The sequence below is a fragment of the Oncorhynchus clarkii genome, chromosome 25 (assembly GCF_045791955.1).
Source record: "Oncorhynchus clarkii lewisi isolate Uvic-CL-2024 chromosome 25, UVic_Ocla_1.0, whole genome shotgun sequence".
In the NCBI taxonomy this organism is placed as follows: Eukaryota; Metazoa; Chordata; class Actinopteri; order Salmoniformes; family Salmonidae; genus Oncorhynchus; species Oncorhynchus clarkii.
In genome coordinates this window covers 1,284,676-1,428,854 of record NC_092171.1, presented here as the reverse complement: position 1 = coordinate 1,428,854, position 144,179 = coordinate 1,284,676, and positions in this window count along the sequence as shown.

Genomic DNA, 144,179 nt, shown 5'->3' with positions numbered 1-144,179 from the left:
ATGTTTTTTTTTACCCATGCACTTCTTTGTGAGACATTGGTTTTTGTGGTTGAATCTGTGTTTGAAATGAACTGCTCGACTGAGGGACCTGACAGATAATTTTATGTGTGAGGTACAGAGATGAGGTAGTGATTCAAAAATCATGTTAAACACTATTATTGCACACAGAGTCCATGTAAATTATTATGTGACTTGTTAATAAGCAAATTGTTACTCCTAAACATATTTAGGCTTGTCATAACTAGAGGGTTAAATACTTATTGACTCAAGACAGTTAAACTTGTATTTTGTTTTTTGTAACCAATTCTAAAAAGAATATTACACTTTAACATTATGGTTAAAGTGTGAAGGCCAGTGGCCAATCAATTTTATATATTTTAAATTCAGGCTGTAACACAACAAATGTGGAACAAGTCAAGGTGTGTGAATAATTTCTGAAGGCACTGTATACACCAATACTTGCGTTGACTGTTATGACATACCCCTTTGCAAAACAGAAGTACCACTCATACAGGGCAATTGGACTTCACTGCTTCTCAGGGCAGAAATTCTCCACCTTCGACAAAGACCAGAGCCCGGGTTTCCCAAAAGCATCTTACAGCTACTACCCCACTACATTTTTCAATTTCCGCCTGAAGACATACCCAAATCTAACTGCCTGTAGCTCAGGCTCAGAACCAAGGATATGCATATTCTTGATTTCATTTGAAAGAAAACACTCTGAAGTTTGTGTAAATGTGAATTGAATGTAGGAGAATATAACACAATCGATCTGGTTTAGATAATACAATGAAAAAAACATGTGTTTTTTCATTTTTATTGTTGTATCATCATCTTTAAAATGAACAAGACAAAACAAACATTCAGATAGGATGATGGGGAATATTTCAGTGAAAAAAGAGGGCAACAGTACTTGTGCAAAGTGTCAGAATGATAATTTCCAAAATGAGTGTGCTACATGACATTTATCATGAAGTCACCCAGGTGTTCCACACAAGTAGCCCAAATGTACCCAAGTGGCCAAATTAGAAAGTTATACATTTTGTATGGAATATATATATATATGTATATATATATATATATATATGAGTACAGGGAACATAAGGTTGAATATATTATTATAGACCTGCTAGATCTACCGTCTCATTTAAATTATGACAGACCAGCTAGATCTACTGTCTATTTTATATTATGACATTTCAGCTAGATCTACTGTCTCTATTACAGTCGGGCAAAAAAGTATTTAGTCAGCCACCAATTGTGCAAGTTCTCCCACTTAAAAAGATGAGTGGCCTGTAATTTTCATCATAGGTACATTTCAACTATGACAGACAAAATGAGAAAAAATATCCAGAAAATCACATTGTAGGATTTTTAATTAAATTATTTGCAAATTATGGTGGAAAATAAGTATTTGGTCAATAACAAAAGTTTATCTCGATACTTTGTTATATACCCTTTGTTGGCAATGACAGAGGTCAAACATTTTATTTAAGTCTTCACAATATTTTCACACACTGTTGCTGGTATTTTGGCCCATTCCTCCATGCAGATCTCCTCTAGAGCAGTGATGTTTTGGGGCTGTTGCTGGGCAACACAGACTTTCAACTCCTTCCAAAGATTTTCTATGGGGTTGAGATCTGGAGACTGGCTAGGCCACTCCAGGACCTTGAAATGCTTCTTACGAAGCCACTCCTTCGTTGCCCGGGCGGTGTGTTTGGGATCATTGTCATGCTGAAAGAACCAGCCACGTTTCATCTTCAATGCCCTTGCTGATGGAAGGAGGTTTTCACTCAAAATCTCACGACACATGGCCCCATTCATTCTTTCCTTTACACCGATCAGTTGTCCTGTTCCTTTGCAGAAAAACAGCCCCAAAGCATGATGTTTCCACCCCCATGCTTCACAGTAGGTATGGTGTTCTTTGGATGCAACTCAGCATTCTTTGTCCTCCAAACACGACGAGTTGAGTTTTTGCCAAAAAGTTCAATTTTGGTTTCATCTGACCATATGACATTCTCCCAATCTTCTTCTGGATCATCCAAATGCTCTCTAGCAAACTTCAGACGGGCCTGAACATGTACTGGCTTAAGCAGGGGGACATGTCTGGCACTGCAGGATTTGAGTCCCTGGCGGCGTAGTGTGTTACTGATGGTAGGCTTTGTTACTTTGGTCCCAGCTCTCTGCAAGTCATTCACTAGGTCCCCCCGTGTGGTTCTGGGATTTTTGCTCACCGTTCTTGTGATCATTTTGACCCCACGGGGTGAGATCTTGCGTGGAGCCCCAGATCGAGGGAGATTATCAGTGGTCTTGTATGTCTTTCATTTCCTAATAATTGCTCCCACAGTTGATTTCTTCAAACCAAGCTGCTTACCTATTGCAGATTCAGTCTTCCCAGGGTGGTGCAGGTCTACAATTTTGTTTCTGGTGTCCTTTGACAGCTCTTTGGTCTTGGCCATAGTGGAGTTTGGAGTGTGACTGTTTGAGGTTGTGGACAGGTGTATTTTATACAGGTAACGAGTGGAGGACAGAGGAGCCTCTTAAAGACTGCCAAGGAGCCAGAACCGGCTGATACCCCAACACACACTGGAAGGGAGAGAGGTTAGTGGAGGAGCGGGTTCTGGGCCATCTCTGCTCAGGGCACGAACACTGCCCACTACCCAAACTGGTCCTGGCAATAAGACCTCAGAAACCTACCCACATTTTGGTTAACTCTCTCCACCTGCCCGTTACTCTCGGGGTGAAAACTCTCGGGGCTGACCGAGACCCACAGACGATCCATGAACGCCCTCCAGACCTTCGACGTGAACTGGGGACCCCGATCAGACACTATATCCTCAGGCACCCCTTAGTGCCGGAAGACGTGCGTAAATAATGCCTCCTCAGTCTGTAGGGCTGTAGGGAGACCGGGCAGAGAGAGGAGACCGCAGGACTTAGAGAAACGATCCACAACGACCATGATCGTGGTGTTTCCCTGTGATGGGGGAAAATTGGTCAGGAAATCGATCGACAGGTGTGACCATGGCCGCTTTGGAACGGGTGTAACTTACCTCTGGGCAGGTGCCTAGGAGCCTTACACTGGGCACACACTGAACAGGAGGAAACATAAACCCTCACGTCCTTAGCCAGAGTGGGCCACCAGTTCTTCCCACTCAGACAGCGCACCGTCCGACCGATACCTGGATGGCCAGAGTGGGGTGACGTGTGGGCCCAATAGATCAGCCTGTCGCAGACGGAACGTACAGACGCCCAACAAGACACTGCTGTCCGCATCCAGCTCCCACACTACCTGCGCCACTAGGCCGGGAGTATGGGAGTGGGATCCAAGGGCTTCTCCTCTGTGTCAGAGGAGGTGGGACAGTGCGTCTGCCTTCACATTCTGGGAACCTCGTCTGTAAGAGAGGGTGAAAACAAAACGGGTGAAAAACATGGCCCACCTTGCCTGGCGAGGGTTCAGTCTCCTCGCCGCCCGGATGTACTCCAGATTGCGGTGGTCAGTCCAGATGAGAAAAGGGTGATTAGCCCCCTTAAGCCAATGTCTCCACGCCTTCAAAGCCTTGACAACAGCCAACAACTCCCAGTCCCCCACGTCATAGTTTCGCTCTGCCGGGTTGAGCTTCCTCGAGAAGAAAGCTCAGGGGCAGAGCTCCGGTGGCGTACCCGAGCGCTGAGAGAGCACAGCTCCTATCCCAGCCTCGGACGTGTCCACCTCCACTATGAAAGTCAAAGAGGGATCCGGATGAGCCAGCATGGGAGCCGAGGTAAACAGAGCCCTCAGGTGACTAAAAGCCCTGTTCGCCTCAGCTGTCCACTGCACGCGCACCGGCCCCCCTTCAGCAGTGAGGTAATGGGAGCTGCTACCTGACCAAAACCTCGGATAAACCTCTGGTAGTAGTTGGCAAACGCTAAGAACCGCTGCACCTCCTTTACTGTGGTGGGAGTCGGCTGCACTCTCCATCTCCACCCCTGAGATGGAAATGCGATACCCTAGGAAGGAGACGGACTGTTGAAAGAACAGGCATTTCTCAGCCTTGGTGTACAGGTCATGCTCCAACAGTCAACCAAGCACCTTGCGCACCAAGAGCGGAGTATTTCAGAATGTCATCAATATACATCACTGCCCGTTGCAGGTCCCTGAAAATCTTGTCTACAAAGGCTTGGCAGACTGAGGGGCTCTGGGTGAGAATGGTTCTCACTTGGGGTGATGCCAGAGTGCCCTGCCTGCTGCCTCAAACCCTAGAGGAGCCAACACGGCAGCCACAGATGGTACACGTGAAAACCCCTCCTCTGGTCACCCTGTGTGCAGCAACTTCCAGGGACAAAGCACCTCCCAGGTACAGAACAACAGATTTTTACCTTGTCAGCACAGGGATTTGATCCAGCAACCCAAAAAAAGGTGGTAAAAAATAATTATAACAAAAACCACTCTTTACCTCACTCACTTTTCAAAGACATCTAGAAGCTCTTGTTGGAAGCAATCCCTCCCATATTGCTGACTACAAATGATCTATAATTGGGTTAATAACTCTAACTAAGGATATGAAAAAATACTGCACATGTGGCTACATGCAGCTCTCGCTTTGATCTCAAAACAAACACATCTACTCAAGATCACAGCTGTAAACACAGTCCAGATCAATGAAAATGGCATAGATCCATATATGGAAATGGTCTATTTGCATATAGGCCTACTGCAGCTCTGATTGGTTATGCCGCACAGGACTGTGTAGAGTATGGGCTGAGTCATGCATGTCAATGCAGTAGAGTCCTACTCCGATCCTACAACTAAATATCTTGCATAGTTTGTTTTCTTTCTGTATGTTGCGTTGGTAGTGGGTAGCATTGCGTTGATTCGATCACAATTGCCAAGGTAAACGTTGATAGTTAACACTAACAAGGAAAACTAGAAAGTTGAGTGGTCTTCTCTCTGTGGGCTGAAACAATATTTATTTTGCAGAGCTGTCCCGATGGAGCTGTGCAGCAGTCTGGGGAGTATTGCGCAGTTTAGAAGGAACATTGCTCATAATCTTAAATTCCACCGCTATTGGTAAACCGGGTCCAGGACGCTTGGTCTATTAACTGTGCAAGTAGTTACTATAGCACATTTTGGTGTAAGAGTTGACACAATGCAGGCACCAACAGACTGTACTTACGGGGAAAGACAAAACATGTTGCTGCTGGTGTTAACTCGGCTACATGGAAAAGTTATTTGTACCCTCTTAAGGCCGTCTCTGAAGGTCTGACCAGCGTCTTCGACCACTGAAGAGAAGCTTCCAGCGGGGTCTCCCAATGTGTTGTAGGGGCTTAGACCTGTAACTCTGATATTACATGATCTCATTTATCATCTAATCATAGCAACCTGTACCAGATTAGATTGAAATGTGGGATATCAGGGTTGTTCTGTTTTATATACTGTATGTTGTGTGTTTTTTACTATGTTTATCTACTGTCACAAACATACCTCTGCCAATGCTGCTCAATATTTAAGGCTATCATGTTTCTCTTTATAGTGATTGTTGTGAAATGCAATTGTTTGCAACAATAAGCAGGCATTACAGTCCACACATTCCATTCATATTTTCATCACCCCTCATAAGGACTCGGTTGCAGACTGCACTCATATCTGAAACAATCATGTCTAGCATCAAATGTTTTGATGAAGGGGCCTGCTTCGTGTTAGAGGCAATAGCTCAAATGTAGGTCCCTTGGCAGTTATTATTGCCAGACCGAGTGCCTCAAATAGCATGTCATTAGCTACTTTGACCCTGCATGTCACAATAATTACAGCACTACAGGAAGGCAATGGAAAGGATCTGAATTTCATGCGTAGAACGAGGTCCCTGGGCAAAATTAAGGTATGTTTGCATTTGCTGGCTAAAATGCGAACTGTTGTTTATGGACTATCCAGTATGAATGTATTGTTGAGCACGAGCAATAAATACCCAAGTATAAGATGAATATGTTATGTAAGGGACAAAAGCTCTTTGAACATGTACAGTGCCTTGCAAAAGTATTCATCCTGTCACTTTCGTCGTAACGAGGTGACCAAGGCGCAGCGTGATAAGAATACATTCTTCTTTATTTACACGAAGAACACTACACGTGGCGCTATAAGCCACACGTACTAACAGGCAACTACACATAGACAATAACTCACAAAACCAAAATGGAAAATGGCAACCTAAATAGGATCCCCAATCAGAGACAACGATAAACAGCTGGGAACCAATTCAGGCCACCATAGACCTACATATACCTAGACATACTAAACCCCATAGATATACAAAACCCCTAGACAGGATGAATCACTAAGACAATACAAAAACTAAACCAACCAACCTTGTCACACCCTGACCTAACCAACATAATTAAGAAAACAAATAACTAAGGTCAGGGCGTGACACATCCCCCTTTTTCCTATTTTGTTGAATTACAATCTGTAAATTAAATATATTTTTATTTGGATTTCATGTAATGGACATACACAAAATAGTCCAATTTGGTTAAGTGAAATGAAAAAAATTACTTGTTTCAAAAAATTCAAAGATACATTTTGAAAATGGAAAAGTGGTGGTACACATGTATTCACCCCCTTTGCTATGAAGCCCCAAAATAAGATCTGGTGCAACCAATTACCTTCAGAAGTCGCATAATTAGTTTAATAAAGTCCACCTGTGTGCAATCTAAGTGTCACATGATCTCAGTATATATACACTTGTTCCAAAAGACCCAGAGTCTGCAACACCATTAAGTAAGGGGAACCACCAAGCAAGTGGCACAATGAAGACCAAGGAGCTCTCCAAACAGGTCAGGGACAAAGTCGTGGAGAAGTGCAGATCAGGGTTGGGTCATAAAAAAATATCAGAAACTTTGAACATCCCACTGAGCACCATTAAATCCATTATTAAAAATTGAAAGAATATGGCACCACAAACCTGCCAAGAGAGGGCCACCCACCAAAACTCACAGACCAGGAAATGAGGGCATTTAACAGAAAGGCAACAAAGAGACCAAAGATACCCTGAAGGAGCTGCAAAAAGCTCCACAGCATCTGTCTATAGGGCCACTTTAAGCCGTACACTCCACAGAGCTGGGCTTTACAGAAGAGTGGCCAGAAAAAAGCTATTGCTTAAAGTGTTTGCCAAAAGGCATGTGGCAGACTCCCCAAACATATGGAAGAAGGTACTCTGGTCAGATGAGACTAAAAGTGAGCTTTTTGGCTGTGAAGATAAACAGTTTCTGGCGCAAACCCAACACCTCTCATCATCCCGAGAATGTCATCCCCAGAGTAAAGCATGGTGGTGGCAGCATCATGTTTTGGGAATGTTTTTCATCAGCAGGGACTGGGAGACTGGTCAGAATTGTTGGAATGAAGGATGGAGCTAACTAAACACAGGGAAATTCTTTTTTTGAGATTTGAGACTCGGACGGAGGTTCACCTTCCAACAGGACAATGATCGTAAGCATACTGCTAAAGCAACACACGAGTGGTTTAAGGGGAAACATTTAAATGTCTTGGAATGGCCTAGTCAAAGCCCAGACCTCAATCCAATTGAGAATATGTGGTATGACTTAAAGATTGCTGTACACCAGCAGAACCCATCTAACTTGAAGGAGCTGGTGTCAGTTTTGCCTTGAAGAATGGGCAAAAATCCCATTGGCTAGATATGCCAAGCTTATAGAGACATACCCCAAGAGACTTGCAGCTGTAATTTCTGCAAAAGTTGGCTCTGTAAAGTATTGACTTTGGGTGGGGTGAATAGTTATGCACGCTCAAGTTTTTTTTTTTGTCTTATTTCTTGCTTGTTTCACAATAAAAAATATTTTGCATCTTCAAAGTGGTAGGCATGTTGTGTAAATCAAATGACACAACCCCCCCCAAAAAAAATCTATTTTAATTCCAGGGGGGTGAATATTTTCGCAGGCCACTGTATGTGATGTAGCCTGTAAATAACATTCTCAAGCCATGTCTAGTTGCCTTTTAGTAGATTTAACTAGTGATATCTTAATTAATCAACCTGATTTGATCCAACATGTCATTCAATCCGGGTCTGTATGTCAGCCTTGAAAAACCTAGGTCTATCGAATGTTTTAAGAAATGTGTTAACAGTTTCTCAATAATTGGCATTCGGTTTTGCATTTTATAGCCTGTGTGTTTGCATGGTCGTCACCATTTTGAGGTCTTACTATCAAAAACCAAAATCATTTCTGCAGCCTCGACCCCTTGACCCTCTTTCGATAATTTTGTTCTTTCTTTGCATCGTGGCAGTGTTTCTGTTGGAGGTCATTGGGTATTGGTGTAGATTCTCCAATGAGGGCTTGGAACACTAATTGACCTTCCAAGAGTCCTTTACCATTTTGTAAGTCACCCAAAAATAACCCTCCAGGGTTAAAATTCGAAAAACAATTGAAGCATGTTGTGTTCCTAATGAGTTGGTGATGAATGTTTCTTGTAAAATGCTGTTTTTCCTTCATTATATTTTTCAATTGAGGTCTCTACATACCCCTTCATTGACGTTCGCCTGGTCCCTTAATTAAGCAGCAATGTAGAAACATGTTCATTTTTTCATTTAACCTTTATTCACGTTGAGCTTTGTACACATTACAAAAAAAACAGAATATTAAAACAAACACAATGAGTAAAACAATATAATTCAGCACAAATTAGGGGCAAAACAGATTTTCCCAAATCTGTGGAGACTGGAGGGATCTATAGTGTTATCCATTCCTGTGAACGAGTTTGGTAACTTATGATTCTTATTCTTAATTAATGATGTGTGAGCGGACCAAGTAATTGGGTGTCAATCTAAAGCGGGAAGGTGGAATAAACGAGTCAGGAGTAGGTTTTCTTGATTGAACACAGTTCGCTATTGAGGGCATTTGGTCAACACAAACACTCCAACATAATCAATGAAAATCTTCCAAGGAAAAACATACATCTTCTCCAGATGAAACAAGAACATAATAAGATTATCTTTAAACTACAACAAAAAGTCACGGGATTGTCACCGTCTTAGTGGTTCTTCCTGGATAGCTCCTCTCTCTCGGTGGCCCTCTTCCAGAGATAGTTTCCCCCCCATCTCTGCTGGTTCCATTCTCTCTCTTATAGGGGAAGGAGAGTATGTCATTAGTACCGTCAGCTGTGCTTAATTGCCTCTGGTTACCTTGTCTCCCATGCCTTGTTGGGCTACTATCCATGAGCCCAGCCTGCCCTCTGGTGGTCCTTCCACATACCTTCCCCCCCAGGACCAAACCGGAGGTTCGGGCGCCAGACGCACCGTCTTGGTCGCGTCGGGACAGCGCGTCTGCATTCCCGTTCCTCGATCCGGCCCTGTGGATGACATGGAAAGAGAACGGTTGTAAAGACAAAAACCATCTGGCTATTCTGTTGTTATTGTTTCTCTTACCAGCCATCCATGTGAGGGGCGCATGGTCAGTAACTAATGCAAACCTCCGACCCAGTAGGTAGTACCGGAGATAATCAAGGGCCCACTTGATGGCTAAGGCCTCTTTCTCTACGGTCGCATACCTCTGTTCCCGATCGCTGAGCTTCCTACTAATGAAGAGAATCGGCTTCTCTGCTTCACCTTTACCCTGAGCTAGTACGGCCCCAAGCCCTGTATCCGAGGCGTCGACCTGCACAATGAACTCTTGTGAGAAGTCCGGAGCCTGTAGAACGGGATCAGAACACAGGCCATCTTTTAGCAATTGAAAGGCCTCTTCCGTCTCGTCTTTCCACTCTACCTGGTTTGGCAGGTTTTTCCTGATGTGGTTTGTGAGGGGGTTGGCAATGGTTGCATATCCCGGGATAAAACGGCGATAATACCCTGTCATCCCTAAGAAGGCCCGAACGTCTCGCTTGGTCCGTGGTCGAGGCCAGTCACGAATTGCCCTTGTCTTCTCTTCCTGTGGGCGTATTTTCTCATTCCCCACGGTGTACCCCAGGTATTCCGCTTCGGACAGGCCCAGGCAGCATTTATTTGGATTGGCTGTCAACCCTGTGACTTCCAAACTCACGAGCACCGCCCGTAATCGCAGGAGGTGACTATCCCAGTCCTCGCTGTGGATGACCACATCGTCTATGTACGCCGCTGCATGCTCTTGATGGGGCCGTAGAATGGCATCCATGAGGCGTTGGAAAGTTGCAGCGGCACCGTGCAGTCCGAAGGGCACATACACATACTGGAAAAGCCCCTCTGGGGTGGCCACCGGCACTTGCCAATATCCCTTTGTCAAATCCAGGGTAGTGATGAACTTGGCCTTTCCTAAGCGCTCCAAGAGTTCATCCACGCGGGGCATGGGATACGCATCAAATGTAGAGATGGCATTCACGCCCCTAAAGTCGTTGCAGAGTCTCATACTACCATCGGATTTGGGGACCAGGACTATGGGACTGGACCACTCACTCGTCGAGGGCTCGATCACGCCCATCCTCAACATCTCCCTCACCTCTTTCTTAGCGATGACTCGGCGAGCCTCAGGAATCCTGTAAGGGCGGATATGCACCTTCTTGCCGGGTTCAGTGTGGATATGGTGGAACAGGACATCTGTTTGTCCTGGGAATGGAGAGAATATTCGACCGAAGTTCATAATCAGCTTGTCTAGCTGTCTTGACTGCTCCGGTAGGAGAGTTTGGCCACGGCGCACCTGTGGTAGAGCCTCCTCTTTTCCTTTGCCCTCCAGGGCCATCAAAGCCACCTCCTCCTCTCGTCCATGGTACGTCTTCAGCAGGTTTATGTGATAGAGTTGGACCTTCTTCCTCCTGTCAGGTTGCTTGATGAGGTAATTGACCGGTGAGACCCTTTTCATTACCTCGTAGGGCCCCCTCCACTGCGCCAGCAAGCGATGTTCGGCCGTGGGCACAAGCACCATCACTTTCTCTCCCACGGTGAACTCACGGGGGGTCGCGGACTTATCATAGGCCCGGCCTTGGGTCCTTTGGGCCTTCTCCATATGCTCCTTGACTATGGGCCACACTGCTGACAGGCGGTCTCTCATCAGGGTGACGTGTTCTATTGTGGATCGAAAGGGGCATGGTTGGGTCTCCCAGGTCTCTTTGGCTAAGTCGAGGATTCCTCGACAGGGTCTGCCATAGAGCAATTCAAACGAAGAGAATCCAGTGGATGCCTGGGGTACTTCTCGCAGGGCAAACATTAAGTGTGGGAGAAGCATGTCCCAGTTTTTCCCGTCTCGGGACACCACTCTTCTCACCACTCTTCTCAACATTCTCTCTTGGGGAGGCCCACACGAGAGAACATCAGGAATAACTCCTTGGCAATTCCCTTTGACGACATGTTACGCAGGGGTATGGCCTCCGGGAACTTGGTAGCGTAATCTATAACCACTAGGATGTACTCGTGTCCTCTGGCGGATTTTGGGAGGAGTCCTACGAGGTCCATAGCTATGCGTTCAAAGGGAGTCTCTATGATGGGGAGAGGAATCAAAGGGTTACGTAGGTGTGGCCGTGGGGCTGTACGTTGACATTGATCACACGTCCTACAATATCTGGCCACATCCCGGGTGACCCGGGGCCAATAGAATCTCTGCATGATTCTGTCAATAGTCTTGTCTCGTGCCAGGTGTCCTCCTAGGACATGGGAATGGGCTAACTGTAGAACTGTATCCCTGCATGGCCTAGGCACCATTAGTAATTCCTGGTTTTCCCCCCTTCGTCGTACGACCCAGTATAAGAGACCCCGCCTGATTGCATAGTAAGGAAGAGGGGGCTCACCTGATCCGTCGACGTTCCTCCCGTCGATCACCTTCACCTTCCTCATGGCCTCCCTTAGGTCTGGGTCTCTATGCTGCGAGGTGCCAAACTGTCCCTTTAATTCCTGGGGCAGGTCGACCTCGGTAGAGGGATGTGGAGGATGTTCCACATCCCCATCAGTGGTGACCGAGGAGAATCCCTTCCAGGTTCTCTCCTCGGATGGAGCTTCAAATATATCCCTTAGCGCCTGGTTGCTCCTTCCTTCCTGCGTTGTGTATAACACTTCACATGTGTCTTCATCGGTGGTTTCCTTGAATATCTGTCGTAAACGTTGGGTCGCTATTTCTTCCTCTGCTGCAGAGGACGAGGACGCGGCTACGTCTCCTTGTAGGACTACTACCTCGGGCTTGGATTTTCTCTTCTTTCCCGTCCCCCTTCTTCCCGTGCATAACGTCATCTGCCGAAGCTCCTTATATAGGGGACAGTCTCTCCCGATCAATAATGGCACCTTCAGCTGGGGCACTTTTTTTCCTTTTGGAGTGAGAATAGGCAGATTCACAGTGGGGTAATAGTGGGTGTCTCCATGGATACAGGATACGGCTACTTTGTCTGGTAGCAGTGTTGCGGAGGTCACCATCCGCTCCTCTACTAACATAACCATACTTCCGGAGTCGAGAATAGCTACCACATCTTGTCCTTCGACTCGTACCGGAATCTCTGAGGCTGGGGCTATCTCTGCTAACCAACAGTGTTGATCCTGCCCCCTCAAAACGGGATGCGTGGGGTTAAGCAGTGATGACTCCGTGACCATGGGCTCATCCTTGCTAGGACATTGTGGGGCATAATGGTCGGGCCCAGCCTGCCCAGCCTGCCCTCTGGTGGTCCTTCCACAGATGTTACATATACAGTAGAGGGAGTTTCTGTAAGATTGCTTTCTAAATAAATAAAAGAGAATGCAGCTCGTCTTACAGACAGAGGTCCATCCCACATTGTTATACAGACTACAGTCATGAGTCCTAAAATTGTCCCCTGTGATAAAACGTATTGCTGAATGGTAGACTGCGTCCGTGGTTGCTGCATGCATGTTAACAATATCACCAAAATCCAATACAGGGAGTAGTGTTGTTTGAACAAAAGCATGATTTATTTCGATATAAAAAAACTGTAATTGTTCTTAGCTTCTAAGTCAGATTTTTTACATTCGTTACGAAGGACAACTTGTCATCAATCCAGACACCCAGGTACTTATATTGAGAAACAAGCTCAATTTGGGCTCCATTTATAGTGTGCACTATGCAGGTCCTCAGGGTCAACATTTAGTGACCTAGAGAATGGCATGAGCTTAGTTTTACTTGTATTTAACACTAATTTAAGATCTGTAAGTGATTTCTGAATTGAATCAAAGTCATGCTCAATTTCACAAATGGCCTGCTGCACTGAGGTGGCAGAGGAATACAAACTGTCATCTGCACAGAGATGAATGTTACAAGTATTAACAGTGTCATTAATATACAAAGTGAACAATATTGGACCCAAAATTGTACTCTGAGGATCACCTTTTTGAATCTCAAGAAATTCAGATTTACTTGTCTACACTGTCAGTAAATGTGCATGTCTATGACAAGTATTTGCTGTGTCCTTTGGGTAAAAAGTTAGTATAAATTAATAATTGAGAAGGAGAAAACTACATTGGTAGAAGGTTCACTACACTTATTTGCAACTGCAATTAGTGGGCAGAGAATTGCAGAGTGCTTTCATTCTGCTCTACTGATTGCATGCTTAGCTATATCAAGCACCCACATGCTGACGCACAGTGCCAATGTTGTGCAACTTCGCTATATCACCTCTTCCAGTTCCATGTCTGTTTTTCCTGAGTACATCCCAAGTTATCAGCTTGATTTAGGCAATGCTTGTCTCTCATACTTAGGAAAATCGACACATTTCACGTGTGAATAGCCACTGTATCATTGAATAATGTTGCAAAAGACATACGTAAAAAGATTGCTGCATGTTTTCCTTAGACTTGCCTTTAAAAACAGTGAGAAAAATGAACTGTGTTTCAAATCGTACGTCGAAACAGTGACGGCATCTGTGGATTTTCTTAGCACGTTCACTGAAGCAGTTGTTTGTTTATCGTTTGGCCATACCATTCGACCAGTTGCTGTCCATTTTTTTAATCAACATACTCTGTTTCACGGAAACATGGCTCTCTCGGGATACACTGTCCCTGTCCATACAGCCAGCTGGGTTCTCAGTACATCGCGCAGACAGGAATAAAGAACTCTCCAGGAAGAAGAAAGGCGGGGGTGTATGTTTTATGAATAACTACTCATGGTGTGATTGTGATAACATACATAAACTCCTTTTTGTTTACCCGACCTCGAATACCTCACAATCAAATGCCAATCGTACTACCTCCAAAGAGAATTCTCTTCGGTTATAGTCACAGCCGTGCATATTCCCCCTTAAGCCGATACCCCAACAGTCCTCAAAGATCTACACTGGACTTTATGCAAACTGGAAACCACATATCCTCAGGCCGGCTTTATTGTAGCTTGGGATTTTAACAAAGCAAATTTGAGGAAAATGCTACCGAAGACAGGCCTCTAGCTCCACAATGAAATAGGGTGCAGGCCAGGCAGCAGGCTGTTAGCCAGCCTGCCAGTTTAGTGGAGTCTGCCACTAGCACAGTCAGTGTAGACAGCTCGGCTATCCCCATTGAGACCGTGTCTGTGCCTCGACCTAGGTTGGGCAAAACTAAACATGGCGGTGTTCGCCTTAGCAATCTCACTAGGATAAAGACCTCTGCCATTCCTGCCATTATTGAAAGAGATCGTGATACCTCACATCTCAAAATAGGGCTACATAATGTTAGATCCCTTACTTCAAAGGCAGTTAGAGTCAATGAACTAATCACTGATATTAATGTGATTGGCCCGACTGAAACATGGCTTAAGCCTGATTAAATTGTGTTAAATGAGGCCTCACCTCCTGGTTACACTAGTGACCATATCCTCCGGGCATCCCGCAAAGGCGGAGGTGTTGCTAACATTTACGATAGCAAATTTCAATAAAAAAAGGCTTTTTCGTCTTTTGAGCTTTTAGTCATGAAATCTATGAATTATCTTTGATTTATATTTGAGTCATTTAGCAGACACTCTTATACAGAGTCCTTTCATCTTAACATAGTTAGGTGGGACAACCACATATCACAGGCACAGGACTTTCCTCAAAGTAGTTATTAGAAAAGTCCGCTAGAAATGGGGTAGTCAGGTACAAGTGTTGGTTCAGGAAAGAAAACAATTCGGGGTGGGGTCGAAGTGAGGAGGGAAACTGGCATGCTGACTGCCCGAATGTCCACCAGATCTGTTGCCAAAGAATTTAAAGTTTCTCTACCACGTTTTAGAGAATTTGGCAGTACATCCTACTGGCATAACAACCGCAGACCATGTGTAACCACGCTAGCCCAGGACCTCCACATCCATCTTCTTCACCTGCAGGATCGTCTGAGACCCGCCACTCGGACAGCTGATGAAACGATGGGTTTGCACAACCGAACAATTTCAGAAACCGTCTCAGGTTAGCTCCTCTGCGTGCTCAACGTCCTCACCAGGGTCTTAACCAGACTGCAGTTCAGCATCGTAACTGACTTCAGTGGGCAAATGCTCACCTTCTATGGCCACTGTCACGCTGCAGAAGTGTGCTCCTCACTGATGAATCCCGGTTTCAACTGTACCAGGCAGATAGCAGACAGCGTTTATGGAGTTGTGTGGGCGAGCGGTGTCCCATGGTGTCGGTAGGGTTATGGTATGGGAACACATAAGCTATGGACAACAAGTACAATTGCATTATATCAATGGCAATTTGAATGCACAGAGATACCGTGTCGAGATCCTGAGGCCCACTGCCATGCCAAATCCGCCGACATCACCTAATGTTTTCAGCATGAATTTTTTATTTTATTTTTCTATTTCACCTTTATTTAAACTGTTAGGCAAGTTGAGAACAAGAATTGCGACCTGGCCAAGATAAAGCAAAGCAGTTTGACACATACAACGACACAGAGTTACACATGGAGTAAAACAAACATACAGTCAATAATACAGTAGAAACAAGTCTATATACGATGTGAGAAAATGAGGTGAGAAGTAAATACAATATAGCAAGTAAAACACTGGAATGGTAGATTTGCAGTGGAAGAATGTGCAAAGTAGAAATAAAAATAATGGGGAGCAAAGGAGCAAAATATATAAATAAATAAATAAAATTAAAGAAATACAGTAGGGAAGAGGTAGTTGTTTGAAAATGCACTGCCCCATGTCGCAAAGATCTGTACACAATTCCTGGAAGCTGAAAATGGCCCAGTTCTTCCATGGCCTGCAAACTTACCAAATTTGTTACCCATTGAGCTTGTTTGGAATACTACGTATACGACAGCGTGTTCCAGTTGCCGCTAATATCCAGCAACGTCGCACAGCCATTGAGGAGTGGGACAACATTCCACAGACCACAATCAACAGCCTGATCAACTCTATGCTCTCTATGCACTTAATGAGGCAAATGGTGGTCACACCAAATACTGACTGGTTTTCTGATCCACATCCCTACATTTTCTGGGGTATCTTACCAACAGATGTATGTCTGCATTCCTAGTCATGTAAAGTCAATAGATTAGGGCCTAATGAATTTTTCTATTGATCGATTTCTTTCAGATTTTTGTTCAGTGTGTGCTACGCTAGTGACTTCATTATAGAACATCAAAACTGTCCTATATCCTCCTTCCAGCTGGATATCTGGGATAAACAAAACACCCGGGTTGAGAACCGCAGGCCCTGTCTAAGGAAGGGAACAAGTTTGAAGCTGCATTGTCAAAGCAGACTCCCTCCTACCAGTTACACTAGGCTAGGTCAATAAAACCCTGTCCCCCAGAAATGTTGTCTCAAATCTGACAGGCACTCTGATTTCCAAGTGCTTTCACTTTGTGTACAACAAGCGAGCAAGGCAATATAGTAGATAACATTCTTTTCATTTTAGGGGCCACGTCCAGCATGAATTCATGACTGAATGTAGTGAGACAGAAACAATGGTAGTTATTCAATATCAGTGGGATTATGTGACTAAAATGAAGACTGTAGCCTAATAATGTCAATGCTTACATAAAGCATAAACTGTAAATCACACAATAAGGAATTGCAACACTTATGTGATCGATAGATTACCTCCACTTATATGGCACCAATGCGGTATGCCTCATTACGTTACGAAATCAGTTTCATTTTCTTTATTTGTTAAACAAACAAGCTTCAGCTTCCATGAGAAATGCCCTGAGACCTCCTTTTCTTGGCGAGAAAGATGGATCGGATAAACTCCGCTATACACTTGGATCTGAGTTGTTTTCAGGCTTGTCGGGGATCCCACTAAATGATCCAGAAAATGCCCCTAATGGAAGTTGCAGGTGGGAAATGCATTATAAATCTGGGGTCTTGCTACCATTTTCATTTGGAAAGAAGCGGTTAATCTACCGTTAATATGAAGAGAAAACATTCCTGAGTAATTACTATGCATTATAATTTACTGAATACAACTAGCATGGCTGATTAGGGCCTAACTGACCTCTAAAATGACATCGATTTAGGAACCATTTTTCTCTCCAAAGTGAGTCTGTAAATGAAGCCAGTCCATACGCATTATTCAATTATGAAACAGACAATTATGGGCCATTGTAATTCTGCAGAGGAAAACAATCCAATATGAACTCATCCCTGAGAAAGGTTGAGACTTTTCCATTTCCGAAAAAGGTCAATGGATAACTATATGCTAACAGAAAACGAACACACTGAAGTTGCTACATACTGAATGCACCCCTGCCTGCTGTAAAAAAAACATTTAAAATAAACTATTTATAAACATTTTTTGTTGTTCTCTCTCATATTTGTTTGTGCGAACCAATTGGTCAATAGGCTTGAATTTTATGCATAGACGTTGTAATTGTTGGTTGACCTAAAGTGAGAGGAAAGGCTACATTGTGCCAAAGCTTTGTGGAAGTTATTTGGCTAGGCTCATCACTACCATCAAGCACAGAGCAGTTTGAAATGGAGACAGCAAATCAACAATGATATGCAAGGAAATCATGTAGCTTCAGTCAGTGCATCACAGGTTTAAAACTACTCAAACTGATCATTGAAATATTAGGCTACATATCACAAACGTGGCATCACCCTGTATTCATCAAAAGAGGCATGAATTACAGTTATTTCAAACATGATAATTTGGCATGACTGATCCATTGTGCTTAGGCTATTTAAAGTATGTTCATACTAGCTTACTATTCATAGTTTTGTACATAAGAATTAGGCTGATCACAACACTTATCTCAAAATGTACTGATAATCACAGTGATAGTTCTAATTCAAGAGTTATCTACAATTCCCGTTAACATTGATAGAAACCCTTGCAGCATGATATAGTATAACGTTTCATGTGGTGATGGTATGTTTCAGTTAATAGGTGATTCTGCAACTTCGGGCACTTTGGCCGTGCAAACTTTCAGAAATAAAAACTTATTCCAACACCATTTTACCAGTATTGTACTTGTCTTTGATTTGTCTCTAAAATATATCTGATAATAGCTGCGACCGTACTATTCAGGAATGTATATATTTTTGTAATTTTTTCCCCAGACAGCCGTAGACAAATGTAATTTCCATCACGTCGTTAAACATCCATTTTAGTTGAAAATGAAATATCACACAATTGATGTATAATGGATTTCTTATACATTTCTACATGAACTTGTATTGACTATTATTTTAAGTGATTTTGAAGGTTTTCCTAATGTTAATAATTCAACACAATGCCTGAATGTATAAACTTGACTTGGTGACAGCTGAAAACATTTATTTATCATGAAAAATAAGATATTTCCACCCAACCTTTTTGTGAGATTATGATAACAACCATATGATTTCTATATCTAAACCAAATAAATGTTATATACAATATACTCATTTACCTAAAAAATATGGGTTGTGGTGGAAATGATAAGGTGTGGTGGAAATGACATCTATGTAAAAAAAAAAATATCTTATTGCAAACATTTTGAACAACAACCATTGTTAAACATTTTATTACTATAAGACAAAGTAAGATTCCCAAAACACTGGAACTAGCACCTTTTCAACATGAGAACAATGTGTTGTCTTTGACTACACTTTGATGCTACAAATAGAAATTCTAGCACATATATGGAGGGAAGAGTTAATTGAAAGCCACACATGTTTCATTAAATGTATGATTTTATGCCCTGCTTTCTATGTACTGTATAATGAGTTTCCAAGTTTATCTAATGCTTATGGGGCTCAGGAACAAGTCCAAGCACATGCTGTGGTCTGTACCATATAATGTCATCTCTCATTGGCCATTTACACAGGTAGTTCTCTGCAAAGTCAATATGCACAATGATTTCCTCTTTCCCCAGATTCTCTTTTAGTTCTCTCAGTTTGGAATATTGGTGTCGAATGTAGTACACGTGTTTCCCCAACTTCTCTTTCAATCCTTTTGGAGAAGTCCTCCAATAGAATGTGCAGTGTGCCACAACTTTTATTTTACTGTCAAATGTACAGTGAACTTCTCCATGTTTCCCTCTTTGTTTTTCCACTCAAACCACCATGTCTGCTCACCAGCATCAAAGTCAGATGTTTTAAGCTCTTTTGCTTGGCAAAGGGAGAACTCTCTATACATGCACTCTTTCTTCAGGTTCTCACAACACAAAGACTCAATAACTTTCTTAATGTTGCTGCAGCTGATCACTTTGTGGTACTGTAGTTTGTCCGCCATGAACTGGAGGTTGGCGTGGGTTTTGCAGAGGCATGTGTCCCTATCCTGGACTGTTGGCTTGACAACCCAAAAAGGACGTATTTTGTAGAATTCACAGTAGGAAATTTGAATTACTGAATATTCCCTCTTAAACTTCTGATAAAGTTTCTGAATTGTGCCATTCAAGAAGCGTTTCTGCTTTTTCTTTCTTGTTCCTCGTTAGTGTCCTTTTTCCTTGTTGTTGCTCTGCTGTTGTCATCAAGTTCAAATAATCTAGTGATTTTCTCTTCTGTGGCAGTGCTAATTCTGTTACACTGATTTTTCCTGGAGTATAGAAGTCTTGATGGCCTGTTTTCAATTGCCAAATTGTCCAAATTCTCTGTTTGTGGCTCTGACCAGGCCATACTTTCTCAGGATGTTGCCTCTGAGCATTTTTTAAGCCACTTGTTTGTCCTTGGCACTGCACATTGTTTTATACGGTTGTTTTAACTCTGCAATGATGCCAATTTGAAACATTAAAATCCTCCTCAAGTTCTTTGGAGTTCCCTTCATTTGCTGTTTTGTCTTTGGGGAATCTTTGGGGAGTCTCTCCATTTCGTTCATCAGTCGATCAAACCTTTTTTTTTTGTATTTTTCAGCTTTCCATAAAGCATTATCTAGTTTGACATACTAAGATCTCCGTATGCTTTTGAGCGACCTCTTCCAACCTTTTTCCTTCCAGCAAGTATTCGACTTCTCATTTCTGTAGCAGACGATGAGGAAGGGGTATCAGGGTGTGCATCTGGGGCAGGTAAATTAGGGGAAGATATGTAAGCCTCATGTTCTGGCTGCAAGTCATCTGGTGACTGAGGTGGTGTGTTGCCTGATAGGTAGGTCTCCATTGCAACTGTTCTCTTTCAAATCTGTCTTTATTTCCATTCCCTTCTGTTGCTTCTTTGTTCTCGCTTTGTAAGCTCAGAGATAGACTTCACTTCTCTTTTTTCTTCCAGTATCTCCCTGTCTTTTTGCAGATGTTCCACATATCATATAGGATACTTTTTTATTTTGTTTCTATATGTCTGACCTCTGTGCTGTTTTATGTGGCATCTTCTAAAAATAAAGACATACTAGTTTGTTTTCACCTTGGGCATTTTCTAGAATAAATTAATTAAAACATGTTTAAATAAACTTAAGGTAAATACGAATATGGATTTGTCTCATTTCCACCACTTTCTTTCATTTCCACCACACTTAAGTTTGATGGAAATGACACTTCTACAGTTTCTGGAGAAAATTGATAGACTGCTTAGCATGCTTTGATTAGTATTACAGCTAGCATATTGTTTGCACTAAATACATGAAATATACCATTTTCTCAAAAGTTCTACCACAAATTAAAGAAATTATAGCCTGTTTGGAAATGACTGACAATTAAAATATTATCTTCAGAAGCAATATTTACCTCGATTTTTCTTCAACTTCTGGACATCACATCTGGAACAACTGTCCGCTGTGTCACAATGTGTTTCCATGGTAACTCAATGAACATTCTCTTGAAAAAAACTTTATTAATGAGGAATGTGTCCTCAGTGGTGGAAATGAAACCACTCCCAAAGGACAAGTATATTTTGTGTAAAAAACAATATAAAGGGCATACTCACAATAAATATTGATGGAGATTTTATTTAATTGACCTTTTATGTAGTACATTATATAATGTGTAATTTATCATAGAAAAACATAGTAGAAGCTTAAGTCTGGGTCAGGGACAAGGGCAAAATAGGGAAATTGAGGTATAAAATGCATCTGAAAAGTAGCTAAAATACTTGATAGAGAGGTGTTTAAAAAAGTATGGGGTGATTCCAGTGTGAACTTAACATACAAATATTGTCACGTTCGTCGTAAAGAGGAGACCAAAGCGCAGCGTGATTAGAATATATTCTTCTTTTAATGAAGGAAGAACATGAACACTTAAACAAACTAACCAAAACGAACGAGAAACTATGAACTACACATAGACAATAACCCACTAAATAACCAAGGAATATGGCTACCTAAATATGGTCCCCAATCAGAGACAACGATAAACAGCTGCCTCTGATTGGTTCTCAATCTAGGCAACCATTGACATAAAAACACCTAGACTGGTAAAAACCCATAAACATACAAAAACACATATTACGCTCGTCACACCCTGACCTAACCAAAATAATAAAGAAAACAAAGATAACTAAGGTCAGGGCATGACAGTACCCCCCCCCACAAAGGTGCGGACTCCCGGCCGCAAACCTAAACCTATATGGGAGGGTCTGGGTGGGCATCTAACTTTGGTGGCGGCTCTGGCTCTGGACGCCGCCCCCCCTTCTTTACATTGAGCCTTCCGCCCTTGTAGCACTGACCCATGGATCATCGCCGGAGGCTCATTACTGCGGATCATCGCTGGCGACCCCGGACTGGCGACCGTCTCTGGGGATCATCACTGCATGAATCATCACCGGGCTGGGGCCCATCGCTGGAGACCCCGGGCTGGGGACCATCGCTGGAGGTTCCGGACTGTGGCCCGTCGTTTGAGGTTCCAGACTGTGGCCCGTCGTTTGAGGTTCCAGACTGTGGACTGTCGCCGGACGCTCTGGACTGGGTACTGTCACCGGACGCTCTGGACTGGGTACTGTCGGCGGACGCTCTGGACTGGGTACTGTCGCCGGACGCTCTGGACTGGGTACTGTCGCCGGACGCTCTGGTCTGGGTACTATCGCCGGACGCTCTGGACTGGGTACTGTCGCCGGATGCTCTGGACTGCCTAGGTGCACTGTTATCCTGGTGCGTTGTGCCGGCACTGGTGGGACCGGGCTGGTGACACGCACCTCAGGGCGAGTTTCAGGAAGAGGAACAGGGCGTACTGGAACCTGGAGGCCTGGTGCGTGGTTTTGGCACTGGTGGTACCGGGCTGGGGACACGCACCTCAGGGCGAGTGCAGGGAAGAGCAATAGGGTGTACTGGACTGCCGAGGCGCACTGGAGGCCTGGTGCGTGGTTTTGGCACTGGTGGTACTGGGCTGGTGACATGCACCTCAGGGCGAGTGCGGGGAGGAGACACAGGATACACTGGACCGTGGAGACGCATTGCAGATCCAGAACATAGAGCTGGCTCAATACATCCTGGCTGGATGCCCATTCTAGCCCGGCAAATGCGAGGAGCTGGAATAGAGCTCACTGGGCTAGAATAGCGCACTGGAGACACTGTGCACTCTACCGCATTACACGGTGCCTGACCAGTAAGCATGAGGAGGTGGCTCAGGTCTCCTACCTGACTCAGCCGATCTCCTCGTGTGCCTCCCCCCCCCAAAAAAATCACGGGGCTGCCCCTCGGGCTTCCGTGCTAGCCGTGTACCTTCATATCGTCGCTGTTCCTCTATTCTCCTGAATTTCTCCTCGTAGTATCGCCGTTCTGCTTTCGCTGCCTCTAACTCCTCCTTAGGACAGCAATACTCTCCCGGCTGTGTCCAGGGTCCTGCTTAATCTAATACCTCCTCCCAGGTCCATTTCCCCACTAATCGCTGTTCCTCCTTTTCACGCTGCTTGGTCCTAGTTTGGTGGGTTATCCTGTCACGTTTGTTGTAAAGAAGAGACCAAAGCGCAGCGTGATTAGAACACGAAGAACACTTAAACAACAACACAAACGAGACGCTATGAACAACGAGTGCAGATATGGGCAACTACACATAAGCAATAACCTACGAAATAGGTTATTTTGGTTACCTAAATATGGTCCCCAATCAGAGACAACGATAAACAGCTGCCTCTGATTGAGAACCAATCTAGGCAACCATAGACATAAAAACACCTAGACCGGATAAACCCCATAAACATACAAAAACCCTAGACAGAACACATATCACCCTCGTCACACCCTGACCAAAACAAAGATAACTAAGGTCAGGGCGTGACAAACATTTGTTTAATTTTTTATAAAATCCCCAAAATTGACCCGAGGACATAGAAGTGCCCGTAGTTGCGGAATCACCATTGTGACTTGACACCTGGTCAGCAGAATCAAATGTACATGCTCAGCTTAAGAGCATAGCAAAATTCTCCTTTCACTTGTAACAACATAGCAGAGAAAAATTATTGTATAAAGACTATATAAATCACAATGTATAGCCTCAAGCATCCACGACGCAGTACCATCTAATATTTGGAAAGAGTGAAAGACAGACGTGGTTATGCCCACCATGACTTCACTAAAACTCGCTTACTTCGGCCATAGGCAAAGGCCTTGTTGTAGAGCCGCTCAATAAGGTCATCAATGTCGATCTCACCAGACTTGTATAGTTTAGAGGAGACCACAACCACGTGGCTAGCGCAGAGCACTTCAGGAGGTGGTGGGTGACCCTGAAATGCATCTTGAAGCCGTCCTCCGTCTTGGTGTTGGTAGACCCCAGCGCTGTTGATCAGCATGTCAACTCTGGGCTTTCAGAACAGAAACACAATATTGGTTACAAACTTTAATAATCCTCTATGTTGCTTTAATGGATTTTTAAAAAGTCCTCGTCAATCTAGACACAATACCCCATAATGACAAAGCAAACACTTTTTTTCCGGAAATGTATAAAAAAACCCCAGAAAGATCACATTTACTTAGGTATTCAGACCCTTTACTCAGTACTTTGGTGAAACACCTTCGGCAGTAATTACAGCCTAGAGTCTTCTTGGGTATGACGCTACAAGCTTGGCACACCTGTATTTGGGCAGTTTCTTCTCAGCAGATCCTCTTAAGCGCTTGTCAGGTTGGATGGGGAGCGTCGCTGCAGAGCTGTTTTCAGGTCTCTCCATAGATGTTCGATTGGGTTCAAGTCCAGGCTCTGGCTGGGCCACTTAATGATATTTCAAGACCAGTCCCAAAGCCACTCATGTGTTGTCTTGGCTGTGTGCTGTTGTCCTATTGGAAGGTGAAGCTTCACCCCAGGTTTTCATCAAGGATCGCTCTGTATTTTGTGCAGTTCATCTTACCCTCGATCCTTCCAGTCTCTGCCGCTGAAAAACATCCCCACAGCATGATGCTGTCACCACCATGCTTCACCATGGGGATGGCACCAGGTTTCCTCCAGACGTGACGCCTGGCATTCAGACTTCATCAGACCAGATAATCTTGTTTCTCATGTTCTGAGAATCATTTTGGTGCCTTTTGGCAAACTCCAAGCGGGCTGTCATGTGCTTTTACAGAGGAGTGGCTTCTGTCTTGCTACGCTACCATAAAGGCCTGAATGGTGGAGTGCTGCAGCGATGGTTGTCCTTCTGGAAGGTTCTCCCATCTCCACAGAGGATCTCTGGAGCTCTGTTAGAGTTACCATTGCATTCTTGGTCACCCCCTCGACCAAGGCCCCTCTCCCCCGATTGCTCAGTTTGGCCGGGTGGACAGCACTAGGAAGAGTCTTGGTGGTTCCAAACTACTTCCATTTAATAATGATAGAGGCCACTGTATTCTTGGGGACCTTCAAAGGTGCATACATTTTTGGGGGAAGGGGTCTGAGTATTTCAGAATGCACCTTTATATGCCAAGGAAGAGTACATGATCAGTGAATATATTCAATGTACAAGCTGCAATGTGGGGATATTGTGTGGTAATAACTACATGTATGTACGACTTGCATCATTGGCACAGTAAAGTTATTATATTCTACTCAATCCATAGGCATCATTAATACCATTCAGACTTGAAGTCGATACAACAACTATGATAGCTGAGGTTCATAGATACATACTGTAGCTAGCTACACATCCATAGGCATACAGTTATTTTTATCCTATACAATAAGCAAGTAAATAATTAGCTAGCTATGTTACTTCAGCTGCATGGCAAATATAAGCAAGGCAAGCTTACACAATTGTACAGTCATTTTGCAGTAAATGCTTTAGCTAGCTAGATTCTTTTCATCAACTGGCTCACAAGATGACTGGTTTGCTGGTTTTCTCATTAGTCCCTAAAACATTAAACAACACGAATTACAATGTCATACACTAGCTAGCTAGCTGGCTAATGTCAGCTAACTTGCTAAATAGCGATTTTCGTAAATTAACTTTGTAAAAAAAATATGCACAATCTTTTGTCTCTACATTAACCTGTTGGATCTCTGGGGGCGCTATTTCATTTTTGGATAAAAAACGTTCCCGTTTTAAGCGCGATATTTTGTCACGAAAAGATGCTCGACTATGCATATTCTTGACCGTTTTGGAAAGAAAACACTCTGAAGTTTCAGAATCTGCAAAGATTTTGTCTGTAAGTGCCCCAGAACTCATTCTACAGGCGAAACCAAGATGATGCATCACCCAGGAATTAGCAGAATTTCTGAAGCTCTGTTTTCCATTGTCTCCTTATATGGCTGTGATTGCGCAAGGAATGAGCCTACACTTTCTGTCGTTCGCCCAAGGTCTTAGCAGCATTGTGACGTATTTGTAGGCATATCATTGGAAGATTGACCATAAGAGACTACATTTTCCAAGTGTCCGCCTGGTGTCCTGCGTCGAATTCGGTGCGCAATTGCCAGCTGCTTCCACTTTACCATTTGATTCAGGGGAGAAAGCATGTGTCCAAGAACGATGTATCAATGAAGAGATATGTGAAAAACACCTTGATGATTGATTCTAAACAGCGTTTGCCATGTTTTCAGTCGATATTATGGAGTTAATTTGGAAAAAAGTTCGCGTTTTGAGGACTGAATTTTCGGGTTTTTTTTGGTAGCCAAATGTGATGTATAAAACGGAGCTATTTCTAATACACAAAGAATCTTTTTGGAAAAACTGAGCATCTGCTATCCAACTGAGAGTATCCTCATTGAAAACATCAGAAGTTCTTCAAAGGTAAATGATTTTATTTGAAGGCTTTTATGTTTTTGTTGAAATGTTGCGTGCTGGATGCTAACGCTAATGCTAACGCTAAATCCTTTGTTTGCTAGCTACTGTTACACAAATTATTGTTTTCCTATGGTTGAGAAGCATATTTTGAAAATCTGAGATGACAGTTTTGTTTACAAAAGGCTAAGCTTGCGAGATGGCATATTTATTTCATTTCATTTGCGATTTTCATGAATAGTTAACGTTGCGTTATGGTAATGAGCTTGAGTCTGTATTCCTGATACCGGATCCGGTATGGGGAGTTCCAAGAGGTTAACTAACATTCCTCTCAATTGTACATGTTTTACTTGATTGTTATGACATGATAATTACTTACATTTGCTTCCACCATAATGTTTTTGTCAGCCATCTTTGCTGAAGAAAGTCACCAGCGACGGGCGGCTCGTGTCAAATTCGTCATTGGAACCACTCGATATGATTGGTCATATTAAAACTTTGGGACCCAAATGCATAATGAGTGCTTTACCTCCCCCTTGTGGTGGTCTGGAGCAATGTAGCCGTGATGCTGGGTACCTCCTTAGTCTCATGGAGGAACCACTGTAGGTACAGTTAGTTAGCTATTTATGACATGAGTGCATGTGCAATAAGCCCCAGATTTGACAGATGACATACACTCTTATTGTTCCTTGGCATTTCCCATAGGATAACCCTTTTTGGTTCCAGGTACAACCCTCTCTGAAAAGGGTTCTACATGGAACCAAAAAGGGTTAACCTATGAGGACAGCTGCAGTACCCTTTCAGGTTCAGGTTCTTTCAGGTTCTAGCAACAATTTTTCTGAGAGTGTACAGTAGTGCCCTAGTGTGTTAGCACTAGTGTCAGAGTTTCTAAACCCAGAGGCCCAACATCGCAAGACTTCTGAAAATGCTTGCAGTCAAATGTCTCAGGTGTTAAGTTTCTCGAAGTCTAAAGGCACAATTTAGATTTGAGCCAATGTGTTAAAGACATGCTCTGGAACTTTTGCAACTAATTCATACATGTGTAATCTATGAGCAGAATTACGGTCTTATCTCAATTAGCCACGGAATCCGTAGTTTGAAAGCAACTTTTTTTCAGGAAGCTGTGCCTTGCCATTTCCCCCCATGTGGGCCAGCCCTAACAATTTGAGCTCAACCAATGAGCTTCAGCCCCTCTCCATATGAGTGACAGATAGAAAGATGCACATGATGCACACACAGCAGAGTGAGAGAGAGAAAAATGAGGTGGTGTATATGTGTGGAGGCCGACAAGAACCCTTCGGATGTCGCTGCTGCCCATGGTTGGCAAAATGTGTGAATGTAAATGACTTTTTTTGTGGAAATTGAGATGAGCAATGAATCAGATACTTTAAACTCTTTACTTTACTGTGGTGTATAAATAGCATGTGTTTTCAAGTACTAAATTGGTCAATATAAGTGTTGTTTTTTTACATGCTAGGGAAAATGAAATTATTCACGTTCAGTGCTTGGCTAGCCAACTGACAGCTCCTGTGTTGGCTTAGGCTAGTAGCCTACGCTACAGGGTGAAATAAAGCTTATTCAGAAATGAATAGGATAATTGCCACTTTCTAGTAATATAACTTGTGATACAAGAGTGACTACTATAAACAGATCAGAGAGAATAGTTTTTCCATTGCAATACGAAAGCTCACTTTTATATTATTACACTTTTTTCTCTCCAATTTCATGATATCCAATTGGTAGTTAGTCTTGTCCCATCACTGTAACTCCCGTACAGACTCGGGAGCCATGCGTCCCCCGAAACACGGCCCTGCCAAGACCCACAGCTTCTTGACACACTGCTCACATAACCTGGTAGCCAGCCACACCCATGTGTCAGAGGAAACACCGTACAACTGGCGACTGTGTCAGCATGCATGCGCCTGGCCAGCAACAGGAGTCGCTAGAGCGCGATGGGACAAGGACATCCCAGCCGGCCAAACCTTCCGCTAACCTGGACGACGCTGGGCCAATTGTGTGTCGCCTGTACAGCCAGCTCAGCTGCCGCAAAGCTGCGAAATGTCTTATTCACACACATAAAAGGAATATATAAAGCTATAACAGAAACAATTGCCAGTTCCTTGCAATAACTAGTGTTAAAATACTGATTATTTGTAGTACTAGGCTAACAGATCAGAGATCAGATTGATTCAAATTTGCCATCTCATAATGTTGATGAGGATGCGGGGAGTTTATCCGTGATTGTTTTCCGAGCCTAATTGAAAGCTAAATCCAAAATGAAATGATAGGCTATGGAGTTGATGGACAGTGGTCAAAAGACAAATGGTGATATGTATTTCATACCTTACTTCATGTTAAACAGTAGCCTACCCTATTCTTAAAACATTTGAAGTGACAGACAAGTCATCCTGACCGAATTCACTCCCATTTTCCAGCATTTGTCGCCCTCCTCCCAATGATCAAAGCATAGGGCAGCAGCGATCTCCGGACTCCTGGACTTGGGATTAGATACTTGACGGCAAGGGACCCTGGGCACAGGCTGGGGAATATCGCCACCCCAAGGCAGAGCTGGAGGCAGCGAAAGCTCAGTGGCAGCGATATGAGCAGGCAGCACGGCAGCGCGACAGGCACGAGAGGCAGCCCCCCAAAAACATTTTTCGGGGACACACGGGCAGTGGGGCAGAGTCAGGTTGGAGTCCTGAGCCCACTCCTCGTGCTTATCGGAAGAAGCGCAGTGCTGGTCAGGCACCGTATTATGCGGTAAAACGCACGGTGGGCTATAAGCCAGCCCCCAGCAAGTGCCATGCGAGAGTAGGCATCCAGCCAGGGCGTGTTGTGCCAGCCCAGCGTGTTTGGTCTCCAGTACGCCGTTTCGGTCCAGGGTATCCTGCGCCGGCGCTGCGTGCTGTGTCTCCAATGCGCTGGGAGGGTGCAGTGCGTTCTATGCCGGCGCTTCGCCCGTGCCGGGCGAATGTGGGTATTGAGCCGAAGGGAGAGGTCCGAGTGGTATAAACCAGAGATCCAGTGCTTACCCACAGCCCGGTTCAACCTGTGCCTGCACTCGGGAGGGTCCGGGCTATAGTGGGCATCCAGCCTGGAGGAGTGGTGCCAAGGCTGCGCACCAGAGCGCCAGTGCTCTCCCACAGCCCGGTCCATCTGGTGCCTTTTCCATGCACCAGGCCTCCTATAGGTCTCCCCAGCCTGGTGGGCCCAGTGGCAGACCCACGCACCAGGCTGTCTCTCTGTTTCCTCCCTACAGGTGCTCCCACCTGTCCGGCGCTGCCGGAGTCTCCCGCCTGTCCGGCGCTGCCGGAGCCTCCCGCCTGTCAAGGCGCTGCCGGATTCTCCCGTCCATTCAGGACCCGTGGCAAGAGTCCCCAGTCCTAGGTCGGCGGCAAGGGTCGCCGCTCATAAGAGGCCACGGGGGTGTTTGAGGAGGCGGACAAAAACTATGGTGAAGTGGGGTCCACGTCCCGTGCCAGAGCCGCCACCGCGGACAGACTCCCACCCAGTCCCTCCCTTATAGGTTCAGGTTTTGCGTCCGGAGTCCGCACCTTTGGGGGGGGGGGTGGGGGGGGGTACTGTCACGTTCTGACCTTAGTTCCTTTGTTTTGTCTTTGTTTCAGTATGGTCAAGGCGTGAGTTGGGGTGGACAGTCTAGGTTTGTTTTTCTATTTTGGTTTTTGAATTCGGCCTCGTATGGTTCTCAATCAGAGGCAGGTGTTGTTAGTTGTCTCTGATTGAGAATCATACTTAGGTAGCATTTTTCCACCTGGGTTTCATGGGTGTTCATTTTCTGTTCAGTGTTTTTCCAGCACCATTCAGGACTGTTCGTTTGTCGTTTTATTTATTGTTTCAGTTTTCAATTACTTTATTAAAGAATATGTACACTTGCCACGCTGCACCTTGGTCCTTACCTCCTTCCACCTACGACAACGCTTGTTACACTACCTCACGGATCACTGCATTCTTTGCTGTGATCAGTTAGTGTAATATTTGTACAGTACTAGGCATATCTCTGCCTGAGACTTGTAGCCTACCCCATATCATAGACAAATACATTATTATTAGTATGTTACTATAATTACAGTTAATACACCATAACATAATACTTGACATTTTACTTGAAATACAATCAATAAATTGTATGAAAACTAGAATAAATCAATACATAAAAAATAAATGAAATGCTATGCATCTATGGAGTACATGACAATACATATTCAAATAAAAGTGAATGAATCTACCTGGAGTGTGCATAGCTATATAATAGAGAATGTCTGTTTTAATCATTTTTATCGTCACTGAATGTCAGCATGAAACAATCAAAGATCTGGCTGTTAACATTGTTCTTCCTGTCCTTGGAGATGTGGAAAACAATGAAGCAGAATGCTAATGTTGCTGAAAACTGAACGATGGCTAACCTTGCCACACAAAGTTCAGGAAAGAGGAACTCCTAGATGTCCGTCAGCAGTTTCTGAGGATGTCAAGTGAAGAACTGGACATTGCCATCCTCTCCAAACTCTGTTGTGGGATGCACCTCACTGAAGTTGGAGAAGACACAAGAGCAGTGGTGGACTTTGTTTTTAACTATGCTGAAGCCAATGCTATATGCTTTCAGGATGTACACCTTGGCATTAGAAAACCAATGTGAAACCTTTGCCGACCAACTCGAACAAGAAGAAGATTTATGAGCAATACTGCATTGCTGTAATCATAGCCAGCATCTGCTAGGTCTCACTCAGATCATTCCGGAAGTTGTATTTGGTGCCATTTGTATTAACAATGCGACCAGCCAAAGACCTGTGCTGCTACCCAGCCACAGAACGAGAAGCAATGGAAGAGTACCTTGAGAAAGCCAGTATAGAACGGTCCATCTACTAGGAGATCTGCAGAGAGGTAAAGGAAGAGATGCCTCCAGACATCCTCATCGGGCCTCACGCCATCTGCAGCTATGAAGGGAACATGCACTATAGCTTTGACTTCTCACAACAAGTGCATTTTCTTCAGACCCTCTTCAGCCTGGGCCTGTGTAATTTAAGTGTCCGAGGAAATCTCAATGTTCCCTTTCTTTTGTAAGCACTATGGTGTGGAAGAGTCGCATGCACATTTGCATGCAGTCAATTGCAGTGGGTAAAACAAAAATGTAGCCATGATGTGGTACTTGATGTGGCATGTATTGACAGGGCGGCATCAGAGCGTCATCTTTCCCTTCCTTGTGACAGGTCACACCAAGTACAGTTGTGACTGGTACTTTGGCTTGGTGAAATGCCTGTTCAGGAAGACAATGTGGAATGTCTCGGGTCTTCCCAAGTGAACCTGGCCCAAGTCTGTGACACAAAAAAAGGGGAAGTAGTCGTTCCAACATATGACTGGGCAACATTCCTCAGCATTTTCTTCAGGAACGTGGTGGGGATAAAAAAAGTTTTTTTTAAATCCTTTCACACAGTAAAGTCACACAGCAAAGTGTGCTTAAAGATGAAGAACCACCTGTGAGACAAATGCATTCAGTGATCTTCCAAAGGGACTGGTTATCTCTATGATGAGATAAGGCCTTTCACCACTGAAGACTGTAAGAACATCACCACCCCTTTCCCATCAGTCCCTAAGCCTGGGAGGAGGGCTAACTGTGAGGAGTCTGACTGACTCTGGCAATAATTCAGCAGCTTCACACACACACCAACACTCAATGATGCACGTAAGCATGCATGCACACACACCATAACAACTTAAACAACAACTCAAGCAGATCTAGTCTTGTTTAGTAGATACATAATTACAAATCTGAACTGTTATTATAAATTGTAAATGTAAAATTAGGTTGTTTCAAAAGATATACAAATACAATCACAATATTTTCAGGGTTGGTGTTTTCTTTCAGGCTTTCTTAGAATTAGTATGAAGTTGAAGAATAGTTGAATGTAGTTTCTTGTTTTACTTTGGGGATGTGGATGACTTTGGTTATATTAAAACAGGGTAGAAGCTGTTAAGAAGTTTTCTGAAGAAGCCTTTTAGACTTGGTAGCATAGAGAACAGTCTATGACTAGGGTGGCAATTTATAGGTCCTTCCTTTGACACCACCTGGTATAGAGGTCCTGGATGGCAGGAAGCTTTGCCCCAGTGATGCACTACCCTCTGTAGTGCCTTGCGGTAGGAGGTCAAATTTGCCATACCAGGCGGTGCAGCTGTAGAACTTTGAGGGGGAATACAATGGTTCCTCCTTTAAAAGTTGCGAGCTTTAGCCACGGGACCCAGTGTCACGGCTTCATTGCTCCAGACCACCGCAGAGGGGAATTAGAGCACACATTATGTATTTGGGTCCCAAGGATTTTATATGACCAGTCATATCGAGTGGTTCTAATGACGAATTTGACGTTATGTCACCCGTTGCTGGTGACTTTTTTAAGCAAAGATGGCTGACAAAAACATTATGGTGGAAGCAAATGTAAGTAATAATAACGTCATAACGAGTCAAGCAAAAACATTACAATTGAGAGGAATATGTTAATTAATGTAGAGACAAATGATTGTGCATATTTTATTGTCATGAAGTTAATTTCCAAAAATCGCTATTTAGAACATCAAATCCAATACCAATGTAACTCCATTCTTTGAATGATGCTGTGTCTGCATGTATGTACTACAATTATACACTTCAAAGGTGTTTCCCACTCCTGCTCCTGGGACAACAATGATTACACATTGTAACTATGCAATAGACTAGAAACATGATATAAGTAAAGGCTGATTTGTAATTCATATATACAGAAAAAAAACTGGACACTACACTTCCTATGCATATCTAACTTCATTCATCTGCATTAATCTGAGGAGGTTCTCCCAGCCAACAGAGCGGTTTAGAGCATATTACCATTTGCCTGTGAATAACCAGACCTTCATACAAACTTGCTATGCTGAATTCTTGACGCACAACCAAAGGTGCTGCCATATCCTGCCAGCACACCCACAAGCGAGCCACTCAGGCGGAGAATGACATGTGGAAGAGGGCGAGGAACGAGATGAGAGTAACAATCTAGGCTATTTGCTCTGAGACCGACATAATAATGTAATGAAACAAGCAGGGAGCAGGTTTCGAACACTCAACATTCTAGCCCGAAGTCCAGCACGCTATCGACTGTGCCCAAATGTATTAATTGGGGTTGGGGCTGATTTTGGATAAAAAACACTTTAACAATTGGAATCTTTGGAAAGGGGGAAAAGTATTATTATTCGTTTTTCACAAGCGTAGCAGGCTATGAATTCTGCTAAAAACATTTCTAGGATGGGCTAATAGCTGAACAATAGACTATTCTACCTTTACTAAAGAATTGTCTAATAGCCCATCTAGGTTTGGCCCGGCGTAGGCTGTGATTGTAAAAAATAATTTGTTCTAACCTGACTTGCCTAGTTAAATAAACAATTTTTAAAAAACTGCCAGCAACCGCAGCGCAAACAATAGGAGGTGAACAGTGGTTGGTGCTGAAAATATAGTTAACTTGTTATGCAAGTGTTGCACACCTGTCGGTGTGATGGAGAATGGAGAACCCTGATGGAAAAAACCTACACCAGTCGAGCAATTTATTTCAACATTAATTTTAATTTTACATTACAAACAACAAGAGGGCTGTCACGATCGTTATAATGAATGTCGGACCAAGGCATGATCGGTTAGTGTAATATTTGTACAGTACCAGTACTTGCCTTGAACAAGGCAAAAAAAAGATCCCACTAAAACCCAGTGGGGAAATGGCTGCCTATATATGATCCCCAATCAGAGACAACAATAAACAGCTGCCTCTGAATTGGAACCATACCAGGCCAACATAGACATAAAACAACCTAGATAACCCACCCTAGTCACACCCTGACCTAACCAACATAGAGAATAAAAGGCTCTCTATGGTCAGGGCGTGACCAAGGCTTAATTTGAGTCTATTTCTTCAGATTCTAGACAAATATAAAATAACTTAACTGGTTGAGGTAGGGTATGAGGCTTAAAAGCCTAATAGAAGTAGGATTTATTTTTTTATTAGGCCTACTTACAATTGCAACTGGTCAAATATGGACCCACCAGAGGACTTGACAGAATCACGAAAACTAAAGGTATTTTGGTTTCAGTGCGTTTAAAAAATTACTGTGTAATAAAATCGATAACTGTGCACTAAAAATATGAATGGGTTTTGCAGAGCTTACAACCAAGCTGGCAACAATCCGTGGAGATCAGTGGACAAAGGGCTGGACAACGAGCAGCACCGAAAAAACGCATGGTTGCCAAGAAAGCGGTTAGTTTTGCTAGTCTTAAAATGTGTAAGCAGCATTTGCATGTTGGAGTCACTTTTAATTCTTAATTGATCTACCGTTTCTATCAAAGGCCACTGTAATCGATGGGGGCGGAGGGAGGTAACATTCTGCTCATCTGACGAAGGTGCTCATGGATGAAATTCAAACTTTGAAGACCGAGATCAAGTCATTGAAGATAGACCAGCAGAAAGAGAAGTATTCTATGAGGGCAGAGATACGGGCGACAGCTGATGCATTGGTCCAGGGCCAGGCGGCATTTGTGGAGTCACGGACATGATACACTAGCACAGGATGCCGTGCGGTGAAACACTGCTTCCCGTTCATTTCAAGGTAAGCGGTGAGAAGCGGAGAAGGCGGGGGACGTTTGGGCGGTGCGAAGGTGGCGTGGGAGGCGGTGAAAAACAAACTTTTCCCAACTTTATGCAAATCACCAGTGGTGATCGCTGGGAGATGACGAATCATACTGAGTGGTTCCCATGACAAATTTGATGCTATGCGACCCAAGGCTGGAGACTTTACTCAGCAAAGATGGCTGACAAAAATACTAGGATGGAACCAAATGTAAGTGATTATAACGTCATAACAGATCATGCTAGTTAATGTGGAGACAAACGATTATGCATATTTCTTATCATAAAGTTAACTTACGGAAATCGCGATTTAGCAAGATAGCTGGCTATTGTTATGGGTGTTGTGACATGAGTATGAAATTGTTATTCTGTTTGTTTAATGTTTTATGGACTCCTGAAACAACCAGGCTGTCATCTTGTGAAACAGTGGATGTAAAGAATCTAGCTAGCTAAAGCATTTACCTTTGTGCCAAGGATGCAAGTCACATGTAGTTATTACCATGCATGAGATCCCCACATTGTAGCCTGTACATTTAATATATTCACTGATCATGCACTCTACCTTGAAAATTAAAGGTGTAGTTCAGGTATGTCTTTGATATTATTGTTCAGTCATATCCACTAACAGGAGTATCACATTCCAATCTTTGAATGATGCTGTGTCTACACTATGCATCATGTAAATACTCTAAAACCGGTTCATCTCAATATCTAATGCCCTTCATCTGCATTGATCTGGTAAACAGGATAGGTGTAGTATTTCATCAAATGAGAGACTTAATTTCAAGAAGTAGAGAATGTGAAACACTTTATTGAAAGAAGATCAGTATCCGAGTGTTATAAATACATGCATTATAAATACAAGTTCAATCTGTACTTCAATGCACATCTGTATTATAGAAACAGAGGAAGAAAGAGGTGGTGGCGAGAGGTGTAAAAGACAGAAAGGGAAAGAGGTAAGAACATAGGAGCAGGGATGGCAGCATATGATTAATGAATCACAGTGCAACCCAAATATTCTCTAAATTCATCACAATTATATAATAGTGTCTCTAGTCGGCCCAAAGGTTATCTTAAAAGTGGGTGAGGTGGCGATGATGGGACTGGGGCTTGGCATCCTCTCTCACATCAAAACATAACTGCAGATGAGAGACAAATGGAGAGAGAGCATGTTTAAGCCTTGTTTTTATTCTAACATTGTTAGTCATCATAATAATCAGGATATGAAATGAAACCTGACCTTGGATCAATAACTTTGGGACTTCTGCATCTCTATCTGTATTTCAATGTAAAGCATCTCTTTAAAAATGCTTCCTGTTGACCTGACCGAGTGCCCTCTATATAGCCAGTTCAGATGCGGGAAGGGTTCACAGAGACAGCTGATATAACCTAGAGGATTTAGGGAGAAGAGGAGAGAGGGATGAAGTGAAGGAAAGACACTGTTATTGAGAAAACAAGGTTGTTAAAGAGACAGTGTTCAACAGGAATCTGTGTGTGTGGCCTCACCTGGTGTCCACACCACACTAAGTGGCTGCAGTTGTTTTAACTCAGCCCCCATTGAAGATACCGTGGGATATTAGTTGTGTTTCACTTCCCAAGGCTTCCACTAGATGTCAACAGTATTTACAAACTGTTTTGAGGATTCTACTCTAAAGGAGGGGCTAAAAAGATCTATTTGAGTGAGTGGTCTGGCAGAGTGCCACAGCCTCGGTCTGGTGCGCTCACGTGAAAGGTAGCTACGTTCCACTTCATTTGTACAGACAAAGGAATTTTTTTGTTAAAAACATCCTAAAGATTGATTCCATACTTCGTTTGGCATGTTTCTACGGGCTGTAACGGACCTATTTGAACTTTTTGTCCGGTGTGACCTGAACGCGCTTTTGGATTTGTTTACCAAACGCGCTAACAAAATAAGATATTTGGACATAACTGATGGACATTATCGAACAAATCAAACATTTATTGTGGAACTGGGATTCCTGGGAGTGCATTCTGACAAAGATAATCAAAGGTAAGTGAATATTTAAAATGCTATTTCTGAGTAATGTTGACTACCCAATATGACGGGTATCTTTTTGGCTGCTTTGTTGTCTAAAGGCTGTACTCAGATTATTGCATGGTTTGCTTTCTCCGTAAAGTTTTTTTAAAATCTGACACAGCGGTTGCATTAAGGAGAAGTTTATCTAAAGTTCCATGTATAATAGTCGTATCTTTATCAATGTTTATTATAAGTATTTCTGTAATTTGATGTGGCTCTCTGCACAATCACCGCATGTTTTAGAACTACTGAACGTAACGCGCCAATGTAAACTAAGATTGTTTTATATACATATGAACTTTATCAAACAAAACATACATGTATTGTGTAACATGAAGTCCTAAGAGTGTCATCTGATGAAGATCATCAAAGGTTAGTGATTAATTTGATCTATTCTGCTTTTTGTGACTCCTCTCTTTGGCTGGAAAAATGGCTGTGTTTTTCTGTGGCTTGACCTAACATAATCGTTTGTGATGCTTTCACTGTAAATACTTTTTGAAATCAGACACTGTGGCTGGATTAACGAGAATTTCATCTTTAAAATGGTGTAAAATACTTGTATGCTTGAGGAATTTTAGTTATGAGATTTTGGTTGTTTTGAATTTGCCGCCCTGCACTTTAACTGGCTGTTGCGGGGGGGGTTCGGGTAAAGGAACGGGTTTCCGAGTCCCCAGTCCTAGACAGGTAAAAGAGCCTTTGGTTGTGCATAGTGTAGTCCATGGTGTTGCCAGGGAACAGCACCCCCATCGAATAAGTAGGAGGTGAAGATCTCGCACACACGGATTGCCTCTCTTGCTGCGTTGTTGGACCCCATCCTTGAAACATCCTGCAGAGCAGCAGACTTCTCCTCTGCCTCCTGATGGAGGACACAGGTATTGTTCGGAGAGTCAGGTGGAGAATGCCGTTGAAAAGGGCAAGGAACGAGATGGGGTCACCATCCATGCCAGGCACACCTGTGAGCTCTGGAACTCCACCTCCGACAGGCATAGTCAACATACATGGCGAGTTCGTCAGGTCGTCGGTTCACCCTGACATTTCCATTCCTCACAACAGAACTTGACCATTGTTAATAAAATAATGATAAAAATACTCTTTCAAAATGCTGATGTTTATTTAGTTATGGATCCATAACAAATTACTATGGGAAGAAATGTCACTGAATTACAGAAATATTGGAACAAAGTTGTCTAATGAAGGTAAACAAATTGTTGCTTACTTGAAAATACTATTTTAAACACACGGTCACGTTGTACAGCGCAATTATGGCTATTAGCAGGGCTATATTTTGGCCTTTATAAATATTATTTTGGCCTTATTTATTTATTCAGATTACAATCACTTACTGTAATTTTTTGGAAAACGAAATAATCTCAAAAATATCGCTATATATAGCCTTCCTACTGTGGATGACAATTTCAACACAGTTTCGCGCTACTAGATATTCTCACAGATCCTAACGGAAAATGCCCCTTATATATTAATTTAGAATCCTCCAATCCTCTATTACTGGCGGAGAGTCACGTCATTATTATTATTAATTGTTTTATATACTGTAGGCCTACCATAGTCGAAGTGAGTCTCACTAGTGTTGAGTAATGTGCTGTTGGTCTTATTTATTTAAAGAAAAAATCTTCGTCCAGTACATGGTGAGTAATCTATGTCCTGATATCCACGTGCTATCGTGATATCCATCCATGCTCTCCATCCAACCTCACTGAGCTCGAGCTGTTTTTCAAGGAGGAATGGGAAAAAATTTCAGTCTCTCGATGTGCAAAACTGATAGAGACATACCCCAGCAAAAGGTGGCGCTACAAAGTATTAACTCAAGGGGGCTGAATAATTTTGCACGCCCAATTTTTCAGATTTTGATTTGTTAAAAAAGTTTGAAATATCCAATAAATGTCGTTGCACTTCATGATTGTGTCCCACTTGTTGTTGATTCTTCACAAAAAAATACAGTTTTATATCTTTATGTTTGAAGCCTGAAATGTGGCAAAAGGTCGCAAAGTTCAAGGGGGCCGAATACTTTCGCAAGGCACTGTATATCCATTGATTCTTGAAGAATATAACTTGTAAATGCCTCATGAGCTTTGTTCAACCGTCCCACTCCTTGAGAACCCAAAAAATAAGCTTGTTTTTCCCCAATGTTTGTAAACATTGTAAATGCCTCAAAACATGGTCAAAACAATAATGTTGATATCATGGATGGTCAGTCCTTGCATCCATAGCTCTGTCTATTAATCTGAGAGTGGTTACATTTCTCCAGGCCCATCCCTCAGCTTTTTACCAAAACAGAGGCGGGGCGACGATGTATTATGTCATGCAATAAATGCAAATGAATTACTTAAAAATCATACAATGTGATTTTCTGGATTTTTGTTTTAGATTCCGTCTGTCACAGTTGAAGTGTACCTATGATAAAAATGACAGACCTCTACATGCTTTGTAAGTAGGAAAACCTGCAAAATTGGCAGTGTATCAAATACTTGTTCTCCCCACTCTATGTAACGTCTGCGTCCAATTCACACTCCCAAACACTTAGATCCCCGGAACGTACTGTTTCTGGACCTACCGTGCATGACCTTCTGCCTGCCCCTGGACCCAGATACCTGCCTTCTCCAATGGTCCCTTTGATTAAACACCTGCTGTGCTCTGCGCTTGAAACCAGCTCTCTGTCTCCCTCATGTTCAATACAACTGTAACGATTACGTTTAGAAAGTAATGCTCATATAAATGGGAGGGATCTCATTTTAGCTAATCACACGACTACGAGGCTTAGCTCTGCTTGTGGTTTGCTAGCATACAGGAAAGGTTTCAAATAATCAAAGCTTGTTTTGGATATTGGAATCAGCTTTGTTGTGCTAGGGTAAAAACATAAATGTGTACCCAGCGGAGGCCCCGGGACCGAGTTTGGGTAACCCTGGATTATGTCTATGGCCACAACGTAACAAGCTTTTCTATATTTACTCACGTAATTTACACTCTTATAGACCAAAAGGGACAGATTTTGGGCGGAGGTAATCTTCTAGCGTCCTCTCTGGTGATAGTGATGCACAAGCTAGGCCTATTTGAAACATCGTTATCTCCTGGCCACATTTACTTCCCAGATTCAGTAGCTTGAAAACCCCATTAGATTTTTGCTGAAAGTTAAGAGAAAAAAAAAAACTCAAACTGAACATCATTCACAGTGGCTTTTAGTTTGTTTTGCAGTGAAATATAGACCAACAAACAGGTTTGTAATTATTTTATTTCAGTTTGATAAATAGTTCATGATTAGTTTTCATTTTAGTGACTTTGGTCACTTTGGTCCACAGTGTCAAAAGCCGTTGACAAGTCTATGAACAGATATACATTGCAACTTATTATCCAGGGCACAGTGAATATTATTCAAAACCTTCAAGGTTGCTGTGACAGTGCTGTGGCTTGACCTACCACTCAAAATGTTGTCTTCCTGGAAGGCTGGAAGTCTACGGGTATCTACATGCTAGCAGATACCCCTAAACTTCCAGTCATTGCGCTAACGCTTGTTAGCATTGCCTCTCGACACTATTATACTGGACACAGAGACATACAAATGTTATCCACAAGTTAATTTGACTCTGGGTCATTATTGCCCAAATCCCGAAGTATCCCTTTAAGCTCCAATACTTTTGCCAAAACAGACCATTTAGATATGGGCCAATAGTTGTTCAGTAGAGGTAGGACAAATGTTGATTTGCATAGTTTGGGGATTTCCACCCTAACCCTCTCTGTAGAAGGCAGCTTGTAGCCTTACGCTCCAGCCCAGACATTGTAGATATGTTCCCCTCAAATTAAACAATTCCCACCATTTATTTTTTTCTTCACTGTCTAAGTGCTTAAGAAAATAAACCAAACACATGAGGCCCTTGGTGGCCAAGTACATATTCCCAGGTCTACACTATCACTTCCATCGTTGGTACTGGAGACATTCCTGAGGTGGACAGGATCTCTTGATGTGGTGTCCTTTCAGAATTGGATCTTCCCGGCAGCAATACATTGATAATAAGCTAATATCATCTTGTAAATATTAGAAAAAAAGTCTAACATGGTATTGGTATTCACTCTCTGTCTCTATGGTATACACTCACTGTGCCTGGCATTTGAACTGTAGTAGTCTGGCTACACTTTCTTGGGCCCGTTATGATGTCATGGCGTCCCATCACCTGGGGATTACTTACATGAAAATAGAGGCAATTTCTGTCAGCACGTCTTGATTTGCTTTCCTGGTATAACACCACCCATACGCCCAGGCGAGCACTTGACGTTTATTTTACTTGCAACTGAGCCTGCAGAGGAAAAATCGTTGCTTGTATTTATTTATTTAAAAAATTTACTTTTATTTAACTAGGCAAGTCAGTTAAGAACAAATTCTTATTTACGATGATGGCCTACCGCGGACCACGCTGGGCCAATTGTGCTTGGGATTCCCAATCACAGCCGGATGTGATGCAGCCTGGTTTCAAACCAGGGACTGCAGTGACACTTCTTGCACTGAGATTTAGTCCCTTAGACCGCTGTGCCACTCAGGCGTTATTGGTATTGGGCCGATCTCAGCACTGACTGATGTCAATAGAATGCAGTGATGTTTGTTTCAAACAGAGCGCTCTTAAAAATTAGAAGTCAAGGCTTTCTCAGATTGAAGCACCCCCGCATGTAGTAGCATTTCCCATTGAAGGACTATAACAAATGTAATTTATAGGCATATTAGAAAGAGATATTTGGGTATGCCCAAATTGGATTGAAAACATTTTGCTAATACTGACTAAGATGATTCATACTCACCATTTTCTCATGATTGTTTTCTCTAATCATTTTGGAAAGTTTAAGTGTATAATTTGTGATCTGGCACAAATAAAAATTACAGGTCATATTCCCTTCTTTCATGCAAATTAGAAAAGTGCTTGGAATAGATCTAAAACCTTTCAAAAGACAAGTAAGGAATGCCACAAGTATCTTCAGCACAATGTTAGCTCATATCCTGCATAATCAAAGTACACACATCTACAGATTAATGTCACTTCTGTAATAACTGTGTGGATGAGAGGAAAGAGCACTTAACTTTGGTTAATTTGTATTTGTGTGGGGAACAACGAGTGTTCAGAGACAGGTGTGGATACAGACTCTGCATCCTACGCTCAGGCAGAACCGGAGAGCTTTGTGTCCTCACCCTTGGATGCTGGGAGAGCGGCTCACTCACTGGCTGTGCGCTTGGTGAACAAGCTTAATGGGTAGCATGCGTGAGAATTTCGGACATGCATATGGGTAGCACGAGTGAGAATTTAGGACATGCATAAGGGTAGCACACGGGAGAATTTCGGACATACATATGGGTAGCACGCGGGAGAATTTAGGACATGCATAAGGGTAGCACGCGGGAGAATTTCGGACATGCATATGGGTAGCACGCGGGAGAAGTTAGGACATGCATATGGGTAGCACGCGGGAGAATTTAGGACATGCATAAGGGTAGCACGCTGGATAATTTAGGACCTGCATATGGGTAGCATGCAAGATTTCTCACACAGCCCTCATGAATAGGTTGGCACCGCAAACTTATTTAAAAACATGTGAACACAGCAAACATAAAAAAAAAGGAAACTCTTCATCACCAGGTGACACTTCATCCAAACTTTCACCCACAAACATCATTCCCAGAGCGCAAAACACTGACGGCAGATGTTTTATCAATACACCTACCTTGGAGGAGAGTTGGCCAAACCCTGATTTTTGTTATTTATTTACAGTATATTAAAGCTGTGGTTCAGATAACCAACTGAGACCCCGTCCAAGTCGAAAAGTCATAAGAACACTTCAACCGAGGCACCTGGCTGTGATATCATCCCCCTGAATAAAGCCAAACTAAAGAAATGAATATTCTATTTTCAATTAAAACAAATTGACGGCAATTAAAGGCAGCTCATGTCTCTCTTCTCCAGGGTCTCCACGGCCTTTAAGTCCAACGATTCCCACGATTCATCCAATCTCTTCCCACATGAGCAGAAACAAGAGACAATTAAACAATAAAAAATCCATCAGTCATGCCATTAATAAAAACAGCTTTTAACTGACAATGTATTACCTTGATGACAACTCTAGTCCCGGTGTGTCACTAGCGCTGGCCAAGGCTCGGCTGTGATTAATGGATGCCGATGTTGGGGTGTGGAGGCTTGGGAATATTGATAGGCCTGTCTCCACTCTGGATGTTAACACTTGGTTGCTGAGACGTTGTGAAGATGTTAAAGGGCAAACATCTGTCCATGTCCTCGCGTCCCTGTGACCAATGCGATACGTCAACCGGCACGCCGATGGACAGCCTAGTGCCTTGGTTCAGATGGCTCTAGTTTCAGCGCTTAACGTTTTGCTTCAGGTTTTGTGTTACAAGTCCAAAAGTATGCTCTATGTGTGTGTGTGTGTGTAGCTCATTGGGCTGTTTGTGTGTGTGAGTGACCTAGCTTGGACATTGAAGGGATCTTCAATCGTCGTCATCTTGACCGCCTATGTGTTACTGAGCATAAACAAGAAGCAAACATATAGCAGTAGGCAGGGCTCTAAAGTACAACCAGTTTGGTCGCATATGCTCCTAAATATTTTGCTGTGCAACCTGTCGTTTTAATTTGGGAGCACCAGTGCCACTGTTGTTGAAATGATTAGGCTTTGCTGTGTCCGAGTGCCTTGGATAAACCACTGTGGTGGTTACACCATTACTACACAGAGATCCGCTTATCCCTACCCCAAACCGTTCAAAAGTTGTGACCATATTACTGGCACTACGTTTTTTCCAGATGCAGCTGGCTCATAGACTTAGACACAGAATCATTATATCTGTCCCATGTTGGCGTCTGTGAGAGCATGGGCAGTACCATTGCCACCATCTACATTTTCTTCTACTACTTCTATGATATGTCAAACAAACAAATGGTGCATACTGCCACCTGGAGTGTATTGTTTGAATGGGTATATAGCCAGGTTTTCCTGATTTACTGCCACCTACAGTTATGGAATGTTTGCTCACAAGTATAATTCATTGGGTGATCCCTCCTGGTGACCTGGATGGAATTATGTGATCCTTCCTTACGCGTAGGAAGTCCCACCCAGTTCACTACTTCAAAATGGTGAGTCCTCAATGGTGCTGCCCATGTTAAAACGGGCTTTTGGGCACTAGAGTCCTTCCTCTATCTACCTCTGTGATCTGGACGTCTCTCCATTGGCAGGCCGCGTTTTACATTCATAAACCATTTTCATAAACCATATTGATATGTGTACTATAGTGCATTGAGTTGGTTGGAACCTCTCCAGCGCACTGACAAAAAAACAATGATTCATTTTGTGAGAATTCCAGCACATTGAGCTTGATTGATTTTGGAACACAACAAAAAACTTGACATTCTTAAAGAGACAGTGTACAATTTTAAGTGTAATGCATCATTTCACAATGTAGAAACCTAATATTCCACAAATGACTTTGTAATTTCAATGACAGGGTTACATATTAGTTTCTCAGGCACAACATTTGCTTATAGCTAGAATTTCATATAGGCCCAATAATGTATGAATTTCAATCAATTAAAACATCTTATTTTCTGGTGCTCCTAAATTATGTGGTGCTCCTATGTTTTATAATACGTTGGGACCACCAGTGCTACCAATGAAATACGTTCATTTAGAGCCCTTGCAGTAGGTCTCACCAAGAAAGAGGAATTCAACTGGCCTTGCTCTCTGTGTGACCTCTCTAAGTCATTAGGTAAATTGTAGCACCTTCAGTGTATGACGATGACAATTATGTGCTCTATTGATGTGGCAATAGCTAGTGTAATGGTATAAGAAACTTTTGGGAAAGTTGTGAAATAAATCAACAGGTTGCTGAAAACTACAGAGAAATTATTTAATTGGATATCAGATTCTCTTATCAGTTTCCAGCTTGTGCACTGCAGTGCAACCAAGCATTGGCAAGTTGGACCAACTCGCAACGCCATTGGCTAATTAGCTTCCTGTTTCCATAATGGTTCTTACACTAATATGAAAATGGGTTTCAGGTTCAATCACTTCCCAGTTGCATCCAGCAATAGTTTGAATTTTGGCCTATACACCTCATGTCTTTCCTGAGATAAAAATATGTTTGACCTCACACGATCCTGCACCTGATTCCCTCCAAAGGGGGTGGTGTGATGGGGAAAAAAAATCTGGGGCATGTCGTAATTAAGCTGTTGTAAAAAATATATATATATATATATATTTTACAACAGATTAATCAATTATATTGGCAATGATGTTCCCAGGCCTTGGGGAGGAGGAAAAACCTGTCAAACTGTAACCTTGTACTTGTTCATATTCATTATATTCTTAATAGGGCGAGGCATCCCACTAGCGGGACAACTTCCGGTGAAACTGGCGCACAAATAAAATAAATAATCATAAAAATTATGGATATTAAACATTGAGGTACACATAAGTCTCTTATCAGTTATTGTTAATCTAACTGCACTGTCCAATTTACAGTAGCTATTACAGCGAAAACATGCCATGCGATTGTTTGAGGATGGCGCCCCACATCATTAATTAGCCTAGTCTGAATATAAACTACATTTGATCCCATTCACATTTTGTCAAATACACAACGTTACCGCTTTGTTTACCCTGGCCAGAGGGTGAGGGCGCATAGTAGGCTAAACTATGCAGCTGCTGTTGTTAGTAGCCCACAGGTGATCAGACTGAAAAATTATATTGTTTCCATGTAATGCAACATGTCAGATCACTAATGTTTACGTGTATAGGCTTTGGTGATTTTTAGCATGTAAATCTTGGTGGGGAAAAAATATTTAGATGCATCCCAGAAAAGCCACTACACAACACAACACTAAACAATACATGAATTGGACTATGAAGGTGACAAACGGTGCATACAAACTGTTAGGGCCAACATAACGCTGCCCCAACAGCAGTCCCAACACCTTACCACCGCTACACATAGTTTAGCCTACTATAAGTGGAGTCTTGTCTAGCAGTGAAAAAGTTAATTCAGCCTCATTCACTCTGCCTTTCAGAAAAACATTGTTGATTTGGCTGACTTGCTTAAACAAATGTGGTTTCTTCTGACAATTGAGATGTACAAACTATGGCATAAGGGGACGACGAGCAGATGAGAGGCAATCTGTATTTTCGATTAAGACCTTAATGAGCGAGCTTGGACGGACGTAGTCAATATAACTATTTGTTCAGCACTTTTCAAATGTACAGCGACAGATTTCAGAACGTGGGCCTTTCTTAGTGTTTTCCCTGTACACCAAGTCAGAACCGTAGGATAAATAAAGGGGGTAAATAAGCAGACAATGAAAGTTCTTACAATATTTGATGACATTTCTCTAAAACAGGCTATAGGCTACATGTGCCCCACCAAGTCAGAACAGTAGGCTAAATTATGAATGGAAAAGGGACCAAATTATTAGGGTGAGGCACATGAGCTACTGACAGCTTACCACACGACATACCCTTAGTGTTACTTTATTAGCTACAGCATACATATCTCCCTGGCATATTACATAATTTTTGTAGCAGCAGACAAGACATTTTTGAACAGGACGGTGGTGTGGCGATCCTTCGTGGGCAAATTTTGTCATCAGACTTTGTCATCAAAGTCTGGCATTCTCTGTATCTATGGTGCTTTCAAGACAAACTGGGAACTCTGGGGGGAAACAAGGTAGACGTTAGTCATCTTCAGGATGGAGCTCTAGAAAGAGGCCATAGTTCTCGACTTGGAATTCCGAGATGGATGATTGTTCAAAATGTATTTTCCCAGTCGGACAATTTTTTTTTCCAAGTTCCCAGTTGTCTTGAACGCACTGAAGTCTGAGATTTTTCCAGTTGATTTGAAAGGCGGAAGAAGTCATGCTGGATTGACAGCATGGCCAATGTTGAATGTGTATCCTTTTAAGCTTGGAAAATAGACCCTTAAAACCTCTTGATACTACCCTTCCCGGATCCGGGAAAGTAATCATCGCCTGAAACTAATTAGCATAACGCAGCGGACATAAATATCCCTAGAAAATATTCCTATTCATGAAAATCACAAATGAAATATATTGAGACACAGCTTAGCCTTTTGTTAATCACACTGTCATCTCAGATTTTCAAAATATGCTTTACAGCCAACGCTAAACAAGCATTTGTGTTTAAGTTTATCATGGCAAAATGCTATGGTAGGCTCTGCTAGCAGCAGGCAACATTTTCACGAAAAAAAGAAAAGCAATCAAATTAAATAATTTACCTTTTGAAGAACTTTGGATGTTTTCACTCACGGGACTCCCAGTTAGATAGCAAATGTTCCTTTTTTTCAAAAATATTATTTTTGTAGGCGAAATAGCTCAGTTTGTTCTTCACGTTTGGCTGAGAAATCGACCAGAAAATGCGGTCACTACAACGCCAAACTTTTTTCCAAATTAGCTCCATAATATCGACAGAAACATGGCAAACGTTGTTTAGAATCAATCCTCAAGGTGTTTTTCACATATCTATTCGATAATATATCCACCGGGACAATTGGTTTCTCATTAGAAGCGATTGGAATAATGGCTACCTCAGTACTTTAAGCAAGATTTTCTGCGAGAGCTATCATGTGACCACTTGCTCAATGTAGTCCCTTACGGCTATTCTTCAACATAAATGCGTAAAAATACGTCACAATACTGTAGACACCTTGGGGAATACGTAGAAAGCGTAAGCTCATCCGTAGCCCATTCACAGCCATATAAGGAGTCATTGGCATGCAGCGCTTTCAAAATATGGGGCACTTCCTGATTGGAATTTTATCTGGGTTTCGCCTGTAACATCAGTTCTGTTGCACTCACAGACAATATCTTTGCAGTTTTGGAAACATTAGAGTGTTTTCTATCCAAAGCTGTCAATTATATGCATAGTCGAGCATCTTGTCATGACAAAATATCCCGTTTAAAACGGGAACGTTTTTTATCCAAAAATGAAATACCGCCTCCAGAGTTTCAAGAGGTTTTAATTAAACCCAGACTTGGACCACACATCCACTACACTGAATAGCAGCCTAGTGATTGCTTTTCAATGCTTGCAGTTAACCACTATTTCCTTCCAAACCACTCATTGTTGAATGTGCGATTTCCAACTTGTTGTGTAATGGTCAATTCCAATGGCCGATTAGCACATTTTACATTTTATCTATCATTTCTCTTCATAAGACAAGGGTTGAAAAGGATTTGCCAGTAGATCGTCGACTTGATTCATGATGATGACTGCTAGTTTACAAATAAGATTTTGACAGTATGATGTTGACATGATCAGAAATAATGTGATTTGACGTCTTTTTATCTGTGGCCAATGATCTTGAGCCTTCTTGGATGGGCACTTCTACTGTAACTATATGGCAGCACCGAAGTGGCTTGAATTGTCAAGCTTCCCCTGTAGATTTTGCTGTGACGTAGTGTCCCAGTGAGTGACAAAACACTGAGCCAATCACGGCACAACTACAGAACATTAGCAACCCCTACACTCCATATTTTCCGCTGGCAGCCAAACCACCAAAGAAAGCACTGAGCTAGGCTGAAACACCTGTATTTTGGAGCTGCCTTACGCAAAAAAGAGACTGTTTGTATGCGGCTTTATTAACCCCATTTTGTTTTATTCATGTGACACGTATTAATGCCAAAATAACATAAAAAATAGACAACAGACAGGTGATCAGACTGCCCCACCTGCCCTGAATGACGGGTTGCCCCTGTATAGGCTGTTTTTGTTTTCTTCTGTCATGAGTGTTATCATGCTCACTAAATAAATGCTGGAGGAAAGTAGAGAGCATGCCTTGAACTTTGCGCGTTGTGCCCGGCTTGCACATCCTGCGATTTCCGTGAATCTGATTGGTCAAGATGTGCACAGAGCCTGCAGCAGCACTCTGATGTGAAGGGCAGAGAAATTATGAGGCAAATCGGTCTAAAAACAGCAGTTATTTTTAACGCTTTGGATCAATATATTTTATTAAACTAATTCAAAAGTGGTGTGGATTGAAAAGTGCTGGGGCAATGACGCTTCACCACATGTTTTCCGGTTCCCATCCACCGGGAGGTCTTGGAAACCTGAGAAAAGACCATTGGAAAGAGAGTGAGTGTGAAAAAGAGCAAACGTTCTACCATACTGTTTTGAGAGGTGTCACATTAATATGGCGCATCCTTCTCACACAGCAGAATTTGATCCACATTGTTGCATGTGTGTGTCTTGGGCTGGAGAGGCCAGTAGAATAAAGAGTCAAGCCAAACGAAGCAATATGTTTTCAAGTGTTTTCAAGTGTAGAGCCTTAAAAGCAGTTTAGTCTACAAATGTATTTAACTTAGAAGACATAAAGGACAAGGCCCCATGCAGCTCATGAATAACAGGCTTAAGCTCTTTCTTAGCTGAGAAAACAGAGACTGGAGCTGACATTTCACACTTCAGTTGCTGTCTACAGTGTAGTGTGCAAACAAAAGGACAGTATTGGGGGCCTCCCAAAATGATCAGCAACTCAGTGGTTATCAATGAGAGCGGTGTGCTGGGGGAATGCCTAGGGTTGTGCTACACTATCCGCCAGAAAAGCGTGGGAAGTTTAAACTTTGATGCAACGAAGGATTTGTAAAAGTTTCTCCTCCAAAGTTTCTCCCCAATACACCACACCCATGTGTTATATTGTTTTGAATGTTGGAATTTTAATTATAAGGACAGTTTGTTCAATTATCCTCATGAAACATTTTGAAATACATTCCTGAACTGAATTAAGGTGAAGGTGACCTCAACCCTGCGTAGAGACATACTGTATGGCAGGGTTGAATTTGGCCTGCGGGTGGTTTCATTTGGTCCCCCAAGTTTTCTGGGCAAAAAAAATTGGGGGGGGGCATAAAAGACCGTAATCAGCTCCAAGTTATTTTAATATATGAAATCTGTTCCCATGTATTCCGCGTGTAATTGAGAGACGTGATCATATAGAAATGTAGGCAAGGTTTGAAATTATTATGTTTTAGTCAAATTTTATATCTGTTTGGGCTTCTTGCGGTCAATTTGCAGTCTACAAATTATTTGTAATTATGTTCCGGCTCCCCAACCATCTGCTCAACAAAAAAATCGCCCCGTGGCTGAATGTAGTTGATGAGCCCTGCTCTATGGGCTCAAGTGGCTCTCTATGTCTCAAGTGGCCTTTACATCAAGCATTTGCGCTGTGCCTTGTTTTGGATGAAAGTGAGAACTATACATTGCAAGGCACAGTGCAAGTCACAATTAGGGAGTCGTAATTGGCCTAGCGGGCTAATCCATCATGGGGAATGTAGTGTCAGCCTGTGCTACATCAGGACCTAACGGCGCTGCCCAAATCTCTCCCTCTTGCCTCATCTATTAATGCGTATTACCCCCTACCCAGTCGTTCTCGGGATATGTAAACAACTTAACAATGGGCATGTTCCTGTACTCTGCACTATATTGGGATGACTGATTGCGGTTGGTGTCGTTAGGGCAACGGATTCTGGCTGGGATGTAGAACAACCCAAACACCCCTTGCAAGGCACACAGACACACACACACACACACACTGACAGTAGTGATGGGAAGTTCAGCTCTTTTTACTGACTTAGATCTTTTTGTGTCGTTCAATGAAAATAACAAATATTTTGACTCGTGATTCAAATGAGTTCTTATGAGTCAGAAATGCCCAGAGCATGCAGGACCCACGACTGGCGAACAATGAACTGAAAACTCAAAATAGTAAGGATTCTACAAGCCTCTTCTCATCTCATTCACCATAGCATAGGGGGTTTATTGGAAGTATCATTTGTGTAAAAGTGTGCTTTAAACCATGTACATTTGTTGATTCTACAAAGCTGTCTCCACCATGACATTCAATAATCAATTAATTGCATTCATTCTTGCACTATGCAATCAATTATCAGTTCTAAACATGTCTTTTTGTTCTCTGCTGCCTGCAGAATGATCTATATTCATGCACGCATATATGACAGACTGGGTCGGAGCACGTCTCTGGTGTCGCTGAGCCAGAGTAGTGTGCATTAATCCTTTTGTACGACTCATTGCGGGCCTGCAGTGCAAACGAACGACTAAAGTAAACGAGTCACTCAGAAAAACTAATCATGACTATCGAGTCAGTGAAAAGAGCTGTTAAAAACAATAAGATCGCAAACTGCACATCACTACTCTTAGAAAAAATATGCTTTCTAGAACTTAAAGAGTTATTTGGCTGTCCCCATAGGGAAACCCTTTAAATAACCATTTTAGGTTCCAGGTTGAAACCTTTACACAGAGGGTTCTGCATGGAACCCAAAAGGGTACTAATTGGAACATAAAAGGGTACTCCTTTGGAGACAGCCGCAGAACCCTTTTGGAACACTGTTTTTCTAAGAATGGACTAAACAGGCACACACAACCACCACCACCACTTCCTTGCCACACAGCACAGTATGAGGAGGAAGTGGGGACCCGACTGAAGTGTGGTAGCCATTTTCCGCATTAACACTCTGACCTTCATGGTCACTTCTGGTTCTGATGTTAATCAGGTTTATAGGCCATGGAAACAAATCAAGGGAAAAGAGCGAGCGTATATACTGTGTGAGAGCATGGGAGAGTACAAATCCAACCCGTTGCTTACAGAGGGAGTCCCATTATAACTCACCGTGCCATTCATCATGGCGAACAACAATAAGGGAGATATGGAATATGGATGGATGGAGGAGGAAACTTAACCTCCTTCAGCTCTCCCCCTCAGTGGTGCTTTGCCTAACTGTGTTTACCTTCTCCCCGCTTGTCTTTCTTGGCACCGCTGACCGCAGGAGCAGCCATGAATTACATTTTAAACTTTTTCTCAGCTGCAGATACCCAATTGGACCATTTTTTTATCATTGTCATGATTGCCCAGAGACTGAATGGTTGACAAGGCAGCCTGCCACCTTTCACCATCTGAAATAACTTTTGAAAAACTGGTTATCTATTGGATAGAATTAAATGCATAGAAATGTATTGAATAAAATAGACAAATCATTGACTTGAATGGGGCCTCCTGTTCTATTCATTATGTTCCCATGCATTTAATCCTATCCAATAGCTGCATTTTTTTAAAGACTGGGCCCAGGTTTGCTTTTTCACCCCTTTCCGCCCCCAAGATGAGTGAACGCTCTCTGACCAGTTGCTAGGCTATGGCAGATACAGTGCAGTGGTGTCGTCATTGTGAGTAGCAGTCGGTTGGTCAACCAATCTCCTTACAGAATGTGGGATTGAAGTTGATATGAGGTACTGCAGAGCACCCCATTTTAAGGCTAGTTTACAGTTCATCAATCAACATGTCTGTAGATAATTGTTGCAGCCAACTTTCTTTTGCGTACCGCCTTCAAACTTCTCATAGTGTCATGATTTCCACAGAAGTTGGTCCCTCTCCTTGTTCGGGCAGCGTTTGACATCGCAGACCTTCTAGCCATCGCCGATCCACTTTTCATTTTCCATTGGTCTTGTCTTCCATCACACCTGGTTCCAATTCCATCAATTACATGTTGTGTATTAAACCTCCTTCCCCCCCATGTCCTTGTCCGTATTTGCTGGTATTTACCGGGATTTTGTTTGAACCATTTATTTAATTATTTTTGTTGACGTTGGTTTATGGTTATTAAACACAACCGTTGTAAATCAGTTTCCGCTCTACTGCGCCTGACTTCTCTGCCGCCAGAAACATCGCATTACAGAATTACGGACCAATAATATGGAGTCAGCAGGAGCAGGTTCCCCAGGTATAGGGGTGGAGGAGCGCGTCCGGGAGCACGCAGCAATGCTCCAACATCTTGGCACCGCCATGGACCACGTTGTTCAGACAATGGACCGCTGGGAAAGACAGGGAGTTCTTCCAGCGCCTCCACCAGTACAACAGGGGGCTACACTGAGCGCCCCTCTTCATCCTGGTCCCAGTGGGATTCGTCTCTCCCTGCCCCAGGAATACGATGGGAAGGCTGCGAACTGCCAGGGGTTCCTACTAGAACTGGACCTATACCTGGCCACCGTCCACCCAGCTCCGTCGGGCCCGGAGAGGGTGTCCGCCCTCATCTCGTGCCTCACCGGGAAAGCACTCGAGTCAGACCAGATTGAGGAGTTCACCCACCGTTTCCTGGCCATCTTCGACCACCCGCCTGAAGGTAGAGAGGCAGGTGAGCACCTCTTCCATCTGAGGCAGGAGATGAGGAGCGCCCAGGAGTTTGCCCTGGAGTTTAGGACCCTGGCTGCCTGCGCGGGATGGAACGACAGGGACCTGATCGACCATTACCGCTGCAGTCTGTGCGAGGACGTCCTTCGGGAGTTGGCCTGCAGAGACACCACCCTCACGTTTGACCAGCTGGTGGACCAGTCCATTCGGCTGGACCACCTGCTGGATACTCGCGGACGTTCAGATCGGGGTCTGGTGGATCCATCTCCGGGAGGGGCAGGGAGACTGGAGGGGGTCACACTGCCGGTCGGTTCCGGGTTGGTTCCTCTGGGGATCGAGGCTGCAGGCAGGGCGATCTGGTGTCACCCCAGGTGAGCCGGCACCATTCTCACCCAGAGCCCTCTGTTGCACATATGTTTGTCTATGTCTCTTTTTCTGAGTTTCCCCCACATTCCCAGCATAAGGCGCTCGTCGATTCAGGCGCGGCTGGGAACTTTATAGATAGATCGTTTGCCCATAGTTTAGGGATCCCCATTGTACCCGTGGCTGTGCCCTTCCCCGTTCACGCCTTAGATAGTCGTCCATTAGGGTCAGGTTTGATCAGGGAGGCCACCGCCCAGAGGGGCTGACCCAAACCTGACCCTAATGGTACAATGGGGATCCCTAAACCATGGGAAAACGATTTATCTATAAAGTTCTTCCTTATTGACTCTCCTGCGTTTCCTGTGGTGCTAGGCCTACTCTGGTTAGTTAGTGATGAGCCCACTGTTTCTTGGCCACAGAGGGCTCTCACGGGGTAGTCAGGAGAGTGCTCAGGGAGGTGTTTAGGAGTTTCCGTTGGTGCTACTACGGTGGAAAGTCCAGACCAGGTCTCCACCGTGTGCATTCCCCTTGAAAATTCCGGTTTGGCTCTCGCTTTCTCTAAAAAAGCGATGACTCAATTACCACCCAATTGACGGGGCGATCTCCTGGTAGATGCTGCACACAGGCGGAGACGGAGGCTATGGAAACATATGTCTCCCCGAATCCTGGCATCAGGGGTACATTCGGTTCTTCACTTCACCCGTCTCCTCGAGTTTCTTTTTTGTTAAGAAGAAGGTGGAGGTTTGCGCCCGTGTATTGACTATCAGGGTCTGAATCAGATCACTGTGAGGTATAGTTACCCGCTACCACTCATAGCCACAACGATTGAGTCAATGCACGGGGCACGCTTCTTCGCAAATCTAGATCTCAGGAGCTCTTAGAACCTGGTGCGTATCCGAGAGGGAGACGAGTGGAAGACGGCTTTCAGTACCATCTCAGGCATTATGAGTACCTTGTCATGCCGTATGGGTTGATGAATGCGCCATCAGTCTTCCAAGCCTTTGTAGACACTATTTTCAGGGACCTGCATGGGCAGGGTGTAGTGGCGTATATTGATGACATTCTGATATACTGCGCTACACGCGCCGAGCATGTGTCCCTGGTGCGCAGGGTCTTTGGTCGCCTGTTGGAGCATGACCTGTAAGTCAAGGCTGAGAAATGCTTGTTTTTCCAGCAATCCGTCTCCTTCCTAGGGTTTCACATTTCCACCTCAGGGGTGGAGATGGAGAGTGACAGCATTTCAGCCGTGTGTAATTGGCTGACTCCCACCACGGTAAAGGAGGTGCAGCGGTTCTTAGGGTTTCCCAACTACTACCGGAGGTTTTGGTCAGGTAGCAGCTCCCATTACCTCACTGCTGAAGGGGGGCCTGGTGCGTTTGCAGTGGTCGGCTGAGGCAGACAGGGCTTTTTTTTTGAGGGCTCTGTTTACCTCGGCTCCCGTGCTGGCCCATCCAGATTCCTCTTTGGCGTTCATAGTGGAGGTGGACGCGTCCAAGGCTGGGATAGGAGCGGTGCTCTCTCAGCGCTCGGGTACGCCACCGAAGCTCCGCCCCTGTGCCTTCTTCTTGGAGATACTCAGCCCGGCGGAGTGAAACTATGACGTGGGGGACCGGGAGCTGTTGGCTGTCGTCAGGGCCTTGAAGGTGTGGAGAAATTGGTTTTTCACCCGTTTTGTGTTTACCCTTTCTTACAGACCAGGCTCCCAGAACACTAAGGCAGACGCATTGTCCCGGCTGTATGACACAGAGCAGCGGCCCAGGGCTACCACTCCCATACTCCCCGCCTCCTGCCTGGTGGCGCCGGTAGTGTGGGAGCTGGACACGGACATAGTATCGTAGCCCAGTGCTCCAAATACTTTCTCTATTTTAACACCAATAAACCCATCCATTTAAAAAGTAATTCAGTAAATGTAAACCTAGCAAGCCAGGAAACTAAAAGAAACTTTCTAAAAAATGTTTTGGTTCGCTGCTAGATTGTTAGTTAGGTAGCTAGCTGGCTAGCCAGTTCAAATAATGACCAGAGCAGAGTCTTAACTTTAGCTACTTTTTATTGATTATTAGTGGAAAATAAACTCACAACATCATTAATTACAAAGTAATGGTGAGTTTATAGGAAATAGTACACGGTTATGAGTGTGACGAAATAAAAGCTGGTCAACAACTGGAGATTTTTAGTACTCCTGCATGGTCTTGTCATAGTAGGATTTGGTCTGGTGTGGCAGTCCGATAACCATTAAAATGGACGTTGTGACATTCGCAGAGACATTCAACTTTTTATTAATTTCTCTGCGACAAGGAATCCGACAGTCGCGGCGACATTCTACAGACATTCCACTGGAGTATAAATGTAATGTTGTTTGGACCAGCGATACTTGTCACATTCTAATTTTCCACAGAATGTCGTTAGACAGTGGTTCATCTGCGGTTCTACTGCAAAAATGTAAATGGTGAAACCTTGTATGTATTTCCTGGACATTTCTGTGCGGGCGAGTGAGTGAGAGAAGAGTGCATTGCATGACTGTAATACTCCCATACACTGACCAGTGCATGCACTACTTTTGCTTGAGACGAGTTGACTTGAAGTAATAGTACACCTGTGATTCTGCCACTCTCCACTTATCCAAGGTCAACATCTTCTGTTTTTTCAGCTTTGGATATATTTGATAGACGATATACCATCAGGCCGCGCTGGTTCACTTTACATAGAAGGAAAGGGTCCAGATTTCACTCTTTTTTTTTAGATGAAATGGGATGTTGTATTTATTTTCTTTCACTTACTGTGGTTTCAATTTAAGTCGTTGTGGTAATGACCTGGTGTGCATATTGCTTAATTGTTTACATGTTAATGAATGATGGAGTGAGAACTAAATTTATAGAGCAGTTAGTACGTTTCCCAGGATACTCTGGTATACAGTAAGAGAGGGATCCTGATTTGTGACCTTACCTCAATTTACTGCTACCAGAGTAGGGGAAAAATAAGCTCCCTGTCCTAGTACAGCAGGCAAGCTAAGATGTGCACTGCAGCATGTCCTGGATTGAGCTAGAAAGTTGACACTTGATTTAGAAATGACCTGTCCCAGTTGCACATACTAAATGACTTCTCAGCCAGGTGTGCAACCGTAACCGAACAGGAACTTATCTGATTGGCTTGGTTCAAGTCATGGGGGAATCATGTTTTTATATTATCCAATCACTCACAGATCCAGTTTGATCCAACATGGATCAGTTTGGAGTGTGTATGCCCTTGTGTAGTGTCAAACTGAAACCCCATAGCGGCGACATACCCTTTTCTTTTTTATGTTTTACTTCCAGTACTTAGTCTGCACTTACCCATAATGCATAAATCAAACAATTGTATTAGTCTACACCTGTTGTATACGATGCATGTGACAAACAGTGAAATACTTACTTACTCGCCTTTTTCCAATAATGTAGAGTTAAAGATAAAAAAGATTACAGTAAAAAAATACAGTGAATAACAACAGGATAGACAGTTGAAGCAGCTTATGTGGTGAGTGTCAAAGTATGTGTGTGTGTGTTTGGGGGTCCAGTGTGTGTGCATAGTACACTCAGACCAGAAGTTCCCCAGAGGATAATAAAGTACTTCACTCTAATCTAACCAGTGACTTTCTGGTCAGGGATCCTACTTATGAAAGCATCTCTCACTCTCTCTCACACACATACACTCTGTGTGGATACTGTATTTCTCATTCCTCTGCGACTCCCCTCTCCTCCCCCGTTTGGCTGCTATGCCATGTTTGGGAGAGCCACCTGCTAGCCATGCAGAGCAGACGTGACCCAGCCTCCTTTCTCTCCCCCTCATCCCATAATAAACATGGGCAGTTTTATCTAAGGGGCTGTTTGGATGACAGGGAGGCCCAGGAGTTAGCCCCCCATCTGCAGCTGGAGGATTGGGGGCTGAGGGGGGAGGGAGATGCAATGGAATTTACATGAGATCTTGGTTTGGGTCAAAATAATTTCAACTAATTTATACACTATTACCATGTAATTACAAAACAGTTACTACGTAACTACATGTAAAAACAAGGCTGTTACTACAGTTATTACTGGGTAGTTACATGGGCATAAGGGCACCTTAATGTAGATGTTACCAATGGGGCTTTCAATTCATCTCATGAAAAGAGTTGCAATGAAATATAATTAATCCCAACCTGTTTAATACCATTGTAGTCAATGTAATATACAGTAACTGTGACCACCCACATTGCTGTTAATGGATCTGATTTCCCCCTTCAGACTACTAATTTATTTTATTCTCTTAAATTCCCCCACATGGGTGTCTATTGTCTACTCTTTGCTGTGTGATATTTTTGCGCCTTCCAATAAAACAACAAATGACCACATGTCATGATGGAGCATTTTGAGGTCATCTGAAGGACCATATCGTTTAGTTCCAATAGTTAATAATGCAACAGGAAACTGGCGAGGGGAACAAAACTGAGCATTGCCATGAACAAATTCTTAAGACTCCAAACCAAACAACTTGCTGAATAAACTTGCTGAATTACGAAAAATTCATGATTTGGGCTTGTAGAAGTTGAACATGCATCTGAAATATGCCTCACCCATGTAAGGTATGGAAACGCACCGGTTAAGTCAACACGTTAACCCAGAAACCTGGCAAATGAATGGGGTAAAAATTACTGATGTCTGTCATAACACAAATGGTGGATTTCAAGACGAGTGCTACCCCATTTAGTTCCGAATATCACCATTAATCATATGGTGACAAAGCACTCCAAATAACATCAGACTACATCGCTGGGCAATGTGTGCATTTCACCTCAGCTGAGTGCTTTTCGCTTCCACCAAGAATGAACTAAATACAACATATATGTCTTGGTTAAATTCAGCCCTGTATTTACCCTCAACCGGTCATTTCAATGAAGATTAATTTTGTTTGGTTGAATAATTGCCCTTGTTACAATTCTTTCCAGCGTCATTATTCACAAAGCTAAAATGTACAGTCAAGCTGGCTTTTGAGCCCGTCACTGGGTTCCAGGGAGAGACCTTTATAGTAAGTAAAATAACAACAAATGCTTGAATCACCCCCTTCAGCAATGACAGCCCTTCCACTCAGGGTAATGTGCTGGCGGGACAGAGGCATTATAAACACAATTGATTAATGAGAAGTGGGTCACATTTTTATCATGTCTTCATAAACCCTTTATAAAGCAACTCATTTATGAGCAAATGTTATAAAGGTTAATAACACCTGTCCTTTTGTCTTGTACTTTGCCAAATGTGGCAAAAACCCTTATGCCATCCCTGTTGTACTTTCTCAAAAATGATTTAATAAACATCTACATACACCTTATAAAGAGTATATGAAGGCTTAGGTAGCATTACTGTACTAGTTGGTCAGAGAGACCTAAGTTGGTCCTAGTAGCTGTAAACCTATACCATGCTCACATCGGCAGGTTCAGAGGAGGAAGTCTAACAGGAAACTTCTGACTCCACCAGGTACATGGCATGGGTTAGAAGACCGGTGTTCATTCAAACCGTCCACTGAACCGTAGAGTGTTTCCCATAGCAATCAGAACCGGTCACACTTGTGTGTAAACCATCCCAATCTGGAATCACTACGGACAACACTGACCACACCTGCAGCGGGTTGAAAGGATAGGATGGTGGTGCTTTCCAGTGACTCAACACAACCTTGGATGTTCCCCCTGTCATATAACACATACTCTGCTTTTTCCAACTGGCTGTGGACAGAGGAGACCAACATTATGTCCATATTCTAGTCGGCAACAAGCAGCAAGACTCTCTGGAGCCAAGCAGACCGGGCTTTTCTAGGAGAATCTCTTGCTTTTGATCCATCGCAGATGTCTGGTTTGACCACTTCAAGGCTTTATTCGCACAGAACCATTTTAAATACACCCCGTTGTTCCTTGTTGCATTTCTGAGGCTTCCTTATGTGTTGGTCTGTCCTCAAATGATGCATTTTAAACATTTTGGTTGCAGGAGAAACATAAAATGACTGCCAAGGGGCTTTTGAGAAGGAAAAGCTTTCAGTCATCAGGAGCAGGAGGTAGTGTTGCCAGTCGGCTTTGAGGTTTAGGCATATCTAATAAAACCACACTTAACTTGTATAAGGAACAAAAATATCAATTGGAACAAAACTTTAGTGCTCTGGATGATTGTCATGAAGACAGAAGTGAGGTTCTGGAAGACCCTCAATACTGGTGATATTGTCAAAGAATAGCACGATACAAGTGAGGAAAATGGCATTTAAACATTTTAACTTTTATGTTCTTTGAAGATAGCTCCTGAACAAATAAGTCTCTTTAGATTTGGTGAGTGATCTTTACGGGAAAAAAACAACTCTGAATCAATACACACAGCATTTAATGTCTCGTTGCTACTTCTCAGGACGTTTCCCCAAAGCTGGGGTCTCAAGGTTTTCTATACTTTATTTGAAAAAAGAACCTGTGGACGTATTGAGTTATTACAATAATTTCATATTGAGGGCTAATGTAGTCTAAAAAAGAGAGGACATCACACACATTGTGTATATTTATCACAAAAATGTACCTCATTTTGTGTTTGGTTTCTCACAATTACTCGCATTCGGAAAGTATTCAGACCCCTCCATTTTCCATGTTTTGTTACAGCATTATTCTAAAATTATTTAAATTAAATGTTTACCTCAATCTACACACAATACCCCATAATGACGAACTGAACACAGGTTCTTTGAAAAAAAAACTGAAATACCTTATTTACATAAGTGTTCAGACCCTTTGCTATGAGACTCGAAATTGAGCTCATGTGCATCCTGTTTCAATTTATTGTCCTTGAGATGTATTTACAACTTGATTGTAGTCCACCTGTGGGAAATTCAATTGATTGGACATGCCTGTGTATATAATGTCCCATAGTTGAAAATGCATGTCAGAGCAAAAGCCAAGCCATGAGGTTGAAGGAATTGTCCGTAGAGCTCAGAGACAGGATTGTGTCGAGGCACAGATCTGGGAAAGGGTACCAAAACATTTCTGCAGCATTGAAGTTCCCTAAAAACACAGTGACCTCCATCATTCTTAAATGGAAGAAGTTTGGAAGGACCAAGACTCTTCCTAGAGCTGGCCGCACAGCCAAACTGAGCAATTGGGGAGAACGGCCTTAGTCGGTGCCTTAGAAAGGCCTCTGTCAGTGACCAAGTACCCAATGGTCACTGACAGAGCTCCTCTGTGAAGATGCGAGAACCTTGAAGAAGTACAACCATCTCTGCAGCACTCCACCAATCAGGCCTTTATAATAGAGTGGCCAGACGGAACCACTCCTCAGTAAAAGGCGCATAACAGCACACTTGGAGTTTGCCAAAAGGCACCTAAAGGACTTTTAGTCCATGAGAAACCAGATTGTCTGGTCTGATGAATCCAAGCTTGAACTATTTGGCCTGAATTGCAAGCATCGCGTCTGGAAGAAACATGGCACCATCCCTACAGTGAAGCATGGCGGTGGCAGCATAAGTACAGAGAGATCCTTGATGAAAACCTGCTCCAGAGAGCTCAGGACCTCATACTGGGGCGAAGGTTCACCTTCCAACAGGACCACCACCCTAAGCACACAGCCAAGACAACACAGGAGTGGATTCAGGACAAGGCTCTGAATGTCCTTGAGTGGCCCAGCTAGAGCCCGGACTTGAATCCGATCGAACATCTCTGGAGAGACCTGAAAATATCTGTGCAGCAACGCTCCCCACCTAACCTGACAGAGCTGTAATCAGTGCAAAAGGTGCTTCAACAAAGTACGGAGAAAAGGGTCTGAAGACTTATGTAAATATAATATTTAATTTTGGTATTTTTTATACGTTTGCAAACATTTATAAAAACCTGTTTTTGCTTTGTCATTATGGGTTATTGTGTGTAGATTGGAAATATGTTTTTTTTATAGATTTTATAATTAGTTTAACTGTACTTGGTATTCTGAGCTTGGTATTCTGAGTTCTCTCTTAAAGATAATAGTCTGCGTGTTGACCTCTTGGCAAATCCTCAATATAGATGGTGTTTTCAAAGAACAGCATAATACAGGTGAGGAAAATGTAGTGTGTGTAATGCTTTCCTCGTCCTGATTGAAACCCAATGAGAGTGTAAATCTAGCTCCATTGACCTCTGTTTAAACTCTGGTAAAAAAACAATTTAAGCCCTCCATAGAAAACCTATATATAACATAGCCCAGGGGAGCATGAACAGATAATCTCTTGCAGTAGCAATTGATGGCTTTTCCATTCAATCAAAGGACTGAATGAACTCACATACTGTTGCCTACATGCCTGGTTTAGGCATAAAATAGGGAGATTTTTCATTGGTCAAGAATGGATTTAAATGTTTAAGGCTAGTAAGGATACCATAACAGGCACATTTCACAGTGGAGTTTGTTCTGTTACCTGAGTATTAATTTCCAATTGGGTGTGTTAGTCTCCCCCTGCTGTGAGTTTTCTATAAGCAGTATTTTTCCTTGCAGTGACTTTGACATTACCTGTCAGTAAACAGGAAGTTTGTTTCTCTAATGGAAGAATATTCTGCATAGTACCTTTGTTATCTCCATCAATCTACAAGTCGTATGCCTTTTGATAGCATTGTTGGTACGTAACACATTCTTCAACTACTTACCGGAGGTTGTGGAATACCCTTTTCCAGGAATACCCTGTGAATACCCTTTTCTAGTTAATAAACCATAGGACAAACGGATATCCTGTCTCCTGAGTCTTGATGACGAGAGAGGGTGTTTAGCTGCCTGACAAGTTATACACAGCTCTGTATAAGGAGGACAGGACAGGCCTGGGTTTCCAAAAGCATCGCAGCACTAAGATCATCTTAATTCCATTGAAACTAAATGGAAGAAAGACCATCTTAGTGTTTCGATGCCTTTGGCAAATCCAGCCCAGAGTTGTACAAAAAACTACACACATGAGCTTGTAATCTGGCGTTATTTAAACAAATACACATAGGTGCCATAATGTTGTTTAGCGCAATTTTTAACAGTTTGATTAGAAAGTTATTTTTCTCCAACTAAGCTGCCATTGCGTCATATAGGCTCTCTACATCCAAACGTAATTAATCTATCATACCATTTTACCTACATTCATCCATATATTTATCCATCCCTCAAACCTACCATATTCTCCTATCCACCCTGGCTTTGTCTTTATATCCATCCCTCCAACCTCCCTTCATCCATTCATATCTGTAACTCCCCACGTCCATCACCATACCTCAATTGCAACTGCCCTTCATCCCTTCCCAATCAAGCATCAAAACTCCACTCATTACATGCTGCTGTGCAAATGAAAAACTATTCCCAGGATCCTCAGACTTGCTGAAAGAACATATTGTGGCTTCTATTCGTAATGGAGTAAAGTTGCACATAGAGGAAATACATAAACAGTGCCATCAAAGTGGTTTCATTACTCTGTAGAATCCATCGTGGTGCTCCAGCTTTTCCTGGCTGCAGTGGATGATGCTCCTCTTTCCCAGTGCTCTTCCAATAAACTTCTCAGGAACACCACGTAATTCTCAAATCACTCAGTTTGGTTTGACCACCATATCGATCTTGAAGAAATTAGGGATATTTCCAACTTTTCAAAGTATAAATTCTGTTTCTTTTATCAGGGAGGCTCAGCCAAAGTATACTAATGCTGTGATTAACAGCCTAAATAGACACTTGTTCATAAGAACAGAGCTTTATTTTGAATACAGGAAAATGTATGAATGACAGATGGTGGATAAAACATTTTTTAAAAATTGAAAAATAAAACAAATAATCCAGGTACTGGAATAGAAACCCTCAAACGAAAGTGATTATCACCAAAATGACTATCTCCCCCAGCACATTGTTTGTGAGCCAGTTGGAAGGGACCCAGATTGGTGACAAACTACAGAATTGTTTGTGTGTGAAGGTCTTCCAGGGCCCAAGACAGATGCTCAGCCTGTATCTACTCATGACACAAATGCTGACCTTTGCCCTCCCTATCCCTGTCACACAATTTGGGAGAGTTTGTCTTTGTTACCATTTCGTGTGTTTCTTGACTCCTGATACATGTTTGTTAGTCTCACAGTGGTCATAGGGAGTTAGGTTAACTAATTATTCACCATAAATCAAATTGAGTTCTGACCTTGCTAAAACAGTTATACATCTGTAGTGAAATTCACACAACAGGGTCGTCCGCCACCTTAGGTTAGAAGACAGCATACAGTGGAATTTGAAGACATTTCTGTAAAAAATGACCATAGAACATTTCAATGAAAGTTCTACCGTCAACTAAGTCCTGATTTACCCATGATTAACATCCACATCCAGTGCCAATAGACTTGAGCAGGAGTGGGCACAACATGAGGGTATGTGAGAAGGGAACAGCCTGGGGTGAAAGGTCATCTGTGGCTCACAGTCTGAACTTCACGCCAAGCCACCTGAATTGCACTTGACAAGCTACAGCTCTGTGGCAGAATACGTCTCCAGCCAATTTGGGAGCCATCGTATCAATCACACTTCTCTATGACTCATTTCTACCTTGATATATGGACAAAATAAAGTAGCTACTTCAACATGGGGTGGCAGGGTAGCCTAGTGGTTAAAGCCTAGTGGTTGGACTAGCAGCCGAAAGGTTGCAAGTTCAAATCCCCGAGTTGATAAGGTACAAACAAATCTGTCGTTCTGCCCCTGAACAGGCAGTTAACCCACTGTTCCTAAGCTGTCATTGAAAATAAGAATTTGTTCTTAACTGACTTGCCTAGTTAAATAAAGGTTAAAAATAAACGGACAGGATGCCACTACAAAATGTTGAATGTCAGTTTGCGTTGTTTTGCCAGCCGTGGCTAAGCCTGCTCATGCAGGACGCACCACAAAAATATGGAAAAACTGAGTTATGTCAAGCAAAGAGGTGGAAAGTCTCATTGATTGTGTTACTTTCAAATCCTGTTGACATCACTAGCACTAGTGCTTGATGATTTAAGGCCACCCTCACCCTGAATCTTGAAGTTACCGCAAAGATGATTCCTATATTTCTCATATTTTAAGCTCCAAATCACAAATTCAACCAGGAAAAGCCCATTGAGACCGAGAGAAATTTAACCAGGAAAATACCATTTACAGTATTAGGTAAGACTGCCTTCTAGTCTTGTATGTTTTAATTCTGTAATGTCTTGATTGTTGCTGCCTTCTTGGCCAGGTCTCCCTTGAAAAAGAGACCCAGAGTCGCACCCCCGTTTGACCTCATAACAGCCTCAATTTGTCAGGGCATGGACTCTACAAGGTGTCAAAAGCATTCCACAGGGATGCCGGCCCATGTTGACTCCAATGCCTCCCACAGTTTTGTCAAGATGACTGGATTTCCTTTGGGTTGTGGACCATTCTTGATGCAAACGGGAAACTGTTGAGCAGGAAAAACAGTTCTTGACACACTCAAACCGATGCGCCTGGCACCTACTACCATACCCCGTTCAAGGTACTTAAATCTTTTGTCTTACCCATTCACCCTCACAAACAATACATGTCTCAATCGCTTCAAGGCATAAACATATTTCTTTAACCAGTCTCCTCCCCTTATTGAAGTGGATTTAACAATTTACTTAAATTAGGGACCATAGCTTATAGACTGACCAGGTGAATCCAGCTATGTCATGGAAAGAGCAGGTGTTCCTAATGTTCTGTACACTCAGTGTTTCGAAATTGATTACTACATTGCCCAACAGTTGTGTGTGCATGCCATTTCAATTTCCATAAAACATTCAGGGAAAGACTGTATGTGCATGGAAATGAAACGGCTAGATACATTTTTGGGTTGGCTCTACTGGCTTAGACACCCGTAGCATTACACACTGCTTTAGTCCTAAACACGAATGTTCCTAATTTTCTTTGAAGCCTGCGAGGGAAACAAAGTGCCCGGCCAACTTGACAAAACGACAAGAAAACAAAGACCATCACACACCGCCGTTATTTTAGGTAAATGCAATTTCGCGGCCTTCGAGAAATAAAATCAGCATAATTGCCAAATTAAAAAAGAGCCACTTTTTTTAATTGTTTGCAGACTTTGTGGAGATCGGCTGATATTTCAGCAGTTTTTCCCCCTTGACTCTAGCGTGCACCCTTGAACATTTCGAGTCACTCAAACGCAACGGTTATGCCACCTGGCTCCTTGGTAGTTCACACCGAAGGCAACCGACTTGTCTCCGTTTTCTCAGGCAGGCATTCACGCAGAGCGGCATCATTATAGGGCCCCACTAACTTAAATTTGAACAGATAAGGCCTATCTGATTATTCAAGGGGGTCTCAATAGCTGAGAGGAGGGATACAATTTCACAAGTTACTACATTGTTTGACATATTTCCAAGCTAGGCATTTGTAGACATGCATCTAATGGAGTACAGTAACACTGAGATGAAGGGCCATGAAAATGTAGGAAAATGTAGGTAGTAGGAAGGCAAACATTGTACAGTCCGAAAAAGTTCCTGCATACCAAGTAACCTTTTTCTGTATACATAATACAAACTGTTTCTGTTCATTTAGATTGTTTTTGGATCGAAATTCTTGTTTTCTCTCCCTCTTTTTAAATGAAAAAACATGATTTTGGCATGGTCACTCCCGTTTCCCTTAACTTATAACAAAAAACCTGAATTACCAAAACGATAACGATACGACAAGACAGTGTTGTAGTACTCGAGTCCGGTCTCGAGACCACATATAGGGTGTTTTGATCTTGCCTCGTCTCGGATACATTTTACTTGGCCTTGACTCGCTCTCGGATAACGAGGACTCTGAATTTATTGCCGAGACCAGCGGAGTGAAAAAAAATCATGACTGTCAACCCATAAAACCGCTTCTCCAGACCAACTATCAACACTCCTTTCACGACACATTAATATCTTGTCGCCTATTGAAACCTGGGCTTCCTACTTTACTCTTAACATTACTGACCTTGACTTTCAATGAAAATTATCCTCAAACGCGCTCATCAGAATTTCCTTGATTCAATTGCTTGAAAGTTGCATGCTCACTATTAGTAAAGTGAGACTGGGGGAATATTTTGTCTTTTTATCTTTTATATACATGTACAGTGTCACGTCCTGGCCTTAGTTCCTTTTTTATGTCTCTATTTTTGGTTTGGTCAGGGCGTGAGTTGGGGTGGGCAGTCTATGTTTTGTATTTTCTGTGTTTGGCCTGGTATGGTTTCCAATCAGAGGCAGCTGTCTATCGTTGTCTCTGATTGGGAACCATACTTAGGTAGCCTGTTCCCACCTGTGTCTATGGGTAGCTGTTTTCTGTTTTGTGTCTTCCCCTTACAGAACTGTTTAGTTTCGTTCACTCTCTCTCTTTGTTGTTTTAGTGGTTATTGCAGTGTTCAGTTTATTTATTAAAATTAACATGGACACTTACCATGCTGCGTTTTGGTCTGATCCTTCCTATTCCTCATCCGAGGAGGACAACGATCATTACAGAACTACCCACCACAAACGGACCAAGCAGCGTGGTAACAGGGAACCGAGGGTTCAGGACTCCTGGACTTGGGAGGCGATATTGGACGGCAAGGGACCCTGGGCACAGGCTGGGGAATATCGCCGCCCCAAAGAAGAACTGGAGGCAGCTAAAGCTGAGTTGCGGCGATATGAGGTAAGGCAACACAACAGGCACTAGAGGACACGGGGAGATTGGCGGAGTCAGGCGATAGACCTGAGCCAACTCCCCGTGCTTACCGGAAGAAGCGTAGTACTGGTCAGGCACCGTGTTATGCGGTGAAGCGCACGGTGTCGCCAGTGCTCGCTCATAGCCCGGAGCGCTATAGGCCAGCCCCCCGCAAGTGCCTTGCGAGAGTGGCCAGGGCGTATTGTGCCAGCTCAGCGTCTTTGGTCTCCGGCACGCTGTTTCGGCCCAGGGTATCCTGCGCCGGCTCTGCGTGCTCTGTCTCATGCTGTGTCTCATTTTGAACTCTTATTATGGTGCCGATTTGGCGTAATTACATCCCATGGTCTGGAATTAGGCTCATATTTTTCTTGTCTCTGTCTTGGTCTCTTATTTCGGTCTTGAATCATACTCGATTTTCTCTGGTCTTGGTCTGGAATCGGTCTTGAACACAACACTACTAAGAGATGTATTGACTTATACAGTTGAAGTCGGATGTTTACATACACCTTAGCCAAATACATTTAAACTCAGTTTTTCACAATTCCTGACATTTAATCCTAGTAAAAAGTCCATGTCTTAGGTCAGTTAGGATCACCACTTTATTTTAAGAATGTGAAATGTCAGAATGATTTCTTTCATCAAATTCCCAGTGGGTCAGAAGTTTACATACACTCAATTAGTATTTGGTAGCATTGCCTTTAAATTGTTTAACTTGGGTAAAACATTTTGGATAGCCTTCCACAAGCTTCCAACAATAAGTTGGGTGAATTTTGGCCCATTCCTCCTGACAGAGCTGGTATAACTGAGTCAGGTTTGTAGGCCTCCTTGCTCGCTTTTTCAGTTCTGCCAACACATTTCTACAGGATTGAGGTCAGGGCTTTGTGATGGCCACTCCAATACCTTGTCTTTGTTGTCCTTAAGCCATTTTACCTCAACTTTGGAAGTATACTTGGGGTCATTGTCCATTTGGAAGACCCATTTGCGACCAAGCTTTAACTTCCTGACTGATGTCTTGATGTTGCTTCAATATATCCACATATTTTTATTGCCTCATGATGTCATCTATTTTGTGAAGTACACCAGTCCCTCCTGCAGAAAAGCACCCCCACAACATGATGCTGCCACCCCTGTGCTTCATGGTTGGGATGGTGTTCTTCGGCTTGCAAGCCTCCCCCTTTTTCCTCCAAACATAACGATGGTCATTATGGCCAAACAGTTCCATCAGATCAGAGGACATTTCTCCAAAAAGTACGATCTTTGTCCCCATGTGCAGTTGCAAACCGTAGTCTGGCTTTTTTATGGAGGTTTTGAAGCAGTGGCTTCTTCCTTGCTGAGTGGCCTTTCAGGTTATGTTGATATAGGACTTGTTTTACTGTGTATATAGATATTTTTGTACCTTTTTCCTCCAGCATCTTCACAAGGTCCTTTGCTGTTGTTCTGGGATTGATTCTCACTTTTCGCACCAAAGTACGTCCATCTCTAGGAGAGAGAACGCGTCTCCTTCCTGAGCAGTATGACGGCTGCGTGGTCCCATGGTGTTTATACTTGCATACTATTGTTTGTACAGATGAACGTGGTACCTTCAGGCTTTTCAAAATTGCTCCCCATGGATGAACCAAACTTGTGGAGGTCTACGATTTTTTTTTTTTTTCCCATGAAGTCAAGCAAAGAAGCACTGAGCTTGACGGTAGGCCTTGAAATACATCCACAGGTACACCTCCAATTGACTGAAATGATGTCAATTAGCCTATCAGAAGCTAAAGCCATGACATCATTTTCTGGAATTTTCCAAGCGGATTACAGGAACAGTCAACTTAGTGTAAAATTCTGACCCACTGGAATTGTGATACAGTGAATTACAAGTTAAATAGTCTGTCTGTAAACAATTGTTTGGAAAAATTACTTGTGTCATGCACAAAGCAAATGTCCTAACCGACTTGCCCAAAATATATTTTTTTGCTTTATTCAAAGTTGTTCTGGTACGTCTGAGTAACACATCTTTCGATGTGATGTTGTCCTAATATGGACACAATACAACAGTCAATTGAGTTGCATTTCGGTAGGTACACTTCACATGCACAATATACCGAGTGAATATTTCAATATTTCAGCTAAATCCAGGTGAAAGCTATGATACCATATTGATGTCACCTGTTAAATCCACATCATTCATAGATGAAGGGGAGGAGACTAATTCAATTAGGATTTTTAAGCCTTCAGACATTTGAGACATGGATTTTGTATGTGTGCCATTCAGACGGTGACTGGGCAAGAAAAAATATTGAAGTGCCTTTGAAAGGGGTATGGTAGTAGGTGCCAGTGGCACCAGTTTGAGTGTGTCAAGAACTGCAACGCTGCTGGGTTTTTCACACTCACCAGTTTCCTTTGTGTATCAAGAATGGTCCACCACCCAAAGGTCATCCAACAGCCAACTTGGCATAACTGTGGAAAGTATTGGAGTGAACATGGGCCAGCATCCCTCCATGCCCCAACAAATTGAGGCTGTTCTGAAGGCAAAAGGGGGGGATCATAATGTTTTGTACACTCGGTGTACTTCAGTGAGCCAATGTTATTAGATGGACCTATATCAGAGATGGATTATTGAAACCATGTGACGAGACCACGAGGATACTGTTTTTTTTCCCTGAGGTCAGTCAGAGCAGCCGCTTTAACCGAGAACTTCCCTCATGTGCGTTATTAGCGAATGCATGTCCAAACTAGGCATCGGAGGCCATGTCATGCTCAATCAGCCCAGTGTGAAGACATATTTGGGAGCCAGACCAATCTCTCGTCAGAGGCCTGTCCTGTCGAGTTGTGCGTGAAATTGGAGCCCTGCTCTCTCAGTCCAAAAGCGGTGACTGCTGTTTAGCGTGTTGAAAGAAACTGTTTACCAACCACCATCAGTTTTTAATGGGTTTGTTCACACTTGTAATAAACAAGACTCAAATGTTACTCTTCACACCTTATTACCTCCTTGTCACCTCCCAGGTCATAGCAGTAGTGTTTTTTGCTACTACAGGCACAGATGCATCACAGGTGTAGTTTTGTTGTCTGGATTGATGGGTAAAATCGGCCTTCACAGTGTAAATGCAGCATCAGGCATCTAATTAATTGATATGAAGCAGATGAATGGCTCTGATTTGGCTTTTGTGTAAACTGTGCATTTGCAAGGACATGAGAAAGTATGTATTTGTCTTTTGTATAGATTTTTTCATATTTTGAAGCTTTAAGATTGTAGTAGAATTGGATAAACAGTAGGAGGGTCATTCCCTGAATACAGTGCATTTGCCATCCCTTTGATATTTTAAATAGAAATTGTACACCAATATTGCATTTAAAGCCTGTTATTTTAAAGCAAGTGCCCTTTAATATAGACCATTTGAAAAATTTAATAAATCTGATATTTTTATATGAATAAAGACAGCATTTTGACCTGTCCCTCAGCATGTTTTTCCAACTAATACGATTGTAACCCACTTAACCCAAATAATTATTCAAGTTTAAAAAAAATCTTTGTAAAGCCCTAGTTATGTTCTTGCTTTGACAAAGTAATTTCTGAAGATTATTATTTATGTCATTTGAACAGTGATTAATTTACATCCGTCCCTTATTTAAAAATGAAGGTCAACCCTGTTACGTGAACTGAACACTTGATTTAATATGGTGAAACTATTTTTGCTCTAAAGAAACATTGAACATAAGTCAAATCATTTTTGTGGTGGAAAACTGAGCATGTTGAGAATAACACGTCAACCCTGTTGCCCATAAATAGATAAGCTAGACATGTTTTAATAATTGTCATGTCTTTTGTGAAGCTTGCATTCAATTGCTTTTCCCTGTTGCACACAACAAGCTTCCATTTCCCCTGTCACAAGGGGATTCATGGCTGTTTAAGACACAAATCCTGTTACGTGCTCTTTATGACAGAATGTTAGAAGTATGTGACATTTATAGTTAATTTGTATCAAGTTACACTAGCCAAAACGTACTATATTTGTGGTACAACCCAGGATGTTTTAAGGAGGTAGGAATCATCGATCTCTGGTTATGTGACAAATGCTGGAGCCGGTAGAGTTACCACTTGCCCATGACTCTGCACAAGAAAGCATGTGTTTTTTAAATTAGAATTAACGTAAGGAAAGTCGGAAGTCCAGAAAATTTGCTTAGCCAATATCCCACATTTTCTTCTTAAACATAACTTAAGCTGTTTATGTATGGTACTGTATGTATTCCACCTGTTTACCAATCAATTAAAGGAGAACGCACAAAAACAACCACAAAATGGAGATAGAGGGGAAAAAACCCCACCTGATACCATGAAAACAAAAATTGTACAAACATTTTTGCATAAGGTGAACTTGCTATACCAGACACAAAGGTTAAACAAAGGAATTGGAAACAGGTGGTCGAGATGGAGCTACACAACTTACTGACGGTAGATAAAAGAAACGTTATGCAGAGAATGAAAATGGAAGTGCAGGACTTAGGCACCAGCACTGGTGGCAGCATAAACAGTTCCTCTGAAATGATGTTACTTTAACGAAGTTGTTGATAATAATTATATTCTGCTGCATTTTCTGTTAAGTCTGGTCATGGTATTGAAGTGTTTTAGTTCACTCAGCTGACCTAGGCTTTTTTCCACTAATTGTTCTTTTGACAATCAAATCTTTTCACATCAGATCTTTTTCAGAGTTGATCTGATTGGTCAAAAGAACAATGAATGAAAAAAATATCAGAATTGGGCTGGCTGTCAAAATGCAGCCATACTACAGTACATTTATGTAACTTAATTTATACCTATGGGGACAGAAGTCAATACAATTGTGTTTATAACCCTTTTAACAAATATACGTCAAAGTGCTTTACAGTTTTCAGGCTTAGACTCCCAAAAGAAAGTGGCAGAGGAACTCACTAGAAGAAAGAAACCTTGAGAAGAACCAGATACGTCTTTCTATCAAAGGATTTAGCTCACTGACATGAAGAAAATAAATCATTGTTGGTTCTCAGGTTGTATTACTACCACCTTCATGATTATTTGTTTAGACCCACCTAACATTTTTGGATATGCACTTGGGGCCACACATCGGCAAGCTCCCAGTGGACATCAAAGGGTGTCTGTGTATGTTTTCTTAAGCCTTGCTCTCGGCAGCTAAATTGTACTATTACCGTTTGAACATATGTGTGTATGATTTCAGCTGCTCCTGTCCTCGCTCTTCTCCTCCATTGATGCCTCAGTGAAATGAGCAGGTGGTCATTGTGGTAGATTGGTGTTCCAGAAGACCCAGGATTGCTATGAACTCCAGGGTTATGTTCACTAGAACACAAACAGCTTTTCAAAATGTGCAACTGAAAATGTCTTATTGACAAAGTTAAGATAGTACCTCCCCATTTCAGACCGTTTCCCTATAATTCGAGCCTACTGAACACGACCCTGACCAGCAAAAGACAACCCCAGCTCCCCACCACTCCAAACAACCATTCCCCCGTTTCACTTCCACCCTCCCATTACAAACACTTCCAGAGGGAGCGCTAGGACAAGAGGAAGCTGAATCAACATCAACGTAGCGTGGCCTCCTTGCCATGGTCTCTGTCTCGTCTCGGTCAGATGCACGGGGCGCACAACAGAGGCCAAGAGACAGGTGGGTAAACTTGAAGGGATTGTATTACTTCCAGTTCCCAGGAGGAAGTGACACGGTGGCCCTCGGAGGCAAAGGGGAGGAGGGATTGGGGGTGAAGGGGGGTAAAGACTTAATGTTTGTGGATCTACTCTGTCAGGCACGCCTCCCTGCATCTAGTCATCAAACAGTGGAATCTACTCGAGTCTCTCTTTGAAGATGGAGTAGCGTGCATTTGGAAGTGGCACCAGACAAGCATACTTCAAAACTACTGTTGGTTTACGTTGAGATTTGGAATTGACTGGGCGAATCCTTGGCACAAAAAGGTGTTTAAAACATAATACACAGTATTGTCATTTAGCAGACACTAGCAGAAAATCCAAATTGACTTTCACTTACCAACATGATGTTCAGTGTATGTGGCTAGTGCAGGAAAGACAGACAACTACCATTGTTGCATTCACCATGCTCAAAACTAACTGAGCATTAGACTCAACTAGCTTACTTAATGCTGTTACAGAAAATCTATATTGATATCTCTACATTGCTCAAACCTGAGTTTGGGGACTGAACGTTACACCAGTAGTTCAGGGCATAAAAAGAGCAGGGGTGAGCACATATGATGAGCTGAGCCACAGGAGTGAGCTGTCACCCCGCATGACACGGGCCACATGACTGCAGTTGAGAAACACTGCTTCCATGCAACCGGGGAAAACAAGGCCCACATAATACAAATAAACTCCTTCACATCTGCAGATAGAAGGGATATTGGGGAGTTAATTGTATCTCCCAAAGTCATGGAGGCTGAACGGCATGTGATCGGAGAGTAAATAAAACAAACTGTCTGAGTCAAGACGACGTGGTGGAGGAATTTGGCCCCCTCAAACAGACGGATGCTCGGGCCCCCACAGTAGAGACTGCCCTTCCACAGGACTCTGAGGCCACAGCTGTGTTTTCATAGTGTATGCCCCTGATGGGCACATGAAGTGACTTAAATAACTGGGCCCTAATTATTTTCTTTCCTCTTTTGAAAGGACAGCAGCTTGAGTGCAGATGCGTTAAGAGACTATGAGGACTCAAGGACATGCAGGGTTGGGTATCTGATTCCATGTGAGAAGTTTAGTTCAATTCATGAAAACAGCTAATGTATTGAATAAATTAATTAAAAATGTAATTGATATCAAGGAATTTTGTTTATTTACTACCACAGATATATTATTGTCATGTTTGACTATTTGCAGGTGAAATTGTTGCATAATGCACCTTTAAATTATGAAAAGTCAATGACAACTACAATACTCAACATCAAGTTAATTCCCTCCGCCTAGCAACTAGCAGTGGACAAGTCAAGGTAACAACTACCCAAACAGCATACAGTAGGTGATGCCAGCCAAGTTTAAGAAGTACATGCCCCATGCCCAAGCAATTACACAGAACAATATATTCGACAGCACAGTCTGGCTTGAGCTCTGCTGCCACATTATCCTTGGTATTTATGTACAGAAGCTTCCCACAACACTCTTAATGCACGCAACCCGGGGCCTTTTTCTGGCACGCCGTAGGCTTCTGGTTGTACTCGTAATGGCCATTTAATGAGTATCTCTTTTTAATGTGGCTGCCCTGAACAGTGGTTTGTGAAACGCCTCTGACGTGTGAATGGCCTCCCAATGTAGTGTGTAATGGCTCTCAAGTGGGTACGCCACAGTCCTGGGAGTGCCAAAAGAGAACGTCATCATGTATCTATGTGCACTGAATAAATGGATTGATGCAAACATTTAACCTGAGCCAAAAACAGCAGGTCCATGTCGTGAGTCTGTCTGGGTGTCAAAGTGAACTTGTACTATAGCGACTGATGTTCCACAAGTTATGGTTTTGACTATATGGTGACTCAGTAGAATCCTCTATAATATAGTTGTAATATACTGTACTTTAAGTGGCATATGTTTTGCAGCTCAATGCAAGCTTTGGCATCATTCTTGAGTCAAAGAATATCTAATAAAATGCCTGGGCTCATTCTGTCACCAGTTGAGGGCATCCTTTCCCAGAGTTTGAGGGAAAGTGAGACCATAATGCAAGTCTGGTAATACAGTCTCATTTACAGTGCCTTGCGAAAGTATTCGGCCCCCTTGAACTTTGCGACCTTTTGCCACATTTCAGGCTTCAAACATAAAGAATGTTTAAATGTTTAAAGCTTGGGAAATCTTTTTGTATCCAAATCCGGCTTTAAACTTCTTTACAACAGTATCTCGGACCTGCCTGGTGTGTTCCTTGTTCTTCATGATGCTCTCTGCGCTTTTAACGGACCTCTGAGACTATCACAGTGCAGGTGCATTTATACGGAGACTTGATTACACACAGGTGGATTGTATTTATCATCATTAGTCATTTAGGTCAACATTGGATCATTCAGAGATCCTCACTGAACTTCTGGAGAGAGTTTGCTGCACTGAAAGTAAAGGGGCTGAATAATTTTGCACGCCCAATTTTTCAGTTTTTGATTTGTTAAAAAAGTTTGAAATATCCAATAAATGTCGCTCCACTTCATGATTGTGTCCCACTTGTTGTTGATTCTTCACAAAAAAATACAGTTGTATATCTTTGTTTGAAGCCTGAAATGTGGCAAAAGGTCGCAAAGTTCAAGGGGGCCGAATACTTTCGCAAGGCACTGTATAGTAGTAAAATATTACAGTTTACATTAACTTGTGCTTAGACCTGTGCTAATGGAGTTGAGCTGTATAACAAAATGTTCCACTGATCAAATGTAAGGTCTCCTGAGCGCCAACTTGAACATTGTGAAAATTCTGGCATGCGTTTACTGTGAACAATGAGACTGTACCCGCTTTAAGTTACAGTTATAACAGTGGCCAAGTAAGCTACTGTGGCTATTTAATCATAACGTAGGCCTATCAGAGTGGCCTAACATATAAAACAATGGAGAAAATGCATCCCATGACATACATTTTTACCCCCTTTTTCTCCACAATTTCGTGATATCCAATCAGGAGAGGTGAAGGTCGAGAGCCGTGCATCCTCCAAAACACAACCCCGCCAAGCCGCACTGTTTCTTGACACAACGCTCGCTTAACCCGGAAGCCAGCCGCACCAATGTGTCGGAGGTAACACTGTACACCTGGCGATGGTGTCAGCGTGCGTTGTGCCCGGCCCGCCACATGAGTTGAGTTGCTAGAGCATGATGGGACACGGATAACCCGGGCTGGCCAAACCCCTAACCCGAACGACACTGGGCCACTTGTGTGCTGCCTCATGGGTCTCCCGGTCGATACAACATTTTAACATGGAAATAGCTATTCAATCTATAGTAGCAGCCAATATGTTGTGTTCAATGTTGGCCAACATTCCATCAGACTTTTGAATCAAACAGTAGGGATTGACATTAACCTGTTTATCCACTTGTCCTTCAGACAAGGAGGTGACTGAAATTCTTGTGTTGTTTGATGCAAGAAACCATTTTACAAAATAATATTCATTGTTATTCCAACACCATTTATACAGGGAATCAGACAAATTATGCTACCCTCTGCCTACTGGCTACTTATCTTTATCAAGCCTGTCTCAAAATACAACACTGCCCCTTTAAGACTGACTTGCTTTTCAAAGGTGGCTAGAAATGTGCATGTTTTGTGCACTTGTAGGAAGCAACCACTAGACCTAGAACTTAGCCATAACTGGGCTAATAATTCAGCTGCTAGCAAAGAATGTGAACAAATGTACGCACAGGTTTCATTTCAAGTTGCTTGCTCCTAGGTAGGTACATGATAATTACAAGTATATCCTATGTAACTACATTATCCTTACATTGCACTTGATCTGTTATAGCCTTTGAGCCAGATCATAACAGAGAAATAAACTAAATGAAAATGACCAGTATTTAACGACAATGTTGTTACCACACTAATTACAGCATTACTTCACAAGAGAAACTTCATGTAAAGTTTTACCCTGTCTTCAGAAAAACGTACTAGTAATTATTTGACAAATGATCGATAATGCAGCAGCTAGGTGAACCCTCTGAAGATGCACAGCTGTAATTCTGAGAAACTCAGTCATTCTGTCATTCCCTGTTTGTGTTTACATTGATTTTCCTTGAGGATTCCCTGAAGCAGGCCAATGATTCTTTGTGGGACATCGCACCATGCATCATCAATTCATTTTTATGATTTCTGAGTAAGTGTGACCAACATGGTGAACCTGGGACATCTGCATGCCACAAGACTGTATTAACCTGCTGAGCTTAAGCCTAAGCATTAGCTCCGGGAGCTAACACAAGTCTTCAGGACTTCATATAAGGTTATTCATAAAAGAGCATGGTTCACCAAGCCCCTAAAATGTCACGCCTTTTGACTTACTCCTCAACCACAAAGGCCCCAGCAGCTGACAGGTATCAATTGATCAAATCAGTGACAGCACCAATGTGACTCTCTTGGTTTGAGTCTGGGTTGGCATGACTGTGTTAACCTGTTGAGCTAATGCCTAAGCATTAGCTCAGGGAGCTAAGTGTTTAGATTCCAGGCAGGGTTACTTGTCACGTGTGGTTCATTAAACTACCTCTGTTACCAATCAGTGGGCAAGTATACAGTTTAAATACTAGTATAGCATTTAAGAGTTTGCTCATTTGTTTATTCTTTTGATGGTAAACATGAAAGAAATGAACATCTGCTCCAGCCAGAGGACATTAAGCTTTCCCTGCTCTAACCTCTTGGAGTAGCCAACAGTACTTCATTTGTTATTGTTGCAGACATTCCTGAGAGGGATCCTCTCTCGGATTTGAATTTATGTGGAAGATTTATGCGCAATGGGGGGGGGTGGGTATTTTCACACATACTCTCCTATCCCCCAACTGCACCCCAACGCCATTTAAAGGATGAAGGAGAAAGTAAACTGGGATATTAAGGAGGACTTTTTCTTTGCATCCCGGCAGTAAAGCACAGGAGAGCATTGCATGAGCTCCCCCATTCCTAAATCATGACGTGCGTCTTCATGTAAATCCCTACTGCATTGAAAGGCCTGTTTAGGAAAAAGACTGCTTTGGTGGCTGAATCCCAGACAAGGAAAATCTCTCCTAGTTCTCTGGTCCGATAGCTCTGGAACTCCAGAAACAGCTTCTATGGAAGGAACTTCTAATCGGCCTATTTGCAGACTAGCTGAGGATAGAGATGTTTCCGAGTGTTAGGGAGGTGGAGGTAGTGGTGTGTTAGTGATGTTCTGAGAAAAAAGGGACCTCTGTGATGGAAACGTGCAGAAGACAACTCTGGAGTGCTGGCAGAGGCTCAGAAATCTGTTTATTTATATAACTAATAACTACGACACGTACATACTATAAGTTCAATCAGAAAATAAAGGAAATAATTGAGTTTTCATTCAATAGCCAGGAAATTCTCAGTGGCAGTGACCACTACAAGCATGTCAGTGTATGTAAGCTCATCCAGACGTGTAATGAATTAATCAAACGTGCAGTTGAACAGTGAAAATAAAACCAAAATGAGGAATAGCTCTGCATTCAATCTGGAGAGAGAAAAAAAACATAAAAGAAATGTCAGTTCTTCCAAACTGGGAGCGTAAGCAAATGTGATCTTTTCAGATCTGTGTGCTGTTTTGAAATGTGCTCCAAACACAGCTTGTAACTCCAAAGCCTTCTTTTCCCCAGCAAATAAACAGATCTTGTGTGTCCCATCTTGCTTTGCATAAACCACCACTAAATAACATGAAACTGCATGGTGTCCACATGAGGACAGCCTCAGAGTCCCAAGGAGTTTGTCAATACCACTCTGACATGTTAGTGACACAGGAGTTGATGTCATTGACTCTGAGGCTGTCCTACTATGGATACTGTGAAAGTGCCATTGTCCACAAAGTGCTGCTTTCTCAAACCAGCCTGATAGTTCAGACGCTTTGACAGAAATTATGTTGCCAACTATCAACAGTAGCAGAGTCAGAAAGGCCAGAAAACCTAACCAAAAACCACCATGGAAAACCAGCCGCAGCTCCTTGGCTCTTTGATTCGAGTTTGGTCAGAAACCTCAGTGTCTTCAATGACACAGGGAGGACCTGCCAGGGACAGTACACCACCATCAAACAGTGCAGGCTAGAGGACCATTTTACACAGAGGATTGTGATCATGCAACAGGAATGCCACTGTAAAGTTAAACTTATAAAATGTGTTTTTGGTAACATTTTAGTTGGATAGTGCCAAGTAGATGGTTTGTAGATGTTCAATAACTGTCAACACTTATCCTAACCCTAAGCAAACCCTTACCCTAATTCTAAACCTAGCCCTAATCATAACCTTGGCAACCAGTTGCTTATCAACAGTTTGTTGATAGTATGATCATCTATATGGGACTATCCAAATAAAGCGATCCCTAGGCATTTCCTTCTTTTATCTGACATGGTGCTTTGTAATTAGAAAACAGTTGATTTATTCGGATTATCTTGACATCTTTTATGTGCTATACACTTCTGCGCAATCTTCTTTGAATGAGGTTGAGGAGCACTCTGTATACTTTCTGTATACAGTACACACATACTGTAGATCAATATTTGGACTGAAATTGCTTTCCCCATCCTCAATCTAGGCCTAGTAAACTGATCTGTCTCATTGCATGCACAAGAGAATCCAAATTGCTCCCCTGTTTGTGGCGTTTACAATGGCTGGAGTGGCAGCTGTGGCTAATTTTTGTCATCAACATTGTCAAAAGAGACTCCTTGTGATTTCTCTCTCAATCTCTGCCTCTAACTTCACCAGCTCGTTTCCCAAGTAGGGTGGCTAATTAGAGGGCCAAATAAGCAGTTGCTTCCTGCCGCACAACCCAGAAGCCTCACTCCGGGGAATTTACTGGGGCTATTGTGATTTAGGGTACGGATTGTTTTACATCTCTGTTGGCCAAACTTCACTGCAGATCCAGATCCAGGGGCTCAATTTATGATTCCCATGGGACAGCCTGGCAATACCCGACTTGGTCAGAGGCCACAGTCAGAGATTAAACAGACAGAGACTACAAACAGGTTCACTAACCGTTCTCCTTTGTGTTTCTATTGTCGTAAAGGACAGGAGAACTTATGGGGATTCAAACAGAATAAATAAAAGGATATGTACTATAAGTGCGTAGAAATTAACTGAAGTTGACCAATGTTGGTTATATTAATTTAATTCCATTTTGTTCGTTTTTTTTCTGTGAATTCAATGCGCACATTGCACAGTTTCTCTAGAGATATATCAGATCAAGCTCAAACTGTGCGATGTAGTAAGGAGACCAATATTATATATAGTTTGTGCAAAAAATATGGCAATGAACTACAATCCATTACGCGCCTACTTGTCCGGTCTGTGTTTCTTTTATGTCTGCTATGTTAAAGTGACAGAAGAATGCCAATCGAGAGGGATAGGGAGCAGTTGCTTCACGAGGTATCTCTACCTGAAAATACATTATGGAAATGATTGATAGTTGGTATTCAGCAGTCATAAAAGTATGCCTTGTTTACTCTGAAGAACTACTAAAAATAGTGATTTTGTCAGACAGCAGGTCTATAGGGATGAGATGATGACTTGGAATGAAATAATAAAGTAATCAAATAAAACAAAGGTAATTTACACAACTGAAATGTGAATAAATGATGGTTAATAAGTGATAAGCAGTAATGGGCAGACACTACCATGATGGGACTTTTATTAATTGTTTTATTCTGTGTTGTTACAGCATTCAACCCACATAATGCATAGTGCATAACAACAACACAAATCGAAACTGTAATTGAAAACTGTGATAAAGAAAAATCATAGAACGAAACCGAGCTGACCTCAAAAAGCATTAATCACTCAGCATCCCCAAATGGGTCTCAACTAGACTTGAGCTCATACACTTGTAACCTTCAAACCATTACAGTTTGTGTTCAGCACATTTGAAAGTCTAATTCAGGTCATTTGCGTTTAATGCTATTTATTTTTGTATAACATTTGATTGTTTATTCGAGTACTGTTTAATATTCAAATGTTATTGTTGGGGTCAAATGGACATCATACTACTGCAGGTGTGTTCAACCCATTCAGAGTAAAAAAAAACAACATACTCCTGAGATTTGCACTGATCAATCAAATATATTGAATAGTATTGAAAGGTATGCTCAGACCTACAATTTACTTTTGGTTATGTAGTGTATGTGGACAACTGCTGATCAAACATCTTATTCCAAAATCATGGGCATTAATATGAAGTTGGTCCCCCCTATACTGCTATAATAGCCACTCTTCTGGGAAGGCTTTCCACTAGATGCTGGAACATTGCTGCAGGGACTTGCTTCCATTCAGCCACGAGCATTAGTGAGGTCGGGCACGGATGTTGGGCGATTAGGCCTGGCTCGCAGTTGGCGTTCCAATTCATCCAAAGTTGTTTGATGGGGTTGAGGTCAGGGCTCTAAGCAGGCCGGTCAAGTTCTTCCACACCGATCTTGACAAACCATTTTTGTATGGACCTCACTTTGAGCACAGGGGGATTGTCATACTGAAACAGGAAAGGGCCTTCCCCAAACTGTTTCCACAAAGTTGGAAGCACAGAATCGTCTATAATGTAATTCTATGCCGTATCATTAAGATTTCCCTTCACTGGAACAAAGGGGCCTAGCCCAAACCATGAAAAACAGCCCCTGAACATTATTCCTCCTCCACCAAACTTTACACCACGCCAGTTGATGCTTGGCATTGCGTATGGTGATCTTAGGGTTGTGTTCGGCTGCTAGGCTCAATTTTATACACCTGTCAGCAACGGCTGTGGCTGAAATAGCCGAATCCACTAATTTGAAGTGGTGTCCCTATACTTTTATACATATAGTGTACATTACTTGTGAGAAGATTGAGCGGGCGTTAGCTAGATAAAACAATGAAATAAACAACATACAAAGGGCTTGGTTGTACATGAGAAATCAGAGTTCAAAACGTTCCAGTCATTCAGATTAAATATATCACCTCTCATTGCTCAACCTTGATTAATCAATCACGAAATAGTCAAACAGGTTTTGTTTTCATAGCGTAAAGTTCATCATTAGATCCCACTTAAAGAGCATCGTTAGTACCTTTTATAATTCCTCTCAAATGTTTTTGCACCAAAACTGGTAATAAAATGTGTTCACTGTACGTCAAAACAGCGACATAAGAGTCATAAACATAATCTAAACCACCTTTGGGATTGATGGTGAGCAGAGCCTGTTTGCAAAGTAAGTAGAAACAGGTGGTTTAGCACTTCACAATAAAATCCCCACATAGTATTCAGTAGATAACCTGTTACTACAAACAATGTTCTCAAAATGTAACGCCCATAAGAATATTTCGTACTATACCAAAGTAGGTTTATTCCGTTTAATGATCCCGCCAATGTGCCCCGCACACTCACCTTGTCAAGTTCCTGAGACACTGTTTTATGTCACTGGAAGTTCACACTGCAATGAACCATGTAAACAAGCTTGATTTGTTGGAACCTAATTACAAGGGGTTTTCAGAGTATAAGAAAACAGTTGCATGTATTACAGTTTTCCCTTTCATCACAATGTCTGCTAGGCCCAAGAATGTGACCCCCCCCCCCCATTATATTTTATGGAATCATTCTTCCAAAAGATATGAAGAACCATGAATTTCAATAAGGGAAGTATATGTGTTGCACAACATGAAAAATATACACTGTCACACATCGAGAATTTGGAACTCGCTGATATGTAACTCCAACAAGTGAATCGGATACACTTTATTTGAATGTTCTGTCACGATGACTGCATAATGTTGTCATGAACAAACAGCCTCATGTGATTTCTGGTACATCAACTGAGTGAACATGGATGTTGGTTTGCAGTGAAAAAAGAATGGCATTGGCAACAGCAAAAACAATACAGCTTCTGCTACTCTCAACACATCTCTTGACCCAGTCCAGTCATGTCCCGATGCGTGCTCTGTGCAGCCCAAACAAAACTTGCTCTTATACCTGTGCACAAACACTGTAATTGCGACAACACAGTAAGGGATAGTGTTAGCAACTTAAATCATGTCACTCTCCTTTTCCTCCATACATTTTTTAATAACTTGTCAACAATTGCTTCCAAGTCTGTCTGTCAGAAGCTAGAACAACCAAGTAAAAGCATCCCATTTTTCCTCTAGTTCGAATTGAGAGAAAATCCAAAGTGACGTCTCCGAAATGCTCTCCTGTGGAATTACTCCATATAAATAAATAAGTGGCAGATCCCGTGGAAGATAGCCGCTGTGCTATCAAACAGGAGTGGCCAGCTGGTTGTAATTGAGGACCAAAGGCCCGCCACAAGGAACTAGGAATGTCCCCCATGCCTCAAAACATAACACAGCAAAACGTAACCCAACACATGCAACATGAATATGCAATGTGGCTTTATGGGGTGCCATTTGTAACATGATGTATTTTGTGGCACAATATTTATATTTTTCACAAATTTAGCATGCTACAAAACATATTTATTTATTTGTTTTTAACCTTTCTAACTAGGTAAGTCAGTTAAGAACAAATTCTTATTTACAAAGACTTCCTACCAAAAGGCAAAAGGCCTCCTGAGGGGACGGGGGCCTGGGATTAAAAAAATATATAAATATAGGACAAAACACACATCACAACAAGAGCGACAACACAACACTACATAAAGATGGTAGCAACACAACAAGGTAGCAGCACAAAACATGGTGCAAATATTATTGGGCAGTCAACAGCACAAAGGTTTAGAAGGTAGAGACAACAATACATCACACAAAGGCAGCCACAACTGTCAGTAAGAGTGTCCATGATTGAGTCTTTGAATGATGTAAAACTGTCCAGTTTGAGTGTTTGTTGCAGCTCGTTCCAGTCGCTAGCTGCAGCGAACTGAAATGACGAGCGACCCAGGGATGTGTGTGCTTTAGGGACCTTTAGCTGAATGGGTGTTGTATGTGGAGGATGAGGGCTGCAGTAGATATCTCTGTTAGGGGGAGTGAGGCCTAAGAGGGTTTTTATAAATAAGCATCAACCAGTGGGTCTTGCAACGGGTATACAGAGATGACCAGTTTGCAGAGGCCGAATGGTAAAGCACATCTAGCCGCTCGAGAGCACCTTTACCTGCCAAACTATAAATTATGTCTCTGTAATCTAGTATGGGTAGGATGGTCTTCTGAATCAGGGTTAGTTTGGCAGCTGGAGTGAAAGAGGAGCGACTACGGTAGAGAAAACCAAGTCTAGATTTAACTTTAGCCTGCAGCTTTGATATATGCTGAGAGGACAGTGCACCATCTAGCCATACTCCCAAGTACTTGTAAGAGGTGACTACCTCAAGCTCTAAACCCTCAGAGGTAGAAATAACACCTGTGTGAAGATGGGCATTCTTCTGACCAAACCTCATGACCTTTGCTTTGGAGGTGTTCAGAGTAGAGAAAGCTTGTTGGACACCAAGAAAGCTTTGTTGTAGAGCATTTAACTTCTTGTTGGCCGGTGGCAGGATTCAGTATTTCGGATGACTGACGTGCCCAAAGTAAACTGCATGTTACTCAGGCCCAGAAGCTAGGATATGCATATAATTGGTACTATTGGATAGAAAACACTCTGAAGTTTCCAAAACTGTTAACATAATGTCTGTGAGTCTAACAGATATAGCAGGCAAAAACCCGAGGAGAATCCTTCTGGGAATGTTTTTTTTTAACTCACCACTCATAATGGCTGTCTATAGGTATATTAAAGGAATAACTCCCCGATTACAGTTCCCAGGGCTTCCAGTAGGTGTCAACAGTCTTTAGAAAGAGTTTCAGGCTCGTTATTTGAAAAATTAGCTAGAATTTGTAGTTTTTCTAAGTGCCTCCAATTTTTGCTGTAGTGTTGTGTTGGTTGTCGGGTGAGGGTGCGCAGTTTGTTATTTATCTCCGGTAATGACAATTGATCCATTTTAGACAATACTGTTAACTTGCAGAAAACCCAGACTTTCACGAGAGCAGATATCAGAGCACAAGTCAGAACTGGGGCTAGCAACATTAGATGGGCCAGGGTGTACATGCACACTTTCAGATATCATCAATAGTAATACAATCATGGCATAGGACAGGGAGAGCTCTGACAGTGCTAATTTATGACACCTGAATGTGCATCAGATGACAGCAATTTCATCAGCTAACATTAATACGAAGCCGGCGAGAGGTGGTTAGAATGGAGGACAAAAGTCAGAATAAACAACAGTCAGAGTCCCAAGTGTGGGAACAAACAGTCTGTCCCACGGTTGGGTAAAGACAGTTTGTAGTCAACAAAGTATACAGGAGTCATAAGACAAATAGCAAAATGCACAAGAAATTTTTTTAATATATAACGACTAGGGGCTAGCCATGTTCAGAGTCACTCGCCCCAACAGTGCGTGTGTGCTGGAGGCGAGCGAAAGCTCGGGAGAGAGGGGTTAGTGTGGTGGAGGAACCTGTACAAGACAGGGGGAGACAGGCCAGAGCAGATGGTGAACAGATTGCCAGGTAGAATCCAAGCAGCAGTGCAGCAGACAATAGGCGTAGGTGTCACACCCACTTGGGAGAAGCTTTTATTTCTGTAGGCAGATTTCTTGTAGAAAATACCAGTGAATGGTCTTTGAACAGCAGAAGGGGCATGATGAGAAAAGAGACTGGGGAAAAGCAGGAGCTGATACAAAAAACACTGGTTGACTTGACAGGAGACAAAAGGCTGTGAGACATGGGTTTAACTCGGGACACATGAAAGGTGGAGTGTATACAAATGTGCGGGACAACAAAAGATGAACAGAAGAGGGACTAAAACTTTTAAAGATGGGAAACGGGCCAATAAACTGGGGGGTGAGCTTGCGGGATTCCACCCGGCGGTGCAGATCATGGGTGGATAGCCATGCCTTCTGCCCGAGACGATACCGGGGAGCCGGGTTCCGATGGCGATCCGCTTGTCGTCGATACCTGGAGATGGTCTTGAGGAGGGCCGACCGGGCTCTCCTCCAGGTACGACAACAGTGGCGGACAAACATCTAGGCAGAAGGTACGCCGACCTCGTCCTCCTGATCGGGGAAGAGCGGGGGCTGATACCCCAGGGAACATTCAAATGGCGATAGGCCCGTGGCAGAGCAGGGAAGGGTGTTGCATGCATATTCCACCCACACAAGCTGCTGGTTCCAGGTGGTGGAGTTGGCGGAGATCAGGCAGCGCAGAGTTGTCTCAAGGTCCTGGTTGGCTCACTCCGACTGGCATTTGATCTGGGGGTGGAACCCAGAGGACAGCCTGGCCGACGACCCAATGTGGGTGCTGAAAGCCTTCCAGAACCGGTACAAGAACCGAGCGCCCCAGTCGGAGACCACATCCACGGGCAGTCCATGGATCTGGAAGACGTGCTGCACCATGAGCTGGGCCCTCTCCTTGGCCGAGGGTAATTTGGGGAGAGGAATGAAGTGGGCGTCCTTGGAAAACCGGTCGACCACAGTAAGAATGTGTCACAATTCTCGTGGGTTGAATAAGGAGACCAAGGTGCAGTGTGGTAGGCGTTCATGATATTTATTAAACTGAACACCGCAACAAAATAACAAAGTAGAAAAACGAGCGTAGAGCCGCCACAACCCGTCCTGTCTGGATGGTCACTTTCGCCCGGCAAATGCGGGGCGCTGGCACAGGACACACTGGGCTGTGCAGACGCACTGGATGCCCACTCTAGCCTGTCCAATGCGGGGAGCTGGACTGTAGCGCACCGGGCTGTGAACGCGCACTGGAGACACCATGCGCTCCAACACATTACACGGTGCCTGACCAGTACCACGCTCCCTATGGTAAGCACGAGGAATTGGCCCAGGTCTGAACCCTGACTCTGCCACACTCTTCATGTTGCCCCCCCCCAAAAATGTTTTTTTTTCCGCCTGTTTCCATGACAGGGTCTTGTCCCCTGCCATAACCTCCTCCCATGTCCATGAGGTCCTCCACTCCCTCTTCTCCCGGGCCCAGGATCCCTGCTCCTCCTGGCCACGCTGCTTGGTCCTTAAGTGGTGGGTTGTTCTGTCACGACTCTCGTGGGTTGAATAAGGAAACCAAGGTGCAGCGTGTTGAGCGTTCATGATATTTATTAAACTGAACACTGCAACAAAATGACAAAGTAGAAAAATGAAAGCGCACAGTTCTGTCAGGCAGCTAAACAGCTAAACATAAAATAACTACCCACAAAACACAAGTGGGAAAAAAGGCTGCCTAAGTATGATTCCCAATCAGAGACAACGATAGTCCCTCATTGAGAACCATACGCGGCCAAAACATAGAAATAAAGAAACTAGAATGCCCACCCTAGTCACACCCTGGACTAACCAAAATAAAGATTAAAAGCCTCTCTATGGCCAGGGCGTGACAGAATGGCAGTAATGCCCTCAGACGGGGGGAGACCAGTGACGAAATCCAGGGATATGTGGGACCAGGGATGGTGAGGGACAGGCAGAGGTTGCAGAAGGCCAGCCGGAGCCTGCCGAGGAGTCTTGTTCTGAGCACACACTGTGCAAGTGGCGACGAATACGGATATGTCAGGAACCATGGTGGGCCACCAAAAGCGTTGTCGCACAAACGCCAAGGACTGGCGGGAACCCGGGTGGCAGTCCAGTCTGGAGGAGTGGGTCCACTCCAGGCATGAGGGTGCAGTTGCCAGGCATGAGGTGGGAAGGATGGTCTCGGGCTCCAGGGTAATAGCCGTAGAACTACAACGGTGACACAGTGCATCCGGCTTGACATTCTTGGATCCCGGTCGATATGAGAGGGAGAAGTTGGACCGTGTGAACAGCAGGGCCCATCTAGCTTGCCTGGAGTTGAGGCGTTTGGCGATGCGGAGATACTCCAGGTTTTTGTGGTCGGTCCATCCAATGAACGGTTGTTCCAACCCTTCCAGCCAGTGCCTCCATTCCTCCAATGCCATCTTCACTGCGAGAAGCATCGTAGTTTCTCTCCATGGCTTTGAGGGATATAACTTCAGGTCCAAGGGACAGGACCGCCTCCACTCCTACATCCGACGCATCGGCCTCCACCACGAACTGACAAGAAGGGTCAGGATGAACCAGGATGAACCAGGATGGAACTAGTGGTGAAGCAGTGTTTGAGGTCCAGGAATGCCAGGTCAGCAGCAGGGGACCACGTGATCGGAACCTTGTGAGAAGTGAATGCTGACAGGGGGAAAGCCATGGTGCTGGGATCCATCTGGACACTCCCAGCGGAGATGATGTACCCCAGAATGAGGATGGTGGAGTGATGGAACTCGCACTTCTCTGCCTTAGCCTGAAGAAGTTTTAAGGTCTATTTTCCTCCACTTCCTGTCTGACTGACGTGCCCAAAGTAAACTGCCTGTTACTCAGGCCCAGAAGCCAGGATATGCATACAACTGGTACAGATGGATTGAGACTATTACACAATTTATATGGTAGGAGAAAATCCAAAGAAAAAACAACTGTAATTGTTTTTTTACAATGGAAAGCTTTGGGTCATATGCAATTTCAGCTCTGAGAATGCAATTACCATTGCTTCCACTAGATGTCAACAGTCTTTGTTCAAGGTTTCAGGCTTGTTTCTTCCCAAATGAGGAAGAATGTAGAGTTTAATTACATTTTAGAGTACTTGATGATTGTATAGAAACTTATCTTGATTTGTTTTAAAGTTTAGCAGTAGTTTTTGGATTCCTTTCTCTACATGTTGAACGAGTGGATTACTCAAATTGAGGGCGCCAACTAAACAGAGTTTTGGGATATAAAAAATGATTTTATCTATCAAAATGACCATGCATATTGTAAGTGGGACCCTTGGGATTGCAAATCAGGAAGATTTCCAAAAAGTAAGTGAATATTTAAATCGCTATTTGTGATTTTACGAAGCCTGTGCTGGTTGAAAAATATTTTGATGTGGGGCGCTGTCCTCAAACAATTGCATGGCAAGCTTTCATTGTAAAACCTATTGTAAATCGGACAATGCAGTTAGATTAACAAGAATGTAAGCTTTTAACTGATATTAGACACTTGTATGTACCTAGATGTTTAAAATCCATAATTTTTATGACTATTTATTTGAATTGTGCACCCTCCAATTTCACAGGAAGTTGTCGACAGGTGTCCCGCTAGCGGGATGCCTATCCCAGAGAGGTTATTAATTAACAAACAGCTGGTTCTCTAGGAAGCATTGAGCAGGTCGGACGTGGCACACATATTCTTGGGGTGGGGGGGTGGGAGAAGACAAGGATGTCATCAATGTAGAAGAAGACGAACCGTTTCAACATGTTGCCTCCCAAAGGTCCTGGTACTCCGCAGGGACGGTGGAGAAGTCCGGGGCATCTTTCAAGTCCCCAGGAAGATGACCCAGGACACTGGCAGTACGTGGCAGAACGGACTCCAGCCCATGATGGCACCAGTAGACCAGTTTATGAGGAGATTGTGTTGCTGGAGCCAGGAGTATCCCAATACCACAGGAATCTGAGGAGACTTGATAAACAGGAATTGAATAGTCTCGCTGTGATTTCCTGACACACGCAGGTTGATGGGAGTGGGAATATGATTGACCCGGTCTATAAAGCGCCCGTCCAGGATGCTATCATCCATAGGAGTGGAGATGTTCAGCTCGGAAACCAGGGTAGAGTCCAAAAAACTCTCACCGTCCCCAGAGTCAATGAGGACCCAGGGAGATTTAGACTGGCCTCCCCACAGCAGAATGGCATAAACAGGGGTGTGAGCAAGGGAAGCAGGAAAGTTATCCATATGGCCCACCACAGTACTCGCTCCTACCAGTGAGCCTGATCTATTTAAAGGATAAGAGGAAACAAAATGACCAAGAGTCCCTCAATACAGACAAGTCTTTCTGTTGATCCTGTATTGCCATTCCGCTGGCAATAGCCCAGCTCTACCTAGTTGCACAGGCTCGGGAAGTGGTGACTCAGCCGTCTTCGCCGACTCTCGGGGAATGTTGGAAAGCCTCGGGTTCTTTCGGCAATGGGATCGTCGGGGACTTCCAGGATGACTCCAAGGCAAGGTGGAATCCCTGGACATGCAAGCGAAGTCAAATTTCCTCTCCCTCCGTCGTTCGTGTAGTTGCCCATCGATTCAGATGTTCAAAGTGATAAGGGAATCGAGATTCGTAGGTAACTCTCGAGCAGCAAGCTCGTCCTTGACCTCCTCCGAGATGCCTTGCAAGAACATATCAAACAGTGCTTCCTGGTTCCAAGCACTCTCCTCTGCCAAAGTGCGGAAATCCACTGCATAGTCAGCCACACTGCAGGAGTCCTGCGGAAGCTGGATTAGCTTCCGGGCAGCTTCATCCCCGGAGAACGGAGCGTAAAATCTCTTCTTAACCTCTCCCACGAACCCCTCCAGACTAATGCATATGGCCAGCTGCTGTTCCCATACAGCAGTAGCCCAGGTGAGAGCCCTCCCAGACATCAGCGTGATGAGATAATCTATCTTGGAGCGATCCGAGGTGAAGGAGGAGGCCTGAACCTCGAAAATTATGGCAAACTGAGCTAGAAACGCCCGACAGGTGCTCGACTCTACACTGAAGCGTTCCTGTTGGGGCTGGGGGGAGGTGTAAATTAAGGTGGAGTGGTCGATGAGATGGCTCTGCTAGCAGCTGGGTTACTGAGAGGCTGTGGGGTTACCACCGTGGTAGGCTGCCTCCCAGACAACCCGCAGAATTGCTCCAGCAGACTGTCCAATGCCCGGTGATGGCGTTCAGCCAACGTTTTGAACCCCTCCATACGGCCACAAAGCAGATTCTCGTGCCTCCCGATGATGGCTCCTTGGGAGGAGTTGGCGTTGCGCAGCTGGCCTGGGGCTGCTGGATCAGTCATGGCCAGTTCATACTATCAGGAATCAGGGTAATACCGAGATGCAGACCGTGTAGAAGTAGCAATGTTTATTACAGCAACAGGGGCAAAGGTACAGGATGGCAGGAAGGCTCAGGGTCAGGTCAGACAGAGGTCGGTATTCCATAGGTGGGGCAAAGGTGCAGGACGGCAGTCAGGGTCAGGCAGCATGGTCAGGTGGATGGGCTCAGGGTCAGGACAAGCAAGGGTCAAAACCAGGAGGATGAGAAAAGAGAGACTGGGGAAAAGCAGGATCTGATACAAAAACCCTGGTTAACAAGACGGACTGGCAACAGACAGAGAACAGAGGTATAAATACACAGGGGATAATGGGTGACATCTGGAAGAGGGTGGAGACAATCACAAAGACAGCTGAAACAGATGAGGGTGTGACATCAGTTTACCAGAAGGAGAATATAAATGTTCAATCTGTGATATGAGAGGTTGGGGGGAGAGTAAACACAGCAGAACTGGGTATGCTAGAAATAGATAGGCCTGTCAAATTGAAATCACCTTTGTCACTGTTTGACTTGGGTTTTTTGACACTTTCAGGCCATTGCAGTCCCTTCCTTACATGCTAAGTGTTCGCTATTGTGCGCATGTTGATTTTGTACATCCACACCAGACCATCAGGACACACAGGTTGAAATGTCACATTGAACTCTGAACCAATTATATTAATTAGGGGACAGGCCGAAACACATGAAACATTCATGAACATTTAGCTAGCTAGCTTGCTGTTGCTAGCTAATTTGTCCTGGTATATAAACATTGGGTTGTTATTTTACCTGAAATGCATAAGGTCCTGTCTTTCTTGGATCTTTGTAGAATTTTGACCCATTTTGAGTCACACAAAATCGTGTGATCTCCATTCCGATAATTAATCCACAGATATAAGGGGAAACTTAGTTTGTTTCTAATAATCTCTCATTTATCAGTCTTCTTCTTATATGGACTTTATGTGACATTACCACCACCAACCCACGTGGGTATATGCTCCAAAAAAACAAAGAGGAGATGGGAGAGGTGGGACTTGCAGCACCTCAAGAGTCAAAAATAGTTATATTTTAGCGCCTGGCTACGCAGACGCTCGTTGACAAGTACGAACGGTTTGGATGAATGTGTACATTTATTTTGTAACGTGGTCAGCATGTTAGACCCTAGAGGGCCCTAGTGGTGTATTAAAATGAGAGTAGATGAGGTCAATTTGTAATGTATTGTGGGGGATTGTATCGATGACTGCGATGATGGAAGTTGGTGGGGTACCTCATGGTTGAGTACCAGGCCCAGAGTAAAATAATTATAACAATTCAAGAACTGTTTAGGGCCTAATCATATAATTGTAGGATATCCTCTGTCATAAGGTCTACGACACAGCACAACCATTGACCTTTTTGACCCCTGTTACCCTGGGAACAGAGGTCTGAGGAAACAGATTTGACCTTTGCCATTTATCCATCAGTTGAATGTTAAATCATGTGTAATTGGTTGTGGTAATGGTTATAGATCTAAGGGAAACTGTCAATACTTTTTTTATCCTTATGTTCTGCTATGTTGATGTAAGATGAGTTTGTTTGTATTTCTTTACCGTTTTATGTTTATTGCTTAAATTGGGAGTGCCTTCAACGGCTCCCGAAAATGCCATCTCCTAATAGCAAGACATTCAATTATCTATCATTATTATTATGTCATTTGGAGGCAATTTGAATATTATACACCAGATGGTTGGACAAAAAATGAATAAAACTCAATTGAAAAAAACAAGATAAAAACAAATTAAGCTAAAGACCGTATTATGGGACTAATAAAACGTTGAGAAGTAGATACATTTCCTTGTTGTTTTGTAAATGTTTCTAGATGAGGAGCAAGACGCAAATGAAATATGACAAATAAAAGGACAACCTTTCCGATCTCAGTGAGCATGTCTATTCCTCCAATCCTCCCGCCAGGATTATTTCTCTGGGAATAGTCTACTGCTCATTCAATTGAGGAAAACACATCAAAGTATTGTGTTACGTGAGCTATTTTTCAAAGCTGGCACGGTTGTGAAGTTCTAACTCCTAATTGAGTTCCTTCTTCTGACTCTCATGGCACAGAGGAGTTTGGCAGCCTAGGAGGGACCACTATCCTCTTAAAGTGTGGGTGGTGGAAACGTGGCTGTTGGGATTGAGACGACAGGCTCAAAAATAGCTCCAAATGGCTTGAAGGATTTGCTCTAATGACTGCCCCGGCCTCTAGTCAACATTTGATATGAAGCAATTACCAATAATGCCGCCGACGTTTGAGTATTTGTTTTGAAATCAATATTGCCTCATTCTGTGGTGTGCGCCGGCCACTTTGGGATATTTATTATTTTTACAGCTTACTTAAAAGCTCTCCGCATGTTGGTGTGATAGAAGCCAGCCTCCCGGCTGCTTCTGCTGGGAGCCAAAGGCGTAGCGGGCCCACTCTGTCTCCGCCATTAAAGTCTGTTTACGGTTGTTTAATGGCACCAGCCCTTGTCCTTTAGCCCTCTTCTTCTGACAGGGAGACTGTTTTTGTTATTGATGGTGGAGAATGACTCGGACACTCACGCTGACCTCTGAACTAAAACCTTTTCCCGAAGGGAGGTAGAGAACATGCTCCCACACCTCAGTTCACAGATAGTGGAGTAGTGTTAGGCACTACTAGGTTATGTTCATTAGGCACCTAACAGAAGGAGATGGACTGATAACAAGTAGGGACTACTTGGACCAATAAGAAACCATTTTTGTTTTCTGTTTTAAAACTTTTTTTGTTGCATGCCCTATCAAACACTACCGTGGTACAGAGCTTTGGATCATGTAAGGTATAAGCGATCACTTGAGGTATATGGAGTAGAATGAAGTTGCCTGTCAATGCAAGCTCAGTTTTGTGTTTTCCCCCCCATTGGATTTAGATTAGGTTTGGAGAAGAAGGAGCTGATCCTCGATCTAAGCCTCAGCGGTAACCTAACCTATAGAATTCAATAACAACTTTCCAAATGCAAGTTGACCATAACAAACTGTATCACAGCGTAACAATGCATTCATACTACTGAGGCCTTTAGTTATCCCACCATCACCAACCCTCTGTGGGAATCAAATAACCACAGAGTCGCCAAAGCGTGAATCCCCATCAGACACAAACTACTTCAAACATTTCCATGCACGACCAAATGAAAGGGTCTGTAACTGGGCGCTGGCCTAAACATTCAATAAACATGTCACAAAGCATTCACTTTATTCATCTTTCCCAGTGTTTGACTATGCCTCGCTAGTCCTCAAGCCGCTTGTATCCCAGGCAAAGAAGGGAGCGGTGGTAATGTATGCAATTTTTACCCAGAGGAAAAAAGGGGAGGGTCATGCTTGTTCAATTTCAGTCAGGGGGATAGTTATGTATTTGTTTTTATTTAATCCAGGGGAGGGTCATGTAATTTGTAATCGATTAAATGTCAATATTATTCAGCATTTTGGAATTTACTTATTGAATTCGACTATATAAGTTTGGTGAACAACCCTGTTCTCTCTCTCTTATTCTCTTCACTGAGCCCGGCTGGGAAGGCATTTCACTTTTACCTTTCCAATGGCTGTTTTTTCAGTCCGTCTTTGTACTTACTGTATTCAGAATGTGGGCGTGTACAGTATCTGACGACTAGCGCTTATGGTGATGACGTAGGGAGCTAGCTCACAACAAGAACAGTGGTATAAATGCTGCAATTCAAAACAACTGGGAACTTGAAATGTCCGACTTTCGACTTCAGAGCCCTGACTGGGAAAATCTTTTTGAATGGTCATCCAACTCGGAATTCAAAGTCTGAAACTCTGGCATCTTTCTAGAGCTCCGACTTTTTCATCTGACGTCATGATTTGACCAAGTTTTTTTTGTTGTCTTGAAAGCACCAACAAACTGTTGTTTATTACAACAACAAGCATGGCGTCGCACAATTAGGTCCACAGCTCGTGAAAAAAGTTTTCACAATAATTTAAAGGTTTCTATGCCGTCTCTGTCTGCTGAAGAAAAACATTGCATTTTGGAGACCAAAAGGGTTCCCAAATGCAGAAAAATGTGAATGGATTAAATCTAGTGTTGGAGGAGTTGCTACCAAACGGGAAGGACAACAGTTCATCTGTATGCCTACGAGTTGTTCTCCTCTGTTTTGTTGAGACATGTTTATACTAGGCTGCCTGCCTGTCATCTAATCAAAATCATATATACAGTTGAATTCGGAAGTTTACATACACCTTAGCCAAATACATTTAAACTCAGTTTTTCAAAATTCCTGACATTTAATCCTCAGTTAGGATCACTACTTTATTTTAAGAATGTGAAATGTCAGAATAAAAGTAGAGAGAATTATTTATTTCAGCTTTTATTTCTTTCATCACATTCCCAGTGGGTCAGAAGTTTACATACACTCAATTAGTATTTGGTAGCATTGCCTTTGAACTGTTTAACTTGGGTCAAACGTTTCAGGTAGCTTTCCACAAGCTTCCCACAATAAGTTGGGTGAATTTTGGCCCATTCTTCCTGACAGAGATGGTGTAACTGAGTCAGGTTTGTAGGCCTCCTTGCTCGCACATGCTTTTTCAGTTCTGCCCACAAATGTTCTATAGGATTGAGGTCAAAAGCAGTAGGAGATTCTTTGTTTGAAATTGTTATACTAGGCCTAACAGGCTTTTTGTGGAGAAAAGCAGACTTGCTCTTGCAAATTTCTGAATGTAAAATAGATCATATGAACTGTCGGGAAAGTTGCGGAGAGAGAGTGCATCACTGGCCAGTGATGATAACATTGTTTCACTGATATAGCTTATTAAATGGCTGCACGGTGAATAAAAATATCCAAATTAATTTAAATCCATTCAAAAAATGGTATCACTCGCAAACCACTTGAGCAACGAGGCAAGCAATGACATGATATAAAAGATGTGCCGGCTAAACAGCGTTTTTTATTGAATTTCTACATTTAATTTAAACACGAGTTTCTATATATATTTTTTTCATTAGGCTACATGTAGCCTAGATTGAAGTATTATTTGCAGTTGTCATTAGGACAATCAACACATCCTGAAGCCCTGATGAATGGTCTGTGTTACCACCTTAATATTAGGCCTACAGCGTGCATTAGGATAATTTGATCAGTTGATTGACAGGTGTAGGCTACTGTAGAATGATAAACTTTCTTCTAGTGCGGATGCTCGCCAATGTTTTATAGTTATGTATCATTTATCGTTATAGTTATCGTTCTTGGTGTGAATGGCCCTTAAAACTTAGATTGGTAAATGTCGCCCTCTAGCGAATAACATGAATATGTAATGAATACAGCAGTGGTTCTCAACCAGAGGTTGATTTGATGGAAATTGCGACTTCAACATTGATAGCATACTAAAAAGGGATTTCATATTCCCTGCTATTTTGTTTTAAGGATGATTTTTGGGGGAGGGTGTAACGTCGACACAGGGAGTCAGGAAGCAGGTCCAGTTAGTGAGTTTAATAATAATGGACATAGAAAGATACAAAACAAGAGAAACGTCTGACAAGGAAACATAACTAATACTGCCCGAAGAGTTATGCTGGGGAGTAATCAGGGTAGTGATGGAATGAGGGTTGCCAGGTCTGCATAATGATGGGTTGCCAGGACCGGTAGTTAGTAGACAGGCGACGTTCAGCACCGGACAGGGGGAGCGGGTGTAGACGTGACAGAGGGTTTAAAAAAAAAATTAACCGCTCGGGGAGGGCCAGGTAAAAATTTCAAAGAGGTCTGATTATCTCCAGGTATCCCTGATTATGATTAATGTTTACTCCCTAATACCAGATGATTTATGGATGGTAGAACGGGGTCTCGCCAGCACAGTAAAGACACTAGCCCCCATAGTAGCCAACATTGGGTGACCAGCAATGTAATTGAGTAGTGAAATTTAGGCCTAAGCATTTACAGTGTATGGAGCCCTACGGTCAAAATATAAACATACAATTGCTTTAGTTAGAGCCATGATAGCCAGCATAGACTGAGCATGGAGAAGTGAATACATTTGGGACTACTGATTTCAAATAAAACAACGACAAGACTGCCTATAGGGAGGAGGTGAGGGCACTCGGAGTGTGGTGTCAGGAAAACAACCTCACACTCAACGTCAGCAAAACAAAGGAGATGATCGTGGCCTTCAGGAAACAGCAGAGGAAGCACCCCCTTATCGATGGGACAGTAGTGGAGAAGGTGGAAAGTTTCAAGTTCCTCGGCGTGAACATCCCGGACAAACTGAAATGGTCCACCCATACAGACAGTGTGGTGAAGAAGGCACAACAGGGCCTCTTCAACCTCAGGAGGCTGAAGAAATCTGGCGTGTGACCTAAAACCCACAAATTTTTACAGATGTACAATTGAGAGCATCCTGTCAGGCTGTATCACCACCTGGTACGGCAACTGCACCGCCCTCAACCGCATCAATGACAACAACCTCCCGAGCACCCCGCTACCATCCAGGGGACAAGGTCAATACAGGTGCATCAAAGGAGGGACTGAGAGACTAAAAAACAGCTGACTACATACAGACTCAAATCATTAGCCACTTTAATAAATGGATCGCTAGTCACATAAAAAAATGCCACTTGAGTAATGTAAACATTATTAATCTCATATGTACAGTATGTACTGTATTTTTATACTATCTATTGCATCTTGCCTATGCTGCTCGGCCATCGCTCATCCATATATTTATATGTACATATTCTTTTTCCATCCCTTTACATTTGTGTGTATAAGTAGTTGTTGTGAAATTGTTAGATTACTTGTTAGATGTTACTGCACTGTCGGAACTAGAAGCACAAGCATTTCGCTACACTCCATTAACATCTGCTAACCATGTGTATGTGACCAATACATTTAATTTATTTTTTGATTTGAGAATATTAATGTTAACCAATGTTTACATGCTAATGGACAGCTTTTTCTCAGTTTAAAAAAAAAAATGGGTTTGTCCACAGTGCTCCATTTCATTCCAATCCATTCTGAGATGTGATGTTTGAATGTCTAAACAATCCAATTGCATAGATAGGCTGTTGCCGGTCCCCTTCTCCTGGACTGTGATATATAACCCTTATCTCGAAATGTTTCACATTTCAAATGTCATATTTACGTTGGCTTGTTATCTAGAAGCAAGCATTGCAGAGTAATAGTTCCCTCAATCATTTTGCGTCAATTTAGCATTCTAAAATGTACCACGACAGTAGTTACGCCTGTTTTCCCAGCCAAACTGAGGATGGTTAGCTAATTGAAATAATATGGCATGGGTTCACCAAACTGTTCCACTTTGATAACTCTGGTCATGTTATGTTTTTCCAGCTAATTATAATAAAATACCATGCATGGGTAAGGGCCACTGTGGCTACAAGCAAAATAGTTTTAGGCATTAGACATAAATATTTTTATTTTGGTTATGAACAATGAAAATTCCTGCTTGGCAGCATCCTTGACTGCAATCAACTCACTGTAATTGTCAGGCATTTTGTTCCATGTCAACACTCTGAGCATACGTATTTCAGTGGGACTGGACTCTCCTCACCAAACATGCCATTTTTCACTGCAGGATGTAACCAACCAAAAGGAGAGCCTTTTCTCAGTACACAGTTACCCAACATTAACAGGCCCAAATTACGCTTTGACTGATTCCCCTAATTTGGGCGGTTTTCTTTAGACCAAAACATTTGCTTCTGGTTTGGGAAACTTGCTTTACGGAACACTTGGGATGGGTGGGATGGGTTTTTAAATCCTGATATAAACAACAGAAGAGCTATTAGTGTGTGTGTGTGTGTGTGTGTGTGAGTCTCTGGGAGTGAGATATTGTGCTAGTTGTAGCGCTTTTCTACACCTCCATCTCTGGACCTGTATGTTCCATTATGCATAACATGAGCAGGAAAGTGTTAAGCACCTCCCAAAGTATCCCTCAACATGGCCCGGGCCTGAGGGAAGCTCTGTAAATCCCATATCACATTGTATATGGTTGCAGTTGAAAAGGGCACTCCAAGGGTTGGCCCTCAAGAGCCAGGGTTGAGCACTTGGAGTATGACTGATTATGTAAGTGGACAAAGAGGCTATTCCTCATGTCGCTCTTTGTTTTTCTTCATGTTTAAACACTCGGCACTTCAGTGATCAAGCCTGTTGACCATGAAGGTAATGATTGATTTGCATGTGTCAAAAGACACAGATAGGGGAGATTGTGTGTGTCTGTGTGCACAAAAAGGGGGGTTGTTGAGTGACGGAATTGTTATGAAAACAATATTTGGGTATAATTCACCACACATTACATTTTAACGGCATAATTCTTTGGCTTGCTCAATTTCACTATTTGATGGTACCCATATTACCCTTGTAGACAATTTCAAAAATGTTATCTCTTTGCTCATCCTACTTACTGTATTTGACAAAAGATGCAGAGCAATTTGTTCCATTGGTCCCCATGCACCTCATAGTATATAGTAGCTGTAATTTTGAACCATGTACATAAGAAGCTAATTTGGGGTGAGCATTTATCAGTTTAACATCTTTTTTATTTTTGAGTGGTAGTGAATGGCTTTGCAGCCACACCTACAATCAACTGCTCACACTCTTCCTAACTAATTTCTTCATGACTCTCTTGAGCAAACACAGACGGACAAATAGACGAATGCATGCACACACGCAAACACACACCCATGCTGGCTGTTTTTACAAGTCAAATATCCTTGGGAGTTGACTTCTTCGACCAAGCACCCTCACCTCTGTGCACTTTTAACCTCTGTGCACTTACCACCCCCACCACTCAGCAAGCTCCACACCACTAAACCAATGTCACCCCTGCTTGTCTGTCTATCTTCTATCCTTTTCACCCATGTTTGTTCTTAACCAGGCCCCCTTGTCCATATATCAACATTTCCCAACGGGCAGTAGTCAAGGGAGACCCAAGGAGATCAAAGCCCCCTGCCAAGGACCTGATTATGGGGCCTAGGAGGTCATAAGTAGAGCCATCATATACTCAAGAGAAGACGCAGGTCCCCTTCACTTGTGCAAACAGATGGGCTGCTCACAGGGCCGATCCATTACCCTTATCTCAGAAAGGTGTCCTCTGAGTCATGTTTGGGCCATTTTTGTATCTTCAGAAAAATCGACCCCTTCTATTTGATTGGATGAGGGAACCAATACATTTTGACGCCTTGAGGTTGCGACGACCCTATAGTCAGTGGGCCATCCAAGATAATACCTGTGGTAGCTGAAGGTATGACTTCCCCTTATTGTCTGACAACATTGAGAGATGAAAGAGAAGCTCGAAAATAGTTGTTTTGAGGTGATTCTCTTAAGATAGCATACTCCTTCTTCCTATTAGAGGATCTAGAAGCGTCTAGGGCCAATCCATCATGGAGAGAAGCCTTTGACTTGATAAATAGTACACTCTTAGAAAAAAGGGTTCCAAAAGAGTTACTTCAGCTGTCCCCATAGGATAAATATTTTTGGTTCCAGGTAGAACCCTCTATGGAAAGGGTAAACCCCTACCTGGAACCAAGAGGGTTATCCTTATCGGGACAGCCAACGAACCCTTTTAGGTTCTAGATAGCACCCTTTTTTTCTAAGATTGTAGTGTACAAACACTTGAAAGTTTGATGGTGCTATGACAGGCCATTGTTTGACAGTTTGATAAGGACTCACATGACTTCTGTTGGATGCTTTGTTTCACAGAAAAGCAATGGCACAGCGCAAACTTAATATTCCAATATTGCAGTTCTTGTGCAAAGCTTAAAACAAGCTATTTATTTTGTTTAGAGACTGATGGAATTCCACTCTGAAAGACCAAGGAACTTTTTCTTCTCAAACATTGACAGGGAAACTTGTTACCCATTGGTAATGACCTACCAGCATCCACCATCCATCGCCATTGCCGTAAAAACAAACAGGGCTGCTCGACACAATGATGGAGCACATGTTGAAATGGCAGGTCAGGTACCTCCGAGAAGGGGCAGTAAACTTGGAGAGATTAGACAAGAGATTTAATTGTTTATTTTTCACAACTGGACAGATATTGACTGTCTAATCTACGGCAGCTACAATGACTTGGATTTCTGTTTACTTATGAAATTAGGAACACTCAATTAGCAGAAAGGGGTATTTAAAGATTAGGGACTTAAGGGTCAAACTGAATTATGGTTAGTTCAGGAATTTTATCAACCACAGGGTGGGCGACAAAATTGTTTGGTTAAGTAGGCAGCAGCATGCACATGATTAAGTAAATAAAGTAGAACACAGATCAGGTGAGTTTGAGAGAAAGATAATCATCAGGCTATTGTCTAGATGTGATTTTGGGGAATATCCACCCTGATAAAGGCACAACACATACTTAATCACCAGTGTTAACTTCACTGTGTCAAAAGTGATAGACTCCCATAGAGTTGTTTTAGCAACTGGCAGTGCCAAAAGACCCCCTGCTGATAACTGGTGTTAATTGCTAAGGTGTAAAATGTTACTCTATTAGTGTAGACTTTTACTCAGTAAGTGTAATCATCATCACAACCCCGCCCATAAATTCAGTTTCTGCGTTCAAGTTTCCTCTTTTCTCGACGCCTTTGTTGGGTCAACAAAATCCTAATTTGTTCCACGCAAAGTGAGTTTTAAACACTTGATACATGGTTGTCAGACTGCAGTGTAACTTAAGTCTAACGTTTTTGACTGTGTGTGTGCAGCTAATGTTAGAGTTACTTGCGTTTCACTTTTTGCATGTCCTTGCTAGCATGCTAGCTAACTAGCTCGCCCCTGTCCTGTGCAGTTAGTCTGCTCCACGTGGTGGTTCCATGGGCACGTGTCTCATTTCGGCACCAAGCATTTTTATCCTCACGCTAGTTTGTTCTCTTTATTTCACCAGCTTACTATGTATTGAGGACTAATCTGATTAAGGTGAGTTGTTTATTTAGCCAAATTATAACTGCATCTTTTACTTGTGGGTGATGCATATAGATACATATTGTGGCCATTGCATCGGCAGCTAGCTAGTCTAGCTAACTGTGTTTCCCACTCGCGTTATCACCAGTTGATTTTGGCGGGCTTGTAAGACTGCTCCCAGAACATGACTAGATAATATAGCGACTACTATTATTATTTGACCATGCTGGTCATTTATGAACATTTAAACATCTTGGCCATGTTCTGTTATAATCTCCACCTAGGAAGAAACCTAGAGATGAACCAGGCTATGAGGGGTGGCCAGTCCTCTTCTGGCTGTGCCGGGTGGAGATTATAACAGAACATGGCCAAGATGTTCAAATGTTCATAAATGACCAGCATGGTCAAATAATAATAATCACAGACAGAACAGTTGAAACTGGAGCAGCAGCGCGGCCAGGTGGACTGGAGACAGCAAGGAGTCATCATGCCAGGTAGTCCTGAGGCATGGTCCTAGGGCTCAGGTCCTCCGAGAGAGAGAAAGAAAGGGAGAAAGAGAGAATTAGAGAGAGCATACTTAAATTCACACAGGACAACGAATAAGACAGGAGAAGTACTCCAGATATAACAAACTGACCCTAGCCCCCAACACATAAACTACAGCAGCATAAATACTGTAGGCTGAGACAGGAGGGGTCAGGAGACACTGTGGCCCCATCCGATGTAGTTCCCTTCTTCAGTGGTCGTATACATGGCAGTATTATCCAAGTAACTGGAGATCATCTTGGTATACATTGCCTGTTTGGTTTTGTGGAATCATTTAGTGCTTGTTATTGTTGCCGTTTTTGCCTCACTGAGAAAGTGGATTTTCAAACGGTGTTCTCTGAGGATGACCCAAGAGTGACTTTACGAACAAAACATATGCACTTAGACCATTGTCAAACTATTCAGTCAAACCCAACACAACCTCATGTGTACGGTGTGAAGCATGCTTGCTTATTGATCTCTCTGCAGTAGTTCAATACTACAGACAATTTTTCTGTTGATATAATACATTACATTTTAGAAGGAGTTGCACAGTTTGAGGTAACTTGTTACAATATATACAAGCCAACTTTGTGACTGATAGAGACGTATGGTAGAGTTCATTTATTTAACTATAGCTACACAGAGAGGAGGAATCGTCCACCTGCACTCAAATTGGATGATGGAAGCAATGATTTGGGTCTAAATGCTATTCAAGTCTTGGTGTCTTCTCTGTAATTTGTCATTGATATTTGGTGATCTGGTACAAAAAGATGATAAATACTGGCAGCTGTTTCTGTCATATTACAAATTGTAAATATTGTGTTATTTTCTCCTATACTAACAGAGGGCATGACTATCTTTCTGAAGCACTTAATTGCTGAACATCATAGGCTTTTCATTTATTTGTTTCCAGATAGAAATTTGTTACCGAAATACCACTTCATGATACATTATCCTCATTGTATAAGGAACATCGGGCCCATTCTTCATTCGTGGTGTATGCACTACGAGGCAAAACATAATTTCTTTAACTTTGTATGGCTGCATACAAAAGGGTCAACAGTACAGGCAGGGAAAAGGCTAGTAACGTAATCCAGGAGATCAGGCAATAGGTAGTTAACAGGAAATTCAATAGGCAAAAGTACAGGCAGGGAATAGGAAAAATGCATCGTTATTGAGGCAGGCAAAAACTATCATACATGGGAAGCGTAAGTCACGGGGAAACCAATGCTCCAAAAGACACATCACAAAGCAATCACCTCACAGTGATGGGTGCAAAGAACTGAATTAAATAGTGTGTGATAATGACATACAGGTGTGTGAACAGGTGATTAGAATTCAGGTGATTGGGATCTGGAGAGTGAGCTGCATTCAGGGTATCGAGGTGTTTGAGAGTGTGAGCTGGAATGTGGGCTGGAAAGTGAGCTGCGTTCAGGGGCTCTACGTGTTTGAGGGTGTGAGTTGGAAGCAGACAACAAGTACTGAAAATATATCATATAACACTCACAGCTTTCCAAGAAAACGAAATCTGAGAATGTTATGTTCTATTTACATATATTTTAGAGGCTATTTATACAGAAAATGTGTATAAAACCTGTAAAACTGTATTTATAATTATATGACAACATTTTAGGTTGATTATGCATCCATTATATTTCTGATATATCACATGCCATACCTGCCTATGTATAAGCATAGGCTCTCTATGGTGACAACAATAGAAATAACAGGCTGACCACACCGCTCGCGTCACTTGAGCGAGCATTGCAAAATAAATATAGAAATCTATGTTATTCAATTATTGCACCCACACTGCTCCCGCGCGCCAAGGGCTAAAATAGAAATCAGTTATATTTCTGACGCAAATTGCGCTGCAAGTTCTGCCTCTCCCATCTCCTCATTGGTTTATAGAAGCAGGTACCCATGTGCCTAATTGGTTATACCCACGTGGGTGACTGAAAGACGAACGAGGTCAGTGGCGGTAATGCACCTAATTTATGAAAGTTGCCAATCGCAATAGAAAGTCAAGAGAAGAAAAAGCCTGGAAGGAAGATGACTAGAAACGATTCGTTTGAGTGTTTTATGTGTGGATTAATTGGCAGAGTAGAGGACCTTGTGCATTTCAGTTAAAATAACAACTCCATGTTTATATCCCAGGACAAATTAGCTAGCAACAGCAAGCTAGCTAAATAGGACAAATTAACTAGCAAGTGCAAGCTAACCAGCTAAATTGTCGTAAATGTTTAATGATTTTCGACCTTTCCCCAAATGAATATAATTGGTTCAGATTTTGTTTTGATATTATAACCTGCGTGTCGTGATCGCATTTGGTGTGGGGGAACACAACGCAGCCGGTTTGGGTTCCATGTAAGAATGACGAGGAGGAGTAGTAGCAAGGATCGGAGGACCAATGCGCAGCGTGGTAATATTTATTATAACTCAGAACACTAAAGAACAAAACAATAAAGCGACAATGAACGAAACAAAACATTCCTGTACGGTGAATACAGAAAACACAGAACAGAAAATAATCACCCACAACTCAAGGGTGACAACAGGCTACCTAAGTATGGTTCTCAATCAGGGACAACGATTGAGAACCATACAAGGCCAAATACAGAAATCCCAAATCATAGAAAAAATAACATAGACTGCCCACCTCAACTCATGCCCTGACCATACTAAAACAAAGACAAAACAAAGGAACTAAGGTCAGAACGTGAAAGTACCCCCCAAAGGTGCGGACTCCGGCCGCAAAACCTGAAACTATAGGAGAGGGTCTGGGTGGGCGTCTGTCCGCGTTGGCGGCTCTGGGCGGGACATGGACCCCAATCCACCATAGTCTTTGCCCGCCTCTTTACCTGCCTCCGTGGCCTCTTTAGAGCAGCGACTCTCGCCGCCGACCTCGGACTGGGGACCCTAGCAACGGGTCCCGAATGGACGGGAGATTCCGGCAGCACCGGACAGGCGGGAGACTCCGGCAGCTCCGGAGTGAAGGGTGATTCCGGCAGTGCCGGAATGATGGGCGAATCCGGCATCTCCGGCAGATCAGGACAGACGGGAGACTCTGGCAGCTCAGGACAGACGGGCGACTCTGGCAGCTCAGGACAGACGGGCGACTCTGGCAGCTCAGGACAGACGGGCGACTCTGGCAGCTCAGGACAGACGGGCGACTCTGGCAGCTCAGGACAGACGGGCGACTCTGGCAGCTCAGGACAGACGGGTGACTCTGGCAGCTCAGGACAGACGGACGACTCTGGCAGCGCAGGACAGACGGGCGACTCTGGCAGCGCAGGACAGACAGGCGACTCTGGCAGCGCAGGACAGACGGGCGACTCTGGAACTTCAGGACAGACAGGCGACTCTGGCAGCGCTGGACAGGCGGGAGCACACGTAGGGAGGAGACGGAGAGACAGCCTGGTGTGGGGAGCTGCCACCGGATAGACCGGAACCGTGGAGGCGCACTGGAGGTCTCGAGCCTTAACCTGCACAACCCTACCTGTCTGGATACTCCCAGTAGCGAGGCCAGTGCCCCGAGGTGGAATAGACCGCACTGAGCTGTGATGGTGAACCGGGAACACCATGCGTAGGGCTGGTGCCTTATACCAATGATCGTGACACTGGCGCTCACTTTGCCTGCCTGGTTGTTTTCCTTACACATAATAACTTTCGACATGTGTGCATTTCTATCAAAGTTCCTTATTTTCTGTATATCCTGTTGTCGTTTGCATGTACAGTATGTATGGAGCATAATGTATTTACAGTTTGATTCACGTTTTCAATTACTGGTGACAAATATTGCATATATTGTAATGAACACCTATGAAGTCTGTAAAATACTTTTTTGAAGGTTGTACTAATTATAATGAGCTAAGCTACTTGCCAGCTATGTGTGGCACCATGTTTGTTGACATTATACAATGCATTCTGGGTGTCACGTAATCTGCAAGACCAAAGATGTTATAATGAGGTGAAGGAATGGTTCACTCATCTTTCGGGTAAACTTCCAGAAGGGAAGTGGATGATCAGACAACACACCGCCTTCGACATGCATACTATAAACATACCAAACTCATCTTGTCTCCTCTTGTTATCTTTGGTTGATGAGGAAAAAAACAAGCATGGCGACGCGCACAATCTACCCTTCCTCGGATTTACTTTTGATTTCTAGAAAGTGTTTTGCTCAATAATTTCGATCACTGGGGAGCTCACCCATGATATGTATAATATATAATCTATTTATAATTAATTGCTATTAGCTAATTCATATTGTAGTTTCTGTTAGCCGAGTGTTACAAAAATATGACCGCTTGTGTTATGTCAATCTTTCCTCAGTAAACATAAACTCACCCCATTCCGTTCAAATGTGCGTAACCGCGACATTCAAACGAGGCTGCAATGAAAATGAATGGGACTGTAGTGACTGTGTTGGCATCATAATCCGGGGTGTGAACTACGTTTCGATTCAGTGTTGATTGACATGGTAATAGACTAACAGTATTGGAGAAACAATGAAAAAACTGACCCCTCTGACGCTGTACCTTACATCTTGAGGTGTCACTACGTAACGTACAGCGCGCATTTGCAACTCATTTTGTGCCATACAGCCTCTTTCCACCAGGGGTAACCGTTCTCTAGGAGATTCAAATCATGCTTAACCATATACACTTGTAAGAAAAATTCATTATTCATGATTTTAAAAATTAATAAATTATTGCTGATATTTCATGACTAGGGTGCCAATTGCATTTTTTTGCATGTCATTACTGCGAGCCATCATGACACTCAAAAGCCGGAACAGCTGAAGTTCAGTTGTGAGGTTGACGTTAGCACAGCCCTAAATCCCTCTTCAAATTCGACACAAACCTTCAAACAGGTATGTGATGAAACATTACATAAACTCTTTGTTTTATTTACATTTTAAAGTTGATTAGTTGGACAAATCGGATGAAAAAAACTGTTTCTTCCACAGCATATTTCTCCCTTTCAAGATCACTTCGTAGCCTTCGCTCCCCACCCAACATTTTCAAAAAGACCCGATGAAGCTCATTGCCTTCTTGAATTATGCAGAGATGGGCATCATGAAGGTCTCGTCATTAATTTTGTTGGAAAGGGGAGAAATTGTGCTTTACATTGGTATTGATATTACAGTTGATCTGGAAGTATTACGTTTTTTGGGCGCAAAAATACGGACCAAGGGAATGTGTGTTTACATTAGTGCTAGGACAAATGTAGCCTACATTTTTCCGGTTTGGATGATTGTATTTAGCTATAGCTACTTCTGTGAATGTCTGAACATTACATACAAAAATAAACTGCTCACATTCTGGACATAACTTTGTAAGGATTGTTTTTGTGCAAAATGTTTCTGAAAAACTGTGTGGCCAGCTCAAATGCTGATTATTGCGTCATTTGAAACTGGACGTTCTAAATACTTGTTCTAATCACACCGGTTTGATCGTACGCTACTGCGACCACTGTAGAATGATCACACCCATGTGTTGGTACGTGTGAAAAAGTTAATAGAATGGGTTTGGAACCTCTTACCCTGACAATTTGACTGGTAAACTCATGGGTACACTCGCAATGGCTTCCTGGTATTGTGATGTAATAATTTCAATGGTAATATAGACTGTTCCTTCAAATGATGCAATGGAATGTTTTTTTTTTTTTTTGATTCAACAAATCACAGCACAGATTGATGGGTACACTTCCTGCTTTTATTTCCTGCTTTGTTACAATGGGAACACTTATAATAGCCGCTAGTAAACCAGTTATGCCATAATGCCTTGAATGGGGACGCCCGTTCTATTTATTATTTCTATTATGACAATGATTGGCGGTTAAGGTAGGTAGGTTTGGCTGGGAGAGGTTTTCTCACCTGGTCATAGACAGTGTTGTGTTGTGCACTGAAGTCCAAAAGCGAAGGGAAAAGGTGAGAGGAGGAATTATACAAAGAACAAAGTGATGTTGCTGTATGTGGCTACTATGGAGGTGAACTGTGTGCCCAAGTGATCAGGGCTTTATTCAATCCGCCGATTCTTTTGCAAAACGTTTCTTAAACGGAACCAAACTGAACAAAACAGGGTTTGACCGTCCTGAATACAGTTGAAGTCAGAAGTTTACATACACCTTAGCCAACTATATTTCAACACAGTTTTTCACATTTCCTGACATTTAATCCTAGTAAAAATTGAATTGAATGTCTTAGGTCAGTTAGGATTACCACTTTATTTTAAGAATTTGAAATATCAGAATAATAGTAGAGAGAATTATTTATTTCAGCTTCTATTTCTTTCATCAAATTCCCAGTGGGTCAGAAGTTTACATGCACTCAATTTAGAATTTGGTAGCATTGCCTTTCAAATGTTTAACTTGGGTCAAACCTTTCGGGTAGCCTTCCACAAGCTTCCCACCATTATTTGGGTGAATTTTGGCCCATTCCTCCTGACAGAGCTTTTGTAACTGAATCAGGTTTGTAGGCCTCCTTGCTTGCACATGCTTTTTCAATTCTACCCACAAATGGTCTATAGGCTTGAGGTCAGAGCTTTGTGATGGCCACTCCAATACCTTGACTTTGTTGTCATCTCCAAGTGACTTAAATTATGTCAATTAGCCTATCAGAAGCTTCTAAAGCCATGACATTTTCTGTAATTTACCTGTTGTGACTAGGGGGCAGTATTTTCATTTTTGGAAAAAATAACGTTCCCAAAGTAAACGGGATATTTTGTCAGGACAAGATGCTAAAATATGCATATAATTGACACCTTAGGATAGAAAACACTCTAAAGTTTCCAAACTGTAAAAATATTGTCTGTGAGTATAACAGAACTGATATTGCAGGTGAAAGTCTGAGAAAAATCCAATCCGGAAGTGACTCATGTTATGAAAGCTCTGCGTTCCGATGCGTCCCTATTGAGCAGTGAATTGGCTATCAACCAGATTACTTTTTCTACGTAATCCTCAAGGTGTCTACAGCATTGTGACGTAGTTTTACGCCTTTATGTTGAAGAATACCCGTAAGCGGCTACATTGTGTAAGTGGTCACCTGATGGCTCTCACAGTGATTCTCGCGTAAAATACAGAGGTAGCCATTTTTCCAATCGGTCCTACTGAAAAACCAATTGTCCCGGTGGATATATTATCGAATAGATATTTGAAAAACACCTTGAGGATTGATTCTAAACAACGTTTGCCATGTTTCTGTCGATATTATGGAGCTAATTTGGAATATTTTTAGGCGTTTTCGTGACCGCAATTTCCCGTCGATTTCTCAGCCAAATGTGAAGAACAAACGGAGCTATTTCGCCTACAAAAAATAATATTTTTGGAAAAAAGGAACATTTGCTATCTAACTGGGAGTCTCGTGAGTGAAAACATCCAAAGCTCATCAAAGGTAAACAATTTAATTTGACTGCTTTTCTGATTTTCGTGACCAAGTTAATTGCTGCTAGCTGGACATAATGCTATGCTAGGCTATCGATAAACTTACACAAATGCTTGTCTTGCTTTGGCTGTAAAGCCAAAATCTGAGATGACAGGGTGATTAACAAAAGGCTAAGCTGTGTTTCAATATATTTCACTTGTGATTTTCATGAATAGGAATATTTTCTAGTAATATTTATGTCTGTTGCGTTATGCTAATTAGTGTCAGTCGATCATTACGCTCCCGGATCCGTGATGGGTAGTATCAAGAATTGACCTCTATGTGCACGGATCCCGCTAGCGGGCTGAAATTCCACAACATACGGTGATCGCTACATAAATAGTCATATTAAACATTCATGAAAGTACAAGTGTCTCACATGTATCGAAAGCCTAGAATCTTGCTAATCCAACTACGTTGTCAAATTTAAAAAAGGATTTACTGCGAAAGAATACGATTATCTGAGCATAGAGCCCCATAAAAAAAAAAAATTAAACTTCTTGCTTCGAGCAATTCCGTATCCGGGAGCGTAATCATAGCCTCAAGCTCATTACCATAACGCAACATTAACTATTCATGAAAATCGCAAATGAAATGAAATAAATATATTCACTCACAAGCTTAGCCTTTTGTTAACAACACTGTCATCTCAGATTTTCAAAATATGCTTTTCAACCAGCATTTGTGTAAGAGTATTGATAGCTAGCATAGCATTAAGCCTAGCATTCAGCAGGCAACATTTTCACAAAAACAAGAAAAGCATTCAAATAAAATCATTTACCTTTGAAGAACTTCGGATGTTTTCAATGAGGAGACTCTGTTAGATAGCAAATGTTCAGTTTTTCCAAAAATATTATTTGTGTAGGAGAAATCGCTCAGTTTTGTTCATCACGTTTGGCCAAGAAAAAAAAAGAAGAAAATTCAGTCATTACAACGCCAAACTTTTTTCCAAATTAACTCCATAATATCGACAGAAACATGGCAAACGTTGTTTAGAATCAACCCTCAAGGTGTTTTTCACATATCTATTCGATGATAAATAATTTGTGGCAGTTGGGTTTCTCCTCGGAAGCAAATGGAAAAAATACACGCAGCTGGAGATTACGCAATAATTGCGACGTAGGACACCAATCGAGCACCTGGTAGATGTAGTGTAAAATGGGCAATCTTCCAATGATATGCCTACAAATACGTCACAATGCTGCAGACACCTTGGGGAAACGACAGAAAGTGTAAGCTCATTCCTGGCACATTCACAGCCATATAAGGAGACATTGGAACACAGCGCCTTCAAAATCTGGGGCATTTCCTGTTTGAAATTTCATCTTGGTTTCGCCTGTAGCATCAGTTCTGTGGCACTCACAGATAATATCTTTGCAGTTTTGGAAACGTCAGAGTGTTTTCTTTTCTTTTTTAGACTAATTATATGCATAGTCGAGCATCTTTTCCTGACAAAATATCTTGTTTAAAACGGGAACGTTTTTTTATCCCAAAATTAAAAGAGCGCCCCCTATATCGAAGAAGTTAACCAGCACAGGAGTAACATAATCACAAACTGCATTAAAATAAATTGTTTACCTTTGACGATCTTCGTCTGTTTGCAATTCCAATGCTCATTGTTACAGAATGACTGATCTTTTGTTTGATAAAATCTGTTTTTATAGCCTAACACGAAACATTTTGTGAACCGCTTGTGTCGTGAATTCCGTCTCATTCCATTTTCGACGACACATTCCAGGTAAATAACCCACACAGAACGTGACTTTTCCAGTCATGTTTGGTTTCACTGCAATCAACTGGTTTGTTTGTAACACAATCAAACCTGATGGGCCATTTTGCGGGAAGTATTGACTGAAAGAAACAGTCATGACATCATTGTGCACCCATGATTTGCTCGCTGTTTCGTTGATTGACTGTCTTTTAACCCAATGACCACTGATCGTTTTGAAATCTAGCTGGGTAGAAAGCCAATGAGCTGAGGTAAACGGCAATAGGTCAAGTTTATGTGTTGCAAGACCAACCCATGTAGTAAGCTCCAGCGTAAAGAGAGTCATTCACTATTGAAGTTTCATACCGGAAGGAGAAACACATATTACGCACTGCATTGCTTGGTAAATGCACAGATTCAGCTGTTTATATATCAATCAGCAAGGCGACTAAGTCAGGGAAAGCTAAATCTAAGTCTAGATATACAGATGTACACACTTTTTTTGAATAAATTGATTGGGAAAGTGAGACAGAGATTGTTGTAGGACGATTCATTTAGCGATTGTGGAGGAATATTTTTTTGAACGGGAGAGGACATCGTTTTGGACTGGTAAATTCTTATCATGCTAATGCCCTTGTTTGAAATTAATAATATAAAATAATATTTCTGTTTTTTTTATTTATTTTAGAAGCAATATAATAAACATGTAATGTCATGAAATGTGAGATGCGTGTGTCTGCCGCCCCACCCCAACCCACATGAAATAGCCTATTTGAGTCTGTTGAGGGGAGGGCAGGCCCACAACAATGGCCAAAGTGAAATGGAGACAGTAGATACAGCTGGTCTGTTGTAATATAATAAAGACAGTAGATCTAGCTGGTCTGTCATAATATAATAGAGACAGTAGATCTAGCTGAAATGTCATAATATAAAAGAGAGTAGATCTAGCAGGTCATAATAATATATTCAACCTTATGTTCCCTGTACTCTATACAGTGGGGCAAATATATTTAGTCAGCCACCAATTGTGCAAAGCCTCTCATCTTTTTAAGTGGGAGAACTTGCGCAAGTTCTCCCACTTAAAAAGATGAAAGGCCTGTCATTTTCATCATAGGTACACTTCAACTATAACAGACAAAATTAGAAAAAAAATCCAGAAAATCACATTGTAGGATTTTTAATGAATTTATTTGCCAAAACTATAGTTTGTTAACAAGAAATTTGTGGAGTGGTTGAAAACGAGTTTTAATGACTTCAACTGTATGTCCAATAGAAACTCTCATTTTGCAACTGTTTAGACTAATGATTACACCTCAGATAAGCTAGATGCAGGCAAGATTGTGCATGGTGGTATTCAATGTGTCACTGTCACCTTGATTACTCAAATTTGCCTCTCGACCTGTGCCCCTAAGTTATATACACTCAGTTGTTATGCTAGGTTGTAGAAACCTCATGATGGGTATAGGTCAAATTCGAGTATCATGTGCACAGAAAAAAATGAGGTTTCTCAAGGGTTCTTTGGGGGCGATCATACCGACCCAAAGAACCCTTTGAGCCTTTCAATGGTTCTTTGCAAAAGAAAAAGGATTATTTCGTCTTGTAGTGATAATTAAAATGTAGGGCAAATTTTTCTATTTTAGGGGCGTGGTTTGCTCACAGCTCTTTTTGTGCAAGCATTTGTTTTTAGTGTGTAGTAGACTACCACAATCAATGTTATATTGAGCTGGGTGATTGGAATATAAATTACAGTCATTCAATATTCTGTAATAGAAATATCGCCATGCTCATTAAACAAAGTTGTCCTCCCTAATCTTAAACGGCCCAATCGCCACTGATTCAGAGTAGTGGAGGAAAAAGGTTATGTATGACTGACTGATCCTGTATTTTCTGAACAGAGGCGGCTACTGCTTCTGAAGATGATGGTTTGCAGTCTGTTTACATGGAAAGGCTCCATTGCTTTAGGCCCTTTTGTGTAGTCCTCCAAATGGCTCACTGTTTTGTTCAAGTATTCCAACCACTTACACTTGTTGATGGAGGAAAACCATAATGTATATATTTATTTTTCAAAGACAATGAAAAAAAGGTGCGTGAGGAGTCAAGATGGAAAGAACACTTATCTAAATGAAATATGTCTGGGGTTCTGGAAGATGTAGATTCCAAAGCAAACTCTATAATTATAAAACAAAAAACATCCAGTCAGTGGCAATCCTGTGGGAGAAAACACCTCTTTGATGAGAGGTTGAAGGAGATTGGCAAGAATCATGCAAGCTAACAGGTGGGCCACAAATGGCAAAGTATAACAGTGGTGTGCAGAACGGCATCTCGGAATGCACAACTCGTCTGCTCTTATCACGGATGGGCTATTGCAGAAGGTCACACTGGGTTCCACTCCTATCAGCTAAAAACAAGAAGAAGCGGCTCAAGTGGGCACGCAATCACAAACACTGGACATTTTTGTCTCAAGGTTAGATTTTTGGGAAATATATGAATGCTACAATGTCACACAATGCCAGTACTTACACATTGACTAATATCATGTGTGCATTGTGAAACCTGATTCAACTCATATCAGCCGCTGTGCTTAGCTGGATGTTGAGTGCAGTACTTTTATTGGTTTCTTTACAAAATGGGAAGGGGAGCCAACATAATACAAATAGCTGGTGTCACATTGTCACATTGTGGAACAGAAGACAGGGAGATACCGGTATACGATGTGTCCTTTCTAGCTATGCTGTAGCCGTTGAAGATTTCAAATAAATATAGACATGTCTATCCAGTTGTATCGATCAACAGCCTCAAGTCAAATTATAGTAAGTTTGTTAACAAGTGAAGAGTTTAAATCAGGGATAAGCAATGCATCAAGTTAACCTCTTGGAAACACCCACCCAACTGTCATCAACTACGCTAAATAGCATAGTCAAATAATCTTACTAGAAAATATTCATATTCATGAAATCACAAGTGAAATATAGCGAAACACAGCATAGCCTTTTGTTAACCTCTTGAAACTAGGGGGCACTATTTTCATTTTTGGAAAAATTATGTTCCCAAAGTAAACAGGCTATTTCTCAGGACCAGATGCTAGAATATGCATATAATTGACAGGCTTAGGATAGAAAACACTCTAAAGTTTCCAAAACTGTAGAAATATTGTCTGTGAGTTTATCTTGCGGCGCTATCTATATTTTCTGCGGACATTTTTCAGTATTTTCTGAACATGAATTCAATGTAAATGGACATTTATGGATATAAATGGCACATTATTGAAAAAAAAAATGTACTGTGTAACATGTCCTATTACTGTCATCTGATGAAGATTTTCAAAAGGTTAGTGAATGATTTATTTTTTAATCCTGCTTTTATAATTTTATATTTTCTTGACTATAAAGTCAAGAGAAGAAAAAAGCCTGGAAGGAAGAGAGATGACTAGAAACGATTCGGTTGACCGTTTTATGTGTGGATTAATTGGCGGAGTAGAGGACCTTGTGCATTTCAGGTAAAATAACAACTCAATGTTTATATCCCAGGAGAACAGCAAGCTAGCTAGCTAAATTACCACACATGTTTAATGCTTTTCGACCTGTCCCCAAATTAATATAATCGGTTCGATTTTGTTTTGATATTGTAACCTCCGTGTTGTGATGGCGTTTGGTGTGGGGGGACATTATACATTTATGCACGATGGCGCACAATACACAAATGCGCAGCCGGTTTGGGTTCCGTGTAATGCTGGAACTTTTTCCTCCCTCAGAAGTATAAATATCCATGGGTCTTGATTACCCCTAGTGTCATAGGTCATTGGCCCAGAGGCACAATCAGATATGATTGTGGTAATAATCAGTCAAAGAAAAAAGATGAGCGCTCCACGAATGAGACATTTTCGGCCACTCTCCCGCTGCACAATCCCTCCCCTTGTGCATCTCTGCATCTTTGCACAGACAGCTTCTTCGACTCTCGTTAGTGGCAAAAATTCAGTAGGAAAAGTAGCTAAATGCGATCAAAACCATAGAAATCTTCTGTGTCAAACCTATAAAAGTAGCTGAAAATTCGCCGTAAAAGTTGCTAAATTGGCAACACTGGCTGGAAGGAACATTATTAGAACATTGACAAATAGTAAAATGTCTATGAAGGTCTGGATCGCACCAATCTCTCCATGACATTGGTATTTTTGTAGCATGGCTCTGGTTCTTCTACATCCTGTTGGCTGAGAGAGCCCCACTTCCCTCAGAGCACAAATGGAACGCTGGTTAAAGGGTGGGGCACAACAGATACCAATTAGGTTGTACCGTAAGAGCCTGGCCATGTCAGCAGACACTGTCAAAACAGGCTGTAGAAATGTACTGTCATTTCACCTCTCTTTCATTGCAGGTTGTTTTTTTTCTCAGAGGAGAAAGTATGACATTATGCGAATGAACATTCTTGAAGTGTAATGCAATTTCCCCAGGGAGATGAACCAATGTGTACTTCCATTATCTGCAGCAACATAATACAAATGAAACCCACAGAGATAGTAAAAGAGCCTTGCCAACATGGTGAGGATTAACATGTTATATGCGCAATATTTGTTATATTATTAACACTACTGTTCAAAAGTTTTGGGTCACTTAGAAATGTCCTTGTTTTTGAAAGATAAGCACATTCTTTGTCCATTAAAATGTAAAATTGTTCAGAAATACGGTGGAGACATTACTAATGTTGTAAATGACTATTGTAGCTGGAAACGGCTGATTTTTAATGGAATATCTACATAGGCGTACCGAGTCCCATTATCATCAACCATCACTCCTGTGTTCCAATGGCACGTTGTGTTAGTTAATCCAAGTTTATAATTTTAAAAGGCTAATTGATCATTAGAAAAACATTTTTCAATTATGTTAGCACAGGTGAAAACTGTTATGCTGATTAAAGAAACAATAAACTGGCCTTCTTAAGACTAGTTGAGTATCTAGAGCATCAGCATTTGTGGGTTTTATTAGTCTCAAAATGGCTAGAAACAAATAACTTTCTTCTGAAACTCATTAGTCTATTCTTGTTCTAAGAAATGAAGGCTATTTCATGCGAGAAATTGCCAAGAAACTGAAGATCTCGTACAGTGCTGTGTTCTACTCCCTTCACAGAATAGCGCAAACTGACAAACTTCACTCGCTCATGAGCAGGGGGAGGCTTGTGCTGCTGGTGCTGGCACATGTGCAGATCAAATACATAGTCTTGCAAGCCAATTGCAAAATGTGACCACAAGACTGAAGCAAATCATACAATCTGGCCAAATTGATATTGTGATTTTTATTTGCTAACATGTAATACTTGTAAAAGACTGAATCCGACATAGTGAGTGAAGGCCTTCAGAGCATTTTAGCATTAACTCTACATGTCCTAGAGTTATCACAAAATACATACACATATTTCAATAGTGTAAAGATGCAAATCTCTATACTGTACATTGACTTCTCTATGCCATTTCTACGTGGAAAAGTTCAAATCTGGTGACCTGCGAAGACGATGGCACAGAGACAAGTTTACTGAATAATGAGGCACTAAATATCCCATGGCACTTATCACAAAGTGGGATGAGATCGTGGCACATTTGGGACTGCAATTGTTAGTTTGATCATGTACAATGTAAATGATCAACTCCTATATTGACATACTAGGGATTCCTTGACTGTGACTCAAGCAGAGCTTCCAAATCCACTGATTTGCCATTGAATTCAGCACAGCTGCAACATAAACCCTTCATCTGTTGGAGTGAATCACAGAGGCAATCCATTCACTGCACAGAGCACAAGGTGAGGGGCCCCTAAAAAGTCCACACAAGTTACTGGACTCTCTTTGTTCATGCCCATGATTGTAATTCGGTTATAATAATGGAAATGGGGAGAAGAAACAGAGGCGGCTGGAGCATGAGCCAATAAGGACAACTGTAAATGTGATAATATCTGAAAGGTGAAGTTACGATGTGTGTGGAAGAGGGAATGATAATATAGTTAATTCTTGAAGTGCTAATCTCATTAAAAAGAGGGACGATTTCCCTTCAGTAATACATGGTCTCATTTGGATTTAAGTTACAATTTCAATGAAAAAAGTATATTCATGTGGACATAAATAATCGATATTGACACACAAATAATGCATGTTATGAAACTCTATAGTAAAACATTGTGTGCTCTAACCTTACTATTTAACAGGGCAAATTCTTAAAAAGCCCAAGCGGGAATTGCTTAAACCATCTATTACACACTAGCTAGCTCAATCTGGAAAAGCAGATTTATAGTAGGTTTCAATCGGTAATATAAACAAATATACTGCTCTTCACTCTACATTCTTAGGCCGGGCTTTTAAAATGGTTACAGCTAGGTAAACTAAGTACAGTATGCCAGCCAACAATTTGTCACCTTTAATCAACCATAAATAGAAGGATTCCAAAGTATAAGCTCTTATCACCTTTTTGCAATGCATTTCAGCATCTTCCCATAATACGATGCTTGAAAACAAATACATTTGCACAATGAGCACTTGTCTCTCAAATACATTCTTAAAGTTGTTGGTAATCTACTTAGCAATTTTTTAGTATTGACATGAAATCAGTAAAAACACCTCAAAATAAGACATGATATCAATAAGAAGATGAAATGAGCAACTTATGATTCCTCTCATGCCAGTTTGTCGTTCTTGCTAGCAATCTGGCCATCCAGAATCACAATAGCACACGGACTTCTGTCCCATGGAAGTGCGCACATCGTTTTCGTGACTTTGTCAGCTAACCCATCTATGGTCGTGTATACGCTTGACACTCACATGCGACTTCAGCTTTCAGAATACGAAGATCACATTTTCATTATAACGTTGGAGGAAATACGTTCCTAGTGTGTGAAGAACATGTTTGCTGCCCTCAAATGCTAGCCAATATTTAGAAAAACAATTTTTGGTTTGGCTAGAGTTATGCTAACCCATTTGCAATTCCTTTAGCGTTGCTTGCCAGAAGTTAGCTGGCTAGGTATCTACAGTAGTTAGCTACTGCCATCAGTTGTTAACATATGTGACCAACCTTGCTAAAATCAGACTTATGTAGCAACATTTGAAATTACGTTTTTTGGATAAAAGTAGAGAGCTACAAAATTGTTTATCATACACTACAGTTGAGGAACAATGGGAAAGTAATTTTGCTTTGAATGTTGATAAACTTATAAACACACTTTTGAGAAAAAGGCCTTTCAATGTTTTGGTACTACAATTGGAGAGCCCTTCTTTGTCTACACCCATTTAACATGTTCACACACTCTTTAAGCTTTAGTCTCACCCATCTCTTTAAGGGTTGATCCGAATGTACTAACCTCTCTGAGCATGGAACCCGGTAGCGGGCTGAAATTCCGCAACATACGGTGATCGCTACATAAATAGTCATATTAAACATTCATGAAAATACAATTGTCGCACATGTATCGAAAGCCGAGAATTTTGCTTATCCAACTGCGTTGTCAGATTTAAAAAAGGATTTACTGCGAAAGAATACGATGCGATTATCTGAGGATAGAGCCCCATAAAAAAACAACTATTTCAACCAGCACAGGCGTAAGAAAATCACAAACTGCATTAAAATAAATTGTTTACCTTTGACGATCTTCATCTGTTTGCAATCCCAATGCTCATTGTTAAACAATTAATGATCTTTTGTTTGATAAAATCTATTTTATTATAGCCTAACTTGAAACATTTTGTGAACAGCTTGTGTCGTGAATTCAGTCTCATTGCATTTTTGACGACACATTCAATGTAAATACACACGCAGTAAACGTGGCTTTTCCAGTCATGTTTGGTTTCATTGCAATCAACTGGTTTGTTTGTAACACAACCAAATGTGATGGGTCATTTCGCGGGACGTATTGACTGAAAGAAACCGATTTGAAGACAACAAGTAATGACATCATTGTGCACCAATGATTTGACAGCTGTTTCGTTGATTGACTGTTTTTTAACCCAATGACCACTGATCGTCTTGAAATCTAGCTGGGTAGATAGCCAATGAGCTGAGGTAAACATCAATATGCAATGGTTATGTTTCGCAAGACCCATGTAGTAAACTCCTGCGTAAAGACGGTCATTCGCCATTGAACAGTTATACTGAAAGGAGCCAAGCTTGTGACGCACAGCCCTTTTTCGGTAACGCACATCTTCAGCTGTCTATATATTGAACATCATGGCAAATAAGTCATGGACAGCTAAATCTAAGACTAGATGTATACGAATGTAGACAACATTTTAGAGGAAATTGATCGTGACAGTGAAACAGATCTTCTTTTGGAAGAAGATTCAGCTCGCGACCATAGCTATAACTCCAAAATGGAAGCATATTTTGTGAACGGCAAGGACATAGTTTTGGACTGGTAAGTTCTTCTCATGCTAATGTCGTTGTTTGAAATTAATAATATAAAATATAATTTGTGATTTTTTTAAAACATTTTTATTTGGAATATATAAACATTTAATGAAATGTGTAAAGTACACATTGGCTATGCGTTGTGGGTGGGGGTATGTTTGTATGTATGTGAATGACCCATAGCCTATGTTTGTGTGTGGGTTTGTGTGTATATTATATATATCTACACTGCTCAAAAAAATAAAGGGAACACTTATTAAACAACACAATGTAACTCCAAGTCAATCACACTTCTGTGAAATCAAACTGTCCACTTAAGAAGCAACACTGATTGACAATACATTTCACATGCTGTTGTGCAAATGGAATAGACAACAGGTAGAAATTATAGGCAATTATCAAGACACCCCCAATAAAGGAGTGGTTCTGCAGGTGGTGACCACAGACCACTTCTCAGTTCCTATGCTTCCTGGCTGATGTTTTGGTCACTTTTGAATGCTTTCACTCTAGTGGTAGCATGAGACGGAGTCTACAACTCACACACGTGGCTCAGGTAGTGCAGCTCATCCAGGATGGAACATCAATGCGAGCTGTGGCAAGAAGGTTTGCTGTTTCTGTCAGCGTAGTGTCCAGAGCATTGAGCGCTACCATGAGACAGGCCAGTACATCAGGAGACGTGGAGGAGGCCGTAGGAGGGCAACAACCCAGCAGCAGGACCGCTACCTCCGCCTTTGTGCAAGGAGGAGCAGGAGGAGCACTGCCAGAGCCCTGCAAAAAGACCTCCAGCAGGCCACAAATGTGCATGTGTCTGCTCAAACGGTCAGAAACAGACTCCATGAGGGTGGTATGAGGGCCCGACGTCCACAGGTGGGGGTTGTGCTTACAGCCCAACACTGTGCAGGACGTTTGGCATTTGCCAAAGAAAGCCCTGTTTTCTTCACAGATGAAGAGTGGGTGGGTCAGTCATGCTGTGGGGTGGCATTTATTTGTGGGGCCGCATAGCCCTCCATGTGCTCGCCAGAAGTAGCCTGACTGCCATTAGGTACCGAGATGAGATCATCAGACCCCTTGTGAGACCATATGCTGGTGCGGTTGGCCCTGGGTTCCTCCTAATGCAAGACAATGCTAGACCTCATGTGGCTGGAGTGTGTCGGCAGTTCCTGCAAGAGGAAGGCATTGATGCTATGGACTGGCCCGCCCGTTCCCCAGACCTGAATCCAATTGAGCACATCTGGGACATCATGTCTCACTCCATCCACCAACGCCACGTTGCACCACAGACTGTCCAGGAGTTGGCGGATGCTTTAGTCCAGGTCTGGGAGGAGATCCCTCAGGAGACCATCCGACACCTCATCAGGAGCATGCCCAGGCATTGTAGGGAGGTCATACAGGCACGTGGAGTCCACACACACACTGAGCCTCATTTTGACTTGTTTTAAGGACATTACATCAAAGTTGGATCAGCCTGTAGTGTGGTTTTCCACTTTAATTTTGAGTGTGACTCCAAATCCAGACCTCCATGGGTTGATACATTTGATTTACATTGATAGTTTTTGTGTGATTTTGTTGTCAGCACATTCAACTATGTAAAGAAAAAACTATTTAATAAGAATATTTCATTCATTCAGATCTAGGAAGTGTTATTTTAGTGTTCCCTTTATTTTTTGAGCAGTGTGTATATATATATATATATATATATATATATATATATATATATATATACACACTATCAAATGGAATGGAGTAGAATGTAACAGCAAACCCACACATCGCAACACAGCGTACATGCTTCCTCCTCTCAATCTACATATTATGGATTAGAGGGAGCATGGTTGAGATGCGTGTGTCTGCCGCTCCACCCCACCCCCACATGAAATAGCCTATTTGAGGCAGGCCCACAACAATGGCCAAAGTGAAATGGAACAGCACTTTATGTTCCCTGTACTCTATATATCTGTTTATTATACCTGTTGATACAGGGCTCATATGTGAAACTATTCTAACTGAACATTTTCTTTCACAGTGACACTGACTCCAAATGGGAGCCCCCAGTGCCAAGGTGTCCATCCCCCACTGAAGCTGGTTCATCCAGCCGGACACCTGTTGTCTCCGGCTCCACACCTCCCGGGCCATCTAGAGGAGGGGAAGTGTGCCACCTGCTATTGAAGGGACAGAAGGGCGTTGGCACACTGTCCTAGAAGATGATGTGAAGCCACCTCAACCAACATTTAGGCCGAAAAGGGAGCCAGGACCTCAGGTGAGTATCAACTTACAGCCCCCTTCAGCTTTTTCAGCTGTTTTTCACCCAATCCGTTGTCGAGTCGCTCGTGTCTAAAACGAATAAGTATGGGGAGAAGAAGCAAGCAGGCAAAAAGGTAGCATGGAAGCCCATATCCATGTCAGACTTTTTCTGCTACCTTTCACTGGTCGTCTAAATGTGGCTGGTGAAGCTGAAAAGCCTGAGGGACTACTGGAAAACATCATCTCTCTACCAACTGCCTTTCCCCATGACTGTTATGTCTTGCAAAAGGTTTCTGGTTATTTCACAGGCGCTTTATATCAGTGACCCAAAGGATGATGAAGCGAATGACAAGAAGAGAGGCACAGCAACGTTTGATAGACTCTGCAAATTAAAACCTCTCTACTACAACATTGTTGAGGCCTGCAAAACCTACTTTCAGCCAGCCCAGAATGTGCCAATAGATGAGAGGATGGTAGCCTCAAAGGCCAGAATTGGCCTCAAACAGTACATGAGAAACAAACCAACCAAGTGGGGTTACAAGCTGTTTGTGTTGGCTGATTCTGTGTGTGCCTACACATGCAATTTTTTTTGTCTAGGAGGTGGAAGAACAGTTTTGCTACGGGAAGGGACTTAGCTATGACTGAATTTTTTATTTATTTATTTCACCTTTATTTAAACAGGTAGGCAAGTTGAGAACAAGTTTTCATTTACAATTGTGACCTGGCCAAGATAAAGCAAAGCAGTTCGACACATAAAACAACACAGAGATACACATGGAGTAAAACAAACATACAGTCAATAAAACAGTAGAAACAAGTCTATATACGATGTGAGCAAATTAGGTGAGATAAGGGAGGTAAAGGCAAAAAAAAGGCCATGGTGTCAAAGTATATACAATACAGCAAGTAAAAGACTGGAATGGTAGATTTGCAGTGGAAGAATGTGCCAAGTAGGTGCAAAGGTGCAAAATAAATAAATAAAATAAAATAAATTCAGTAGGGAAAGAGGTAGTTGTTTGGGCTAAATTATAGGTGGGCTATGTACAGGTGTAGTAATCTGTGAGCTGCCCTGACAGCTGGTGCTTAAAGCTAGTGAGGGAGATAAGTATTTCCAGTTTCAGAGATTTTTGTAGTTTGTTCCAGTCATTGGCAGCAGAGAACTGGAAGGAGAGGCGGCCAAAGAAAGTATTGGTTTTGGGGGGGACCAGAGAGATATACCTGCTGGAGCGCGTGCTACAGGTGGGTGATCCTATGTTGACCAGTGAGCTGAGATGAGGGGGGACTTTACCTAGCAGGGTCGTGTAGATTACATGAAGCCAGTGGGTTTGGCGACGAGTATGAAGCGAGGGCCAGCCAACGAGAGCGTACAGGTCGCAATGGTGGGTAGTATGGGGCTTTGGTGACAAAACGGATGGCACTGTGATAGACTGCATCCAATTTGTTGAGTAGGGTATTGGAGGCTATTTTGTAAATGACATCGCCGAAGTCGAGGATTGGTAGGATGGTCAGTTTTACAAGGGTATGTTTGGCAGCATGAGTGAAGGATGCTTTGTTGCGAAATAGGAAGCCTATTCTAGATTTAACTTTGGATTGGAGATGTTTGATGTGGGTCTGGAAGCAGAGTTTACAGTCTAACCAGACACCTAGGTATTTGTAGTTGTCCACGTATTCTAAGTCAGAGCCGTCCAGAGTAGTGATGTTGGACAGGCGGGCAGGTGTAGGTAGCGATCGGTTGAAGAGCATGCATTTAGTTTTACTTGTATTTATGAGCAATTGGAGGCCACGGGAGGAGAGTTGCATGGCATTGAAGCTTGCCTGGAGGGCTGTTAACACAGTGTCCAAAGAAGGTCCAGAAGGTCCAGAAGTATACAGAATGGTGTCGTCTGCGTGGAGGTGGATCAGAGACTCACCAGCAGCAAGAGCAACATCATTGATGTATACAGAGAAGAGAGTCAGTCCTAGAATTGAACCCCATTGCACCACCATAGAGACTGCCAGAGGTCCGGACAGCAGACCCTCCGATTTGACACACTGAACTCTATCAGAGAAGTAGTTGGTGAACCAGGCGAGGCAGTCATTTGAGAAACCAAGGATGTCGAGTCTGCCGATGAGGATGTGGTGATTGACAGAGTCGAAAGCCTTGGCCAGATCAATGAATACGGCTGCACAGTAATGTTTCTTATCGATGGCGGTTAAGATATCGTTTAGGACCTTGAGTGTGGCTGAGGTGCACCCATGACCAGCTCTGAAACCAGATTGCATAGCAGAGAGGTTATGGTGAGATTCGAAATGGTCGGTAATCTGTTTGTTGACTTGGCTTTCAAAGACCTTAGAAAGGCAGGGTAGGATAGATATAGGTATGTAGCAGTTTGGGTTAAGAGTGTCCCCCCCTTTGAAGAGGGGGATAACCGCAGCTGCTTTCCAATCTTTGGGAATCTCAGACAACACGAAAGAGAGGTTGAACAGGCTAGTAATAGGGGTGGCAACAATTTCGGCAGATCATTTTAGAAAGAAAGGGTCCAGATTGTCTAGCCCGGCTGATTTGTAGGGGTCCAGATTTTTCAGAACATCAGCTGATTGGATTTGGGAGAAGGAGAAATGGGGAAGGCTTGGGCAAGTTGCTGTGGGGGGTGCAGTGCTGTTGACCGGGGTAGTGGTAGCCAGGTGGAAAGCATGGCCAGCCGTAGAAAAATGCTTATTGAAATTCTCAATTATAGTGGATTTATCAGTGGTGACAGTGTTTCCTATCTTCAGTGCAGTGGGCAGCTGGGAGGTGTTCTTATTCTCCATGGACTTTACAGTGTCCCAGAACTTTTTTGAGTTAGTGTTGCAGGAAGCAAATTTCTGCTTGAAAAAGCTAGCTTTGGCTTTTCTAACTGCCTGTGTGTAATGGTTTCTAGCGTCCCTGAAAAGCTGCATATCACGGGGGCTGTTCGATCCTAATGCTGAACGCCATAGGATGTTTTTCTGTTGGTTAAGGGCAGTCAGGTCTGGGGAGAACCAAGGGCTCTATCTGTTCCTGGTTCTAAAATTCTTGAATGGGGCATGCTTATTTAAGATGGTTAGGAAGGCATTTTTTTTTAAATAACCAGGCATCCTCTACTGACGGGATGAGATCAATATCCTTCCAGGATACCCCGGCCAGGTCGATTAGAAAGGCCTGCTCGCTGAAGTGTTTCAGGGAGCGTTTGACAGTGATGAGTGGAGGTCGTTTGACCGCTGACCCATTACGGATGCAGGCAATGAGGCAGTGATCGCTGAGATCTTGGTTGAAGACAGCAGAGGTGTATTTAGAGGGCAAGTTGGTTAGGATGATATCTATGAGGGTGCCCGTGTTTACGGCTTTGGGTAGGTACCTGGTAGTTTCATTGATAATTTGTGTGAGATTGAGGGCATCAAGCTTAGATTGTATGATGGCTGGGGTGTTAATTAAGCATGTTCCAGTTTAGGTCGCCTAGCAACACGAGCTCTGAAGATAGATGGGGGGCAATCAGCTCACATATGGTGTCCAGAGCACAGCTGGGGGCAGAGGGTGGTCTATAGCAGGCAGCAACGGTGAGAAACTTGTTTTTAGAGAGGTGGATTTTTAAAAGTAGAAGTTCAAATTGTTTGGGTACAGACCTGGATAGTAGTACAGAACTCTGCAGGCTATCTTTGCAGTAGATTGCAACACCGCCCCCTTTGGCAGTTCTATCTTGTCTGAAAATGTTGTAGTTTGGGATGAAAATTTCAGATTTTTTGGTGGTCTTCCTAAGCCAGGATTCAGACACACCTAGAACATCCGGGTTGGCGGAGTGTGCTAAAGCAGTGAATAAAACAAACTTAGGGAGGAGGCTTCTAATGCATGAAACCAAGGCTATAATGGTTACAGAAGTCATCAAAAGAGAGCGACTGGGGAATAGGAGTGGAGCTAGGCACTGCAGGGCCTGGATTCACCTCTCCATCACCAGAGGAAAAGAGTTTGGCTAAAAGCAATGAGAATTGGTCGTCTAGAACGTCTGGAACAGAGAGTAAAAGGAGGTTTCTGGGGGAGATAAAATAGCTTCAAGGTATAATGTACAGACAAAGGTATGGTAGGATGTGAATACAGTGGAGGTAAACCTAGGTATTGAGTGATGATGAGAGAGATATTGTCTCTAGAAACATCATTGAAACCAGGAGATGTCATCGCATGTGTGGGTGGTGGAACTAATAGGTTGGATAAGGTATAGTGAGCAGGACTAGAGGTTCTACAGTGAAATAAGCCAATAAACACTAACCAGAACAGCAATGGACAAGGCATATTGATATTAAGGAGAGGCATGCTTAGTCGAGTGATCAAAAGGGTCCAGTGAGTAGTGAGGTTGGTCGGGGTCATGGTGATTCAGACAGCTAGCCGGGCCATCGGTAGCAAGCTAGCATAGGATGGAGGTCTGTTTTTAGCCAACTCGTGCGTTTCCGTCGGTAGGATTAGTGGGGTTCCGTGTGGTACAGGGGATCAATCCAATTTGCAAAAAAAATAATAGATATAGTTATAGAGGCTCAAGAAAGAAAAATAAAAATTGTCGGATAGGTCTATTCAGATAGCAGCCGATAAGACAGCTAACGATTAGCGGACTGCAGATGGGCGTTCAGGTAACGTCGCAACGGAGGAGCCAGCTGGATAACTCCCTCGGGCAGATAACATCGGTAGTCCAGTTGTGAAGGCCCGGTGGGGCTCCGCGTTGGCAGTAAAACGGGTCCGGATAGGTGATTGTAGCCCAGGAGTGACTGATGGAACTCTTCAGCTGGCTAGCTCCGGAATAATTGATGTTTGCTCCGGAATCGATGTAAGCCGATAGTCACATGGATAGCAGCTAGCTAGCTGCGAGATCCAGGCATAAATGTCCAGAGCTTGCGGTTGAAATCCGGGGACATGGAGAGAAAAATAAGTCTGGTATGTTCCGGTCCGAGCCGCGCCGTACAAAACTAGCGATTGATTTTTGAGCTAAAGGATAGCTGATGACCACAAACCGTGGTTAGCTGAATACTAACAATTAGCCAGTAAAGATGCTAACTAGCTTCTGGCTAGGTTCTGATTAGCTTCTATGGAGGATTACAGATTTGATGTAAATAATACTTTCTTTTTTTAAATATAAATTGGTGAGGCGGGTTGCAGGAGAGTGTTTTGAAGATGAGTTTATGGAAAATAAAAAATATATATAAAAAGCTATGCGAAGTTGTAAATATAAATATATATACACGACAAGCCGAGGACAAAAGACGTCTGACTGCTGCTAGGGAAGGGCTACAAACTGTTTGTGGATAACTTCTACACAAGCCCTACCCTGTTTGCAGACCTTAGGAAGCGGAAAGTGTGGGCTTGTGGCACCATTTGTACCAACAGGGTGGGCTTTCCGAAGACGAAGGTGAACGACATGCCTAAGCGGGCTGAGCGGGGGACCATGCGATGGATCCTTGAAGATGGCCTGCTTTTTGTAAAGTGGATGGATACCAGAGAGGTGGTGATGTGCACAACAATCCACAAGTCCTTCAGTGGGGATCATGTCGTCAGATGTGTGAAGGACGGTGCCGGGGCATGGACCACCAAAAATGGTGCCATGGTGGTCCATGTCCATGGTCTATTTTACCCTTGTACATCATTCATGGTTGGACGCGTATCCTGTCGGATGCCATAGTTGCCCTTAGTTTGAAGATTTAATCTGTTTTCTCAATCTCCTTAGCTATCGTACTCTTATTCCACTAATTTAAAAACTCAGTCCTCCGGAATGTGGAGAGCAACACCTATGCAGTTTTTAATACACGAGACATAAAAAAAGCTGCACTAGACAGGAATCCCTAGACATACTGACCAGCTCAAATAGACAGAGGCGTGCTGTATGTCAGACCAATCCCAACCCATCTCTCGGCATGTCCAGGTTACTCATTATCTCAGCCAATCATAGCTAGCTGGAAGGTCGCACACTTTTTCTGCGGCTAAACCAACTATGCTCGTAATTTAACAATTTGTATTTACGTTCAAACGACTCTCCTGTGAAGGACTGACCCGCGATGACATACATATTTTGCCAATCTACCAATCGTAGAATACATACTGGCATTTGAATATAGCGCGAGGAAAGATCATTTGGACATGGTAAACATATTTAAATGTAGGTGTTTCATGCATGATGTGTTCGGTATTCCATGATCGGAACTTTATGATGAGAATACTAAAGCTGCATGAACTGTCTAGACATGACCTATGAAGCAACCTTAAATGGTGTGACAGTGTTCTGTAACCAGTCAAAATAACTGGCAACAACTATAAAAAAGATAATGCTATTCTTGCAGGAATTACAAAAATTAAGAATTATCCATTAATATTTAAGCAGTGGTATCTATATCCAGTTTCCCCTCCCTAACCAGTGGTGTCCTTTCACTATATTCCATAGAAGAAGAAACTTGGACCTGATTGTCTTTCTCATAGCTTCTGGTATTTGTCAGAAAACATGCTTGGTGTGACCTTCGCTCCCACACACACACACACATCCATCTTATAAAAAAAAAAAAAAAGGTTTTACACCCTTACCACCTGAGAGTTATGTACATGAAAATTCACTAAGGCATTAATTTCTTAGCGGACAATTTCAAATTAAATTGTATTAGTATGCGCCGAATACATGCTTACTGACAACGACTTCAGCAGAAGTCAGAGTGCTAGATAACGTCTGCCCCCCCTTGACAACAACTGCCTCTGGGTCGACCTAGAGGGCGAGGCGCAGGGCGATCCGGACGGAGACGATGGAACTCCCGCAGCATTGAAGGGTCCAACACATGCTCCACCGGAACCCAGCATCTCTCCTCTGGAACATACCCCTCCCAGTCCACGAGGTACAGAAGGCCCCTCGATGTCCAGAGTGGGTGGAGGAACCTCCTGCACCTCAAACTCTTGGAGCAGGCTAGCCACCACCGGCCTGAGGAGAGACACATGGAACGAGGGGTCAATGCGGTAATCGGGGGTAAGCTGTAACCTATAACAGACCCCCAGACGTTCCATGAACGCCCTCCAGACCCTCAACGTGAACTGGGGACCCCGAGCAGACACTATATCCTCCGGCACGCCGTAGTGCCGGAAGACGTGTGTAAACAAGGCCTCCGCAGTCTGTAGAGCTGCAGGGAGACCGGGCAAAGGGAGGAGACGACAGGACTTAGAAAAATGATCCACAACAACCAGGATCGTGGTGTTAGCCTGTGAGGGGGGAAGATCGGTCAGGAAATATACCGTCAGGTGCGACCACGGCTGTTGTGGAACGGGTAAGGGTTGTAACTTACCTCTGGGCAGGTGCCTAGGAGCCTTGCACTGGGCGCACACCGAGCAGGAGGAAAAATAAACCCTCACGTCCTTAGCCAAAGTGGGCCACCAGTACTTCCCACGAAGACAGCGCACTGTCCGACCGATACCAGGATGACCAGAGGAGGGTGACGTGTGGGCCCAATAGATCAGCCGGTCGCGGACAGCAGACGGAACGTACAGATGCCCCGCTGGACACTGGAGGGGAGCGGGCTCTGTACGTAACAACGACTCAATATCCGCGTACAGCTCCCACACGACTGGCACTACTAGGCAGGAGGCCGGGAGAATGGGAGTATGATCCATGAGCCACTCCTCTGTGTCATACAGCCGGGACACTGCGTCTGCCTTCACATTTTGGGAACCTGGTGTGTAGGACAGGGTAAACACAAAATGGGTAAAAAAACATGGCCCACCTTGCCTGACGAGGATTCAGTCTCCTTGCTGCCTGGATGTACTCCAGGTTGCGGTGGTCAGTCCAGATGAGAAAAGGGTGTTTAGCCCCCTCAAGCCAGTGTATCCACGCCTACTTTGGCCTTCACCACAGCCAACAACTCCCGGTCCCCCACATCATAGTTCCGCTCTACCGGGCTGAGCTTCTTCGAGAAGAAAGCATGGGGCGGAGCGTCGGTGGCGTGCCCGAGCGCTGAGAGAGCACAGCTCCTATCCCAGCCTCGGACGCATCCACCTCCACTATGAACACCAAAGAAGGATCCGGATGGGCCAGCACGGGAGCCGAGGTAAGCAGAGCCTTTAGGTGACCAAAAGCCTTGTCCGCCACAGCCGACCACTGCAAATGTACAGGACCCCCCTTCAGCAGTGAGGAAATGGGAGCTCCCACCTGGCCAAAACCCTGGTAGTAATTGGCAAACCCTAAAAACCGCTGCACCTCCTTTACCGTGGTGGGAGTCGGCCAATTACGCACGGCTGAAATGCGGTCACTCTCCATCTCCACCCCTGATGTGGAAATGCGGTACCCTAGGAAGGAGATGGCCTGCTGGAAGAACAGGCATTTCTCAGCCCGAACAAGGAGAGGCATCGACTTCGGCAGAAGTCGTGGCACCCAGAATAAGTTGGGTGAATTTTGGCCCATTCCTCCGGACAGAGCTGGTGTAACTGAGTCAGGTTTGTAGGCCTCCTTGCTCGCACACGCTTTTCAGTTCTGCCCCCAAATTTTCTATAGGATTGAGGTCAGAGCTTTGTGATCAGTGAGAAATAAAAAGTTAAAAGGATACATCTTTTATAGGGTTAGTTTTCCCACACGGTCATATCTCCATGTAACAGAGCATGTTTAAGGAAGATGAACAGAGAGGCCACCTGTGCTAATCAGCAATCTAGCATGATCCAAAGAAGGCTGCCGTCAGAAATGTGTTGTCACTGAAAAATACTGTTATCTCGAACTGTGATAAAGTCGGTTTAAACCGTATACAGTTGTAACGTAGACAGAGGGAGTCCGGAATCGAGTTCAATGAAAACTAACATGGAAAAATAAAAAACGAGCAGCGTCTTAATTAACAAGGAAAAACAAACATTACTACCTGATGACTGAAACAGAGTGATAGATAAATGGTAAGTAATCAAGGTAGCAATGAAGTCCAGGTGTGACTGATGATGGGGTGCAGGTTTGAGTAATGATGGGTTGCAAGGACTGGTAGTTAGTAGACCAGTGACCGGGAGTAGAAGTGACAGTACCCCAGACGCACAGCTACAGCCGCAGGACGACGGTGAAGGTTGAAATCTCAGATGATGTTGGGATCTAGAATGACGTACACCGGAACCCAACACCGCTCCTTTGGACTGTACCCCTCCCAGTCCACCAGGTATTGGAGACGAACCCCACGATGTCGGAGTATAGGAGGGATCTGACGGTATAGGCGGAACTCCCATCGATGTCCAGGAGAGGCGGAGGGGTTTCAGCGTTTCAGGTAATATTCTGTAACATAGACACAGGGAGTCTAGAAGCAAGTGTAGTGTGAGTTTAATGAAAACAAAACAAGAGAAGTGTCTAACAAGGAAAACATTAACAATACCACCTGATGACTGAAAGAACAGAGTGCTAGATAAATTATAAGTAATTAAGTACAGTTGTGACTGATGATGGGGTGCAGGTGTGCATAATAACGGTTGCCAGGTGTGCGTAATGATGTGCTGCTTTGACCAGTGATTAGTAAACTGGTGACGATGAGCGGGAGTAGACGTGACAACAGTAAGTGTATATTTTGCATTTGTGAAATTATTTTGATGTGACATGAACGTAAAGGGCTTTATGTAGATGGACCATAATGACTAAATGTAGGCTCCTTAGGAGTATATGTTGGGCTAAATACATCAAGCTAATGTGTAATGTATAGCATGTCAGAGAAAGCTGTGCATAGCTCATGTTAGCTAGCTAACTTGCTAACGAGATCTAGCCATTTGCATGTAGGGTCAATAGAGGGCAGGCATTGGATACTACCTTGCTTGCTAATCATAGGCTGTAGCCAGCTTGCTTTTGTGGGAACACCCCCTACCATATCAGGAGCTATTACAGAAGGCTGAGGCAGTGGCCAAACATCAGTACTGCTTCAGAGTAATGGAGGACACTTGAATCAGGTTGATAACATTTGATCTGGTCAATGGTCAAAACACTTATCTGCCCTGTAATTCACTTAAGCACCATTGATCCTGTAATCAGTGCTGTGTATGTTGTAAGAAGGTGTCCCTTTCCAATGTGCCAATGGAATACACCTGGGCCCGAGTAAGTAATGCCAACCAGTCAGTGTCATGCTGGCACATGACCCTTGTGAATTAGCTGTGAATCAAGATCTCTGATTGGCTATGTTCAACCATGTATTTATTGAAGCATATTTTCACTCCTATTTGCTTCCCTGACTGTATGTTGACAGTCTTTGTCTCCCTACCTCTGTGATATAAGAGCTGGGACGGATATAGAAGCGGAAGCCAGTATCTGTGAGGAGAGGAGCGTGGAGCTGATAAATCTCACATCTGCCTATAGTTATTTAACTCTGCCTGCTGGACCCATGGGTTGAGGCAAACTGCCATATCCAGCATGGAGTGTCATGTACTCCACCCCTCCACCCACCTGACTGCACCTGTGCATAACATGTAATACATTACATAGATGAAAGGCACTTCATCACCCATTGTAGACTTGAAGACAGAACCTCACCCAGAGAGCTGTGCATGTCAGTGTGTGGTTAGATAGCCACATCCTTAGATTTGGCCAAATAGACACATATAATGCCATTCCAGTAATGGTTAAACAGCTGAAGTTGTGCTCTACACACAACGTATTGTTATTTGCTAGGTACTGTAAGTGTAGGCATACCATCTTTATAAGCACATCAATATAATTTTTACAGCATAAATGTTTTTTCTTTGTAACACGAACACTCATATCGATAATATATAAAAAAATATATATTTTTATAAATCTATCTACACTCAAGCTGTGCGATTTGTTTATGCAATGTCTACATGTATCCTTCACCATTAGGGATATTAATAGTCAGGGATTTGTCCTCAGGTAAGATCTGACATCTGGAGAGATGAGACAAAACTAGCCAGTTATAGAATATTGTGTTGTAGGAAAGCTGACTCAAGACCAGGCTTTCAGCTCGCACCTGATACCGTTTAACATGCCTTTACGTGATCTGATGAAACTTTAAAACTAAGTTTCTTGCAAATTCTGTAGCAAGGTGTTGTAGAAACACATTCCAGAGCCTCCCGTGTGGCGCAGTGGACTAGAATTCTAGATTTGAGTCATGCTCTGTCGCAAGTGAGCCACGACCGGGAGACCCATGGGGCAGCGCACAATTGGCCCAGTGTCGTCTGGGTTAGGGGAGGGTTTGGCCGGCAGGGATGTCCTTGTCCCATCGCGCACTAGAGACTCCTGTGGCGGGCCGGGCGCAGTGCATGCTGCCACGGGCGCCAGGTACACAGTGTCCGTACGGGAGTTGCAGCGATGAGACTGTTACCACCAATTGGATACCACAAAATTGAGGACCCCCACTGCCAAGCACCATGAACCCCCTGCTACGGCAATTCCCAAGCTATGCTAGCTAGCTACTGTCAGCTTGGCTAAACACAAGGTCAGAGCAGGCATTAGCCTACACATAACTGAATTAGCTGAACATCTTGGGATGGCGAGTCAGTAAGGAGGGAAGAAGTCCTTATCTTCAAAACTTTGTGGCACAGGTCTACTCATTTCTCCTATGTGGAGATTTTCTCCTTTCTCCCTATCTCACCTGTCCATCTCGTCACTGTCACTTGTCCACTCAAGCCTTAACACTATTGTCATCCATCGCCCTACAGGTGGCCTGGGAGAGTTCCTCAATGAGCTTGACACCTTGATGATCTCATTTCCTAATGATAGCTCACCACTCTTCGTACTTGGCAACTTCAACATCCCAACGTCTGCCTTCGATTAATTTCTTTCCAACTGTCTCTTTCCCTCCTTGCCTCTTTTGACCTCCCAATCCTCTCCAACTCACAAGGCAGGCAATACGCCTATTAATCCCACTGCAACCCCTCTCCAGGTCTCTGATCACTACTTAATTTTATTTTCTGTCTCCGTTTCCTCCGAGCCTAACCACTCAAGCCCTATCCAGATGGTCATGCGCCGTTGCAATCTTTGCACTCTCTCTCCCCCACTAATCTGTCCTCTTCTATCCTATCATCTCTCCCTTCTGCTAAATTCTTCTCCCTCTTGTCTCCTAAATCTGCCTTTCGATCTACTCTCCTCCATTTTTCTCGAACTGTCCCTTTTTCTTCCGGCCGGGCGCAGTGGACTAGAATTCTAGATTTGAGTCATGCTCTGTCGCAAGTGAGCCACGACCGGGAGACCTACTCATTCATTCAGCATATTGAGTCCACTTATCCCACTCACACAGCACTATCCTACGCCTTGACCTTTCTCCCTTCTCTCGCCAGATGACATCCTGCGACTAGTGAGGACTCGACTCATCTGACGTAAAAAACTATTGACCTGCATCCCTTTCTTTTCTTTCCAAAACACTTGAGCATGCTGTCTCTGATCAACTTTGTCATTATCTCTCTCAGAACGATCTTCTTGACCCTAACCAGTCAGGCTTCAAGACTGGTCACTCAACCGAGACTGCTCTTTTCTGTGTCATGGAGGCTGTCTGCACTGCCAAAGCTGACTCTCTCTCCTCTGTTCTCATCTTCCTAAATCTATCCGCTGCCTTTTACACCGTGAACCATCAGATCCTCCTCTCCACCCTCTCAAGCTCTGCACACTTGGATTGCATCCTACAAGCAGGCTGCTCGTACCTGGTGTCCCCCAGGGCTTGGTTCAGCCGTAGTGTATGACCCTACCTCACACAGGAAGAGGTGCAGGTCATAATCCAAGCACTTGTCCTCCCCCATCTGGACTACTGCAACTTGCTGTTGGCTGGGCTCCCCACTTTTGCCATTAAACCCATGCAACATATCCAGAATGCTGCAGCCCGCCTGATTTTCAACCTTCCCAAGTTATCTCATGTCACCCCTCTCCACCACACACTCCACTGGCTTCCAGTCGAAGCTTGCATCCACTACAAGACCATGGTGTTTACCTACAGAACAGCAAGAGGAACTGCCCCTCCCTACCTTCAGGCTATACTCAAACCCTACACCCCAACCCTATCACTCCATTATGCCACCTCAGGTCTCTTGGCCCTCCCACCCCTACGGGAGGGGAGCTCCCAGTCCAGGCTCTTCTGTCTGGCACCCCATTGTTGGAAACAGCTTTCCCCTGAAGCTAGGACAGCAGAGTCCCTGCCCATCTTTTGAAACCCTACCTCTTCAAACAGTATGTTAAATAATCCTCCTCCTCAACTTGACCCCCACCGCCAAGCACCACGAACACCCTTCAAATATTTACCAGCACTTGCACGTCACACACCCCTTCTATCTCTGACTCTACTGATAGCTACGTTATTGAAGAAAATGTACTGCCTATGCCTGTGATGTGGATGTCCCACCAAGCTATCTTAAGATGAATGCACTAACTGTAAGTTGCTCTGGATAAGAACGTATGCTGAATGACTAAAATGTAAATGCCCGTGTTTGTTGTGATTGAATGGCAAAGAAACACCCACGCCAAATTACATCCCTAAGACAACTGTCGTTTGGCTTCAATCATGGCCGCTAGTATTTCTTAATAACTAAGCTTCAAAACAGGACCTAATCAGGAAGTTCAGTCGCTCTTTAACACCAAATTTTTACATGTGAGGAAAATAACATTTTAGCCCCACATGTGAATCTGCAATTCCATATGCGAAAGTGTGATTTGCACGTGAACGTTTTTAACATATGAAATGTAGCATTTTCACATGGAGTTTTCTAATGTGAAACGGCAACAACAACAACAAAAAAATCACATGATTGCATTTCACATGTGAACTTGCAATTCCTTATGTGTAAGGGAGATTTTCACATTAAGTTTTTTACATGTGAAAATGCTAATGAGATTTTAATGTGATGCTCCCCATCCCCATGCCACCCACTGTGCCTTTACACTACAACCATACAGTCGTTTACCGTGGTGGCCTCTTATACTCAGCAAACATGATTCAAAGGCTTTAATATCTGCAACAACAACACATTGACCCCAAGTGTGACATGATCAATCCATTCTTGGCAAAGGAAACAGAAGGCTTTATTCATCAGACCGGAAACAGTGGCTAAGGGTCCATGGCCTTGTAGTAGCAAAGAGCGTGTCAATCTCTGGATGCTGGCTGTGAATTTTTGCTCATGTTTTCAGTCTAAACAAAATGGTGGGGTGATTTACAGTGCAGGGTCGCACAGTGCAGAAAGCTCATTTGAAACCGTATCTTCCAAGGATGAATTATGCGTGTGTTAAGGATAGAAACAACAATCGGAGAGAAATTCTCTGGTCAACGGCCTCTGTTGTCTCAAGTCCCAATTGCAGTTCACGTTCCAGTTTAATGGCCCCAAAGTTTAAACTGTAACAACAATTTATATGGTCTACTGTTTTTCTTTTCATGTTTTCCATCCTTGCTGTTTTCTTCTCTGATGCCAAACCTGAGTTTAGGTAATTGGGCTACTTGTACTGAGCTATTGTGTAGACACACAATAACTAATCATATACAATGGTGAGTGATAGGGACTAACCATGACCAATACCATTTATCAAAAATAGTTCATAACTTGACCACAACTGAAATTCGCCAAATATGTTACCAATGAACAATTTGTAAAAACCCTCTGTCAATCGCAACTTTTAAAAACACCAAATCCCAACATCTTTCCGAGTTTAAGGTTTTAATGTTTCAAAGTTTAATATGGTTAGATTGTAGCATAACCTTCAATATGTGAGCAGAGAGAGAGGCAAGAGGTAGAGAGTCAGGCACATAACAGACGTGGTTGCTATTAATTTATGCATTATCATTTTTCATTCGGACACAGAGTTGTTACATGGTGTAAGGGAGAGTGTTGTACATTGTTAGCGGTAATGTGCATTGAGCTGGGCTGTTCATTGCCATAGGAAATGTGATGCAGAAACAATTTCGGAGGGAAGGAGGCTACTTTTTTTCAGGATCGAGAAGCAGCTCAAGTATTTAATGGCCGTCTGTGTTAATTGCACTCTCTCAACATGGCCCTGTTAAATTAAACATGCCCACACACCCCAGACCTCACTGTATACAACAACTCCAACCACTCCATTTAAGATGAACGAGGCATTAAACGTTTTTAAAGGTTCTCCCTGTTTGAACATTTCCTCCTCAGTTCCAAGGTTAATTAGGGTTCAGTTAAAGCCCAATCCATTTCTTGTATCTGGATAGTCTGTAGCCAGTTTTGATTGGCTACAGACAGTTTTGAATAAGATCCTTGGGTTTTACAGACACAAGCACCTGTTTGTTTCCTGGAAATAATAAAACACGAAAGACTTCCAAATGAAATAAAAACAACCAGAAAGAGAATGAATTAAGGGTTAAGGTTAAACATTTCATGTTTTGCTACACAACAAAGGTTTTATTTATCTGATATCATACTTTGAGATAAAAATATTTATAAATATGTCCCTTACTATTTCCTTGGCATCAATTGGGGCTTCAAACATGGCCTTTAATACTCAAATAACAATCCAAGATTTTCCTTTACTTCTTCATTTTGATTGTGTTGGAACGTTGGTTTGCTGGTGTAATGCTTTCAGCGAGCCCAAACCAGAACTCTGTCATTCTCATCATCATTGCGTCATTGATTCTTTGGCTTCCCTTTTCCGCAAATGACTATTTTTAAGCACATTCCTGAGGCCACGGACCCACACGGGTCAACCGATCTCCCTCGAAATGACCAAACAAGTCTGCTACAATCTCTCAGCTCCCCCGTTGATCTGCCAGTATAGCTCTACCTCTTGAATGTGAAATCACAGATGTTTTTTATTAGAGACCACAGCTGCCCAACAACTAAACACAACAAATGGAACGCTTGGAATTTGAGTGGAAAACGGTAGACCTCCCTGGACGGATATGTGAGCCTGACATAATACTGACAGATTGCGGATAAGAGTCCAACAGAGTGCAATTTCTACGCAACATCAGTGTCTTTGCGAAGGCGTCCCATTATGTTCGTAACCATTGTCTTATGTCTTTGGCAAGTACCAAAGTCTGAAGCTCCTCCAGTTGAACGTTTTTTCAGTCCTATTTTATTCCATACAGTAGTTACTAGCACAGAGGATGAATTGCAAGAGTGAAAATGGGATCTCAGCACTGAGTGAAAGTCAGTGTGCCATGAAGTTTGCCTTTGTACAGTTCATTCCTTTGGTTTTGGCCAAACCCGACTTCTCATGGCCTCCCTTCGATTCGGTAATGGAAAACGGACCTTCCTAGATTCTGATGGTTGATTGCAAGCATGTGGGAACTATATTAGTTTTTTCCCTGTATTTTAATGGCCTACGTCCTCCCAAGGACACGCCATCACTGTTTGTTCTTTTTGTTGAAAACGTGAAGGTATTACATTCGCCATAGTGAATCTTTGAGGATAACATGGTAAAGCCTATACCTAAAGAATAATGACATTAACCTTAGACATTTGGGGAAATGACCCCTGACTTTGACAAATGTGACCCATGGTAATCCTGCTTACTGCATATCTTCTGACTGACTGGATCTGGTCAGTCAGACTTTTGTTTATTCCACTTGAAAGTTCACATTACAGGCCTCAAGAAAGCCTCAGAACACAATAAGAGAGACCTAACAGTTATAATTGGAAACAGCAATCTGGGGACACTGGTGAAATTGTGTGGAACTGGGTTCAGGAGAGAGAGCTGTGATGCCCTGATGATACATGTGATTATGACAGTCACAAACATTCTCAGATTGAGAGGTTCCAACAATGTTTTGCAGGCTGAGCCAGCACTTCCATTACCAGAGTCTTTATACATCACACTTTATACAGCGCTGAGGCCAGTGACGAGGGGAGGGAAGCGGTGATAGATATCTCAAGTGGGACCATCTTAAACATTCACAAACACAACATGCTAGCCAATGTACAAGTTGAGTTAAGCCATGGATATTTGGAGGAAACCCTGACTCAAACAAGTCTCATGGTTTCCCAATTTTCCCAAGGAATGAGGCCAAACTCTAGACCAAAATTGGCAAGTTATGATCTGTGAAACTATTTTAAACTTCAGCTTTGTGAAATTATATGTTTTATCTTTACATTTCAACTATTGTGTGTTGTGATGTAGATCTCTAAGGTAAGTTACTTTGTCCCAGGGGGCCACCTTAACAACAGGTAGGCTTATCCAACCTGCTCAAGCCACCACTCAAACAAAGGTTAACTCTGTGGGTTGAGGTTAAACAGGACTAGAGGAGAGCTATCTGAAGTGTTTCAACTTCCAGAAACAGTTTAGTACCCATCAATCTCATTAAACTATATAATTGGAAAGCAGAAATACCACATCTTGGAAGAACTTAACAAAAGTGATTTTAAAGAGATATCACTATTTCTTTCTATATCCTGCATTGGCCTTAGTGTGCTCTTCAATGTTTGAAGTGTGCTCTACTTGTCTCTATTATTCTGTTTCCTAAGAAACTATCTTCAAAACAGAATCCGTTGAAGATAGTCCATTGCCTGGCTGGATGGGAGCAGCTCACACCCAACACATACACACACACATGTAGACACTATCACATGTGAACACACGCACACATGCACACACACGCACACAACAACCACCCTTCACTTACCCCCGCAACTCTGTATATTCCTAGGCACATTCCACTTTGTTCAGAGATATATTCACTCTCCCAAATGGTGGGATCCAATTATAGTAGATCATGACTCTTCCCACTGGGAAAAAAATGGTTTAATCAACGTGATGACATTGAATTAGCGTGGAAAACTGATTGGATTTGCAAAAAGTCATCAACATAAGGGCATTTTGTCATTTTTTTCACTAGACTTTTAACCTAAATCCAATAACATGATGACATGTTTTGTTAATTTCACGTTGAATTCAGTTTAGTTGACATGTCAACCAAATGTAAATCAAAACTAGATGTTGAACTGACGTCTGTTGGCTATTTGCTGTGTTGGCAGGAGGAGCGGGGATCCTCGCAGCGTGGCCAGGATGAGCAGGAATCCTGGGCCCGGGAGAAGAGGGAGAGGAGGACATCATGGACATGGGAGGAGGTTATGGCAGGGGACAAGACCCTGACATGGAAGCAGGCGGAGGCAGCGAAGGAGGATCAACGATTACTCTGGGGTTCGCAACCACGACGCAAGCACGAGAGGCAGCCCCAAATACAATTCTGGGGTGAGGCACACGGGGTGGTTGGCGGAGCCAGGTTTCAGACCAGAGCCAAATCCCTGCACTCGCTTTAGGGAGCGTGTGACCGTTCAGGCACCATGTTATGTGGTGATACACACTGTGTCTCCAGTGCGCATTCACAGTCCGGTGCGCTCGGTGCCAGCTCCCTGCTCTTGCCGTGCGAAAATGAGAATCCAGCCAGGATGGGTTGTGCCGGCTCAGCACTCCTGGTCTCCAGTAGACCTCCTCGGTCCAGGATATCCTATGCCGGCTCTACACACTGTGTTTCCAGTGCGCCTTCACAGCCCAGTGCGTACTGTGCCAGCGCCCCGCACATGCCGGGCTAAAGTGAGCATCCAGCCAGGACGGGTTGTGCCAGCTCTACGCTCCAGACCTCCAGTGCGCCTCCACGGCCCAGTATATCCTGTGCCAGCTCCACGCACCCGGCCTCCAGTGTGTCTCTCCAGCCTGGTACGCCCTGTGCCAGCTCCACACACCTAGCCTCCAGTGATGATCCATGGCCTGAAGCCTCTAGGGATGATCCATGTCCCGAAGCCTCTAGTGATGATTCAAGGCCCGGAGCCTGCAGTGATGATCCATGGCACTAATCCTCCAGTGATGATCCATGACGCGAAGCCTCCCTCAGTGAGGGTTCCCGGCGTGGAGCCTCCAGCGACGGTCCCCAGTGCGGAGCCTCCAGCGACGGTCCCCAGTCCGGAGCCACCAGCGACGGCCCCCAGTCCGGAGCCTCCAGCGTCGTTTCCCAGTCCTTAGCCTCCAGCGTAGGTTCCCAGTCCGGGAGCCTCCGGAGACGGTTCCAGCGGGGGTTCCCAGTCCGGAGTCCCTGGCGACGATCTACGGTCCGGAGCTTCCAGCGACAATGTCCGCACCAGAGGCACCACCGAAGTTGGCGGAGCCACGAGCGGAGTGGGGTCTGCGTCCCACACCGTCCCACACGTCACGCCCTGACCTTAGAGATACTTTAAATTCTCTATTTTAGTTAGGTCAGGGTGTGACTAGGGTGGGCAATCTAGTTTTCCTATTTCTTTGTTTGGCCTGATATGGTTCCCAATCAGAGGCAGCTGTCTATCGTTGTCTCTGATTGGGGATCATACTTAGGCAGCCCTTTTACCACTTTAGTTAGTGGGATATTGATTTTGAATAGTTGCTGTGTAGCCTGCAGAACTTTTTTTTTTTTTATTTTGTTGTTTTTCGGTGTTCATTTTAATAAAAGTAAGATGTTCGTCTACCACGCTGCACCTTGTTCTCCTCATTCAAACTTAACAAAGGGACCCATATTGTTGACAATTTGTGGAATATATTATAAATTCCAAATGCTCAATACACATATCATAGATCAAATAGGGCCTACAAAATAGGGAAATATGGGTTTTAGAGGGATAGTGCCAAGGAACCATTTGCTCAGGGGTGAGGAGGATAGTGGCCAAACTCTACTCTGAAACTGGCTAGGTTTGAATTTTACAACTTCATTTAAAAAGCTATATATAGCCACTACCTCTCTCTTTCCCTCTCTCTGCATTTGTCTCTAAGGCATGAGCAAAGGCCTTCTCTCCTTCCACTTCTTTCCAGATGCCAGAGTCAGGTAATTAACTTATCACCTGGCTTGACAGTCCTGAGGGTGCTGAGCCACAGAGTGCGAGCATCAACCACACACCGAGAGCACTCACCCCTGCTCAGAACTGGCAAAAGACGTTCAAAAGCTGGAAACACTTTTAAGTACATACTCGGTGTATAAAAAAAACACACACCCCCCCACAGGAGAGAACTATTTGTACTATTTGTTTTTGATGGAGTTGAGACAGAGAACTACAGTTGTGGCCAATTACACTGAGTATACAAAACATTCAGGACACCTTCCTAATATTGGGTTGCACACCCCAGCCTTAATTTGTCGAGGGATGGACTCTACAAGGTGTCAAAAGTGTTCTACAGGGATGCTGGCGCTTGTTGACTCCAATGCTTCCCACAGTTGTTTGAAGTTCGCAGGATGTCCTTTGGGTGATGGCCCATTCTTGATACGCATGATTTGAAAATAAAGAGAAATGGCATGGACAAAATGATTGGTTACATCATTTGATGTATCTATTAATGACCTTGCTGCACCGTTCTACTGGCAATTTCACCACTTTTTTGTTGTTGCTTTTAAGTGTTTGGGGTTGTTATCATGCTGGAAGACCCACAACCTTCAACAGAGACACAATTTTTGAACACTGGGTTGAACATTGCAGTCCACTGATAATCTGCTGATTTCATGGTGTCTTGCACACATTCAAAGCCCCCAGTACCAGAGGCAGGAAATATGTTTTTGAGCCCAATGTTCAACCCAGCCCACATGAAAAAAACGATAGTATTTATATATAGTATAAATACTGCAGTAAAGAAAGAGTAGTATATACTATAGTAATACCGTAGTGTTTTGTGGACTGTAGTATACTGTAGTGTTTTTGCGGACTGTTATATTTACTGTAGTGATTTGCGGACTGTAGTATGGTATACTGTAGTATTTACTGTAGTGTTCTTGGGGACGTTGCTGTAGTATGTACTAAAGTGTTTTTGTTTTATTGTCTTTGATATAGAAGTGGGGGTCTTTTTCCTTGAGGAAACCTACCCGGAGAAATACTAAAAGGTAGGTAGGAATGGGTTCTGAACGGAGAGTTTAGAGCTTCTGCTCACTTCGATAACATATATGGTGGCAAAAATTTGGACATGGGGAGGGGAATGGGCAGGGTATATGCAAAGTAAACACTGTAGTATTTACTAAAGTAAAAATAAGTGTTTTTTTCTGACATTTTTGTATTATTTTCTATAGCATTCTAGAGTATACTACACAATTTTAAGTACTACACATGGTCGAGAGATATTTATTTTTATTTTACCTTTATTTAACTAGGCAAGTCAGTAAAGAACAAATTATTATTTTCAATGACTGCCTAGGAACAGTGGGTTAACTGCCTGTTCAGTGGCAGAATGACAGATTTGTACCTTGTCAGCTCTGGGATTTGAACTTGCAACCTTCCGGTAACTAGTCCAACGCTCTAACCACTAGGCTACCCTGCCGCCCAAGTCATATTACGGTGCGTGGTATAGTATACTACAGTTTACTACATAATTATATAGTATGTACTGTAGTATTCTATTGTACACTGACTTATTTTATGTGTCCAAAACCTGGGTCTCCATTGAACTGGGTCTCCAGTGGGTCTTCCAGCAGGACAATGACTCCAAACACACATTAAAAATCAACCAGAAATGGTTCAGGAAACTCTGGACTGTTTGGAATTTGCCGACGAAGACTCCAGATCTGAATCACATCCAAAACCTATGTCAAGATCTGAAAACAGCAGTTTGCTGCTTAAGAGTGGGCCAAATTACCAGTAGAAAGGTGCAGCAAGTTATACGAAGCATTTGTTTGCATTTATCTTGACTGTGCAACCAATACTTTCCCAGGGGTGCCAATAATTTCGTCCATGCCATTTGTGTTTATTTTTCTAAATTAAAATGATAAACTTAAGTTACAAAAACAAATGTGCTTCTGCAATGTTGAAAATCCAATAACATGGTGTGGAGAACAAAAGTTTTCAATTTCAACTTATTTTAGAAGAAATGTAGAATTATTTAAAGCAAGAACTTTGCTAGGAGTTGTCTGAGTGGAGAGGGGAAAACTGAAAACTAGCTTGTATTGGCAGAGAGATTTGGAACTCTCTTTCTTATTGGTTAACTAATTTACCATCTGGTGATATCGCCAGGCAGGCCAAAACTCCATCCCACCAATACAGGCTGAAACAGCTTTTAAGCTAAAAGGGCATTATCATAATGTTCACAATTTCACAGTATTATTCCAACCTCATATATTTAAAACACAGGGAAATAATGATTTTGACTGCACTGGGCCTTCAACTTATACCACCTGGTGATGTCACCAGGCAAGCCAAAACTCCACCCATGCTAAGGATTTCTAGGCAAAGTAAACGGTGCTGATGTAGAATACACTTTGATACTTTTTTCTTTAGGGTCTGCTCTTGTTGAGTCTTCTCTTTATCGACACTTACACATTTGATAACATTATCTTCACTCAGCCTGTGCTGCTTATCTCTTCACAGTCTGCCAGTCCAGACATTATCATGGACATTTATCCATGATAAGATCCCCTTTACTGTCTAGAGGGTTAGCAGTGTGACCTGGAAAGCTG